This window comes from Bactrocera tryoni, chromosome 3, assembly GCF_016617805.1.
Source record: "Bactrocera tryoni isolate S06 chromosome 3, CSIRO_BtryS06_freeze2, whole genome shotgun sequence".
NCBI classification, from domain to species: Eukaryota; Metazoa; Arthropoda; class Insecta; order Diptera; family Tephritidae; genus Bactrocera; species Bactrocera tryoni.
This window is the reverse complement of record NC_052501.1, coordinates 29,212,073-29,356,251: the sequence shown is the minus strand read 5'-3', so window position 1 is coordinate 29,356,251 and position 144,179 is coordinate 29,212,073. Positions and strand designations below refer to the sequence as shown.

The 144,179-nt window shown below is 32.4% G+C and overlaps 16 protein-coding genes across 24 annotated transcripts in view; 11 read left to right on the top strand and 5 right to left on the bottom strand.

The window, feature by feature from the left end:
* Positions 1-38,419, top strand: part of LOC120770819 (longitudinals lacking protein, isoforms F/I/K/T) — a 111,067-nt gene extending 72,648 nt beyond the window's left edge. Inside the window, exons 6-7 of one of the 2 annotated variants that reach the window (XM_040098397.1) lie at positions 8,472-8,648; positions 9,335-11,195. In XM_040098397.1, the coding sequence (XP_039954331.1) occupies positions 8,472-8,648; positions 9,335-10,869 (1,712 nt within the window). In that variant the 3' untranslated portion in view covers positions 10,870-11,195. Of the gene's footprint in view, positions 1-8,471; positions 8,649-9,334; positions 11,196-37,058 lie in introns of those variants that run through there. The other variant, XM_040098399.1, reaches the window with a different exon arrangement.
* On the top strand, positions 16,968-19,755 carry LOC120770822 (alanine and glycine-rich protein-like). Its single transcript, XM_040098402.1, has one exon. The coding sequence runs from the start codon at positions 17,382-17,384 to the stop codon at positions 18,126-18,128; it is 747 nt and encodes a 248-aa protein (XP_039954336.1). The 5' UTR covers positions 16,968-17,381; the 3' UTR covers positions 18,129-19,755.
* On the top strand, positions 31,306-33,187 carry LOC120770823 (longitudinals lacking protein, isoforms A/B/D/L-like). Its single transcript, XM_040098403.1, has 2 exons — positions 31,306-31,624; positions 31,969-33,187. Exons 1-2 carry the CDS (start codon positions 31,621-31,623, stop codon positions 32,595-32,597), a joined length of 633 nt encoding a protein of 210 aa, XP_039954337.1. The 5' UTR covers positions 31,306-31,620; the 3' UTR covers positions 32,598-33,187.
* A 9,231-nt stretch (positions 38,420-47,650) lies between the features above and the next one.
* On the top strand, positions 47,651-53,709 carry LOC120770820 (longitudinals lacking protein). Its single transcript, XM_040098400.1, has 2 exons — positions 47,651-48,147; positions 50,857-53,709. Exons 1-2 carry the CDS (start codon positions 48,108-48,110, stop codon positions 52,620-52,622), a joined length of 1,806 nt encoding a protein of 601 aa, XP_039954334.1. The 5' UTR covers positions 47,651-48,107; the 3' UTR covers positions 52,623-53,709.
* A 5,021-nt stretch (positions 53,710-58,730) lies between these two features.
* LOC120772766 (peflin) lies at positions 58,731-60,206 on the bottom strand. The gene is made up of 4 exons (XM_040101541.1): positions 60,063-60,206; positions 59,807-60,011; positions 59,298-59,441; positions 58,731-59,228 (listed from the first exon to the last, which is right to left on the bottom strand). Exons 1-4 carry the CDS (start codon positions 60,072-60,074, stop codon positions 59,002-59,004), a joined length of 588 nt encoding a protein of 195 aa, XP_039957475.1. The 5' UTR covers positions 60,075-60,206; the 3' UTR covers positions 58,731-59,001.
* A 520-nt stretch (positions 60,207-60,726) lies between these two features.
* Positions 60,727-61,927, top strand: LOC120771167 (translin). The gene is made up of 5 exons (XM_040099050.1): positions 60,727-60,915; positions 60,979-61,066; positions 61,128-61,224; positions 61,285-61,400; positions 61,459-61,927. The coding sequence occupies exons 1-5, from the start codon at positions 60,841-60,843 to the stop codon at positions 61,797-61,799; spliced, it is 717 nt and encodes a 238-aa protein (XP_039954984.1). The 5' UTR covers positions 60,727-60,840; the 3' UTR covers positions 61,800-61,927.
* Positions 61,928-65,678: 3,751 nt separating this feature from the next.
* On the top strand, positions 65,679-73,926 carry LOC120770976 (carnitine O-palmitoyltransferase 1, liver isoform). Of its 3 annotated transcripts, XM_040098711.1 has the most exons (10): positions 65,679-65,853; positions 69,154-69,333; positions 69,401-70,138; positions 70,212-70,750; positions 70,862-70,927; positions 72,240-72,299; positions 72,698-72,830; positions 72,889-73,137; positions 73,224-73,583; positions 73,654-73,926. In XM_040098711.1, exons 2-10 carry the CDS (start codon positions 69,193-69,195, stop codon positions 73,798-73,800), a joined length of 2,433 nt encoding a protein of 810 aa, XP_039954645.1. In that variant the 5' UTR covers positions 65,679-65,853; positions 69,154-69,192; the 3' UTR covers positions 73,801-73,926. The 3 variants fall into 3 exon arrangements, with proteins under 3 accessions (XP_039954645.1, XP_039954648.1, XP_039954646.1); XM_040098714.1 differs by lacking the exon at positions 70,862-70,927; XM_040098712.1 differs by lacking the exon at positions 72,240-72,299.
* A 508-nt stretch (positions 73,927-74,434) lies between these two features.
* Positions 74,435-75,735, bottom strand: LOC120772699 (pre-mRNA-splicing factor 38). Its single transcript, XM_040101442.1, has 2 exons — positions 75,216-75,735; positions 74,435-75,150 (listed from the first exon to the last, which is right to left on the bottom strand). The coding sequence occupies exons 1-2, from the start codon at positions 75,536-75,538 to the stop codon at positions 74,511-74,513; spliced, it is 963 nt and encodes a 320-aa protein (XP_039957376.1). The 5' UTR covers positions 75,539-75,735; the 3' UTR covers positions 74,435-74,510.
* Positions 75,736-76,763: 1,028 nt separating this feature from the next.
* On the bottom strand, positions 76,764-78,680 carry LOC120772265 (charged multivesicular body protein 4c). Of its 2 annotated transcripts, XM_040100768.1 has the most exons (6): positions 78,379-78,680; positions 78,133-78,135; positions 77,686-77,863; positions 77,529-77,626; positions 77,268-77,459; positions 76,764-77,203 (listed from the first exon to the last, which is right to left on the bottom strand). In XM_040100768.1, exons 1-6 carry the CDS (start codon positions 78,554-78,556, stop codon positions 77,160-77,162), a joined length of 693 nt encoding a protein of 230 aa, XP_039956702.1. In that variant the 5' UTR covers positions 78,557-78,680; the 3' UTR covers positions 76,764-77,159. The 2 variants fall into 2 exon arrangements, with proteins under 2 accessions (XP_039956702.1, XP_039956703.1); XM_040100769.1 differs by lacking the exon at positions 78,133-78,135 and having other exon boundaries at positions 78,379-78,556.
* Positions 78,681-79,001: 321 nt separating this feature from the next.
* On the top strand, positions 79,002-80,323 carry LOC120772197 (exosome complex component RRP42). The gene is made up of 5 exons (XM_040100662.1): positions 79,002-79,191; positions 79,246-79,442; positions 79,519-79,684; positions 79,740-80,028; positions 80,078-80,323. The coding sequence occupies exons 1-5, from the start codon at positions 79,135-79,137 to the stop codon at positions 80,257-80,259; spliced, it is 891 nt and encodes a 296-aa protein (XP_039956596.1). The 5' UTR covers positions 79,002-79,134; the 3' UTR covers positions 80,260-80,323.
* LOC120772198 (ER membrane protein complex subunit 7 homolog) lies at positions 80,271-81,190 on the bottom strand. Its single transcript, XM_040100664.1, has 3 exons — positions 80,750-81,190; positions 80,557-80,685; positions 80,271-80,498 (listed from the first exon to the last, which is right to left on the bottom strand). The coding sequence occupies exons 1-3, from the start codon at positions 81,188-81,190 to the stop codon at positions 80,382-80,384; spliced, it is 687 nt and encodes a 228-aa protein (XP_039956598.1). The 3' UTR covers positions 80,271-80,381.
* A 1,393-nt stretch (positions 81,191-82,583) lies between these two features.
* On the top strand, positions 82,584-110,248 carry LOC120772005 (putative ferric-chelate reductase 1 homolog). 3 transcript variants are annotated; one of them, XM_040100364.1, is made up of 11 exons: positions 82,584-82,601; positions 101,951-102,330; positions 104,820-104,977; positions 105,047-105,372; positions 106,384-106,535; positions 106,600-106,756; positions 106,822-107,048; positions 109,048-109,291; positions 109,357-109,469; positions 109,579-109,716; positions 109,795-109,923. In XM_040100364.1, exons 2-11 carry the CDS (start codon positions 102,025-102,027, stop codon positions 109,921-109,923), a joined length of 1,950 nt encoding a protein of 649 aa, XP_039956298.1. In that variant the 5' UTR covers positions 82,584-82,601; positions 101,951-102,024. The 3 variants fall into 3 exon arrangements, with proteins under 3 accessions (XP_039956298.1, XP_039956297.1, XP_039956299.1); XM_040100363.1 differs by lacking the exon at positions 82,584-82,601 and adding an exon at positions 82,949-83,053 and having other exon boundaries at positions 109,795-110,248; XM_040100365.1 differs by lacking the exon at positions 82,584-82,601 and adding an exon at positions 82,949-83,053 and having other exon boundaries at positions 109,597-109,716.
* Positions 110,249-112,503: 2,255 nt separating this feature from the next.
* On the bottom strand, positions 112,504-116,702 carry LOC120772098 (FAS-associated factor 1). Its single transcript, XM_040100505.1, has 14 exons — positions 116,428-116,702; positions 115,864-115,932; positions 115,619-115,805; positions 114,966-115,115; positions 114,700-114,889; positions 114,427-114,631; positions 114,214-114,311; positions 114,057-114,157; positions 113,849-113,994; positions 113,623-113,777; positions 113,413-113,561; positions 113,065-113,339; positions 112,857-112,976; positions 112,504-112,777 (listed from the first exon to the last, which is right to left on the bottom strand). The coding sequence occupies exons 1-14, from the start codon at positions 116,464-116,466 to the stop codon at positions 112,613-112,615; spliced, it is 2,049 nt and encodes a 682-aa protein (XP_039956439.1). The 5' UTR covers positions 116,467-116,702; the 3' UTR covers positions 112,504-112,612.
* Positions 116,703-119,401: 2,699 nt separating this feature from the next.
* On the top strand, positions 119,402-122,290 carry LOC120771724. The gene is made up of 5 exons (XM_040099878.1): positions 119,402-119,624; positions 119,899-120,165; positions 120,666-120,777; positions 120,896-121,062; positions 122,088-122,290. Exons 1-5 carry the CDS (start codon positions 119,402-119,404, stop codon positions 122,288-122,290), a joined length of 972 nt encoding a protein of 323 aa, XP_039955812.1.
* Positions 122,291-126,279: 3,989 nt separating this feature from the next.
* LOC120771723 lies at positions 126,280-127,812 on the top strand. The gene is made up of 5 exons (XM_040099877.1): positions 126,280-126,484; positions 126,555-126,812; positions 126,869-126,980; positions 127,045-127,211; positions 127,276-127,812. Exons 1-5 carry the CDS (start codon positions 126,289-126,291, stop codon positions 127,485-127,487), a joined length of 945 nt encoding a protein of 314 aa, XP_039955811.1. The 5' UTR covers positions 126,280-126,288; the 3' UTR covers positions 127,488-127,812.
* Positions 127,813-135,944: 8,132 nt separating this feature from the next.
* The window catches only part of LOC120771342, a 22,108-nt gene continuing 13,873 nt past the window's right edge, over positions 135,945-144,179 (top strand). The window contains exon 1 of one of the 3 annotated variants that reach the window (XM_040099289.1): positions 135,945-136,121. The gene's annotated coding sequence lies outside the window, so the exon portion shown is untranslated. Of the gene's footprint in view, positions 136,122-141,374; positions 141,391-141,432; positions 141,748-144,179 lie in introns of those variants that run through there. The other 2 variants (XM_040099290.1, XM_040099288.1) reach the window with 2 other exon arrangements.

Genomic DNA, 144,179 nt, shown 5'->3' with positions numbered 1-144,179 from the left:
ACATACGAAATCATGCATCATATAATTTCTACACCCTCCCCCCTTTATAGCGCGCCAGTCCATAAGCGTCCCATTTAAACTTTTACTAACCTATTTTTCTGTATTTACAGGTCTAAAGAAGCCTAAGTACGGGTGCAAGTGATAAAAGCCATATATGGTTTGTTTCGTGTGGCTTGTGGGCCATGAAGTGCGTCGTTGCTCAAGTCCCATGCTGGCTCTGCGCAATATTAGTGCTTTTTTGCATATTGCTGTTGTTTTTGTACGATTTTCGATTAATATATTTCTCTTTTCTTAAGGTATTGCCGCGACGTGGTCAACTATGCGGGAGTTGTGCGGGCGTTGGAGCTAACCAAAAAGCGTCAAAAAACTGCAGGGACATGCATATTGGGTTTGCATTGGATAATAGTGTACACTTAACATATTAATAATTGTGCTTAGCTCTTAAAATGTTCATTTAAAAAAAAAAAGCATTACTGTTGTATATGAAATAGTTACACAAGGAAAGTACCAAGTGGTCTGTTTTTTCGAAACAAAATGCCAACTAAGCAAAATCACTTTTAGGTTAGGTGTGCGCAGGTTGTGTTTATGATTTATCTAGTGTTATAAATATAATTTATTATATACATATTGAAGTAATATTAAAGAAGTCACATATGTATATATATATTTATCAGGTGCGCATGCGCATAAAAAATTGTTATTTCAACAAGTTTCAATATAATTTATTACATACATACATTTTGAAGCAATATTATAAAAGTTACATATACTATATATATAATTATATTTATTAGGTGCACATGCGCATAAAAAATAACTTTTTGTGTATAGATTTAAGCGCGCGCCTTTATACATGCCTTGCGCCGCACATTTAGGAGTTCATATATTTTTGAAATTTACGAAAAATTATTTCAGCATTGATTATTTTTATGCAGCTCGATCTTTTGTGCAAACCTATGTATTTATCATTACTTAGTTTACTCAGCGCTTTGTTAGTTTGTATTTTTCAAGTAATTTTATACCTATTTTTAATACTCTTGCTTATTTTTCAACATATTTTGCCACTTACGCGCGTGCCTACTAGTTTATAACGGTTAAATGTAAATTTTATAGCTATTTATTACAGTATTTTCGCTATAATATATATTTTATAGCAACGTTATAAAGTATTTTCGCTTAAACGCTTACGTTTAACTGTAAATACCAGCTTTTCTTACGAACGCAACTCAAAAAGGGCATTCATAAATACATACATAAATAAATATTAGAAATTAAACTCATTGTAACTATGTATTGATTCATATAGCCTTTGCATTTTGTACTTCACCATCTGCTACCTCATACGTTTACATTTCATATGCATATGTATGTATCTATAACTGTAATTTTATCATTTGGATGTGGTATTCATTCATAATCGTATCGCTTCATTGGCATTGGCTCGTTATTCGTTATTACATATGTATATACATAGTTTAAGCGCAAATTATTATTTAAAGAACTATTTTTCCTCTTCTTAAGTGATTATTAGTTGCTATGTACATAAATACACAAATAGATGCTTCACTTGGACTAGGTATTGTTGCTGTCAGGTTCACCTTGTTTTTAGTATGTATTTTAATTATTATTATTTTTTTATAAATACTGTTTTGTATTTCTTGATTTGTGCCAGTCCAAACTTAATATTATTTTTTTCTCTCCTTTTTTTCTTTTTTATTTTTCTACTTTTTTATTTTCATATAATTTGACAACAAAAACACACACGTTAATTTTTACCAACTTGACCACCAACACCACCACAACGCAAATGTAACATACTCACCATTGAAATATAAAAAATAATAATATGCAACGGTAAAACACGACGTTAATCAATTTACACATGTAAAATATGTCCGATATCAATGCAGATTTAAGTATTACGCGCATAGCGGGACTCACTTGGAACGAGTGGAATGCGCGTTTGGCCATGCCGTTGGTTACACAATTGCGCGAAGGTGTCAATCCGTTAGTTTTTCCCACCGATCTCTCCATAAACACGATGGACAAGGCGGGCGGCGGTGCGCTTGGCGGTGGTGTGACACCCACTTTGGATTGCAAGTCACCGGCGCCGGAGACATCGAATGACATGACTAGCCTTAGCGCCGCCACTGATGCGCCGCTAGCAAATGCAACGCTGAATCGTAGCAGCTCCAGCGCGAGTGGCATAGACAAGCTGGGCGCCGCTGCTGTTGCGACCGGCAGCGTAGGTGGCAAAATGAAGCACCTAACCGAAGAAGAGGCCGCCATATTGATGTTGAAGGCAACGGTGGAGAAGTCCACCGCCGCCGCCGCCGCCAATAATAGCGGCAATCTGAGCGATGCCAGCTACGGTGAGGATGTCGCTAACGCGGGCAGCAGCGCGATCAGCAACAGCGGCGAATATCATACAGCGCTCAGCGGTGCCGCCGCCTTTGCCGACATCAATATATTGAGTAATATTAGCGCATTGAATAGCTTGATCGGTGCTGGTGGCAATGGTATAGGTGGTAGTGCGGCGGCTGGTGCCGGCGGCGGCGGTGGTGGTCTCAGTGTCAGCGGCAGCGGTCATCCGTGTCCGGAATGCGGACGTGTGTATAAGCTGAAATCGTCGTTGCGCAACCACCAAAAATGGGAGTGCGGCAAGGAGCCGCAATTCCAGTGTCCCTTCTGTGTTTATCGTGCCAAACAGAAAATGCATATCGGTCGCCATATGGAGCGCATGCACAAAGAGAAGTTCATCAAATTGGAAGATTTGAAAAGTTTCACCGGCAACAGTGGCGATGACAGCGGCAGCGCACCGACTGCTGCGGCGCTGGCGGCCAATACGGCCAGTGAGCTGCGTCAGAATTTCTCTTAGCTTGCAAGTTCGCATGCATAGTTGTTATTAGTGGTGTTGCAAAGCGTGAGCGCGACACTGCGACAGAGCCATAAGATACAAAAACGTTCGTCACAATAAGCAGAGCCTTACAAATAGACCGGTGTGTGCAACTCGAAAGTGTCGGCATAGTGTATTCGGGTTGTGCATGTATGCACGCAAACATATATATATACATACATACAAAAAAAGAAACAAAATAAGTGAATGTAAAAATGGAATCAGAGTGCCAAATTTTTTAATTTAATTTTTATTGATTTAATCATTTTGTTTTTGTTTTTTTTTCATAGTTTTAAAGAATGCCTTTTAATGTTTATACAACGATGTCGTTAAACCTGACAGCTGTGACCGTGAATTAGATTTCGAACTAAGCAAAAAAAATTAGAAAAACTTAAATCCTTTGGAATTTAAAATTTGCCATTAAACTTTTTTTGTTTTAATTATAAAATTATACATGCTCATACATACATACATATGTATGTATATAGGAGTTAAACTTCTGCTAACCACAAATAATTTCAAATTATCGTTGGCAACAAAATGTTATTGAATTAAATTTTTTTATTATGCTAAAATGACAAGCGCTCATTTGTGTGTATAAGACAAAGTTAAAGCTAACTGTACCATATTTATTAGTTTAAATGCGAATTTTAGATATTTTTTATTGTTATTATTGGCAACATACATACATACATACAACATACATGTGTGGCAACAGCGCAAAACAGCCAGAAACGCGTTATTACACAAGCATTCCAGGCGCCAAAGCCACAATATTTTGCAACAACATAACTTTTAGGTTTAAAAAGTACAACAACAATGCTCAAAAATTACAAAAAACTACAAATATTGCCATAATAAAAGCGCATTGCGCAAAATTTCACAATATCCGGTTAAGCTGTTTCAAACAACGTATTGCTCAATATAACAGGCATTCATACCAAATTCACTTTGAAGTTTAAAAAGTACCACAACAAAGCACACAAATCAATAAAAGCAGCAAAAATAATAAATTACAAACGTAAAACCGCATATCTCAAAATTATAGAATGACAAAAAAAAAATTAATAACCCTAAAATTGCGTTTCTAAAAATTTCTTATGACCAGTTAAGCGCTTCTATACTTCACATTGTAGCAAAACAACAATAATTTCGCTTTTTGTACAATAACAAATCACAAAAATACAAATACAAGTTCTGAAAGTGCTTTTCTCAAAAGTGTCCAATATACAGTTATGCTGTATTAGTAAAAATAAATTGCACCAAAGCAACAATAGTTCAAAATAACTCAACTGTTGAGTTGAAAAAGTTCAAACAATGCGAAAAAAATCAAGAAAAGCAACAAAAATAATAAATAATCAACGTAAAAGCGCCTAACTCAAAATGTTACAATATCGAGTTTAGCTGTATTAAGCATAAAATTGCACCAAAGCAACAATAATTCAAAATAACTCAACTTTTAAGCTTAAAAAGTACAACAACAAAGCGCAAAACCAATAAAAAAAAAAAATAATAAACGATAACTCAACATTTTCCATTATCGTGTTAAGCTGTTTTGTGTGCTGTTAACACACTGTATGTATGTAAGCATATGTATATAACAATTTAAAGTAACCTCGAACTTGATATTCTCCCCGCCCCACATAAATAAGTTTGCAACAAAAAAATGCTCAGGTGTACTCAGGTGCTATAATAGTCCCTGTAATAGTACAAATTGAATATTGAATAACAGATTTAATTCTTGTTGCTTCTCATGTGGCATACAAACGTAAATATACATATGTAGTATTTTGGTATTATTTTTTATACGCAACAATATTTTTTGTAATTTCTTTTTAAAGCCGCGTTAAACTAATACAATTGCACAATATTAAAGCAAGACACAATTTAAAAGTTATAAAAATTCGTTAAAAATGGCAATAATACGCCAAATAGTTGTAAGTGAGTTTTATACATACACATTTACAGTGTTGAAACATTCCACAAAACGTCAAAGTGTTTTTTAAAAGACATACCAACTAATACATACCTACTTATATAATTTTATATATGAATATACAAACAACATATATATTAAATGAAAGTATGTGGTACATATATAAATATAGTTGCCTATAGACATACATATACATATATATATACATATGTAAGAAATAGCATATACAGCATACAGCAACAAACTCAGTGAAAAAAGCTTCAAATTTAGTCCTTGATTATTAAAAAATAATATTTATATACATAGTTACATACATACATATATATAAATATGTATGTATGTATACAGCGAGTAGCAAGTAGCGAGTAGTACGCCACAACAGTTTTCACATGGCAAGTCAATTTGTTTGTGATATAGCCGACGAACATACTACGCAGGCATAGTAGAGAAAATGTGAAAAGACAGGTGGTTAGACAAAAGACAAATAAACAATAATAATTATTGATAAAAAATAATAAAAAAAAATTAAAATAATAATACATTATACACAATATAATAATATATAATAATGAGGAAAAAAACTAAAATTTATAATAAATAAAAATAAAAAATAATAATAACAATGAAAACAAATAATTTAATATAAAAGACAAAAGCCAACATGCAGCGCGTGACCTTTGACCTTTGATATAAGGTTACTACGCATATAAATACTTTATAGACATACAAATATGTATACACATACATATATACATATATATTTATATGTAGTTTTAATGTTATAACATTTTACCTCAGTTATATCCGCAAGTGTATTATCCAAGAAATTGAAAGTTGTGAAAAAAGAGGGAAATTTGAGGTTATACTCGTTTTTTTTTATATCATAGCAAAACCGAGTTTTGGAAATACAACGCAGATGCAGACTAACAAGACAACAGTTGTACGCAACTTTTAGTATTTATGTGTAGGTGTGCACGTAACTGTATAGTCAGAGAAACATATGAAAATAAAAATATATATAGTAAGTCATAAATAATAACGGTGTTTATATGCAGATTTCACTATAGACATTCCTGTTAAATACATACAATAAAAAACACCGTTATGTTATATATATGAATTAGTGTAGTTTAGCGTTAATGTTAGCAGACGAAGACAGCGAAGTTATAGTTAGTTGCCTAAGACAACGAATATAAAACTCAGGTACTTAGTTGAAGCAATTTTGAAATTAATTACGCTAAAACAAAAACAAAAAAAAATATAAAAATAAATAAATATTAAAATTAAGAAAAAATTTTTGTTGCAACAAGTAGACAGTTTAAGCATTTTTATACATACAAACATACATTTATATAAATATGTGCCAGTGAGACAATTTATTTTAGGTGTGATGCTTCCGACACTGACTAAGTTTTTTATTAAAATTAAAATATTTTTTTATTTTTGCATATTTTTCTTGTACGAAAAATGATAGTGCTTTCAAGCAGAGCTTGACACTGCCATTAAGCTTTTGACGAAATTCGCTAAAAACATAAAGAAACTTTTTTAGTAAATACAACAAAAAAACAACAAAAACAATTTTTAGTACATAACAGTAAATTATAAACTATATTTGGGCACAAAATGCGACATTTTGCTTTTTACCACACTCATACATATTTACTTTCAAGTATATTTTTATACGCCTGAAATAAAATAATTTAAATTCTTTTTTTTTTAATCTTTTTTTTTGACTTTGAAATTTACAGCAAAAAATGAATTTTTAGTAGAAAATATAACGGTATGTGCTAAAAGTAACAAGCACTTCAGTATATACTTTAATATATACAGCATATAACATACATACATACATATGTACATATATATTGCTAAATATTGCTATATATACATATGTATGTATATGCATATGTATTTGATATACATATGTATGTTCGCATTATGCATTATGCATATAATAAATTGTTTTAAGCTAACGCACGATATTATTTAAGCATAAAATTTAGAATTTTCATTCAGCGAGACCAAGGATCGCTCTAAACAAAATTAAAACTGTTCAAACTGAGCAACAAAAAGTGAGGTTATCAAACAGTGGCCACATAAATTTGCTACAAATACACGTGGAAATTTTCAAAATTTTTTAATATTAAAAAAATAGATATATTTATACTATATACATATGTATGTGTATATAAAAACATATTTACATACATATATTATATGCATATTGTGGATATTTAATTTGAATTAATTAGTGATTGGCTCTTTAAGATAAATTGGTGACGGGTTAGTTCTGAAAGAAACAACAATAATAAGACAAAAAAGTAAGCGAAATTTATGCAAAAATGTTAAAAACTTATTATAATTTTTTTTTGTTCAACAAATTAACACACAAACGAAACATTTCCTTAAAACATTCTAATAGTTTACAACTTTTTTTTATAATTTTATATACAATTTTTGCAAAGCAAAATTTACAAGTTGATATACAGTTACAAACAAATTTTAACAATATAAAAACAAAAATTATTAATTTAAAAAAGATTAATTAATTAAAATAATTTAATTAATTTAAAAAAAATTAATCGAAAAAAAATTAATTGCAAAAAAAAATATTTTTTAAATATAAAATGGCAAAGCAATACATGTGTATGTGCTTAGCCAAAATGAAAAACTAGTTTTTAGGCAGAAAATTTATTTTTGAAAATGTGAAAAATACTCATAATATTATACAATTTAATAATGTGCTAAGCAAATTGAACTGCAGTGTCATGCGTGTCAGCGTAAATGCACAAAAACAAGACAAAATGCAAGCAACCGTTAACGCTGCATTTGAATTTGCCTATAGTCTATCTTATAAATAGAATAAAGTTTATTGTATAAATAAGGTCGTTGAAACAACCAATCAGAATAAAAATAAATATTGTATTTTGTAAAAACCAAGCCTGAATGAGTTTGAGTATTCCTCTGCACTGCGCAAAAATCGGCCACTTGTTTTTTTAATTGTTATAATTTTTTTTATTTTTTTGTGTTTATTGCAATTTTTGTTTTATGTATGTTTACTTAAGTTAATTTTTCAGCACTTTTTAGCATAGCTTTGTTGCCATATACATACGTATTTTGTTGTAGCTTGTTTATTAAAAAAGTAAGTACATACAAGCAGTTTTATATTTTATTACTATTTTTTACTGAAATATTTTAATGTATTTATAATTTTTTTGTTAATTTTTCTTTTTTTGTAACTTTTTAAAATATTTTCTTTAACTTTTTTAATTTTTTTTTTAATTTTTTAATATTATTTTATTTTTTTATTTCTTTTTGTTGTAGTTAAAATTTGTTTTGTCTTAATTTCTTTTAAATTTAATCTCGAAATTCTGTAAATTTTTTCTGAATTTAATTTAAATTTTTTTTAATATTTTTTATTTTTGATATTTTTTAGTTTTATTTATTTATTTGTTTTTTATGTAAAAAAATTTAAAATTTCTTATAGAAAAACCCATAAAACGCACAAATATTTACAGCTGTACTATTGTGGGTTAATCATTTTTTTTTTTTTTTTTTGTAAAATTTCAATTTTCTTAAGAAATTATGCATTTAAGTTATATATTTTTCTAATACCAAACGTTTTTGTTATATTTACAGATGATGTGGCAATTTCAACATGTTCAACTGGTGCGGCACTTACCTCAGCAGCCGGCACCAACGTCTACAGCGCCGAAGCACAAACTCAGTCACAAAGTGAATCACGTATACGCGTGCGCGACTGGCTGATGCTGGCCGATCAGTCTATATTGCAGAAGACGATAGAGCAGCAACCAGGTATTTTCACTACACACATATAAAAATATACTCAACAAGTAATTTATATATTTAATTTTAAATTTTTTTATAATTTTATTTTTTAATTTTTTATTTAATTTTTTATAAATGTTTATTACTTTTTATTAATTCCTATAAATTGTTTATACATTTTGAATAACTTTTTTGTGATGTATATAATTTTTAAGACTTTTAAACCAATATTATTTTATAAAATTTATAATTTTTAAACAAATATTATTTTATAAAATTTATAATTTTATTTATATATGCATATTTAAGTTTGTTTTATGTAATAAAATGTGTTAGTGTAAGCAAAAGTACTTATGTACTCACATTTACATATAGTACATTTTTATATATTTTTAATTATAATTATTTTAAACCTTTGTTGTTGTTTTTATCATTAATTTTTTTACTCTCTTTGCAGTCTTTATTTCGTTTTGTTACCACATACTACATTATTCTTTATTTTTTTCCTCTTCCCCTGAGCTTTTTCGTTGGTCGCAACGATCGCTATCAACACTTCACACATTTAACCAGACAAAAAAAAAACCAAAACATAAAGAAATTAATATTGCATATGTACTAACCTTACTTATCTCTCCCTTTCTCTTTCACGCTGCATTTTTGAACATGCAAAAAAACTAAAAAAAAACTTATAACTCACCCAAACTAACCGTCAGATCAAACACTAACCACAACCACTAATGCGGCCACTAACACCGTTACCGCGGCTACGGCACTAAGCAATGTCGATATAAACGCACATAACCTAGCAAACGCATCGCCTGCAATTGTATCGTCCTCAATGGCGACAACAACAGCAGCAGCGGCCAATACAACGCCCAATAAGCAGCCGACATTGATGCGCATCGGCAGCATTGGACGCACCACAATAACCTGCGTGGCACCGGCGAGCACTGGCGATGATGGTGAGATGAATTTGTTGAATAACGGTAATATGGGCGTAATATCGGCGGCAGCTTTGGCAGCTGCGGGTGTAGAACTCGAATCGGTGGACGAAAGCATGACCGAGGTGCTGGTGAAAATCGAGAATTCCTCATCTTCAACGCAGGAGGAAGATGAAGAGATGGAGGCGGAAGGCGAGAATGAGGGCGAAGGCGAACTCGCCGAGGACGATGATGATGATGATGATGAACAACAAACGGGTGATAATGGCAAAGAGTCCGATTTCAATTATGAACTAAAGCTGTCCAGCCCCATGTCGTGGGCTTTTGACACGGTGAAAATCGAGAATGAGGAGGAATTCGAAGATATACTCTCCGGTGAGCAGGACACCACCAATACCGAGGATGAGGATGATCTGTTGACCACAGCAGCAGCCACAACCAAACAAGCTGCCGCCGGCTCAACCGAAAACAGTACACGTGTAAACGCAAATGTTACCGAGTGCGCCGAGTTGCCGGCAAGCACACGTGAGGCAGCAACGAATCGCGCCGAGAGTGCGTCGCATAAGGGCGGCCAGCAGCGTGCCGCTGGCAAGCGACGCACACTGTTGGAGCGCAAAGAGACGACGACATTGCTGAGCAAGCAACAGCAACAATTGCTTCTGGAACAACAACAACACTTGCAACATCTGCAATTACGACCGACGCAACAGATGCTGCAATTCAAGCTCGCCTCCATACCAGCAACCATCACCTCAATAACAACAACAACAACAACAGCGGCTACGGCACAGAAACACAACAGCAATGGTGTTAAGGACGTCGCAAGCGTTGGCGTTGGTGGTGGTGGTGATGCTGTTGGTGGCATTATTGTTGGTACCGCTGGCAACAGCGAACCACATGCGAAACTGCTTACCGCAAGCAATAGCGGTAAAAGTAGCGCCAATGCCGGCGATTTTAAATCGTCCGTTTCCGATGATAAACGCTATCGCATTCTGGTGCAAAATCAGCGCATGCGCAAGGAGTCGCTCGAACACTCGGAGGATATGATCTATAATGCGGACATCGAGAAGCCGTGGGTGTGTCGCAATTGCAATCGCAACTACAAGTGGAAGAATAGTCTTAAGTGTCATTTGAAGAACGAGTGCGGCCAACCGCCACGCTACTTTTGCAGCAAACTCTGCGGCTATGCCACGAATGTGCACAGCAACTTGAAGCGTCACTTGAACACGAAGTGTCGCGATCGCATGGAGGAGGATCAGAAGAACAACACCAGCACCTACACGCTCGTATTCCAGCAAAATGAATAAACAGCCGACCGGATGCACGCGCACACGAACCGACGTTGCAGTTATGTATAGTGTAGGCGTTCGGCAACAGTTCGCACACGCTCGTTTTTATTAGCAACTTGTCAACGTTTGCATATTTAACGTATTTATTTATGTATGTATTAGGAGTTTTTTAATTTATTTTTATTTGTAAAAATGGAACATTCCTTAATTTCGAATTTAAGTTCGGATTTAGTTCGAAATCCAAAACGACGCTAGTCAAATTGAACGGCACATATAAAATATGTTTGCATAAACGTTCATACATATACATACATATACATATATGTATATATATTTATTGTCGTTCTTATATATTTATATATTTTAGTGCGTAAATTTTCATTAAAGAAATATTTTTCATTTTAAAACATTTTTTATATTTTTGTTGTTATTTTTTCGTTAATTTGTTAATTTAGTATTTATTTTATAGTGCGAGAGTCATGAGAAATAGTTTCTCACGCTCTTATACGTGCATATACATACATACTACATACATATAGTCGTGTGTATATGTATGCATATAGGAGCAACGCAAAAGTCATTAATGAAACCTTTTCTAGTCAAATGATGATTAAAAGTCTTATAGAAAATTTAATTACACATAGATATTTATTCTAGCATATGTACGTACGTATTTAACATTGCAATTTATATACATATACATATGTTGCTGTCATTTTAGTTTAATAAAAATTTAATTGTTTTTTTGACGCAAAAAAAATATAAATATTGATATAAAAAATTATATAAAATAAAATATTTTCGAAAACTTATGTATTAATATTATTTTACGTATTGTAAAGCTTATGTAAATGTAATATAAAATTACTTTAATGCAACATACATACATAACTCAACGTTAAAGTGTATTTATTCTAATCTTTTGTGTAATAATGCTTATGGCAAACACGCTGAAATAAGCTTTTTCGAATTGAAAATTGGTCAAGTTGCAATAATATTGTAAAAAAATGAAAACTTTGTAAATGCAATAAATTAGAAAAACAAAGCAAAAACACAACAACACACACATTCACACATACACACAATTATTACCGCAGTACTAATGTGAAAAGAATTTGTATTTTGCCAATTCAAAGCCATTAAAGTCATTTAAATATTTATTTATAGTTTTAACTTTAAAATGCTTACACAAAGAATGAGAGTATAAATAATTTGAACTAAAGAAATACTGTACACCCGAGCATAAAATTACTAATAAAACACATTTAAACCAATTTAAGGCGGAATGTAAACGAAATGTGCAATTTTATTGAATGTTCTCATTGCAGCGCGGATAACGGAACGGTGGCGCACTACGCGTGTTCAGTAACTGGTGTTGAATATTGACAGAAAATTAAAGAAAAATTAAATAATAATAATAAATGAGATTATAAAATAATATTACTAAATATGAATAAAAAAATTAATTATAATAAAAAATAAATAATTGATAAGAATTATTATATTTTTTTACCTGAAAATAACAAATTTAAATATTTTTTTAATAGTTAAATATTTTACATTATCAGTAACTATTAAAAAATTATATATTTAAACTTTGTTTAATATTTGAAAATATAAACTTTGTTTTATCTTTAAAATATTTGAAATAATTTTTTTTAAATAAAATTGTCTCCTTTTCAGCTCTATTCAAAATAAAAATAATAATAATAATAATAAAAAAATTAAGACAAAAATAAATAAATAATAAAATTAATAATATTTAAAACAAACTTAAAATACTAAAAAAAGTTTGAATTTTGTTTAATCTTTAAAATATTTTGAGAAATTTTTAATAAAATTATTTCCTTTTCAAAAAATAAATAAAAAATGGAACAAAAATAAATTAATGTCACAATTAATAATATTCAAAAAGCTTTAAATACTTTAAAGTTTTTTTAATAAAATTGACTCACTTCCAGCTCACTTTAAAAAAAAAATAAATAAATAATAAAACAGTTTGTTCTTAATACAAAAACGAAGGTAATATTTCTTGCTGCATTTTCAGCTCACTTCTAAAAAACAAAATAATAAAAAAAAACTAAAAAAGTGTTTTTTTTTTTTAATACAAAAATAAAGAATATTAAAATTAATGAAAATTATTTTAATATTTAAAGTGTTACAGGCCTAGCTGCGTCGTTAGAAAGCAACCCTACCTACTCCACATATAATTTTTAAAATATTTCAATAAACAAATAAATTAATTATTTTTCAAAGTTTTTTTATATAAAGTCTATTATATAAAATATTTTAATAATTTTTTTTACAAAATCTCTTCCATTTCAGCTCACCGCACACCCTCATTGCTAACATTTTTACAAGCATAACTGTTTACCTACAACATATACATATAAACATATATTCTAGCCAATATAGAACTCTCTCTAACCAGTTTTCTCTTCTAGGTTTCTGCTGGCTGCCGGCGGTTAGTGGAGTGCCATACAGTGCCCAAAAAAAGCAGCGTTTGCTAAGAAACTCTGAAAGAACTTTGAATTTTATTAATTATTTAAAATTTATAATAGCAACAAAGAACACAACAATAAAAGCAATAACTTTGGTGGCGCTTTGTTAAAAAAGAAGGTAGATGTCAACTAAAGCAAGCAGCGCGCCGCAGAATTTCGTATAAAATTATTTGATATACATATGTACATATATACATGTTTATATTATTATAATATATGTATGCATTGAGATTTATAGCTTAGTTTATATTTGTACTTCTTTTAATTTACTATGTGGAAAAAATATTAAGTTGTAAATTTTATATATTTTTATATACTTTACATAGTGTTATTTATACATACATATATCTGTGTATATTAAGTACTTATATGTTTATATATTTATATTTTTTACCATTATTCTTTTATATTTGCCAGTTTAGCTAGTTTTGCTTGTGACTTTGCGTTCACACACGTTTACTATATAATTGTATGGTTTTATATAATGTAACATATAATAAATTGAATTTAATTAGTTTAAATATACCCGAATTATAAAGTACTTTTAAATGCATGCGTAAACTTATACAATTTTTTATATAAGGTTTTTTATATGAAGAGTGTTGTTTTTTATATAAAGAGTAATTTTTTATATAAATAATATTTTTTCACATAAAGAATGAAAACAAAATTTTTTATGTGAAGAAATTTGTGTTAACCACTTTTTAAGCAACACTGTACGCATATATGCGCATCTCTTGTGTATAAATATATATAATATATTAGAAATGTATATGTATGTGTGCTGTGTTGGCGTGTAAAAGTAGTGTTATACTACCAAGTGTGGTTTAAAACATTTTTTTAGACATAAGTAAAGACACAGCCAAGCAAAATCTCAAGTTAGAAATCAAATAGTCATCTGGCTGTTGCACATATGTACATGTTTGTATGTATGTGCATGCGGTTTTACACAATTTTTAGTTACCAATAAATAGTTGTGCAAATTTTCAGAAACTATGAAGTTATATTATAGCGTTTTGTTCGGAAAATTTGTGCTACACACATATTTTAAACTAATAACTACACACATCATATAAGCAAGCATATAAACAATGCAATATATATAAAAACGGAAACAAGTAACTGTTATATTAATATTAACAATGGTTATTGTTATTTGCATCATATTGTAACTAACTTTCTGACATAAAACTTGCAACATGCAGCGTGCGAGTTAGCAAATGCTTTACTGCTGTGTGGCAGCTCCTTTTTTATGCAAACAAATTACATACATATATAAAATAATTACATAATGATTAAAAATAATAATGCCAATAAAAAGGGTGACACATATGGGGTACTCAAAAAGTGTCATAAAGCATCGTAAAATCATAAAATCATAAATTTTTATACTAGTTTAAAAAATTTGTTGTTGTATTGCTTACTAAAATAAGTTTACGCAAATACAACTCTGAACGCTATGTTTTCGGATCGTTATAACTTATGTATAACTTTATGAGACGATGTGAAACCCCTAATAGTTTTAATAAAAAAAAAGTTTTATTGAATAAAAATTATTAAAATTAAAAAAAATATATATAAAACATGTAAAACATAAATTAAAGCATTTCAATTTTTAATTTTTTTAATCTTAAATTTAAGAAAAAAATATATTAAAAATAAATAAAATAATAAAAATATTTTTATTTACTAAATTAACATATACTTAACAAAATTATAAATTATTCAAAATTAATTAAATAAAAATTACAAAGTATTAAAATTAAAAAAAAAAAAAAAATAAATATAAAATTATAAATTATTAAAAATGAAATATTAAAAAAAAATACAAATTTTTAAAATTAAAAAAATATATATAAAATTATAAAAAATATTTAAAATATTACAAATTATTTTAACTAAAATTATTTCACGTATGTATTAAAAATATTTAAACAGAAAAGTATGAAATATAAAATTATATATAATAAAATTAAATCATTTCAAACTTTTTAATTTTTTAAATTTAAGATACAAAAAATTTTTAATAAAAAAAATAAAAATATATTTTACTCTGTGCAACATGTTGCTAGAGTATAACAACATTTAACAAATGAATATAATTAAAAAATTACAAAGTATTAAAATTAAAACACTTAATATAAAATTATAAAAAAATATTTAAAAATTTATAAATTGTAAAAATAGAAATATTATTTTAATATAAAATATATGAATTAGTTAACAATTTTAAAAAAATATATACAATATAAATTATTTAAAAAAAATTAAGTAATTTTAACATATCATTATGTGATTGCACAAATTTTAAACTTTATTCTATAATATAACTATAAGTATGCACAGCTGTTTTGAAGGAATATGTGTTTATAAAAATCAAAAAAACATTTATAAATTCGAAAAATATAAAAATTTTTTAAGGTAAAATATGTATGTACATACATATGTATGTATCTCAATATGAAAAAATAAAAATTACTTAAAATTACAAAAATATATATTTTTGGTAAAAAAATACCAAAACAAAAATAAATTAAAAAATAAAATAAAATAACTAATAATAATATCAAAAATACTAATTATTTAAAATTTAAAAATATGTATTTTAAAAATAAAAATTATTATTATTTAAAAAATTATCAAAGAAAAAAAATAAAAATTATTATTATTTAAAAAATTATCAAAGAAAAAAAATCAAAAAAACTTAAATTGCAAAAAATAAAATTGAAAAAAATATAGTGAATAATAATAAAATAAATAATATTAATAAAAATAATTATACTATCATCTATATCACGTGCGCAAATTTCCAAAAATAAGTAAAAAGGTATAAAGAAAAGTGCAAATTTAAACTTTAGTTATATAGTACGAGTATAAAGTGTAAATATATTTGCAGTATGGAAATTTGTGAAACGCTCGACCAACATTTATATTTCTTTATTACAAAACGCATAGTTTTCTCCTTAATTCAGGCTTAAATTCGCACAGTTCACATAAGCAAACACACTAATACACACGTACATGCGGACGCACACATACAAAACGAAAAAAAAAATAAAAAAAAATCATACCAACCGATTTGGAAACATTTTCAAGTAACAAAGCAATTAGCAAAATTCAAAAGCAGCCCATCATCATTTTGCCTAAGCGTGTATGCATATCATCAACACCTTGCCAACACCACTACCACCACCACCACCACATTCGTCACCTATGTATGTATGTATGTTTGTATTTACTCATATTATGCCAGTCAGTGATTTAAAAAAACAACGAAAAATATTTAAAAAAAACATAATAAGCGAAGTGTATGCAAAAACAAAAAAAAGAAAAATCGAGAATGAAAAAAATAATCATTTTAATTTTTCATTTTCTTTATTAAACTGTTTTAACAGTTGCGAAATGCAGTATTTAACATATATTTCTACATATATAATACATTGGTGTTTTAAATAACATTATATATATGTATGTATATTATTTGTAAGACTCCTTCCAATTGAATTCAAGCATAAAATGAATTATTTTTTTAACCAAAGTGACTGCTATTTCCTTTCGAGACTAAACTATTTACAAATGTATTTTAGAATTTTTTTACTTTTACCCACTAAATAGCAAAAAAACTAATTTAATTTTTCTCTTTTATTACCTCTCTTTTTCAATGGTGACTCCGTTGCATGCCACACGCTGTACGCTGTACGACAATCAATAAATTGTGCGCGCGATCCACCAGATAAACTCAATGTCACGAGCGTATTCGCTGCCGCCGGCACACATCTGCGATCCAACTTGCGCGTGAAAGCCAGTCCGCCCAGCAGTCGTGTCTGCACGCCGGTCATAAAGTACGAACCGACGTCCACAGTCGATGACAATGAGCATGAGGGCGATTTGGCCGGTGTGCCTAGCCTTGGTTTGGTCACGCAAAGCGGTGCGATTACAGTTGGTATCACTGGTGATGGCAGCGCCGCATTGCCCGGTGACTGTACCGACGACGAGCAACCATGTGATCTACGCTTGAGCGCTTTCCCGATGAATCTGGTGTCGATGGCGATACAACGGGCTGCACTACAGTCCATAGCGGCCGCACCGTCCACCCACCTCTCGTCGCTGATGAACTTCCCGCATCCGCACGCCAGCGCACATGCACAATTGACGACGCAAGCAGCCGGACAACCGCGTGCACTATCACCAACACGTCGTTACAGCATCAGCACCAGTACTGCTACGGGTAATAATGCTACTGGCATTGGTGCGGGCGTTGTGCCTTCAAATAGAGCCAACACACCACCGCTTACGGGTGGTGGCGTTGGTGTTGGTGTTGTTGTTGGTGGTGGTGGTGGTGGTAACATCAACACTGTGCCACTAACTACGGGTACGAGTGCGCCTAGCGCCACCTCAGGCGGTCCATCTACCTCAGCAGCGGCGGCGGCAGCAGCAGCAGCAGCAGCGGCAGCGGCTGGCAACACCGCACTCATAGCAGGCAGCAGTTGTGGCGATGAGGCCAGTGGCGTATTGAGCAATAGCGGCACTGCTGCTGGCAGTAGTCACATGGCGGCCATTGCATCCGGTACCGGTGCTGGTGGTGGTGGTGGCACCTTCGGTGGCGCCTACACATGCGAACGTTGTGGGAATTCGTATGCACGACCGCACAGCCTAAATCGGCATATGCGTTTCGAGTGCGGCGTCGAGCCGAAATTCGAATGTCCGATTTGTCACAAGAAGTCAAAGCATAAACATAATCTCGTTCTGCACATGCGCACACATCAACATCGATGATATAATCAGCCGTCACGATATACGCAATGACCACCGATACTCCGCCAACGCATACTACGACTACATACTGGGGAATTTAGCAAAATTAGCAGCAACAAAAACAACAACAACAACAACGACAATTTGTGCAACAGCTGCGGCAACAACAACAATCGACAGTATGGATTCATCACAATTGCAAAGAAAATTTTTTATATGTTGCTATGAGCAGCGCGCGCACCCACACATACGCAGGCGCATACGCATGCGCACAACCACCCACTTCGCCACGTTGAGTTCGACGCTTTCCTTTGCTATTCGCATATAAATCTGCCTACAGACACACACACATGAAACGCATATAGCGCAGAGCACATTCCAACGCATAAGTATGAAATTGTTGAAATCGTTTTTATTTTAGCGAAGCACGCACGCCGTTACAGTGGTAAATACATACATATATAAATAGTGAACAATTAAGTTAAAAGTGTGATAGATTGAGGGTTAGGTTGCGTTAAAGATGTTGATGGCAACAACAAAAACACACACACACATACACTCATACACGAAACACCTTTACACTTACACAAACACACAGAGAGACATGCATGCAGGTATGTAGGAGTGCAATTTGATGAAGGGAGTTCTCCAAGCAAGCAACACACACATTAACTAATTAGCACGAATGTGATTTAATTCTTTTAAACATAAAGAAGTCTTATAATTTTCCAAATGATCTTGAGAACTTAGTCGTTTTTTTATTTACATTCATTTATTTTTACAATTTTAACTATAGCTTAAAAGTATACTTTTATACGAACATATAAATATATATATTATAAAACTAATATTCTCTACAACATTATGTAGACATGCACACATACATACATACATACTTGTATAAGTAAAACAAAAAATGTATATTAAGTAAAGCCTGTATGTCTGTATGTATGATTAAAAGTGAGAGAATATTAAACAATTATTGTAAATGTAATTGTATATGTAGTTTTACAAAAACAAAAACAAAAATTAATATGCAAACAGTCAGCATATGTGAATACTTGTTGCATATACATATAAATATTTTGGCTGTTACCGTTATGGCCGCCACATTACAGCACAACTAAGCATGTATGTAAGTGGCAGCCAAAATTGGAGGAGGAGGAGACACAAGAAGTGATATTTGAAGCACAAAGTGATATGGACAGTGGTATATGGAGTACATAAGTAGTTATGTAGAACGTATAAGTTGCGATGGTATTAGGGGACTTTGTTAAAAAGGAGTAAAAAATAACAAAAAATGTAAAAATTAGAATAAAAGCGAAAAAAGCTTGGGCTTGAGAAGAGCAATTGTATGTTGACAGGAGAGAAAAGCCAAAATTTAGCGAGAGAGATGAAAGAGGAAGAGAAAAATAAGATAGAAAATTAAAACGAAAAGATAAAAGGAATAATAAAAAGTAAAGATTAAAAATTAATGCGAAAAAAGCTTGGACTTGAGCGGAGCAAGTGTATGTTGATAGGAAAGTAGCAAAAATAAAACGAGAGAGAGAAAAGAAAGTAAGATAGGAACGAGAACGTAGAAAGAAAAGATTAGCGGAAATAATAAAAATAATAGATAAAAAGAAAACATAAAAATAATAATTAGAAAGAAAATATAAAAAATAATAAAAAGAAAAGTTAAAAATAATAATTGAGAAAAAAAAAACAATCAAGAAAGCAAGCGAAAAGAGAGTGCAGCGCGCGCAAAAGTGTGAAAAGAGCGAAAGTGTAGCGAAAATCAGTAAACATACAAAAGTAATAGTAAATAATTAATAATGATCTCAGTTATTTAAAATTACGAAAAAGTAAAAGAAAACAAAAACAAAAAGAAAATGTAAAAAAAAATTAAGAAAACTAAGACGCATTTCAAAACAAAAAAAACGACGATAACGACATTCACATTGTTGCATATTTATATAAAAAAAAAATTTTGTACTAATATTTTGTGAAAAAAAACACATTATGATAAATTAGTGAGCGTACATACATACATACTCACACATGTATGTAGAACAAAAAAAGAACACACAACAAATAAGATTTCAAGCAAAATTTTACAAGTTTACGTTTCCAAAGTAGTTAAAGTGATTTGCTGTCGTAAATTATGCAGTTACAATATAACGGTAATTTTTTTTTTAACAATTTTTACTTGTTTGTTTGCACAATCATACACACGTGATAGCCGTATATCGACGAGAGAGACTGCAACTTTTAACATTTTTCGAGTTGTCCCACACAATGGAATGGATTTTTGTGGTTAGAAATGCATAAACAGGTATGCAACGGTAAATGTATGTATGTATATAGTGGTAGATTTGCTAAAGTAATGATTTTTGCTATATAATATGCATATGCATACTTATATGTAAGCTTTTTATATACAATGGCGCACGCTTGTATTTGTAGTGCGCTCAATTGCTTTTGTTAGTGTAAAATACAGTTTTCTGAAGTTTTCAAGCACGCAAAGTGAATGTTTGAAAATCGCGCACCCTACAACAACCGAGAAAAATGCAACAAAATTTCATAAACTTGTTGCTATTATATACATATATACATATATACACTTAAATGTCTGTTTCAGCTTAAGTCAAATTGACAAGTGTGTCAGCAAGCCGGCAAAACAGTTCTTCTTACCCCCGCCCCCCTTTGTATGGTTTGTAGCATAGGTTTCAATACATACAAATGTGTACAAGTATATGTAGTACATATGTATATGTACTACTATATATATGTACTTATGTATGCGCGTATATGTAGTCAACTATGTGCAATAAGTTAGTTAAACGATTTTATTTATATAAGTGTAGACATACATACATGCATATGTATTTGCAATTATTAGTCATTTGTGTAAAAAAGTTTTGGAATTATGGAGTACACGAAAATGCACAGTTAAAAATACAGTTAAATGAAGAGTTAAGATAATTGTGATCTGCGTTTGAAAAACGACTAAATAATTATTTAAAACAACAATCATATATAAATATATATATACATATACACATATATATGTATATATATAAATCTATGTTATGAGTATGTCTAAAACATAGAGCTCTAAACTTTAGTGATACACTTATGGAAAACAAAGTAAAAAACAAAAAGAAAAATGTGAAAATACAGTTCTTAGCTAACAATGTTTAACAATGAATTCGAAAAATTGATAAATCTTATGTGATATTTATTAACATAAAACACTCAATAAAATTGAGATGAGCTTGTCTGGCAACATCAACATCAATTGTGCAATGGTTTGACGGCATATAACGGTAAGGCTTGAAAAAGTATACAAAAACCGTTAGAGAGTCTTTCGAAGCTCCCCAAAATGCTGGCCATTTGCAATTGACTTTCAAAATTTATGTCTCAATTTCTAAATGTATGCAATGAAGAAGAAGTAGAAGAAAATGAATTGAAGATAAGCAAAAACTAGTCATTAGTGCTGAGCGTTGAGTGAGGAGTTAGTGTCGTTTGAGAAGTAACGATTTGTGCATAGGTTTTTTTCTGTAACTGTAATAAATTTAATTAAATATAATTTTTTTTCTTAATTGTAAGTCGTTAGTTACGTATAGCGGTACATTAGTTGCACTTGCATAAAATTCACTGTCAATCATTCGCAAATTTTTTTTTAACTTTTTCCAAATGGAAAACATATGCTCATGCCGGGTTCCATCAGCCCTTTAAGGTTAAAAATTTAGTTTGCGCAAAAAAGTAGTTTATGTTTGTGCAACTCTGATTGGACCTTTGAAAAAAAATCAAGTTGGATCTCTAATGTGTAAATCTATAAAAAAAAATAGTTATTGTCACGTCGTTTGGTAGCATTCCTTAAAAGTATACGGTTTTTATACATACATATATATTGTGATTCACTAAAGGCACAACAGGCACCGGAAATGGAAATAACAGTAAACATTGTGTTTATAAGAATTATTAGACAACATAAAAATGTAGCAAATGGAAAATTGAAAAGCAACTTAGTAAATTATTTGTTAAATATTACAAAAATCCGCATATGTATATACATATATACGTACATATATTGAACTTTAAATGAAAAGAAAATGAGCAAAAATTTAATTGTGTACTTAACACATACTACAAGTTGGCTGGCAATGAACAAGAAGTGTTTTTAGTGTCTTTCAGTTGTCGGTAGAGTATATACATACATACATACATACATACATACATATAAGCTTGTAAATGTTTACAGACATCAAAAAAATACAGCATAAACCCTACAAATATGTTAGAATACAGTTTAGTGTTTTCTATTTTTTTTTTTAAATATAAAATAATTTAAAAAATATATGAATGCACAAAACTTTTATCATTTTAAAAAACATGCAGTTTTAACATATTTTTAAGATTTTTGAAAAATGCAGCTGAGCGCATTCAAAATTTTGATCGAAATTTACCAAAATTATTTCAGAATGGTAATCTTAAGTTTCAAAATATTGAATAATATTCCATTGATCACTAAAATAACATTTTAATTGCAATTAACCAAATTATTTTCAAAATGCTAATTTTGAGTTTCAAAATATTTCTTCGATCATTCTTTGTGTTATATTTTTGGAAGTTATAAAAAGATTAATAAAGTAATAAACATTTAAATTTTTTTTCTTAATATATTTATCCATATCTTGTATATACGCATATCTTATATTTTCCAAATAAAAAAATAACTTAAAATCATTCAGTTTTCAGTAAAATTTGATGAATACAGGTTTTAAACTAAATTTTTTTTCTCTTTTAGTTAATTTTTTATGTGTAAACTAATTTTTTATTTTTTTTATTTTTTATTTTTGAGATAAAAAACATATTGTTAAACTATAATAAAGGAAAACGTATCCAAAAGAATATATATTTTATTTAATTATTGATAAATCATGATTCAGAAATCAATTTCTTGTTAAAAATTATAATTTGTCTCAAAAATCTTTACCACGAAATTTGTAACACCCTGTAGGAAATGTGGGAGACCATATAAAATATATATATAAATTACAAGTATGATGATGTGAGTCGATTTAACCATATCCGTCTGTCCGTCTGTCTATAAATACGCGCACTAGTCCCTCAGTTTTTTAGATAACGCGCTGAAATTTTGCACACGTTCTTTTTGTACAAGAAGCTGCCCATTTGTCGGAACCGCTGATATCGGACCACTTTATACTCATATACTTATGAACTGACCGATCGGAATCAAGTTCTTGTAAGGGAAAATTTTTATTTTCACCCGAAGATCGGATCACTACAGTTTTTGTATGGAAAGTTATATGTATTTTTGAAGGATGCTATGCTATGGTGCTGCCGAATTTAGTATTTTTTTAGTTTAACAAACGATTCTTTGCATTCTTTTTCGGCTCAACTAATTTACATACATATGCATTTTATTTTTTGCTTAACAAATATAAATATCGGTTGCTTTTAAATTTGAAAATTTAATTTTAAATTAAAAAATTTAATTTTTAATTTTTTTTAATTAAAAAATTAAATTTTTGCACTTAAAAAAAATTTTTAAATTTGCAAGCAACCGATATTTATATTTTTTGCATTTTCACTTCGCAAACAAAATTTTTAAAATAAAATACAATTTATGCATATTTTATTATTTGATAAAAAAAATATATATCGGTTGCTGTAAAGATTAAAAAAAAAACAACATATGTAGTTTGTCTTAAAAACTTTTTTTATTGCTGTTATATTTTTTTTTTGTAAAAAATATACCTATGTAAATATGCGTATATAACATATCGATAAAATTAAACAAATAGTAAAAAAATATTGAAAATTGGGGAATGCAACAAACGAGTTGCCACTGTCTGTCTGTATGTATGAATGTTTTTCTTTAACAAAAAAAAATATATGTATGTATGTATGTAATTGTGCGTTATGCAATCGTATTGGTATGTGATATAAAAATAAAATATTAGTTAAACTTTTTTCACTTCAACATAAATATATAAAAGTCCATTTGAATGATAAACATTTATTGTGTTGACTAGCGACTGATGTACCCCTGTTTCCACTCGTCCTCTTTATTTTCATTAATGAGCTCACAAAGCAAAACGCAAACCAGCAACAACAAAAAGTCAAGCGAAATTTAGCAGTATATACGATTTTGAGCACACACACACAGACACATAAATCGACGCGTATATGCTTAAGTTTATGCAAAAACAATTGTGATAATAAACGAATAACTAAATTTTGTAGCTTTCCTTCGGCCGTGGGGACTAATGAAATTTTAAAGTAGTAACAAAATTACCTGTTTGGAAAAAAAGTGCAAGAAAAAAGTATAAATTAAAAATAAAAAATTGAAATAGAAAAAAAACTGTATGAGAAAAGTGCATATTTACTAAAATTTTACGAAGGTTACTTAACGCATAATCGAGAAAAAGGAAAAAATGTGAAAAATTCGAAACAAAAAAACTATAATTTGGTCAGTATTTCAGATAAGATGTTATTGTGTAAATTTTTTTTGTAATGTTTTGTATTTTTTTTGGTTTATTTTATGTAATTGTATGAGAACTGTTGTTAAAGGCAATTGAAGGTAGCACCTACATTTATATATATTAAAAAAATTATTATATCTTTAAAAAAGTAATATTTAATAAATTATATATTATAAAAAAATTATGTATTTAAAAAAAAATTTGCTTGATCAATTATAAACTTTTGTTATAATAAATAGTTTTGATAAATAACTAGTCAAATATATAAATAAATAATACATTGTTAGTAACAACTCATCTCATGCTGCATTTTCCACACCGCCCTCCACTTACCCCTTCACTATATACTATAACATATGTATATTAATTATTAGTTTTTTTTTATAATTATAATTAAAATTAAAATTTATTTTCCACACATTTAATTTAATGCTAAATAATTAACTTAAGTTCTTAAGCAAATGTTGCTCTTTAAGGTTGTGGTCTTTTCGTTTGTTTTAATTGAAATTTTTATGTTATTTTATTTTTTTAATTTTTACTATTATTAGTAATTATTTTAAGCGTGTTTTACTTGCTTATTGTATAACAAAAATATATACATACAATATATATAATGTAAATACATATTTAAGTTGTGTCCTTTGCAGCGTTTCTTACTTTGCTGGCCTTTTGTCAGTCAACTAACTAATAGTTTTGTTGTAAACAATTTTTTTAATTAACTTTGTGCAATCTTTTTTTTAAATAATTAATAAATATATGTACATATGTACATACACGCATATAACGAGCATCACATAGCGCTGTTGAAAATTTTCTTTTATATATGTGAATTATATAATAATAAACTATTTATATACATAAGCTATAAGCCTATGTAAAAAAACAACAACAGAAATTGTAGTCAAAACCGTTATAACAGCATATTAATTAAGTGCAAACCGTGCAATAACGCGAATATCTATGTGATAATCTAAAACTATTTGTATTTTTTGCAAAACAACAAATACAACAAATACTAAAGTCCAAGTTATATAACATAACCACTATTGCTATGTAAGCGCATATATACTAAATACATACAAACATGTACGTAAGTTAGTCAAAACTTTTTAAATGATTTTCTTTTTTTTATAGCAAGTGTTGTTAAAGTTTATTATAGCAAAGCAAAAAAAAATTCTAACAGCACAAATTTAACAAACTAATAGTAGAAAACGCATATGTACACCGTTATCCATGCATATGTATGTATATGCTTTCGTATGCGAACACGCGCCAGCTAAAGTCATTCAAGCAAACTACTGAATTTTGACGATTTATTTAATCATAATAGTAGATAAATGCAAATATATTTTCAAATATACACATACACATACAATATTATATATAGAAAAAAATAAATTAAATAATTATAGCGAAAATTTAGCTGGCAGGCAAAATTTCGATGATTAGCTAAAATGAAATGAACAACACACAATTTGAGTGAAAAGCAAGTCAAAAATAAAAATAAAATAAAATAAAAGAAACCGTAAATAAGCAGTATATTATAGGAAAAAAGTAATGTTGTATTTTATATTTTATGCATAACACACATTCACTGTATGTCGATATGTAAGCAGCGCGGCGCACATGCATAAACGCACATACATAGGTATATGCATACATATCGTCCCCGGAAATGTAAAATAAACGATATAATAGAACCACTAATATTGAAACGAAATTTGAGTTTTGGTTATAAAATGGTTATAAGTTGGTTATATTATGGGTTATGTATTAGTTATCATACACTCATTGAAACAAAATTAGAGTTTTCGTTATTAAATGGTTATATATTGGTTATTATATCTGACAACGATTTGCAATTTTTTTTTGCTGATACGTTGTTTTGCATTTTAGGTGATGATATACATACATATGTACATATGTTTGTATATATTTATATGCATGTATGCATTTTGCATGTGTGTGCGTGCGCCTGCGTTTACTTTAAAAGTTACAACTTTTTGTTTTGCAATAACATATTTAACCAAATGAGCTGTGAATATAACATAGTGAAATAAGCAAACGAATTAAACAAAAACAAAAACAAAAAAATCCTAGCATTAAATGAAAAAAAATAACTTATGTGATTACACGTATGTGATTGTAATGGAAACTAGAAATTTCACATAAATTTAAATTAAAATAATTATAAAAAAATATGTATGTATTTGTAATTAGGGATGTACGAAAAATACAGCAGCACATACATACACATATAAAAAGATATGTATGTGTGAAGCAACACTTATACATATACATATATACTATACATCGGCTAATGCAATCGAATAGCGTATTTTTTTACAAATACTATGTAAATTTTGGTGATGCTTAAATACAATTATGTGCAAAATAATTGCCACAACTTTGTGTGTGTGTCTTCGTTAAGTAAAATTGTCAATATTTTGAAGCGCCACACAATTCAGCTACTAACAAGCAACATTTTCTAGTTACACGCAAACACACATACATACATACATATTTAAAAAAAGAAAAGAAAAGAAAATAAAACAGTAATAAATAGTTAAAGTAACAGTCGCTTATTTACATATACTATATTTATGTATGCATTTGTGTAATTGTTAGTTGGACACACAGGCAACATTTATTAAGTTTGTTAAGTCTTTAATTGCATAATGTACGTATGTATGGCGCATAGTTTAATAAAAAGAAAATGAAATAAAAATTAGAATAAAAGTGAAAAAACGAAAACTTTTTGCATAGTTGTAATGGCCCACCCTTGTGAAGAAATGCCTTTTGAAAACTGTGAAATTGCGATGTGCAAGAATTTACACACAAAAAAAAAACAACATAATTTAATTAAAAAAACAATAACAACAAATGTTGCACATAAACGAATTGTTAACTGTCTTAAGTAGCTGTTGTTGTTAATTAAATGCATTATGCAAAGCCTAAAATGCAAACTAAATGAAGAAAAAATATAATAATTAACTGTCTATTTGGTGCAAAAACAGCAAACAACAACAAATTTTACACTTGTATGAATTATTTAGATAAAACATAAATCTATGCAAAAGCAGTAAATACAAAAAAAACAAAAAATAAACCGTTCCAAAGTTGCTTGCACTAAAGCAGTACCGATAAATTGAAAGTAATTTAAATGAAAAAAATAAAAAAAAAATAAAAATTACAAAAAATATTAATAAAAAATTATTGAAAATGTGAAAATTTCGAAAAATACAAACGACAGCGTGTAAAACACAAAACTACACTGTAATACGAAATTATTAAAATGTATGTATAAAAATAAAATTTATATTCTATTGTTAGTAGCCGCTGAAACGAAAGTAACTATCTAAAGAGTATGCCTACTTAAAACAACAACAACAACAACAACAAAAAAACGAATAAATATAAAAAATGCAAAAATGTTTAATGAGTTTTATTTTGAACTAACATTTAACAGAAAACAACAAAAGCAAACGAAAAAGAGTTGGAAAGTAAGCACGCAATGCATATACATATATAAGTACTTATATATTTTTCTATAAAACAAAAACATATGCATATATCTACAAAAAAACTAATGAATTTTGCTCTCTTTTGCAGACAGCCTCTATACAAACACAAATTGCAATTTTTCGAAAATTTTTAAAACTTCAACTAATTGTTGTTTCTTTTCTTTTAGGTGCTTGGCTCACAACTATGAAGCGTTCTCCATGCACAGCGATGGCGTAGAGCACACAGCTTGCCTTACTATATGTATATGCATTTATCTACATACATATATACATATGTATGTAGCTTTGTATGTGCATAAGTGAGTAAATGTGTGTATTGGCCGTTTGAAAAAAGCAAAAAGCAAACACAAAAGGCAAGCGAAGCAAGCAATTGTTGTTATTAACTAGTTTTGTTGCCTGAGAAAGTCTTTAGCATACTAATGAAATATACATACATAGACTTACTTACTTTACTTATGAATTGTTATAATTAATGCTAATAAATTATTGACTTGAAAGAACAAATTAACCAAATATCCATTTATATTCAAATGAACACCGTGGCAAAATGCAAAAAAAACCTTAGAAATATAATAATAAAAATAAACACAGACACACAAATACAATTAGTGCATTATTTATTGCATATTTAATTAATGCTATTAACACATATGCAATGCAATGTTGTCGGCTGTTATTAAAATACTAAGAATATACAACACGCTTGAGTGCATTTCTTTCACATAAGTGTTGGTGTAGTTATGTATACCTGTATATACATATGTACGTATGAATAATTGTTTTATAGTTTTTATTATTCTTAAAACTAGCAATTATTTACATTAATTTTTAGTAAAAAAATATTTGAAATTTGTAGTTTTGTAATTATTAAATTAAATAAATGTTTTTTTATATATAAATTTAAAATTAATAAGTTAATATAAAATTAATTTAAAACATTTTTTTTCTAAAAATTAATTCAAACTATGCACTACATAAGAAAGATTCAATAATTTAAATTTTTATAATTAAAAAATCATTAAATGACTTTATATGCTTTAATTAATTTTATTTTTTTACCAAAAATTATTTCAAAATATTTAGAAAATATTAAACTAATTAAATGTGTTTTTATTTATGAATTTAAAATTAATTAGTAAATATGAACCTAATTAAACATTTTCTTCTACAAAATTAATTCAAAATAAGTACTACATAAGAAAAACTCTATCCTTTAAATTTATATATTTAATTTTAAAAAATCATCAAATTATTTCTTATTTTTTAATTAATTTAAAAATTTTTTTTACCAAAAATCATTTTAAAATCTTTAGTAATTATTAAACTAATTAAATGTTTTTTATTTATAAACTAAAAATTAATTCAAAATATGCACTACATAAGAAAAATTCAATAATTTAAATTTTTAAATGTTACATCAATTGATATAAATTAATAAAATAATTTTTATTTTACAAAAATTAATTCAAATAATGTGTAAACAATTTAACTAGCTATAAAATACTGAACAAAATACTGTTTTAATTTTTGTATATTAAAAGTTTTTTAACCTTAATTAAAAATAGTAATAATTAATTTTAATAAAAACAAGAAAAAAAAACTTTAACTTCGGCTGCACCGAAGCTAATATACCCTTCACAGGTGCATTTCTTTTAGTAACTATGTGTCCAGTTTGTATGGAAGCTATATGCTATAGTAATCCGACCTGAACAATTTTTTCGGAGATCGTATTATTACCTTAAGCAGTAATCCACGTCAAATTTCGTGAAGATAACACGTCAAAGATTTCCATACAAGCCCTTGATTCCGATCGTTCAATTTGTATGGCAACAGTATGCAATAGTGAGCCGATCTGAACAATTTCTTCGGAGATTACATGGTTGCCATAGAAAATAACCTGTGCCTGTGAAGATACATTGTCAAATGTGAAAGTTTTCCATACAAGAACTTTTTTCCGATCGTTCAGTTTGTATGGCAGCTATATGCTATAGTAAGCCGATCTGAACAATTTCTTCGGAGATTACATTATTATCTCAGAAAATAACATGTGCCAACTTTTGTGATACATTGTGATACATTGTCAAATGTGAAAGTTTTCCATACAAGAACTTGATTCCGATCGTTCAGTTTATATGGCAGCTATGTATATGTTATAGTAGTTCGATATCGGCAGTTCCGACAAATGAGCAGCTTCTTGAAGAGAAAATGATGTTTGCAAATTTCAAAACGATATCTTAAAAACTGAGGGACTAGTTCGTATATATGCAGACAGACGGACGGACGGACAGACGGACATGGCTAAATCGACTCAGCTCAACATAGTGATCATTTTTACATATATATACTTTATAGGGTCTCCGACGTTTCCTTTTGGATGTTACAAACTTCGCGACAAACTTAATATAGCCTGTTCAGGGTATAAAAAGTATATGTATATTTTTTATTAACTTTTAAATACTAAATGCCAAAAATTCACTGCCTTTCAGTAAGTTTATTTTTAACAATTTAATTTTGCATTAATTTAACATTAAATAAAAAATTAACTGAAAACTTTTTTTGCAAAATATACACTACCTGAAAATAATAAAAATGAATATTTTAAATTTTAATAATATTTAAAAATTAATTTTTTATATTGAATGTGCTTAAAACCTAATTAAAAATAGTAATAATTAATTTAGAAAAAAAATTATATGCATATTTTTTATTAACTTTTAATTACCAAATGCCAGCAATTCCCCGCCTTTTGGTGATTTTATGTCTAAAAATTTAATTTGTTACTAATGTAACATTACTTATAAAATTATCTGAACACATTTTTAATAAAAATTTATTCAAAATATACACTAGCTAAAAATATAAATATTTTAAATATTTAATAATATTAAAATTAATTAAAAAAAAATAATTTTTATATATAAAAATATAATTTTACATTTGCCAAAGTTTTAATTTAATTTAATTTAAATTAGTAAAAAAAAAACTGATTAATAATATTTAGTACGTAATTTAATGTTATTAATTTTCCAAAAAAAAATTAAAACACGCTTGAATACATTATGTTACTTTTTTTTAAGTGTTTCTGTAGCAAAGAAAATATAATTAAAGCGAAAAAGTTATTATTTTATTTTTATTTCAATTAATTTATTTTTATTTAAGTGCACGTGATTATTTGCAGAGACAATTTTTACACGCTTAAGCATATATAGACATCAAACATATAAACAAAGTACTCATCAACATCATCATTAGCCATTTAACTATTAAATACAACAAAAACTGGAAGATTTTCGACAGCAAAATGGTTTTTTAATGCCTCATCATGCCTACATACAGACATATAAAAGTCATGCGTGACATAGATACATAAATCATATGTATATATAGCACATTCATCACTTGTCCGTTACATAATCATCAACAGTACAAACGTTCATACATAATTGGCACATTTTTAAGCGTCAAAGCAAGCGACTCACATACATACATACAGTTATGGGTAATTAAATTGCATTCTAATGTTTAAGTTAATTTTTGTATTAAAAAATTTTCATTATTTTGCAACATAACCTTACTTAAACACACATATTTAATGTAATATAACCTCAAAACCTGCGTTACCACACACAGACCTTGAATCTCCCTAACCCTTAAAGTGTTTGTTTTTTGTTGAAATTAATATTTTTGTTGTTGTACCATTTCGTAGTATTTTATTTACATTTTATTTAAATTATAGTTATGTTCTTTATTAAAAATATATATTTTTTATTTCTTTTTCATTTGTTTTGTCTTTTATTTTTTCTGTTGCCCGCCACATACAAACATGCGTCAACACCACGCCAGACATGTATCCTATACTCGGCAGTCTGCTGGGCGTTGATACGAGCGTGAGCGCGTCTGGCGCCTCACTGCCCGGCACTTCCGCGTCCGTCACCATACGCCGGCAGGAGCCACCAGCAACTGATTTGTACGGTTATTTGAATAATAACAGCAGAGGCGTGGCGTCGCAGCTGCAGCGTGAGAACTTCATGCAGTGCAAGCATTGCAACCGTTATTATAAGTCGCATCAGAAGCTGCAGGAGCATGTGCGCAAATACTGTCTCAAAAAGAAAAAGTACAAGTGCATTTCGTGTGAGTATCGATCGCGTCGCAAAGATCATGTGTTGCGTCATGCGAAGCGCAAGCATTGTGAGCTGTATGCGGCGTCACGTGACAACGAAGAGAGTCTCTATGAGATACGCACAGAAGAGGAGGGTGACGATCCCGCCCGCTATGACGAGCATACGTTGGACTATGATGGTGTCTATGGTGAGGGCGACGGTGAGATTGAGGGCATGCCGGTTAGCGCCTTACTCGATGTGGGACATTTTGGCTTTGGGCTGGGCAGTAGAGACCTGACTATTACCGCTGTGCCCATTTTGCAGGATAGTGATGATGATGACGATGATAACTATGATGATGAGGATGATTGAGCGTATAAGTGACGTTAAGGAGCAGGGAATATTAGTCAAATACATATTTTTTTAAAAATATGTGGTGCAGTTTTAGGCGCTCATACTTATTTTGACGTGAATTTGGATTAGCAGTCTTTTAAGCTCTTGTTATTAATCTTATTAGTGTGAAACAAGTTCGTAAGTGCAAGTAATTCAGGCGCATACCAAGTAAGTACAGTGAAAACTCGATATAAGGAATACATTCAAGTAAAACTAACAATTTAACAAAAGTAGAAATAAAATCAATCGTCGCCATGATATCTATCATTGTGGTCATCTGAAAAGAAACATTGCTGGATTTTTGTTTACTGCGAAGCTATCTCAAGAAGCTGCAAAACTAAAAAAAAAATTCATAAAATGGCGGGTTCAAATAAATGTTGATTTTTTCACTAGTTTTTTGACGATTTTTTTAAATATATTATTGAATTTTTTCATTTTTTATTGCTTCATGTGATGATAAAATATCTAAAGCATCAAAAAAAGTGGTAACGCAAAAAACGCGTTTTAAGTTTAGTCCAAGGCTCTAACTGGTTTAGTTGCCACGACACTAAAATGGCTATAACTTTTGAAATAATTAAAATTTTGAAATATCGAATTTTCGAAAACAAAAACTTTTTCGATTTTTTCAAATTTCTAGCTTAGAATAGCCCTTCACAAATTTTGAAAGAATCGTTTTTTAAGACGTCTGAATTTTAAAAATTAATTAAAATTAAATACATATATATTTTTTTTCATTTCTTTTTTAATTTACTAACTCTTTTGAATAATGTTCTTATTATAAAAATAGCAAATTACAGCATTTTTAAATAAATTCATAAATTTTTTAAATATAATGCTAATAAAAATGACTAAATGTAAAATACAATTAAAATTTAATTATTTATTTAAAAAAGTAAACAAATAATTTTAATTTTGAAATTTATTTTAAAAATTATTAAAATTTAAATAAATAAAAAATAATAAAAATAATAAAGAAAATAAAAACTAATAATTACCAATTATTTGGCTTAATTTAAATTAAAAATGCGAATATGAATAATATTTCATAATTAAGAAATAAATAATAAAAGATATTATATATGTAAATAAAAAACTATATTAAAGCATTTGTAAATAAATTCATAAATTTTCGAAATTTGAAAGCTAATAAAAATGATTGCATATAATTTAATTATTTTAAAAAATTATTAAAAATTAAAACAGTAAAAATAATAATTACCAATTATTTGGCTTAATTTAAATTAAAAATGTGAATAGGAGTAATATTTAATATTGAAAATTTATTAATTAATAGATAAATATAAATAATTTATAAATATAAAATTCATTAGAAATATTTTTCTCAAATCTAAAAAAAAATATTTAATAATTTTTGCTTTAACTAAAAAATACAGCGTAAATTTTATAAAATTTAATATTGCAAGAGATTAATTAAAATTAAAAATGTGAATATGATTAATATAATATTGAATATTTAATAATTAATAGATAAATATAAATATAAATTGAAAATTATTCTTAATTAATTTTTGATTATTTTTAAATTTATTTTTAATAGCTTAATATATTAAAATTTAATGTTAAATTTCTGATGGGGAAAAATACGTTATCAGGAAAAATTTCGGAAAAAGGCTTTAACGGGTTGTAGTTTTTGTTTTTATTGCAAAATTATTTTCAATTAATTTTCAGTTTTTTACGTTATGTATAAAAATGTAATATTAAAAATAAATAAATTATTACAAAGAATTTTCGAGAAAAAAACTTTTAAAAGCTGAGACGTGTTTTTAAAGCCTTAGGTTGTGCTACTCTTGTTTAAAGATAAAATGTGTATACTATGTAAAAATATCAAAAACATTCTCAAAATAAGTTCGCCACATCGAGGTTTCACTGTAAATACTTGCTGCAACTGTTAAAAAGCAAGGTATAACTGTTAAATTTGGCTCAGGACTGCGCTCAAAAATATTCTAAAAGTCCATAAACAACACTGTATACATTGTCACGAACTTCACTTCAAATACGTTTCACAGAAATTTCCTAATTTATGCTTAATTATAAGTAATGCTTTGGCGCCGCTGATATGTTTTATATCAGACATTTTGAAGTTTGTGTATAACCTCAAAATTTTATATCACCGCCAAACATTTTGTGGTACTTTAAACCGAAAAAATTGAGATTTTAAAGGAAAACACAAAGAATAACTGCAAATTTTTAAAAAAATTTAAAACTTTTTATTTGCGCATATTTGTACACTATTGAAGCAAAGCTTGTGAAGCGAATTTTGTTCTCTTCGTACATATTTCGAATAAGTTTTAACTACAGTAAACTACATTTAATTTTAATTAATTTTTATAATTTTATTTTACAAAATATTAGTTTTAAAACATAAGTATATACATAAAAAACATATATACAAATATTTTATCGGTTCTGCTGATCGCTCAGGAATTTTAAGGCTCCAATTTATAATTTGTTAATCAATATGAAATATAGGCTTGCAAGCATTCTATGTAAATATTTTTGTAATTTTGCTATTCATTTCACTTAATTTTTGTACTTTTGTTATTTGCTTTTAAATGACATTTCGCTGTAGTGCAAGTGTATACAAGCATTTGTTTTAGACAATTTTAAATTTATACTTATTTTGTCAAATCTCAATGAATCTTGCCATTTTTTTGCTAAATATTGTTTAACTGTTATTTACACCCTTACAAAATGTATAGGTAAACGTATGTACATATGTATGAAAAAATATTTAATTATTTTTTTATGTGATAAGGCCACACTCGAAGTGTAATGTCAGGCAACTTGCCGAAAAATGTGCCCTGTGAAAACTAACCTCAAAAATTTTGCGTGTAATTTTTAGATTATTTGCTACATATTTTTTTTGGTTCTATGGATAATTAAAGTTACAGTAACTGTTGCTCCAATTTTTCTTTTAATTATTTGCTATATATAATAATATAATTTTTTGCTGAAAGTATAATGAAAGTGAGAGTAATTATTTTTTTATTTTATAATTATTTTTTTATTATTTCTTATTTTATTATTATTTTAGATTTTGTTGTATATTTTTTCATTTTTATTTAATTAACTTAATTATTTATTTATTTTTTATTTTGTTTTAGTTTTTCAATTTATTTATTTTTTATTTTTTATTATTTTTATTTTATTTATATTATTTCAGTTAATCGAATTGTTTTTCTAATAAATAATCTCAAAAAATTTATGTACAGAACATAAGTAGTTTGATCTTAATTGCAAACATTTCAGAATTTCTGAAAACACCACCAAAACATTAATTTTTCAACTAAAAATTATTTTTTTGTTTTTTATTTTTATTTTATTTAATTTTTTTTGTTTTTGTTTAATTTTTTATTTTAAATATTTCACTTCTGACTATTATTTTTTATGTTTATTTTTTTATCTAATATCTGGCTATATTCGATTTCAGTTAAAAAATTCTATTAAGATATCAATTTTTTTCCTAATAAATTTTTTTCAATTTAAATATTTCTAAATTTTCCTTTTTATAACCTAAAAAATGTACAACAACACCAAAAAAAAAATAATTTTTAAATTTAAATCTGCTTTATTTTTTGTTATTTATTTGGATTATTTTCTTTTTATTTCATTCTTTTTTTATCTATTTAATTTATTTTATATCTAATATCTAGATGGAATTTCAATTAAAAATTGCATTAAAATATCGATTTTGTTTCTAAAAAAATGTGGAAAAAATATTTTTAACTTTAACTTTGAAGATTTCCATATTCATCTTTTTATAAAAACATGTTTTTTATTTTATATAAACATCTCCAGTTTTTTTCATTTGCCAATTTCTGATTTGCCACAGCTGTTTAACATACAGTTATTTAACATAATTTATGTGTTATTACTAAAGAACTATATTTTTATTGAAAAAAAAATTGCTACGAGTGCGTGATCCTTGCCACAGTTCTTTAATAGCAAATAATTTTCATATAGGCCTGGGTTTAACTTAAGAAAATATTTATACAAGTATGTTTATAATTAAAAATATTTTTATTTTTTAATTTAAATAGAGTGAAACACAAAATTTTTGCTCAACATAAGTATGTGTGGTTACTTTTTTTAAGGTCATATGTATGTAAATGGTAAAACTAAATAAAAATAAACTACAAATCAAATAAAAAAAATTGTCTTACAGTTGCAAACTTTTGTACTTATACATTTATACATTTCAAACAAAAAGAAAATTATTAAAATATGTGAAATAATAAGCATAAGTAAGTGTTTAATAAAAAGTGAGGTTAAACTGAAAATCGAGCTCTACTAATTTGTCATCTTTGCAAGTCATTCAAATATTTTTCACAACATTTGCACATAGCTGCAAACGCATCACCCATTCATTATTTACAAAATTTTAATGAGATCATTTATTTTGTTTTATGTAAATTTCAGGCACCTCCGATGGTTATTGGACAATCTTGGAGACAGTACCCTATTCGTTGCAGAACACCGCCACCAATGCGACCGGCACCATTTCCAGTATGGCGAATACGCAGTTGCCGGTGCAGCAGCACCAAGCGCTGCACCACCAACAGGACGAGGGTAACTCCAGCGAGGCCAATCTACTGGCTGGTGCCACAGTTGTGGTCGAAATACCCACAGAAACGATGCGCAACGCCATTAAGTACACTATACCCGAGGCGGAACATCAACTGCTACACACCGCGGAGAGCACGCTAGCCACCGCAGGTACCAAGCAGCGCATACACATTGTAAAGGATATGCGTTTAAATCCCACGGTGACGGTGGCACAACAAACCAATATAACAGCCACGCACGTGGAACAGTCGAATCGTCAGCAGAGCACACAACAACACTTCACACTGAATGATTGCCTCAGCACGGGTGTGGTGGTGCAGCAACACCACCACCACCACCATCCGCAGCGGCAACAGACGACGCAGCAGCAGCAGACGGAATTCATAAAAATCGACACAATCCAAGAGAAGATGATGTTGCGCAACGTTATACAATACGATGCGGTGGACGGCTTGCCAGCGGACACATCGCAAGTCATCAGCGCATTGGTGGAGAGTGAGAAGCAGCAGCAGCAACAGCGCCAACAACAACAACAGCAGCAGCAGCAGGAAGTGTTGCGCAACACGCGTGAGCTGGAGTTGTTGGACAAGGCCGCCATTGAGGCGGTCAGCGACACGGTGCTCAACGCTTTCGAGCAACAGGAGGCGGAACACATCGAGGAGCACAAATCGCAAAATCATGAGCCACAGGACAAGCAACTGTTGCCGCTCATGCATTGCCCCACAAAGATACTGGTGCCCAACGCCAACGAAGTTCAGCTGCAGTATGTTTGCAATTTGTGCGGCAAGTCGTACAAAATTAAGGGATCCCTGAAGCGTCACAAGCGCTACGAGTGCGGTGTGGCGCCAACAGTCGCGTGCCAATTCTGTCCGCATAAGTGCAAATACAAATCGGATTTGCGTAAACATGTCTCGCAGAAGCATGCGGGGCATGGTGGTGAAGATATGCTGTTGGACCAACGTTTAAGCACCGAATAAAATGGCGGTTTCCAGTAGCATTTAAATTACTATTAAATGAGAACTTTTGAAGTAGCAAAATCTTAACGAAATAGTGCAAATTAATTTATATTTGGTAGCCAGTTGAAAACTGTAGTTTAACGGTTTATTTATTGTTGCGTTTAAGCGACACTTCGCAGTCAAACACACTGGTGTTAAATTCCACCTTGGAGTATCGAACTCTTTATCTTTTTATTGATGACAGTTTCAAAGTTTTTCGCTGATTATTTTTAATTAAATATGTTTATATATTTTTTTAAAATATTTTTTTTTTAATATTATAAATGTTTTTGATGAGGCTTGGTATTTTTAAATATATTTTTTATTACAATTGCTACTTAGCATATTTGAAACTTGCCAACTTGAAACTATGAGGCTCATATAATGCATTAAAACTATTTTTATACCCTGAACAGGGTATATTAAGTTTGTCATGATGTTTGTAACACCCAGAAAGAAGCGTCGGACACCCTATAAAGTGTATATATAAATGATCAGTATGTTGAGCTGAGTCGATTTAACCATATCCGTCTGTCTGTCTGTCCGTCCGTCCGTCCGTCCGTCTGTATATATACGAACTAGTCCCTCAGTTTTTAAGATATATTTTAGAAATTTTGCAAACGTCATTTTCTCTTCAAGTATCTGCTCATTTGTCGGAACGGCCGATATCGGACCACTATAACACATAGCTGCCATATAAACTGAACGATCGGAATCAAGTTCTTGTATGGAAAACTTTCACATTTGACAATGTATCTTCACCAAATTTGGTATAGATTATCTTCTAAGGCAACAATGGTATCTCCGAAGAAATTGGTTAGATCGGTTTACTATAGCATATAGCTTCCATACAAACTGAACACATAGTTACTAAAAGAAAAGCACCTGTGAAGGGTGTATTAGCTTCGGTACAACCGAAGTTAACTTTTTTTGTTGTTTGTATGCATTAGTGATCAACAAAACATGTTGGCCATATTGTCATAAAATCTGCGACACGTGTACAACTTACATGACTGTTCAACACGAATATTTTCAATTCATACCAATTTTTAGTATAATCAAACCATTTTGCTTACATGAAGCTTCTTTGTCCAGCTTGAGTTTAAGTTTTCAACATTAACACGTTCGCTCCTAGTGTATTACCGGTGATCCTAGTGTATTACCGGTGATCACGAAAATCTACTTCCAGGTGCCAAGCAAAAAACTACATGTTGCGTTTTGGCCTAAGCGTGTATCACCAGAGATACCGTGGCGCCTGGGGCAGTTTTGTGTCGTGTTTACCAGTGAGAGAACGGGAAGCCAACGAGTTAAAATATTACGAATTTATTTAACATTTCCTACATAATTAAGTTTTATAATTTTTTCATATATGAATATGAACTATAAAGCCATTTGTGAACAAATTAAATGAAGAATACAGAAAGTAATGGGAAAATACTTTGTGGTTGAACTTTTTTACGATTTTTATTATATTTTATTAAGTGTAATTTTTTTAAAAGTCCTTTAAAAACTTAGTGTTAATTTTGCTAGTCTTTATTAATTAACAGTATTCCAAAATATAAAAACAATATTTATATATGTACATATGTATATTTTTTAATTTTTAACTTTATACTATATTTTATAGTCAACCAATGCAACTTTTCATAACATACACATATGTATATATTACGAGTAATTATTATATTGAGTTTTCTTTTTTAATATTATTATTATATTTTATTAAGAGCATAATTTACATTGCAAAATATTATTTATTTCTTTATTTTTAATACATATTATTATTATTTTTTTTATATAATATAAAAATAGTACATTTTTTTATATATGTTATATTTTTTAATATTTTACTTTTTTTCATTTTTACTGTAATTTTTTATAGTAAGTAAATGAAACTTTTATAACAAATATTAAATTGAACTATGATGCTATTAGTTAATTATTATATTGACTTTTCTTATTTTAGCTTATTATTATATTTTATTAAGATCATCATTTTATTGCAAAATATTTTTTTTATTTAAAAATTTTTTAATTTTTCTGTATTTTTTATAGTAAGTGAATGAAACTTTTCATAACACATATTAAAAGGAACTATAATGCTTTAACTGAATTATTATATTATTTATATTTTGAATACAAATTTTTTTAAAATTTTTTTGCATTGAATATTTTTTTTTTATATTTTACATTTTAACTACCATGAGTGTATAACAGTTTATTTTAATTTTTTACGCTTTTCAAACATTTACTAGTTCTTATTTAAAAAATTAAATTCTTATTTAAAAATTTTCAAATTAAAAAATAAAAATATTTATATTTTCAATACGTTTTTTTTTTTATTTTTGTGCATTGAATATTTTTTCATATTAATATATTTTAATTTAAAAAATTTCAAAACAAAAAAATCGTTTGAGGTAATACTTTTTTTACTATTTTAACTTCCAGCTTACTAGTATGGTTATTATTATGAACGAACAGTATTTTTTGTCTTTTCTTTTTTCTGTTATATATTTTGTCGTATAAATTATATACTTCTTATGCTGTATTATTAAAATTGTTACTTTTTTTTTGCTATATATTTTGCTTAATTGTATTTTGTTTTAAATTTATTTATTTTAAATTAAAAGTATCTTAATTGATATTTTTTTATATTTTTTTCATTTATAAATTATATATTCAATTAAAATTAAAAGCATTTTAATTTATTTTATTTTTTTATTATTATTTTATTTTTATTCATTATTTTTTTACTATCTCGACCCACAGTTTACTTATATTTCGCCTTTGTCGCTCGAAATCCTTGTTTGCATTCACCAGTGACTATTCTAACTATTGTAAATACTAATGTAAAAGCTAAGTATGTATTATTGATTACTATTTAAAAACCTGTGTAATATGTAGACTGAAGTAAAACATATGTTTTAAAACAGACATATGAATTAATCGAAGTAAACTTAACAAGCCAAAAATCTTAAAATGAGTAAAAAAAATATTTTAAGCATTAATAATAATATTAGTATTAATTATTAATAATATTTTAAATAAATGTACTGATGTGTGTGTATTGAACGTAAGCCTCTAAGCAGTTACAACTCCACAACAACAATAAGGCATTATAATTTTAATGTAAATAAAAAAGAGAAACAGCAATATATTATAAAATGCGATATTTGTATGTATGTCTATTTATAAGTAAGTGAAATTCACCAACAAATTCTGTGCTGTTTATTTGTCAACTATTTTTTTTTTTAAATTGGTCAATATTGCCAGCTATTGTGTCGTAAGACTTCAAAAGGCAGCGTTTTATGCATTTATTTAATTATATGTATTTATTTATTGAAGTGTAAAGAGGCATATTTTCTTCTACAAATACATATATAAAGAATCATTAGTGTTATTAGACGAGTGCGATGTTCAAGCAGTTACAAAAATAAAAATAAAATTTAAACACATATGTACTATGTATGTAAAAGCGAGCTTTCTATTTAAAGAACAAGGTGTGGAATGTAAATAATGTAAATATGTATGTATGTGAATTACTTGTTGAAATGTGTAAAAAACAATTTATGAACTTAAAACTAATATTTGTCTCTCTTTTTTTAGGTATCAACACAAAACAAGTTGTGAGCTGAACTTTGTGTTTTTGCATTTGGAAATGAAACAAACACGTGACTGCATACATATTTATTTATGGGCTGACTGAAATTAACACTTTACTTTAAGTATTATTTTGATATTTAAAAAAAAAAATGGAAGAATGTTGTATTATTATTTTTGTGTGTATTGTAATAGACAGTTACTACAATTTATGCATACAAATATATATACACATATGAATTTACTGCTACCTAGTGGACAAATAATGGATTTTTATATGAGGGATTTTGGTAATTTTAGACTATTTTAGCTTTGAGAAATATTTTTTTTTTATTTTACTATTTAGGTCTATGGTCATTAAAATTGTACAGTAATATAAATACAAACAAAACAAAAGACTTGCGTGCTTTGAAGGTCAAGGTATTTTGTTTGTTGTCTTTCATTCTACAGTGCAGTACCTGTCTCTTGAATAGTTAGACTTTCGAAAACTAATATTTTTCAACTTATGTGACAGGAATTCAAAGCATAAATAGTTTCAGAATCGTTGCGTAGTTTTTTGTAAAATAAAATGCGCTTTTTTGATGTTAAATATATGTACATATGTATATACATATATAAAGTTACACCTGTTTGTTGTATATGTATGTATATCTTAAAAATTATCGTAGCAGTCAAGTAATTGTTCACTTTGAGGTTACAACTAGGCTTACAGCTAAATAAAAATGCAATATTTATGGAATAGTTAATGACTTTTAATATAAATGCTAACCGAAGAGCTTTTAATAACAAAAAGTTTAGGAATTATAGATTTGTATTCGAAAAATGTTGTTTGTTTTGATATTTGATTAAGTTGAATAAAGTCTCAATATTAGTATAATAATTAATGAATTTTTTTTATTAATTTAAATCTAATTTAAATTTTGATCGAAAAGCGTTTAACCAAAGAAAGTGTAGATATTAAAATTTATTATTATTATTAAAAAAAATTGTTTTTTATATTTAATTAGGTAAAAAAAAGTGTAGATATTAAAATTTATTATTATTATTAAAAAAATTGTTATTTTATTTAATTAGGTAAAAAAAATTGCAATAATTTTAAATTATTAATAAATTTTGGATGTTAATGTTGACCGAAGAGCTTTTAAGCACAAAAGGTTTATGAATTGATAATTTTTAAATTAAAAATTTTGTTTTTGTATTTGATTAGGTTAAATAAAATTGCAATAGTTATAAAATAATTAATGAATTTGGGATGTTAATGTTGACCTACGAGCTTTTAAGCACAAACAGTCTATGATATACCAAAAATAGTGAGCTTTTATGAAAATTCGATTAGTTTAATGAAATTTCTTAAAAATCGGTGTATAGGGGCAGTTATATATTATATCAAAAATATTTATTTACATTTTATGTATGTCATTTGAATATGTTTAATATAAAATATATTGTGTGCAAACTCTTCATTTTTTGCTTTCTTATTTTTCTACGCTGTCGCTCATTATTTTTTCAATGCAACTACATACATACATATTTAAATTTATAATTTTTTACTTTATATTTTTTCATACTTATGTAAATTATTTAAGCTCATGCTTCTATATATATAAACTATACATATATACTTATAATTTTACCAACACTAAAAATTCAACAACTTTCTGCTATTTTCCAGACACCATCTCCTTGGACAGCATAACGATCACCACGAGTAAGTACAATTTGCGCCGCCAAACACGACGCGATTCGGCAAATCTCGGCAATGCAGCGACCAGTAAAAGCAAATTGACAACGGCGGCATTGGCTGAGCTACAACAACAGCCATGCCACCCCAATTACGACAGCAGCAGCAGCAGCAGCGGCGGCTCGCTCATAGAGGCACAACAGAATACATTGAAAACCGATTTGCATGTGGCCACTTCGTTAACCGCTGCGGCCGACGAACAAGGCATCGCCAACAATCCAACCGCGCTCATTGCACTACAACAATTGGCCTCTATTTCGTCGGTGCAATCGTTGGAGCGCATCATGCCGACTTTGCGTAAAAATCTGCTCGTCAATACAGATAGTTTATATGCAAATCGATCGGGCAAGTTGCCGCGACAAAGCTCGAAGCGGCTGTCGCAATTCGAGACCAATCGTTGTCCGCTCTGCTCGCGTGTCTATCGCTCGCAAGCTTTTCTCAACGAGCACATGCGCAAGGAGCATTCGGTTTTGATATAAGTCACCTATAATTAGCGCATACTGCTACATAGATATGTGCATATGTACGTACTTTGGTATAAGTGCATACATACTTGCCGCGTGTTGACTAAATAAAACAGCTTTAATTAAGCCACTGAGCGTAACTTAAAATTAAAAATTAAATAAAATTATAATGCATTTTTGTTTTGGGGCCTGTTCGTAGACAGTAAAAAAGCGTAGACCAACATGCATACTCATATATTTTGTATTGTATAACATTTTCGACAAAAATGCTAAGAATTATTTCAAGTGGCATGTTGTATTTCACACTTTAGCAGCGCCACAACAACTTATTTTCACATACACATATAGAAAGTAATGAAATATGCGTAACAGTGCCCCGTAAACAAAACAGAATGTTTCAACTATCAAATATATAACTGTACTATTATGAGCAAGCCAAATTTGTTACAATGGCAGATTGTTTAAGTTTTTTATGTTAATAATAAAACTTGAAAAAGTAAATTTTATAAAATTGTTGTGCAAGATTTATGTTATTAACGAGGCAGTAGATTGTTTAACGGTTGTTTTGGAACATTTTATAGTATGTATTCGTGAAAGCGCTGGCATCTGTTGAAGTTATATGTGTACTTTTTTGCTTGTGTTTCATGTTTTGTTGTTGTAGTCGTCTAATTAAGTAATATTTGTTCCGCAAGCTTTAGTTTATATACATGTATGTATATACATGTGTATATGTTTTATGTATAATTTGATTTCAAAATGAAATAATACTGCTGCCAAAAGTAAAGAAATGTACATTCTAATAAATGTATATATATACATTTGTACATACTTTATGTAAGCAGGGTTGCAATATTTTTATAAACAAAATTTGGGTAAAAAAATTTCAGAATTTTAATGCCATTTCGGTGACAAAATTTAAATAAAAAATAATAGTTTTATAATTACATATAAATTCTTTTAAATGATAAACTTGGGATATTTATTTGGGTTAAAATTGTTTTTTTTTTTATCAATCTCAAGTAAAAAAAATTAATAATATTATTATTTATAATTATTAATTTATAAATAAATTTGAAATTATAAATTTGAATATTTATTTGAGTTAAAAATTTATTTTTAATATTTTAATCCGGTATTTTGGTTTAGCAATTTCAAAATAATTTTTTATAAAGATTTCCTGAATTACATAATTCTATTCTATATATATATATATATATATATGTATATTATACCGATGCTAATCCAATTATTTTTTAACCTAACCCTGCTTATAAATATGTTTATCTTGAACAAAAATGCGAAATAGAAGCAAATTAAAAGTAATACAACCTAAAATAAGTTTTTATATACTAAAATATATATTGTATGTACATATGTGCATAGCATATATTAAATACCAACAACCAGTAGTTTGTAGCAAAAAATTAATATAAGTCCGCATAATTTTCAAAAATATAAACAAACATACAAATTCTTTACACGGAAATTGAAAATTCTGCAAGTTTAAAAAACAAGCACAGTTAAATTTCGCTAAAAACAGTTATTTTTATTATTTTGGCCAATAATACATAAAAAATAAAATGGAAAAATTAAAAATTGAAAAACGAAATTTTAATGAAAAACTGCAAATTTCTGTTTAAGCATATGCTTAAATGCATGCACAACGCTATTTGTACACATTTCTTTGTAGATACATACACTTTAAGTATAAATACATATGTACATACACACATAATAACACAACTGCCTACGTCAGGCTTTGAAAACTATTTTCCAGTTTGCCAAGTTTGTCTTTGGGCACATTAAACGCGCAGCCTCATCATAAATATAGCTACACTTATACGGTACATACATACGCACGTACTGCGATGCATACAAAAAGGATCAACAGTCGGTTTCTTAACTTTTGCCAACTGTGCTCATGTTGGAAAATCGTATCGAATACAACGAAAATCGTAGATACAGCCGTCGCAGGAAGGCAACAATTCCCAGAAATAGCTGCAATTGTTTTCCAAATATTCTAGTACCTACTAGCTGCCTACATCCAAACACAAATGTGCACTTTTGCTGTTGCATATGCATGTGTATGTGTGTTATATGTGTCGCTTGTGCTTGAAAACAACAAATTTGAAGGCGAAATGTTACTTGCAAAGGCTTATTTGTACATTTGGAAAATAAGCAGACATATGTATGCATGTATGAAGGTGTATAGTTGAATTGCATTTTGAAGAACATGCCTCATTTTGCCGATCCTGTCGCACGAACACTTGCAACAGGCTTGCAAAGCGTTTTTCCTGCTTGCATTTCCATTTATTTAAACATATATATGTGGGCTTGTGTGTATGTGTATATAGTAGCTGCAGGGTATATATGGCGCATGCTCAAACTTTCTCTCTTTCTCTTATGCTGGTGTCAAGGATAACTTCAGACCTAGATTTCGGTTTGTGTATACATGGAGAAATGTTTATATATGTATATATGTTTACATACAACATACATACATGTATATGCAGGTATTTGCGATAAAGTCAGGCGCAGCAACAACAACAATACAGCGGCAGCTGCTTGCAGCGGTGCAACAGTGTGTGGACACCGCCTGCGCATATACAGCCAGATTTACTATGCAGCTAGCTAGATACATATGTATGTGCATTTGTGTGATCTTTGCAGTGTTGTGTATATCCTCTGTGGCAGGATTGAAAATAGCTTCTGTGATCGACGCATTACTATTTTGCCTCCGACCTTTTTCTATTTACATGTTTGTGTGTGTGTGGGTTTGCGTTCGAAATGCATACATGCAGGCTTTTGTATGCACACAGCGCCGCACATGCATACGTACATACGTATCTGGAGATATACTTATGGATACATGCCTGTGATTCTACGAAAATCGAAGTAACGCTTAGAAAATTAAGTTAAATATTTTTTTCGTAAGCGCAGTGCTGAAACACGAGTGGTACTGTAGCGACGCTTCTTTACGTTTTGTGTGTAGCTGTGTGTCGTATGGAAATAATTAAAATAAACTAAAGCTTCTGGAGCTTTAAAAGTATTATACAAAAATTATTTTGATGATTAAAAAAAAAAAATTTTTGGTGTGAAGTGCTTTTAAAAATAAATCTATAAAACAATTATATAGAATTTTTGGAAATCAAAAATATTATTTAATTTTTTTAACATTAAAATTAATTTGTAATTAATTAATTACGGTGCTTTCGTGTAATTATTGTATAAATAAACTTTAATTATTGTATAAACAAAGATTTTTTGTGTAGCAAAATGCAAAATAAATAGTGAAAATACACCAAAAAAAACGCTAAAAAATAGTGCGCAGTGCCTACTTGCGAGCTACAAGTGCAAAAAATATTTTTAAAGTGTAGTGATATATGTACATATAAAAAAAATATAAACTGTAGTAAATAAGAAATAAATAAAAACAATAAATAAACCATTTGCCAAGACAGTTTTGTGCATGTGAAGTAAAAAAAAATACATAAAGTGATTTTAAAGCACTCTTTTTCAAATAAAATCACATTTTATGCAACAAATGCATTTCAAAACTATATATTAAATATAACATTTTAAAATTTAAATAAATTTTATATAAAATTATTATTCATAGCAACAAAATTTTGCCCAAATCAACTTTTTCAACTAAATTAAGTAAATTAAAATGCATTTATTGCTTAATTAAGTCGAATCTGTAAAGGAAATGCATTTCCAAACTGAATACTCACAGCTACACACCGAGCGTCAAGCAGCAATCCTGTGTTTCAGCACTGCCGCCGTGCCATATGCATAGATACACAAACACATTTGTACAAATATCAATGCACACACGCAGACACACACATGTTATAACACCGTTCTAATCTATTCTCTTCTCTATCTTTCTATTTTTCTAGGTCAAGATTTAGCGTTACGTGCCAGCGAAAGTGACAACATTGTGAAACCGGTTTCAGTACCTTAGCAAAACTAATCTATTTTCTCTTTTGTCTTTCTTTTTCGCAGGAAATTTCGAAAACCAGGATAAGGCAGCAAGCTCAAGCTCTACAGAAAATCACACATTTATATACATCACATATTTATATACATATACATATGTATGTACAGCGTTCAAACTACCTGCAGGCGTTATTTGACTCGTAAGTTAGTAAGCGTATAAGCCTTATGTCGTCGAAGTCGATAGCAAATTAACAACAAATCATCCGATCATACAGTTTGCACATCTTCCGTAATGTTTATCATCCAAATTGTTGCATACATTACTATATTTCAAGCCAAAAACTCGCACTTAACGAAGTTAACAGCAAAATAATATTTAAATATTGCAAATAAGTATAATTTTTTTCTAAATATGACTTAAACGACTTTTTTGTATTTAGCGTAAAATATCGAACTTCTAGCATAAGGGCGTATATTTTTCATAACCAAGCGCAACTTGTTGCACAAGTGTATTTTTCACCTGTAGTTCAAGATTTATATATGTACCTATACATTATATAACAATCTAAAATCTCTTGTAAAATTTTTGCAATCTATTCGTTAGCAAAGACTGTTACAGCAAATAGTAATCACGAATTTGGTCACATATGTATGTTCCACAAATTCCACAAAACAGTGAAAAAATCAAAAAGCTCAATACTTTTGTTATAAAGTTCGACTTGGAGCAAAATCATATCAATTATAAATTGGGCGTGGTAGCGCTTAATACTATATCATTTTATTGAAGCTTGCTACATATGTATGTTCCACAACTTCCACATATGTCAGTGTGTTAAATGAAAAAGCGCAATATTTTCGTAACAAAACACGACTTAGAATATAATGATGGAAATTACAAATATACTATATGTGGTGAAGCTTAGTTTAATATACGGAGGCTTGCTACAAATGTAGACATATGTACTTATGTTCCACAACATACATATTTTTTTGGAAAATTCTGGAAGAATTTATTAGTCACTACAAGCACAAAAATACAATTTTAATACGTGAAACACTTAAGAACAAAAATTATTTGCGCTGAATTGGCACTTTCTTTCAAATATTAATACCCTAAAGAGGGCATACACGGGAACTAGTCCCTCAGTTTTTGAGATATTAATCTGAAATTTCGCACATGTGTTTATATTCCCAACAAGCTGCTCATTTGTCGAAACTGCTGATATCGGATCACTGTAGAATATGGCTGCCATATAAATTGACCGTTCGGTTCCTATAATCGGGTCGGGTCTGTCCAAGGACTGTCAACTCATCACTATTCCTCTAAATTACTGCGGTCATATTTTTATCCGCTACAACACAAGCGATCGGATTCAAGACCTTGTATGAGAAGCGTTTTTATTTGATAAGATTTCTTCAAGAAATTCGGTATGGATGACTGCTCAAGAAATCTATACAATATTCGAAGAAATTATTGTGATCGTACCACTATAACAAGCAGCTTTCAAGCAAACTGAACGATCGAAATTAAGTGTTTTTATGAAAAGCTTTGTGTTTGACGAGATATCTTAACAAAATTTTGCAAAGAAGAAAATGTTTCGATCGGAACACTATAATACATATATAGCTGCCTTACAAACAGACCGATGAAAATCGGGTTCTCTAACAATTGTTGTTGTTGCAGCGGCAGAATTCTGCCGAGTTGGCAGTCCTTGACCGGAAAAAAAACCCAGTTACGTTCCGGTTATGTAGACGCGAGTGCCGTGGGGACGGGGTTCTTTAAGTCATCTTTTGTATTGCTGCAACCAAAGTTTAGGGGTTTTTCTTGTTTTAAATTACATATGCACATAAACTCAAGCGGAGAGTGAATTTGTAATAATTTTAGACTTTTTATGTTCTAAAATAATAATTTGAAAACCGAGAATGTAGGATTGTTTAAATTTTATAAATTACTAAAAGTGATCTGAGAGAAGAATTTTTGAAAAAAATATTTTCCAATATCTTGAATATAATTATTTTATTTTTTGTATTTTTATTTAGGTTATTGTTATTCCCACGTTATTATTATTATTATTATATTTTTGGCTATTATTATTTTATTATTATTACTATTTCTACTATTATTATTACAACTGTTTTATTAATAATTATATCATTTTGGTTTACAATTGTTTTATACAACATTATATATTATTTTCTTATTGTGTTTTGAGTAGCAAGCAGATTAAGTTAATATTTAAGTTATTACAATTTCTTTTTTAATATTTGTTTATACCTTAAAATTGCAGATTTATTAAAGTCTAATTAATCATTAAATTTCAATTTTCTTTAAATTTATAATTATTTTATTATTAATAATTTTTAATAATTTTATTTATAGTTTTTGTTATATTCTATAAAATCATAAACAACTTTATTAAACAATGTAATAATTTTAAAATTTATTTATATTTATATTTTTTTTGACAGAAACACCTACATTCATGCGATTCACGCTGCACTGTGTAATAAAATATATTAAATACATAAAAAAAATCATGACATTGTTGTTTTATTTTCATTTTAGTCATACAACATTTTTTATATTAAATATTTTTATTATTCTATATTATAATTTTATATTTTTTATAATTATATGTAAGCGTTTCTATTTGCTTGTTTGTATTTTTATTTATTTCTTTATATATTTTTATTGTGCATGTTAATTTTAGTTTAATGATAATATTAACCCATATAATTTTTTTGTTCATTGCATGCTAACCCCTTCACTTTACATAACATTTAACCTCACTTCTTCACGCAGCATCAATTTCATAACACATTTACATATACATATGTATGTACATATGTTTACTTTAACAGAAATTTAATTTTCATAAATTTTTAATCACACAATTTGCGTATTTCAGATTTTAGCCGCAAACCAACGCAGCCGCACAAGGAAAACACCTCGCCGCAAGGCGTCTTGATACAGAAATCATGCCAGCGTTCCATACTCAACACACACGGCGCCAAGCGACTCAACGTGCGCAACGCCAGCACCAGCGCCAGCGCCGCCATGCCGCCAGAAACTGCGACCGGGCTCGTGCCCGGATTGTCGCCGCAAATTCAAGCCGAGCGAGTTACTATGCCAGCGAATTTGTGTCGGAAAAATATGTCCATGACGGATGTGTCAGATATGCTCATCAATCTGTACAAAGCAAACGTAGCTAATGCACCAAAGAACCAACAGACTGCAGCGTCCAAGTTTAGACAAACTTCGCCCACGTCGGCTGAGGGTCACGAGCCATCGAGCATAGCGGCTATTGCCACCAAAGGCGCTGCCGCTGCAGTGAACGAGCCAAAAAACTTGCAAAATGATGAAATGTTGTTCGCAGCGAATGAGGAACAACAACAACAGCAAAAGACGGCGGTAACATCAGAGAATAATGGTACCGTTGAGCAAGCAGCATTTCATCAAGCCACTGAGAATGCAAATATAATGCAAGCTACAAGCACAAAAGCCGACAATAATTTGTACGGATTTGCTGCCGGCGCAATGCCACCCTTAAATGCCATACCAACATCGGTAGTGGTGACACCGAATGGTGAACCGCTCGATATAAAACCCGTTATAAATCCGACAACCGGACAGGTGATGCCCATGCTACCTAATGCGGGTCTCGGTGTCGGCTCCTCGGTGATTAAGCCGGTGCCCACATTGACCGATGCCCAAATCCCTTCTTTAGCACCCTTGAGTAGTGCTTTGGAACGCGCCAATGCACTTAACAGCCAAAATAATGGTTCACCAGCTGGTGTTATGCCCGCCGGCTGTGATGTCTTGCCACCGGCGGCCGTGCTTGCCGCAGCACTCCTACGTGATGGCTACAATAATTTCCAACAACAATTGCGCACACAAGAGCTGCTGAAGATGAATGGACCAGTCGATGCGAATAATGGTAATGTCGGTGATGCGAGCGCCGCAAATACATTTTCTTCGAAAATATTGGAGAATTTTTTACGTCAACGACGTCTCAAATCGGAAAGTGCAGCCGAGAATACGGCAAACGAAATGGACGCCGGCGATGGCGATGACGAAGATGACTCACGCTATAACGGTTTCGAGGACATACACTTGGTCGAGGGTAACAAACCCACTTATAACAATTCTTCCATGCCCGGTGTCTACCAACCGAGCGGCGCTTCTTCGTCCTCACCACATTTAACAGCCTCAAATACCGATTATATGTCGGACGACTCGCAAAAGTTCATGTTCGGTGCACATTCACAGGCATTCCGCCATCTAGAGTACACGCTCGGTGTTGAAAACGGTGCCAACTCGTTCGGCGCGGCGAGTAGCCAAGAGGGCGGCAATAACGAAAACAGCAATGAGGGACCCGAACCCATTTACGAGTGTCGTCATTGTGGCAAAAAGTACCGTTGGAAGTCAACATTGCGACGCCACGAGAATGTCGAGTGCGGCGGCAAAGAACCCTCGCATCAATGCCCCTACTGCCCATACAAGTCGAAGCAGCGTGGCAATCTCGGTGTGCACGTGCGCAAACACCACTCGGATCTGCCACAATTGGCGAGCAAACGACGCTCGAAATACTCAAATAAGTTGGACGGTGGCAATATTAGCGCAAATGCATCTGATGACTCATCGAGCAAATTGATCATTGATTGCTCGAAATAATGTTATAACGGTTAAAAGGAAAACGAAGAGACTGCGCGCATTTAATGTGAAACTTCAAAATATAAAAAAAAAAAACAATTAAGCGTTAATGGCACTAAAAATGCCGTGCGTGCGCTGCAGTTTGACAGCTGCGGCCGCATAATTAGATACACACATACTCACACATGTATGCGCAGTTGCATACTTGCTGCATTTTCATCAAAAATTTATATGTTATTCGTCGTTATACATACTTAAATACATATAGACTTACATGCAGATATGCCTACATATTTGTGTTATGTAATTTAGTGAAAATTTAAGACTGTTTACAATAAGTTTAACAATTAACTGAACCGAGATTATATACTCACTTACGTGCATATTTATTACATACATACATATGTACATTCAAGCATAATATTGTATGTGTTTCTTGAAGTTATACTCATTACTTTTACATTTTATGCTTTAAGTCAGTCAGTTGCCATAAAATGACTTTTATCTTTATTTGACTGCTACTACATGCATGCATACGCACACACATACTTCCATGCGTGCATCTTATGTAAGTGTCGTCAACTAGTTATGTGCCTTTAGTATAAGTATTTACGTCCATATCACTAAAGTAAGTGTTCAAGTCTTTACCTTTCGCAACATTTTTTAAGATTTCATTACGCTTACCAATATGCAAGGCATTTTCAAATCTTTTTTATAACTGTAGCTTCATTTCAAAGCAATACGTATGCAATAGTTGACTTGGAAAGTGAAAATTGAGAAATATTTCTCGAGTCAAAACCCTTAAAAACAAAGATTTAGCTACTAAAGTCGAAGATTATGAGGAGACGAAAAAGAAAACAAGACGAACAGCTAAAATTAGTTTATTTCCAAGGTGCTTAGAGTATAAATAACACGATTTTAATTTTATTAATCGATAAATAACCTTAAAATGCTCGCTCTGGAATTTCGAAAATTCGTATTTGGCTGTTATGTCTAATTTAAACGCGAATTAGTAGCATTCTGGGCACGTACATGCATTAAGTCTATGTTGTTGTTGTATATTTGTAATGTAAAGTGAATCGGAATGTGCTTAATAGTAGAACATGTTTGCTGAATTACCTTTTCTGAACAAATGTTGCATGAAAATCGGTAAATTTTTGCGGTAAAAAAGATATTAATGAATAATAATTATTATGATACTACTTAATTTTTTAATGAACGATAAATTTTTGCAATAAAAAAAATTATAATATATAAAAAATTATAATAAAAATATTTATCATAACATTAATTGATTAATAATAATAAAAAATAATATTCATAAAATTAATTGAACACTTAGTAAAAAATAATCAAAAAATAAATAACTGCTATTATATTAAATGAGTTTTTATTAATCGAAATTTCTGCAGTAAAATAAATAAATAAAATATAATAAAAAAATTATAACAAATAATCATCATAACATTAATTGATTAATAATAACAACAATTACTATAAAAAAATAATAATTATTATAACATTAATAGATTCGTTAATAATCGATAAATTTTTGCAGCAAAAGAAATATATAAAACATTATAATAAAAATAATTATCAAAGCGTTAATTGATTAATAATAATAAAAATTATAATCATACAATTAATCGAACATTTAATAATCAATTAGTTTTCTCTTGTAAAAAAAATATAAATAATAACAATAAATAATAATAATAGCAATAATAATAATAAATTATCAGGAATTGAGTAACTATTTTTACTTAAATTAAAAAATATATGTGACCTGGTCTACAAAAAGGGGGCTTAGGTGTCAAAAACAAAAAGAGAACAATTAATGAGATAACGAGAAACTGACGATTATTTTTAACAGCTTTTCCCAGAAAACTAGTTTTCGCACGTTAGCCCCCTTTTCGTAGACCAGGTCACATATACATATATGTTATACATTCATACATATATATTTTTTTAATTTAAGTAAAAATAATTAACCGGTTCTTACATTTTTTTTATAAATATGTACATATAATAATAAATAAATAAAAAAATAAATAACAGCAACAACAATATCAGAAAAAAGAATTAATGATAAAAATAAAAAAATAACAAAACTAACTAAAAATTAAAAAAACAACTCATGATTGTAAAAATAACTGTAATAATGAAAATGACAAAAAATATTAATAATAATAAAAACAACAATAAAAGTTTATCCCTGTTGGTTTATTATTCTTTTTACTTAAATATGGAAAAATTAAACAACAATAAAAATGACATAAAAAACAAAAATTAAAACTAAGATAAAAATAATAAAAATAATCAAAAATGAAAATAAAAAAATAATTACAATTGTTATACTTAAAAATGAAAACAATAATAATTATAAAAATTACTATAACAATGCAACTGCCAAAAAATATAAACATTACTAAAAACAACAATAAAAATTTATCAATGACGCTTTATTCGTTTTTTAATAATTTTTTTTTAATTTTTTCTAACTTAAAACATAAATAATTAAAAAACAAAAACAAAAATCTATAATACAGAAATCGTTCACATTTTCGCTTAAAAAAATATATTAAATATATACATAAATAAATTAACGATGATAAAAAATATACAATAACAAAAATTAAAAAATAATAATAAAAAAATAACATTTATTTAATTTCAAAATTAAAACAATAATAATTATAAAAATAACTATTATATTAAAACTGACAAAAAATAGTAATTATAATAAAACTATAACAAAAATTTATCACCTATGGTTTATCAACTTTTTCATTAGAAAATTGAAACACTAAAAATAAAAAACATTAAAGAACAAAAGTCAATAACAAAAAATCGTTCACTTTTTCGTTAAAAAAATATACATATGTACATAAAATATATACATATGTATACATACATAATTTAACGATAAAAAAATATACAATAACAAAAAAGAATATTAAAACATAATAATAATAATGAAAGTAATAATATTAATAACAATTAATTTACTTAAAAATAAAAAAAATATTAACGAAAAGAATATTAAAAAAATAATAATAATAGCAATAAAAAATTAATACATAATAATAATAATGAATATAATAACATTGAGAAAAATTATTTCACTTAACAATTAAAAAATAATTTAAAAATTACAATAATAACGAAAATGATTAAAAGAAAAGTAATAAAACAACAACAACAAAAATTGTTGCCTTTATAACTGATTAAATTTTCCACTTGAAATTAAAAAAATAATAATAATTATGAAACATAATAACAACAAGCAAAGCAAAATAAAAAACTGAGTAATAATTAAAACAACAACAATAGCAACAATTGTTTTCTCAATAATCGGTTTTCAAGACGAAAAAATCAGTATAAAAGATAATGGCAATAATAAAATAATAAATAAAAAAGGTTATAATAATAAAAGCGACAATAACAAAAAATGTTTTTCTTGATAATTGCTAGTTTTTCACGTAATGATAAATAAATAACAATAGAATATAAAAATAACAATTAGTCCCGCGGAAATGACGAGGACATTTCATAGACTTCATTACAGTCATCTAAAAAATTTTAAATGATTTTTAACATATTCAGACTTAAATATATTTTATATTTTTTAGATTTTCTAATTACCACCTAAATAAGCTAAAATATATGCATGTAGAAAAGTAATGCATTCGAAACCAAAGCCCAGCACTTACATTAATTGGGAGATTTTTTTTCATATAAAATTATATAATTAAAATGAAAACTTGAAAAAAAAGCATTTTTAGGTTAAGTTGCAAGTGCAAGTATTATACTCATTTAAATATATACATATGTATATTGAAATAGTGCTTCAACATAAATAAATACCTTGTCGATTACGCTCTCAACGACATATAGATATTGCAAAAAAAAAAAAGAAAAGCACTTTATATTATATAACACCTATCATTTAAACTTAAGTGATCTCTATGTAAAAATGTTGACTGAATTTTATTATTTATTAACAAGCAAGACTGAATAGCCTCTTTATGGCGCAAAAAGAAGTTTCCATTTATACATACATACATATGCACAAATGGGTATACAAGTTGATTGTATGCACAAAAATTAAAAAAAAATTATGATTTTATATAACTAGACACTTAGGTGTATGCATCTATGACTCTGAGTACGTGTGTACTAAAATTTATGTAAAACACACTTATGATTAGAAAAAATACAACCAAATACATATGTAAATGTCGCTAAGTTAGTTTACCGCAAATAAATATAACTTTATGGAAATATCTTTAATAAAGTTTAAATAAAGTATATTCTAAAATAAAAAAAAAATCTCGTTAGCTCCATCAGATGCACGACCACTTGAAACCTCCTAAAAAGCTCGCCTTAAGTTCATTAACCGCATACTTTCTGACGCTGAGACTGCTCCTGGCAGGACCTGAAGCCCCGAAGCGCCACTATCATCTTTCGAGAGCAGATAACACCCGTCTTAAGCTTAATTTATAATTATTGAATGGACTTATAATCAACAGACAAGAGGCCACGGTAAACAGCTATCTCTCCGACTTTTCTCGCTTCCTCACTGTACGGAACTTAACACTCTCCCGAACTAAATCCATAGCGACCATATTCAAAAAACGGGTCGTCGAAGGCAGTCGATGGCGACTGTCAATAACCCAATTAAGGAGAATAATGAACTCCTCTTCAGGCAGTTCCTGCTGGGGTGCTTTCGCAGAAATCGTGCCTGCAGTCACCTGTTGGGGCGGAACCGCCTCCTAGGAGCTTCAAAAAGTCATTCCTCAACCACGTCGATAACATCAAACAATACGCCGACCAGACTTCAGACACAACTTACTTCCAACAAGCACTGGCGGCCATTCACAGTGGAACCATAAGCTGGAGCCGACTCTCTCTCTCTCAGTGAATGGCGTAAATTGAGTCAAACCACCACCCATTGCAGGCGAAGAGCTCGAGTTGCCGCGAGAAACGAGAGTGACCCTTGCGCAGCTTCGTTCTCTCGTACTGTAGCAGGTTAAACTCCTACCTTTCCAGAATATACTCCAACATATTCAATATATGTCCTGCGTGCAATGAGGCTCCTCTTTGCATGCTTCACCAACCCCACCCATCTGACATCCCTCTCCCTTTAGTCCGACACCGTCGAAACAGCACATTTTTGGGCCTTCCGTTGGATGACGTCGACAACAACTTGGCTAATCATTACTATCCTAACGGGGGTTAGGCATCCGTTAAAACAACAACAACCAACCAGAACCTCTTTATCATTAACCGTATATATTCTGACGCTGAGACTGCAGCTGGCAAGACCCGAAGCTCCGAAGCAAAACTATCATCCTTCGAGAACAGATAACACCCGCTTTTAGCTGAATTTTTAATTCTTGAATGGACTTATAATCAGCAGACAAAAGGCTACGATTTTGAAATACTCCCATGGACCAAAATAGTATCCAAAAGCTCAATATAAACCTGGAAACCCAACTCTCCAACCTTTCAGGGCGCCCAAATCGAAATAAACAAATAGCGGACACCTATATATATATATATATATTTATAAATGTATATATGTTTATGGACGCTGGATAAATCGTTCTTCATTGGTCTTCTTACTGTTTTGAAAGACGATCGGTCGGTTGAAGTAGTATTTTCCAGAAGCACGCAATCCCTATTCGAATTTTTTCATACTTGCGCAGAACGTTTAATGTTGTTGTTGTTATTTTATTAACAGCATATTAACTTATCTTTGCAACCTAAATATCAGAAAACGCAATGTTCATAGAACTCCAGGTGTTCGATTTGGCGTCAAATTACGGTTTCTTTCGCAAGCTAAATATGACTTCAAGGTAAATCCAGCAAAGTTTAACCCGATGCATCGTACGAACTGAGAGTTGCTAAGCTAAACGTAGGCAAATATAAGCGAACAGACATCAATTTCTTCTTAGACTACATGCTGGACCTTTTTCCATGTCTCCGATAAGATAACGATAGTATGAGGTAGATTTGGAATTGTGATTGTTATGGCGATTCCTTCCACACCGATGTATACAATGTGGCATATTAATTTTGGCCTAACGATATTAGTATTGGAATATGATATAAAAATGCAAGATATTTTGCTTCTAGCTTTTTTAATTGTATTTACAAACACACTGTTTATAAGTTAAAGGCAAAGGTATACATAAAATAATACATATAGATAACACATTCATTTAAAGTATGTATGTATTTGAGATTATTGATTTAACAACGTGCATTTATGGTGAAATATAAAAATGTATTTTGGCTTGTTGAAAGGCGCAAATAGTTACGGAATGACATTTACTTTCCGGAATATACGAAACGGACTATGTTGAGATTTGTACTGGTTTCTTTTCACTTATTTTCAATAGGAACATCCAATAGCAATACTAAGGAAATCCTCAAATCCGATTGTTATCGTGCCATTTTGTTGAGTGTCTCGTTGTCTAAATGACTCGGTAAAGCGTTGAATTTGCACACACAGAACAATAAATTGATCCACAGACACTTCTTTATGATCTCTTGGATCGCTCTTTTTAACCAGAAAGTTGATGAATTCTGGCGTGAATCTAAAGCCCATTTGCGAGAATGCTTTTTTATAGAAACGAAAAAAGTAACATTAAAAGTTATTTTGGATTCTATAAAGATGAATTTGAATACCTTGAGTTAGTTCGTTTTCATCTATGTGACCGCTGCTATCCCGATCGTAGGTTTTAAATACCATTAACCACTGGTTTATGTACTCATAAAGCTTTTCGAATTCGTAAATGTCAATTGTACCGCTAGCGTCCTTATCGAACATGCCTGTTTAAAAGATAAGAAATTCAAATTATTTACATACATACGTATATTGTAAGCTAAATACTTATTCAAACAATTAGTCATGATTTCGATTAAACCTCATCGAATTTTTAAGTTCGAACATATTTTGTACTTCAAGGTTTTTTTCTTTTCAGAATGCAATGTGAATGTACACATCCCTGAATACATTACATCCATGATTCAATTCTTTATAATAAAACATATTAACAAAACGTTAAGCTTTATGAGAAATTGAGCATCAGGTGTTGTTAGATTTGCAAAAATTATAATCAATATTGATAATTAACAGAATTTGGCCTGACTCATTTTTTTAATTGTCTGATATGCGTATTCAAATATTTACTTACTAATCATTAACTTGCAAGCATTATCTGAAAAGTTTTCACCACGTCCATTCACCAATGCTGCTTTCAGTTCACTGGAATTTATTTTTCCGGAACGATCGCGATCGACCATATTGAACCATTGCTGTGCCTGTGGCGAGACTTGGGCGTTTTGTGGCGGAAAGGCACCGGGAGGTGCAGAGTAAGGATTGTAGCCACCAGGATAACCCTAAAATAATGTAATTAACTGCATAATTCTACTCTTAAATTTGTTACTTACGCCGTAAGACATAATGTTAAATATTAAATAATTGTTTAAATATATACAACAATTAACTTTCTTTAAATTGTCAGATGAACTTCGCAAATCAATTGTTTATGCCGAAAAATTCCTACGTAGGGTTGCGTGCAGGTGATTAAAAGTTAAAACTAAAAAAAAAAATGTGGAACGTATTAAAACGATTTGGCAGCACTCCTAATAAATTTGATGGGTCAAGCATAATTCATTCATTTACAAAATTTTAATTTATGAAAGAAAAATTACAAGTTCTTGAAACAATTCAATTGTTTTTATTTCATGCTGTAATTCATTAGTAAATTTTTTTGGGAACTCGAATATGTTGGTTTAAAATTATTACTTTGATAACATTTTGAGCAGATTTTCTGAATCATCCTATGATAAGTGCTGCCATTTCTGGCAAAGAGTCGCACATTAGTACTTTGAAGTATCGATAAATGTATTAGGATAAAATTCGTTCAAACATTCATTTTTGTATTTGTTTTATAACGATTCATCAATAATAATATTATTTAAATATGTATTTTTACGTATAGGGATTCGCTTTGATTAACCTTGTTTTCAGTTTTAAAATGTAGCATTAATTAATAGTTGTTTAGAATCCATGAAAATCGATTAATTACTGTCGTTGTGTAGTTGGAGATAGATAGTACGATTTTTGGTACTCATCACTATTTATTATATTTGAATCAAAACTTATAAGCCACATCAAATCGTGTATTGCTAAATTTGTTTGTGTGCGTAAAAACTGTTTGTGAATATGGCAAATTTTGTTAATTTAGAAGTGTTTTCCAACTATCAAAAATATATCGACAATGAACAGGAAATTCGAGAGGTGGGGAATACCAATTTTCATTGATATTTGCAAGCTGAATTTTCAAGTTTTCCCTTTTTGCAGAATATCAGAATAAAAGTGCGAGAAATCGAGCAATTGGCCAAAGAAGCTACAATCCAACTTCAAATCATTCATTCAGATCTATCAAAGAGTATGTATACATACATATGTGCAAATTTGAGAGATATTTTTATGAACATATTTCTTTATAGTTGATGGTGCATGCCAAGCAGCGCGCAAACAAATAGCGTCATGTGCCGGTGTCTATAAACAATTGTCAGAGATCATTCCCCATGGACAGTATTATAGGTAGGAAAATTTACAGTTGTTTATATTTTCTAAATACATATTCATATTTAAAAATTAAAGATACTCTGATCACTGGACATACATAACACAGCGTCTAGTTTTTTTAATTGCAATGGTTGTATATTTGGAAGCCGGTTTTCTGGTAAAACGCGAGACCGTAGCAGAAATGTTGGGTTGTACGTATACACGCAGCGTTATCTATTGGCATTTTTATAATTAATAAATTTTTTTTAGTACAAGTTAGTCACACAGAAGGCTTTCACCTGGATATAGAGGACTATTTAATGGGAATTCTTCAAATGGCTTCGGAACTATCTCGTTTTGCCACCAATTCAGTAACCATGGGCGATTATGATCGCCCGCTTAATATTTCACATTTCATGGCGAATTTAAATTCAGGCTTTCGTTTACTTAATCTAAAAAATGATGGTTTGCGCAAGCGTTTCGACGCATTAAAATACGACGTAAAGAAAATCGAAGAAGTTGTTTATGATATCAGTATACGTGGTTTGCGCAACGAAACGCCACAATCCACTGCAGAAGATATAGCCGCAAATGAAACCGCCAGTGCGTAGGCGAAAATTGATTCATGTGGCATTGGTATACAGAACTTTAATAATTTCGCGCACGACTCGTAGGAATTAAAGCAGACTTATTTTGGTGTTAAAAGAAAAACTTGACAACGATTTGTGTTTTTTTATATGTAATAAACTGATTTAGTTAACGTTTTCATTTATTAAAAATATTACTTTTTATAATTTATGCTAATAATTAATTGAACTAAAACAAAAAAAAAAAATAAATAAATAAATAATGTGACTTTATGCAACGCAAAATATGTGTATAATAATGGTTATAAGTCTCATTACGATTTAAGAAACGTTTTTCAAGTTCCCAAAGAGGTTTCAGACCCTCTAGCAGAAAAAAAGTATTTTTATGAGTTGTGAATCATGCTGTGAAAGTCAAATAAATATATTTAAAAATTGTTGTATTAGACAAAGAAACTAACAAGCGAATTATCATAACATACATTACGGCGCTACACTAAAAAAAAAAATTATTAAATTTTTTACAAATTTGAAATACTCTGGCAATGAATAACTTATAGCATCTCAAAGAAAAAACAACTAAAACTTTACCATATTAAGTTCCTTTATAATCTATTTATTTGTTGTAGTATCATTGTATACAATAACCGGTGAATAATATGTTAATGTTTTCCTTTGTTTTTGTAAAACTTCATGTGTGTTCGAATTTATTAACAATAATCAGCTTGAGTCACAATTTTATTGCAGCAGTTGCGCACTGTCTAACCGATAAGAATAAAATAATGATGTTCGTAATCAATGTTCTAGGTGAAGTTTAGAGACTTTTAAGATTACGAATATGTATGTAGATGCTAGAGTAAGCGGCGCGACAATGACCAGCGCAGTTAGACTGATGCGTAGATATGAAAACGTGAAAGCTCTTTGGTCTCTAGAATGTGCACTGGAGTTTACCAACTATTTGACAGAGTCAAACATGCATATTTAATATTAGTATATACATATATGTTGTACAAACATTTTTATGTATTTTACAATAACAACAGGCCTCTTTTCTCCAAACGGAACTCAACGCAAAATCGGTTACACTTAAAATATTTGAAATAATATACATATATGTATACATACATATGTATATATTTGTGTACGTTCCAGTTTGTCTAATAAACATCAATTACTTTTAAGATTCAACAGGTTCAGCTAAATTTATTGTAATATGAGGCGCTATAAATGCCAGTGGGCGTTGAAATGCTAAATTATACATATGTATATACATAAGTATACTAAAAGCTAATCCTTCTATGACCTTTAGCAAATTTGTCACCACACGCAGATTTGCAATTTAGTTTCAAAATTTAGCATAGCTTAATTAAAAAATAATAATAATATTTAATTTACTTTGCATTTTAGATAAGCACAATGAGTGGCATATCATGTGCCATAATTTTCAAAATACACACCTCCAAAATGAAGTAAGGGCAAACAAACAAATATAGTAAATATCTTATACAAGTATGTACATATGTATGTCTGTTCACAAGTCTAAACGAGTGTGCGTCCATCACGATATTCATGCTTTGAATACAAATACATGTTTAACGTCTATTCAGCTTTATTATATATACATATGTACATATAAATTTGTTTATTTTCTTGTTTGTCAGAAAAAACAATACTTGTCAGAGTTCAAAGTCCTACTGTCTTCTATCTATGTGTGTGCATACAGATGTATATTTGCACGTAGCTATGTACATATATAGATCCCTATATGTACATACATACATATGTATATCTAGTTGCCACTCACACATCTCAGTTGTTTAGTCTTCTCGCAACAAGTGCGCGAAAACCTCAAAAGTGCTATTCTCAAAGAGTAAACGCGTTGGTCGCTTTTGAAAATATGCGAAAGATTGCTATTGTTGTTGGTATACTTATGTATTTCTAAACAAACCCTGCAGTAAATTAGACTGGCGCCATTTTGAGTATCTGCTGCCTTGAGCTTAAGCCTGGATTTCTAGTGCTTTTTGAATGCTGTGAACATTTTTAAAAATGATATTATTTTTTTAAATTTTTTATTTTATTTTAGGTTACAAAATTTTTGACCACAGTTAATCCATATTGAAAAATTCGTTTTATGGCAGAAAAAAATTAAAGCTCCAAGCTTTTCTTATTATTTATCACTTTGCTAACAGAAAAAAATTATTATTTTTCACTCAATCAGCTGGCACTTTTTGTTTAAATTTGCATCTAACTGGCCATCTCTGCGGACAAAAAACTATAACCGTACCTTTTTGGCAGCTGCACAAACCAGGTGTTATGAAATGAAATTTTAAACAATTTTATTACAAAACGGCCTTTAAATTGCGAAAATAAAACAAGAACACCAACAATAGCTGACTTTATAGTTCTCGTTAGGGTATTTTTAACTTGCATTCGTATGTATGTAAGTATGTACATGCACATGTACTTCCGCACGTGCATTGTGGTAATATGAAGTGACGTGGGAGTCGAAATCTGTTAGCAGATGTGCGATCTTGTTTCGGCAGCGGGTAATTGTAATGAGCGATTGTCACTGCGGCTGAGACAAAGTTAATATTATGACGTTTTATAACGTTTTATATTCAAGGTGCTCAAAATTGACTTAAACATTGTAACAACCTTCATTTGTAGGTTAAACTGAGGTGTAAGAAGTTTGGTCAAGCAGTTAACACATGTACATATGTATGTATATGTATAAATACTAATGTATATATGTATATGTACATATGTATATTATAATATATACTTCTTACAGTCGCAATTATGTCTATAATAACTTGCCAAAGCTTTTAAGTTAGTTTTACAAAAACAAGGCTTAACTTTTGTTTACTTTTAGCAATAATTATTTACCAAACGTCGTGCTCTTGTAAAGGAATGCAAACGTATACATACACATACACACAACAATTTGTGATTTGCTTGTGTGCACCTAAAGGTAAATATACGTATATATGTACATATAAATGTATACATGTACATATGTATACCTCCACATGCTCCCAAATAGATAAAACAATTAAAAACGAAAAACTCAGTGGCGTTATAAGTGCACACGTCGTTTGCAAATATGCACATATGTTTGTAAAGATGTAAAACTCTACATATTTACATACATACATATGTACTCATATGTATGTATATAGTATGTAACAAAGTTCTTATCTTCAAATAAAATTCTCACAAACAAACTCCGCCAACAAATTATAACGTATTATTTTTGCGCTTCAAACACATTAAGCTCATTCCAAGTGGTCTACTAGATACATATAAAATATATTTTAAGACACACAAACATACTCTCACTCCAAATACATCTGCCTATTTTAGTGGCAAACAGGAAAAACGAATGCGCTGTATGCCAAGCAGTAAATCAGACTGCGTTAAGGCCGGTGGAAATTCATATTTATACAAGTATGTTAGTATGTGTAAGTAAATGCGTTTTCATACATATTTTATTAACATAACTTTAAGTTTATTGCTTTGCGCCATTTTGTTTTAATTATCAGCTATTTTTAATGTAATTTGTCTATGAAGCCGCTGCCTACGCACAGCTAGCACGTACGCACAAGCACATTCATGCACACTGTTGCATATATGTATGTACATATGCACCAGTTTGCAGCGGATTGCAACGAGGGTAGTATAGAACAGACTACTCATTTCTTTGGACTCCACGAATTTCTACTGCAGGTAACTGACTGAGAGCGATGTGCCGAGCCCGCTCGCAAACACACAAATAACGCTTATCATATACATACATGCATAAATATGTACATATGTATATATTTCTACATCAATACTTAATACATATGTACATATATATATGCAGTCAAAGATCTAGAGGCTCGAGCGTTTTCGCTGGCGGTTAGTAAGCCTTTAGCAGCCAAACGATCAAGTTGGTTCTTTCGAGTGCAGACGGATTAATTAATACAGGAAAATCAAGTATATTGAAATAAAAGAATATACGTGCAGACATATATACACATATTTAGAGTTGAAGAAAAAAGTGTATAAACAAAAAAAGATAGTGAGGCGCATAAAAGACGTAAGTGTAAACAACGGTAAATTACAAATAAACAAGATATAAAACAATGACGTCAAGCAACCAAAGCAAACGCGACCTTCTAAATATGTAATCTAGTTTATGAAAAATATAGTATGAATGTGCCGAAAGCAGCGGTGCAGCAGTGGTTTTTCTTCTGTTTCCTACTAGACAAACAAACACATACAACGTTTAAACATACTTGACCGAGTTTTGAACCAACAACAAAGCACTTGAAATTGCTTTAACTTGTTTTCTAAGTCACAAATGTTGAATATGCTTGTGTATTTGTGTATATACACACACATTTACATGCATATTCAGCGATAAACACAAATAGTATATTTGTGTGTGCATGTGTGCCAGTTTGTTTGTTGCATGGCTTAATAATAGGTTGTTGCTGCGTAAAGGTGCATTTTTGTACGGTCAAGTCGTTGAAAATTATTTATATTCATATTTTAATATAGATTTAATTGCGTAATAAATATACGACAAGTCAAAATACAAATGTAAATGCAAACAAACACATACAAATACATATGACTATATGTAGTATGCCTACATACATATGTACATGCATAGGTGTAGAATACCTTTATCAGTTGAATGTTTTGATCCGATTGCCTGCGCGATGGGCTTGTTGTTTATTAAAAACCGGTCTGCTCTGTATGTAGTTGTTCTTGTGAGGTTTTGAAGTGCCTTTTGCTTTTTAGGTTTTGTTTATGAGATTTTAATGAGAGAGAGTTAAATAACTGCATTCAATACAATGTTTTATTGGTGTGTCTATCATTGGGAGATTGCAGCTGTGCCCAGTGGGAAAGTAATTCCGTTTTCTTTTGAAAATTTTGATTGATATTTGTAGTTTATTAACTGAAAGAAAGATTAATATTAGTTTTCATAATTTTGATAAATAATAAAACATCAACAGTTACTTCATACTTAGGCTTTTTGGCTATTCGTGGCGTTTATTTTGAGGTTATGCTGAAAAAGTTGTTGCTAGAGACTGAAAATCAACTAAAACAATTTATTGAGTTAATATTTAAAGGTAAAACATAAAAATTATAAACTTACGAACTGAGGGTCAATTAGTTTAAGCTTTTATCGGCTCTAAAAATATTCATTAGTTTAATATTCTAAAGTTATAATATAATTTAGTACAAAAAATAATAAAAACTTTATTTTAAGAATTTTTCATATTCTTGGTTTCTCTTTTTATAGGTTTTACTTTTTGAATTCAAAACTAAGAGTTTTTATTTTTAATTTGCAAAGATTTCAGTTTTTATTTTGAAATAATTTGACACTGCTTCTATGGAAAAATATATGTGTGTACATATGGTACTAGTTGGGAATGCGGTTAAAATACAATTGGTTAATTTTCACTACAAAGCACTCTTAAATTGGAGGATACACCTTTTTCTCTATTTATAACAGATTTTCCTTATTTAGAGGAAATATAATTTATATTTATACCATTTAACAAATTTATAATGTTCGCACAATTTGCTCTCCATTTTACACCCCATGGACTCCAAAATTATTTTGATATAAAGTGGACGTAATCAGAAGTTTTTCTCACGCTAGAGAAATACGAAACGGCTATATGCAAACCTACAAACACAGTGTTTTATTCATGTACCTATGCACCTTCTTCTGAGAACGTGCCATTTTTACAACAGGGCATGAATGAATACTCAGCCATTCGCTGGCGCTCTGCAACATTCCTATATACGTATGTTTAAAACCTGTATACATACATATGTATGTATATGTGAAAACAAATAGAGAAACAAATTCTCCAAAAACGCCATCTATTAAGAGTGATGGAGGCAAAAAACTTGTATTTGGACTTTGCACCTTTGTGAACAACAAATTAAGCGCAGTAACTGTAACAGCATGTGTGTGTTAGAATACGTATGTGTATGTGTATTGATTCAGTGAAGAAAAAATAAATAAATATCTTTCAATTTTATGATACAACAAACAATTGAGCAAAGTAAAGCACGTGTATGCATGTATGTACATATGTGCATGCGCTATGTATTCGATATTTTCATAACAACTACGCTTTTTCCAAACGCAATTCTATTTATCAGTGCAATTAACGATTTGTTGCGAATAAAATAATATAATCAATGCAGGAAATATTGAACTATTTTATGCAAAAATTTTGCTGTGAAACATACATACATACATACATATATTTTTATGGTATAAATATGTATGTGCATATACATACATATATGTACTTATGTATGTATAATACAAAATTAGATTAAAAATTTTAATGTGATCTCTAAGTAGGTCAGAAATGATAATGGCGTTGAGGCATTAGAATGGAGTGCCAAAAAATGAGCATCATAAACAAAAATTAAGCCGATTTAGTTACCGAAATTCATGCGTTGTCATAAAACTACGTTCTCTTGCATAAATTTGTACATATGTATGTACATATGTATATTTCTAAATATGTATCCATTATATTTCAAATCAGCTATAAATAGATTCCGCACCCGGATACCGCATATCCTATTAATTCCGGTTTTCAAGTTCCGCTTTTATAAAACAACAAATAGTAGCATATATTTCGGCGTACATAAACAACGATCCGCTTTCTCCTCACCGCTAATGCACCGAAATTGTATAATTTCGAAATAACGGTGTTAAATATCTTTAAAACACATAAGAGTAAGAAAATATATTAATTAAATTTAAATAAAAACGTTTTAAGAGATCTTTTGTCTCGAAGAAAAGCGCAATGGAAAGAATGTTATGTTAAATAGTATTAGTTATGCAAAATAGGAGCAGATTTCTTATGATTTTGAACTTTAAACACTTTTATAACCGCCAAGCTCAGAAATAATTTTTAGTTAAATATTTTTCTTAATAAAAACTTTCTTAGCGATAATTGTACGGGAAATTAATTTATTAAAAAAATTTTCATTAAATTATATGACTCACAACGATGTTTGAAAGACATAACAAACATTTTATCAATGAAATCTTATTTTTCCAAAAAAAAAAAAATGTTATTAATGGACCTGATACGTAAAAGGTCAGTGAAAGTAGTTTATATTATTAGAGCAAGGGAGCACTTATAGTTTTTGGGTGAAATTTTTGAGATCAAAGGTCAAAGTCAACTAGCTGTAATAATAATAAATAAAAATGTTGTTGTTGTAAAAGTTGCAATCGATTGATGTACGTCTGGTGACGATTACCAAACTGCTTATAAAATGTCAGCATACTATATAGTGCATACATATGCAGAGTATTAACCGCTAAATTTCTTTCCACCTAATTCTACAGATTGAAATTATTTTGTGAACGGCTTAATTTGCCTGTACAATGGCTGAAGCCCATTCAGCGGTGGCATTTTCCTTCGCCATCACCCACGAAGGCTTCGACATCAACTATGACCAGGAGGTACTCAATCTCGTCTGGAATTCCGGTGTGCGTTCGTGGAAGAAACGCATAGCACGCGCACGGGTAAGTCTTCTACGCACTTTCTTCACTCGTAGGCATTTTACAAAACCAGTTAAATTTCGAATTACAGAACGGCATACGTAACGGTGTCTATCCGGCGCACATACAAAGCTTATGGCTCATTACGGCCATTGCCATGGGTCTGCATTTCTCTGGTTTTGCAGTGCCATTCGATCTCGTCCATCGCATTTTGGTGCATCTACCAGCCAATACCGTTAATTGGCAAGTGACGGCGTGCTTTGGGGCAGCGCTAATTGTTTGGCTTTCCATATGTTTCACAATGCGTTACACGCTCAAATTGCTGCTAATGTACAAAGGTTGGATGTATGAGTCGCGAGCGCCGGGCAGTAAGGTGTCGTTGAAAACCAAAGTGTGGGCGGGAGTGGTTAAAGTACTCTCCAGTTGGAATACGCCCGGTCTCTACAGCTTTCAAGGTTCATTGCCAAGACTACCGGTGCCGGCGTTGCACGACACAATGCAACGGTATTTACGTTCTGTACGTCCTTTACTGGATGATGAAAATTACTCACGTATGGAGGGTTTGGCTAAGGAATTCGAGAGCACAATTGGCAAGAAATTACAATGGTATCTAACTTTGAAAAGTTGGTGGGCCACCAATTACGTTTCCGATTGGTGGGAGGAATATGTTTATCTTCGCGGACGTAGTCCTTTGATTATCAACAGCAACTTCTATGGCACTGATGCGATCTTCATGAATTTGACTAATAATCAAGCAGCGCGCGCCGCGAATGTTGTGTATTTGTTGTTGGGATTCAGACGTTTGATCGAACGCCAAGAATTACAGCCGGTAAGTAATATAAGTAGGTTATGCATAAAAATATTACATACTATTTCACATACACACTTTACACTTCACACAGATAATGGTGCAAAGCATGATACCGCTTTGTTCGTGGCAATATGAACGCACTTTTAATACGGTGCGCGTACCTGGTTTAGAAACTGACCGCATCGTTCATTATCGCGATTCCAATCACATTGTTGTGCTACATAGAGGACGTTACTTTAAGGTGGTCATCTATTACAAAGGTCGTATTTTGCGTCCATGTGAGATACAAATACAAATGGAAGAAATCTTGAACTCCAAAGCCACACCGTTGCCCAGTGAGGAACACTTGGCGGCGTTGACCACAATGAATCGTTCGAAATGGGCTGAGATACGTAATGCACATTTTGCGCGTGGCGTAAATCGCGTTTCACTTAATCTCGTAGAGTCGGCCGCCTTTGTACTGTCGTTGGATGATGAATCTTATGAATTTGATTTGGCGCGTCCTGAATTATTGGATAAATTTGGCAAAACATTATTACACGGCAACGGTTACAATCGTTGGTTCGACAAAAGCTTTACGGTGTGCGTTGGTTCCAACGGACGCGTGGGCTTTAATGCCGAACATACTTGGTAAGTATGCTTTATTGTAGTTGGTAGTTTTTGAACACATTTCAAAACATCGCACTTATTGCTATGATACAACTTTTTTGCAACTTGTAAAAATGTTAAACCTTTTAAAAGGGCCGATGCTGCTGTAATGGCTCACGTATGGGAGAATCTTGTTATGGACGATGCGACCACCAATGGGTAAACAAGATTCCTTATGTTAACAGTAGAAAAGACATGTTGTTTGAGCAAGTCTTAAACTTGAACAGTTGTTGTAAAATATTTTTATAATGTAAAATGGTGAAGGTTTTCTATTTTCTACTTTCTGTGCACTTATTTGGTATTTGGTTAGCTTTGTTGACAGTTTACTTTGGAAATTCCCACTTACTACTTTTTAAATGTGTCTGCTTCAACTTGTATTTAAATAGCATTTTAAAACTAAAAGTATTACTTTTTCAGCATGACTTCAGCTCCTTTTCCTAATGGTAATATTTGTATGTAGGTACATATTTATATACATATGTATGATAATGATGAGACCTTTAAGAATGCACTTACAGTATTATATGTAGCCTATAATATTTTCTTCAGTTACGACAATTTAGTAAATATTAGATTTATATACATTACATACTATATGTATGTACATATCTTTACTGACCTTAAAGTTGCACGGTGTCTTGTCCTCCAGTGTATATATAAAATTGAAATCTGACAAAGATGTGGAAACAGATTTCTTCCCAACCAACAGATTCTTCTAATCTCTTTGCCTTGTTAGCATAGCTGTAATCAAAAATCTATTACTTTTTGATGGTATTTTCACTTACTATTCTTCCCATTTACTCAAATTTTAAAAATTGTTGATTCCGACTCCTTTGTTCGCGAACTGTGTGCTGAATAAGATTCGTGCTTTGAAATCCCTTTGCATAAACACGTCCAAATTTTAAACTATTCTCCACATTAAACGCTGGTTAAATTGATTGAGCACTTAACTTTATTTCTTACCGTGAAATTAATACCAACTGTTTGAACTATTTAATTTATATACATATGTATGTATGTATGTATAAATAAAGCATTTCTAGCTGTCAAAAAGAAATGAAAGACAAAAATGGCTGATCATGTCAACTTACATCAACTTTACGTGCATATATACATATTCATTTGAGCATCCAAATATACCCAAATTACATTACAAGAACCTGCACACATACAAAGACAAATTCATAATTACAAATCCTCAAAATTATAGCAGCATTCGTAAGATATTAAATCGAGCGCTTATAAAATGACCAACATGTGTATGAAACAGCGTATAACAGCGTATAACATATTTACAAATAATTTTTTTTAAAAAATTAAGCACGCCTTTCGCAAAAATTAAAGCATTGACAATATCAATATTGCAATTGCAACTTTAATATTTGCACACTTCCATACATACTTTTGTAAATATGTATGCAGATACTTATTGAATGCTGTTTGAAGTAATATTTCTTTCCAAATATTTTAGGGCTGATGCACCGGTTATGGGTCATCTTTGGGAATATATTTTCGGTGATGATATTTATGGGTAATGGATTTGTGCACCAACAGAAATTCCATAACATGTTTATATTTGTTTACTAAATGTTCTGTACTCATGTAAATGTGTTTAGTTTTGTGGTTGTTAACATTATGCTTAAGTTTAATTAGTTAGTATTTGTTTACAATTAACCGCTTTCTAATGCCTTCTTATTTGTGTGCATGTGTAATTAGTCAATAGATAAAAAGTAGTTTGAAAAACAAACAAACGTCACTAACAAAAAAGTATTTGTGGTCATACATACTTACATATGTACGTGTATCTTATAGACTTCTTCACATCTAAAATTTATGTTTCACATTCGTTCAATAGTCTAATGTAGCATGCATTTGTACATACATTTGCTTATTTATATATATTAACACTTAATAATGTATAAATACTAGATATGATGAGGCTGGCAACACAAAGGGAATACCCGAATTTCAGCCACCGCCACCCACACGTTTGAGTTGGGATCTCACGGCTTTGCAACCACAAATTGAAGAGGCGACACTGGACGCTACCAAGCTTATAAATGTAAGTAACTTCATATAAGCATACACACAGCTACATATATAAAATTTTATACGTTTAGGATGTGGACTTACGCATTCTTGTACATAACGAGTATGGAAAAGGTTTCATGAAAAAGTGTCGATTATCTCCTGATGCATATATACAAATGGCCTTACAATTAGCTTACTACCGTGACGCTGGTCGATTCTCATTAACCTACGAAGCATCTATGACACGCCTGTTCCGTGAGGGTCGTACAGAAACCGTGCGTCCATGTACAATCGAATCGGCGGCTTGGGTGAAAGCAATGGAAGACAGTAAAACAACAGTGAGTGCATAATTTTATTATTTTAGATATATTCTCATAATACTTTCATTGTTCAAATTCTTTAACTTTTTTCTGATCTTGTCTAGAGCGAAGAGCGCGTAAAGCTTTTACAGAAGGCATGTGATCGTCATCAGTTGGGCTATCAAGATGCCATGTGTGGACGCGGTATTGATCGGCATCTGTTTTGTCTTTACGTAGTTTCTAAATACTTAGAAGTTGACTCGCCATTCCTTAATGAGGTATTGAGCGAGCCGTGGCGCTTGTCTACCAGTCAAACACCACACGGACAAACGCCGAAAATGGATTTGAAAAAGCATCCAAACTGTATAAGCTCAGGTGGCGGTTTCGGACCGGTCGCTGACGACGGCTACGGTGTATCCTATATTATAGCGGGCGAAAACTTAATATTCTTCCACATATCAGCTAAATTAAACTGCAAACAGACGGTGAGTAGTGTAGAGTGGAAATTTTGTATTTATGAGAGTTAAAATTTTTATATTTTCCGTTTTAATTTAGGATGTTCATCGCTTTGGTGATAATATCTGTAAAGCATTGGCCGACATACGTGCAATGTTCGAGGATCATTTTAAAAAGCAAGGAGAATCTAATGCCAAGAACGGGACTGCCTCAACGAAGCCAAATACGGCGAAGTTAGTAAAATAAATTTAACTACATACGTACATACATGCATACTGAAATTATTGTTAGAACTTTTAGAACTTAGTTTTAAGTGTTAAAATATGATAGTTGATTTGTATCATAATTATATTTTTTATATACCGTAAGCAATGAAGTCAAATTATTGATTTTCTCAAAAAGTTAGCAATTTTAAGACGTTATTTTTTAAATTTATTTAAGAAATTTAATAAAAACAAAAATAAAATAAAAATTGATATATAGAGTTTGATTAATTTTGTTTTTCTAATTTCCCAAATACATATGTATGTCGTGTATAGAAATCCCCAAATACTTGATACCAGAAAGCAGGTGCTAGAAAATATGTTGAAGACATCTTAATAGCGGAATACTATTCAAATGCTTAATGTTGTTATTGTAACGGCAGAAAGCATTCCTGAAGTAATTTCGAAGAATGGTGCAGAGTTTACAGTCCTTGGTCGGATAATAATCCGGATCCGTTCCCGTTACTTAAGCCCGACTGTCGTTGGAACGGTGCAAATTCTTAATGTTGTTGTAGTTGTAACATTTATCAAGTCCCGGTTAGGGAAAATGCTTAATTATTTATACAGTATTGGGATAAAGTACCAGCAAATACTATCAATTAATTAATAAAAATACAACCCTTTTGTTTTTTATACTATTTTGTGTATTTTTTTGTTTTTGTTTAGTATACTACATAAATACATACAAAGTGATTAATGCCGCCTTCTATCCCGATCATTTCGAGAGTCGCGGTTGTCATAACGCCGATCTTTATAATCGTCTCGCCTGTAGTCATCTCTATAATCATCACGTCCACCACGATAATTATTTGTACCACCAGAACGATCATCCCAATGACGATTACTGCTTGATGCCGAACTGACACCAAATCGATCTCTATCTCTATCGCGTTCACGTTGTCGACTATAATCTTCTAACTCATTATCATAATCACGCGTACGACCAGTTCTTTGCTCACGCGCAGCAATAGGACTACGCGAACGTGAACGTGAGTGATCTTTGCGTGATCTTTTTTTGGAAGAAAACGATGATTTATTTTTGTCATCATCTCGATCTACACCACCCTCTTCATCGCTAACCACATCATCATCTAAATCCTCATCGAGTGAGGATATTTTCGGCTCCAGTTCGTTATTCTCTTCAAGCACTGCACGTTTTTGTATACGCGGTAATATTATATCACACACACGGTCACTGCGGAGTAACTCATCTATAAAATCATCCATGTGAACAATTTCATATTGGCCTGCCCTGTTTTGACGGCGGAGTTTACGATTGTCGTTATATAAAGGTTCCAAGTACTTATAACAATCCAAAGCACTGCCAGTGAGACTATAAATATGAAAAGATAAATAATTATTGTTCAATACAATTCTTATATTTTTTTAAGAACTCACCGTAAATAAAACGCTCCCAGTGCACGAACGTATTTAAACTCTTCATTCTTTATGAACTCCACCACAATATCCTTTTCTGGTTGAATTTGTAGCATTTTAAGTGTGAGGCAAAGAAATTGTGTTGGCTTTATATTACCGCCGAAAACACCACCGATGAAGCGGAGCTCCATAGCTTTATCCACCAACAGTTCGGCGGTGAGCGCGAAGCACTGTTCCTTCCAATATTTCGAATCATAAATGCGAGAACGTATAATTTTTTCAACCAGATATTGTGGATTTGTTCCATGGATATTTTTGGCTTCTTTAACTGTACGATTTGCCATTATGTTATTAAAAACTCATTCTCTTTTGCATACTAAACTGTTTTAATGTGATTATTTTGTTTTGGTTGTAAAGTGTTGCAAGGAAGTTATCGATAACATCAAATTGACGTTTCTCAAATACTTAACGAAAGCTTAAGCTGTATTCACATGTATATGTTGGAAATATTTAACAAGCTACGTGTCTGTTTGTTAATTTATTTTTGATTTAATTAATAGCAAAAAATTAAATATGTCAGTTACTTGAATTTTTTTTTGTGTGGAAGCAATTATTTTAATAGTTATTATGTTTAGATGGTTATTTTTAGAAGGGCTTTTTGTAGTTCTATCAGTACTAAAAGCAGAGAACGTATAATATAGAGAAGGTTCACGGTGCTGCCAATTTTACGATATTTCATTTTTTGGAGGGGTACACTCTTTTCTATTAGTGGATTTCACCAATATTTAACAGGATCGTCGAAAATAGCAGAATTGAGCATTTTCAGTGATAAATGAGAAAAATTATGCTAACTTCAATGTTTAGAAATGTACGCTTACAGATTCGCATATTTACAATGCGCAAGCGGCTATGTTTATATTTTATAGATATTACATTTCATATGTATGAGCTTTGTTATCAAATATATGGAGAATATCTATAAAATATAAACATAGTCGCTTGCGCATTGTAAATATGCGAATCTGTAAGAGTACATTTCTAAACATTGAAATTAGCATCATTTTTCTCATTTATCACTGAAAATGCTCAATTCTGCTATTTTCGACGCTCCTGTTAAATATTGCTGAAATCCACTAATAGAAAAAGAGTACCCCTCCAAAAAATGAAATATCGTAAAATTGGCAGCACCGTGAACCTTCTCTATATTAAACGTTCTCTGCCGTTAGTAGTTATTTAAAAATAAAAAAATTGGATCAATCAATTCGTGTTTGGGCTCTTGCAAGCATATTGTTGTTGCATTTACTTATAAAATTCTTTACACCAACTCAGATTATTAGCAGCTCGCAAAATACAGCATTTCACTGACAGTATTTTAAACTGATAGACTGTAATTTAAATAAAATTTTTTAAATTTGCGAGATCCAGGTAATATATTCCAACAACCAAAAATATTTTTCATGACTTCTATTCTGTTCGGAAAAAGCTTTACAGGGATTATCTGGAAATTGCTTTATTTTAATATACTTTAATCACAAGAATGCAATATATTAAAAAGAAAATATATACTTCTAATTGCTTCTGCCGGAGGGTTAGCAGTAAGACGTATCTAGCTTTATCTGTGTCCTAGTCAAAAAATGTACACACGTCATTATTAAAGCATAAATGTGCTGACATATTTATCACAATTTTGACTGTAAAACATATTTACTAAATACAAGACTATTCCTGCAAGCGCAAAGTAAAATACAAATAGGCGATATGTGTTTCAAAATTAAAAATTAATATTTTCCCCATTAGCAAGCAATTGGAAATATTATTTGGTAAAGTATGTATGTGTTGATTATTTTACTTTTCCATCTTGTTTCGTACAATAATAGAAACAACCATTGTGCATTTGTTATTTAAATTCAAGTTGCTAATCCATACACAATTGTCACACAATGGTTTAAGAGGTTTATAAACTCATCAATTGGCCCAAGCAAGCAACTGTTTCATGTCTGGGTCATTATCTGTAAAACAGTAAAAACATCATTGAATTTGTTGTCACTTTTTCGAGCATAAGAAAGTATTCACCATCATTTTCCTGTGCTGTCGAAGAAGGTGCAGTGGCTTTCTTTTTCTCAGGAATTTTCTCCGGCATTTCGTCGGCTGGTACTTCGGGTAATGTAACATTTGGCTCCGGTATGCCAATAACTTTTTTATCGAACTCTTCTTGTTCTAATTCATCCAATTCACGCTCCAGATCTTCGTCATCAAGGTCAGCACCTGCATATTATATATAGAAGTAAGCGTAAGCCAAAAAAGATACTTTAATGTTTTTATTGGTATACGAACCAAAGGCAACTGGATTTGATATAGCATCGGAGATTTCACGGGCAACATCTTGTTGTTCGGCAATATCATCCATCATGTCATGGACGTTATCCACATCCCTAGAATATAATGAAAATTGACGAATTTGGTACAAATTAATAAATATTTATGTACGAACATATTTTTATGTGCAGCTTTGAGTGCATCAGCCGCATTTTTCATTGTTGTCAAGACGGCTGTATTTGTATTAGCACTCTCCAATGCTTCGCGTTGCATTTCAATCGTCGAAAGCGTTCCATCAATTTGTTGTAGCTGTTTTTCGAGCCGCTTCTTTTTCTTAAGCGCTTGCAATGCAACTGAAAATATAAAGAAATAAGTATGATGTATTGTAAAATATGGAAATAGTGTATAATATGATAGGGGTTTCTATGGTATAATTTGAAATTGTTTAACAATTCATTTCCCTATAAGTGTACGAATACATACATATGTAGCAAGTTTGCCAATGTTCATTATAAAACTTCAGACGATAATTTTAAATTGCCGTGGTGTTTGTTGGTTGGACACATAATAATTGTGCATAAATAATATGTATTGATTAAATAGTTTTATATTTTAACATTACGTTCTAATCATTGGTAGAAATAGATGAATTCCGGAATGGGAAGAATAGTACCCACAGTTGTAGCATTATTTTAAGAAAATGGAAGGAAGAAGACAAAAAAGAGATGTTTAATAGTCAACAATGAGTCATTTCTTCTTCTCTGTTGACAATACGTAAAAGATACGCAATTCACATGAACATTCTATAAATGTACTAATGCAGTTGTAAAATAATAATTCTTGTCACTGAAATACAAAAAAAGCTCACCTCTTTTGTTTTTCGATGCATTTTTCCTGGCAATGTTCAGTTCTTCTTCTATCTTTGACTCTAGAAATTCCTGTTTCTTTATAAGCATGTTTTCCGTCTCGCGCAGTTTCTGTATGGCTTCGCCTGTAGTGGGCGCCACTTCCTTTTTCCCACCGAACATTTTCCCGAAGAAACTCATTTTTTCCCAAATTTACCCTTTTTACACACTTAAAAATAACAAAATATCAATATCTGGATAATTTTACTCCAATTGCAACTTTTCTTCTTCCTTTCTATATAAAAAATATTTTTCGTTTTGACATTGAGTGCGTCATCCTCAACGTTGCCATATCACTTTGTACTTCTTGTCTCCTTTTTTTTGAGTTTGTGTCAAAAGCTGTCAGGGTTGCCGACATTTATACGTCATTATGTAAGAAATCAACATAATATCAGAAATGTTATTTTATTTATTTCATTCAAATATTTATATTCATAAAAATTACAATTACAATCTTATATAAACTTTAAATAATGACCATATGAGTTAACGGATAATATTTTTCAGTTCGTACTGCCAAATGTACGGTAGTCTATCGATAATAAAATATCGATAAAATGGTAAACATATGGTGAAACACAATAAGTTCCTTATTTTGCCGCACATTTTGTGATCTTAAGCAATATTAGAAAACAAAATAGTTATTGTTGTTTTTTTCGTACAAAATAAAATTAGTTTTATTTAAATCAATTTCGTTTTTGAAATTTTTTGAATAGAAAATGGCAAATATTTCATTAAGTGAAGCGGAGAAAACTTTTATACTACACGGCGTGGAGGTAGTTATTTTTTGTAAATAATAATTGATGTTATTACAATCTCGAAGTTTGCAGGAAGACTTTCGTTGCGATGGGCGATCACGACGAGACTATCGTCCAATGGAACTGGAAACCGATTTGGTTAGTAATGCCAGCGGTTCTGCCAGATTACGTTTGGCAAACACCGATGTATTAGTTGGAATTAAAACCGAAATTGATAAACCAAATTATTTAACACCAGACCAAGGAAAAATAGAGTTTTTCGTTGATTGGTAATTTCCATATTATAATTTACGTTGTCGCAGTTTTCTAATTTGCCAACATACATTTTATATATTCATTATACAGTTCAGCAAACGCTGCACCGGAATTTGAAGGACGAGGTGGTGAGGAATTGGCTTTAGAATTAGCCGATACCTTAACAAATGCATATGAGTCTCCAAAAGCATTTGATTTGAAAACCCTTTGTATATTACCAGGTCAACAATGCTGGAAACTTTTCGTCGACATTTTGGTAAATTCAAATACAATTAAAAAAAAATACTAGTCTTATTAACTTTTGTTTTTAGATTTTAGAATGTGGAGGAAACTTGTTCGATGCAGTTTCTTTAGCAGCGAAGGCAGCTTTATTTAATACAAAAATACCACGTGTGACGGCGGCCCTTATGGATGCCGGCGAAGCCGAATTATTGATATCGGATGATCCATATGATTGTACGCGTATTCAGATTGAAAACTTGCCTATTCTTGTAACAGTGTGCAAAATTGGCGATTCGTGTGTTGTAGATCCCTCAGCAGAGGAGGAAGAATGTAGCATAGCAAGTGCTGTAGTCGGTGTTTCAAAAAGAAATGGAAAAAGTAAGAATTTAATTTCGAAATTGCTTTTTATAAAATCTCTTTTTTTTAGATTATATATCTAACGTACATACAATTGGGGAAGGTTCTTTGCACAAGGATACCATGCATAATTGCATATTATTGGGCCTGTCAGCAGCTGAAAACTTAAATAACGAGTTGGTGAAAGCATTGAAACTCGAAGAAAGCCGCGTAGGTTCTAAACACCGAAATACCATAGGTTTTCTTAAATAAAATTGCAAAAATATAAACCCAAGTACGCCGATAATTTATTTGAGGCTCTTAATACTTCTATAAACTTTGCATAATCATTTTATAATGGGTAATTAGGTTTAATATAATAAAGCATACTTAGTTTAGTTCCGCTTTTTGTTTTGTTTGGATGAAATTGGTTTCTTTTCCTTCTCGGGTGGTTTGGCGCCCGAGAAAAACGATGTGATCATTTCGCTGATCTCTGGCATCTCGTTACTCACCTATTCAAAGAGTATACAAATATTAATATATGAATAGATTTAAAGATATCGTACTTACTTTTGGAAACTGAATACTTTCAATTTCCTTTTTGGTCTCTGGATCATTGATCATTTTTGGTAGAACAAGCATAACTAAAAGTGGTAGAACCATCATCAAGACCATTGGGTTGAACAAGAAATCTGTGATCTGTTGGTAAGAGAAAATATTGTCAGTGAATTTTTATAAGGTCTCGTAAATTATCACACTTTACCTTCCATTGCTCACGTGTCTGGAAATACTTGAAGCGAGTAAAAGCTTTAAGTTTCAAAGGGTATGGCACTTGTATGATTTGCGAAGGCTGTACATAGTTTACTTTACGAGCGCGGAATTTACCCTTGGGATTAATCTCCACACGTACTGGCTCATAATAAAAGTCGGGGTTGTGTACTTCTAACACATAACTTCCAGATGGTACACTGCTTATAATAAATGTACCATCATCACGTAAAAATCCTTTATATTCTCCACCATTTACAGATATTGAAGTCTCAGATTGTCCTTTGGTTTGTGTCTCCGGAGCAAATACTTTTCCTTCAATTGTAAAAAGGCCAGCTAATTCCTCGCTCAAATCGTCCTGACCAATCACCAATTCTGCATTGCTTATACTAAATAGAAATGACAGAAGCAGCCATAATGAACGATATCGAGTCATCTTCTTAAATTACACTATATATTTCCTCGTAAATTGCTATTATGTCGAATTAAAAATAAATTGCTAGCCACATAAAATCACAAGAAAATTGTGCTGATACTTCAATTGAATGAGTTTCGATATTAGCTTCTCGATATATTTATCATCGTAAATCATATGATGCAAGCGTTGCCATTTTTGAATAAATAAAATAAAATTATCTTGGTACGATGTCATCTTACATTTTTTCGATTCTAAAATAATTGAATAATTTTAAAAAATAAAAGAATAAATTTAACGTAAATTCAAAGAAGTGTCCTGAGTTGGTAGTCACTATCTGATTACATATGTACATATTCGATTGTGATCACAACTTTATATTACATTTACAAGAGGACTATTTGCATTACAGGAACTGTTACGAACAATAACATAAAGTGTGTCACCATGGTCTTTTCGTCTTTCCTCATCGTCCCTCGCCTACAATAATCGATTTAGGCGACAAGAAAGTCCTTGTATGAACACAGTTTTAAGAAACGCAGGAAGTAGTCAAGCGGACTGCCAAGTTTTGAAGTATTATGTAGTCGATGTCTTAGACCAATAAAATAATAACGATAATAATAAGTAAAACACTAGGTTTATATGAAAATTTACTGTTAAATATTATGCGGTTTTATGAATATAATAATAATAATGGTCTAAAAATTCGTGTTTTATGATCAAATATTTTAAACAACTAACGTGTTAACAAATTATTAATTTAAAAGTGTTAGTTATCGTTGAAAAATCGCATTTGTATATTTCTCTAGTTTGGCGCTAATTTAAAGCAGTTACCACTATTTTGTTTTACCACCGACACGGAAATGTCATACATCGCTTTGGCATTTTCAAGCAGAAATATGTGCACATATGTACATATGTATGTACATATATCGGAATATAATAACCTAGAATTTGTAGTAATGAAAAAAAGTGTTCTCTTTACCGTTTTCCCAACATAACCGGAACGGATCCGGATGTATAAGAAGTGTCGGTCTAGCAGGATTCTTCAGAACTATTTTGGGAAAGTTTTATGCATCTACACAAATGAATAACAAAACAATTAAAGTTTAAAATGAGCTGCATTTGTTCACAAATATAGCCAATAGTTGGCTGCTTTGTTCAATCAAGACAAGTATGTTTCACCTAGAGTTATGCCGGATGATCTATTACGTGGGTGCTTGAATTGTGACCATAGAACACCAGATTTGGTAGGAAAAGGACACACCTTCTTTGGCATATCGTTGTGTATTTCGATAGTTTGTTAGAACTCATTATCTACGCTCAAAATAAAATAAAATGTCTATGTTATAAGGAGGTGGCCTCAACATCATCACTACAGAAACCGCTGGGAGCATAACTCTTGCATTAACAGCATAATAGGGACAAAAAAGTAAGTACAAGTAGAACTGTTGATATAAATAATTATTTATTAAATAATTGCAATTTTCTTATCTTCAAAGTTAGTATGCATTCAAGCAAACATTTGTGTTTCAAAAGTTCTTAAGAGTACGACTAAATAAGCTTTTCTTGAATATACATACTTGCGCGAGAATGCACATACTTACACGCACCTGTATACGTGCATTGCTATTTATATAAATACCATTAACCGCGTGTGATTGTTGTTAGCAAGCCCATACAAAAATACATATCAATGTTAAAACGACAACGACACTCACATTCACCGTCACTAGCAAGTTTGATTTGCGGTCATATTGTCAGTTAGAGCGGCTCGAACCACTTGGAGTTGTCTTCAGTTTGTGGTAGTTTCGCTTCGCGAGTGGTTGAGCCAGTTGAAAAGTAGTGACATACCTGGTGTACATATAAACTTAACATTGGCAAGTGCGTAACCTAATAAAGTTGTTTTGTAGTTATTTATTTTTTATTTTTATGCAAGCTACATATGTACTATATTAAATGTTAAAAGTGCAAAAGTGATTCAAGTGTGAGCAAATATTTCAAACTAATTTGTGCTTAATTAAAAAAAAAATAAAGAAAAACAAATATCTCTTATTATGTGCTAAAAATATGTAGTTAAAAGTATTTTGGTTTTAAATTTTTTTTCTGAAATTCTTGAACGTATCCAAGCTTTACCACGCCCTCGGTGTTTAGTTATGCAAAGTGTGTATTAGGGTCATTTGCGATTATAATTGAATTTTAAAGACATTAGTTGATCTGGACATACATACACACATACATATGTATGTATATACTTATGTATATATTTAGGTGAATGAGTTTGTAAGCTGTGACGTCACACTGTCTCTCTGCTCCAGTGGTAATCCCAGAATATCTGAACTAGCCTATATAAATTAGTCATAAGATTAATCCAATGTACTATACATTACATTTAAGATAAAGCAAGCTCAGTAGTGTGAATTTCATACAAAAAAACAAATACTTATGTATGTATATGTATGTATATATACACCTTTGGAGTATGTACATAAGTTTGTTGAAAAAACTGGTTTAAAACTCTTTCTCACTTCTCGAAGTCAGCAACATCAACAAACTTTGTGACAACAGCGTGCGATCTCGACTTGTCGGAGAGTTTTTAATACTCTCACTCCCTTTGTAGCATATAGACAGACCGTTACAGTGATCGCCCATTGGCAGCATTGTTTAAGTATTATTTGTACTTTTCTTGGAAACTGAGCTTAATTTGCGTGAGCATAATTTTGAATTAGCAAATAACCTAAAGAAAAAAAATTTAGTTTAAGAAATTTGGGAAAAAGTGCGATCTTGACATCTTTTAATTGAAACGAGTACATATGTACTGTAAATCTTGAAATTTTATAGAAATTGCAAACATAACCTTCCTAACGAGACGAAAATGCGACAGGTTTATTATGCTGCCGCTGAATTTGTATTATACAATTTTTTTATAAATAAAGAATTTGCATCAAAAGTGGTCAGAGGTTTATTGATGAGGTTTTCATACAAAAACTTGATTTTAGTCTTTCTGGCAAACTTAATATACCTTGTTCAGGGAAGAAAATATGCTTCTTTCATACAAATTTTATTTATTGTTTATGTACTTGTTTAATTATGATTCTTTCATAAAAATTATATTCATTATTTATTTGTTTAATTGGGCAACCACTGTAGTTGAGGGCATGCACCATATGCTTGAGTTTCGAGGCGTGTATCAACAACATCTTGTACGTAATTCGCAATTTGGCGGTAATGACAAAGAAAAAATTGCACAAAACATACACACATATGTATGTACATTGTACATATGTATGTATATGTGTAAGTATACACCTGAATAACAAGTATGTGGAACACCTGTTAAATATTTCGTTTTACATTCAAATGAACTGCTATTTTTTAGCACACAAATATTTTTGTACAATATTGTACTCGAACATAACATTTGTATGTATGTACATACATATGTATACTATACTATATATAATATAAGTACAAACATCTGTACGTTTAGTTGCATGAAACATCATTTCATTGTATGCATTAGACGGTTAATGCTTCCTTAACCAATATAACGTTAAACACATATACATACTTACATAAGTACATATGTTTTGTTGTATTAAAACCCTGCAAGCGGTAGTCACACTTTTTTCGAAAATCACGAGAGTGTAAAGATGTGATCGCATATTTTCTTTGAAGCGTTCGTAAACTGTGCTCTTGGGTGTTGTTGTTGTTGTACCGGTTATCAGAGTGAATCTCATTGGCTGTTTAGTTTTTTTTGGTTTTTTTTATAAGCAATGTGTTTTTGACAATAATGCGACAAGAACCAATTTCTTACACGTGTTTGTTTGACATCGGAAATCGGACAGCGGTGGGTGGGCCGTATGCGTGTGGCACGGGCACGGTTTCTATGCAGACAGGCACTGTTATTCATGAAATGCTATTTACAAATTATATTTTTGATGCTACAACAACATAAGAGCTACAACATACGATTTTGGAGTTATTAATTTTTGTTGTTGCAATTTTTTTGTATTTTTATTGTTTTTTTAGTTTGTATGATATTACAACAACAACACTAACCAAAAGCATACATTTTTTAAATCAAGCCATGTTGTTGTAATCTATTTTTAGTATATTTACTTATTGGTTTCATACAGTCTCATAAAGTTATAAGTTATAACGAACCGAAAACAAATCGTTGAGAATTGTAATTGCTTAAATTAATTTTTATATGTAACACAACAACAATTTGTTTAAACAAGTGTAGCAATTTATGATTTTATGAAAATTTATGATTCTACGATGCGTGATGAAAAGTTGTGTGTTTCTTAACTGTATTGATTAGTTTTTATGATATTACAACAACAACACTAACCAAAAATATATATTTTTTTGAATCATACCATGTTGTTGTAACGTTTTTTTTAGTATATTTACTGTTTTGATTAGTTTTATGATGTTACAACAACAGCAACCAAATTTTTTTTGTTGTAGCGGCAGAAAACATTTATGACATACATACATATGTATGCACATTTGAAGAATGTTGAATGAGTTGACAGGCCTTGGCCGCGTCCATTTCGGTTACGTAGACCCGACTGTTAGTTGTTGTTATTTTTGTTGTAATTTCTAGTGTATTTATTGTTTCGATTAGTTTTTAACAACAACACCAACCAAAAGCATTCATTTTTTATATAATTTTGTTGTTGTTATTATTTTTTTAATATGAAATAATACTGTTTTTGTTGTTGCTGTTAGTATTTCGATTAAAATCATTATTATTGTTTTTATTATTCTTATTAATATTTTTCACCTATTTTTCAAACTATAATCACTGCATATATGCATTATATGAGAGTAAATCTTAAATCCATGCCATAATTTAAATAAGTTTCGCCCTTCACATAAACAATTTTGCCTCAATTAGTTTACTTTGCTTAAATGTGTCTTAAAAGCAGCTTACAAATGTAGCAATTACTTCACCCCATTCAATAAAATATAATAATCGATAAATGTAATTAACCGTTTACTCGCCTCAGCTTAGTGTCCGAAGTAGTTGAAGTTCAAAACGAAAGCGAAAGTCAAACACTTTCAAAGTTTGTAAATATGGCAGTTATCTTTATCTGTCTGTATGTAGGCGCATTCCATTTTACATATGAATGTAAGTGTGTATATACGTATGTATTTTTATATACTGGTTTTTCCAGCAACACTTTCATTGACTCATACACCGCTTGGAAAACAACAAATTCTGCTGCAGATTCGTGCTTAAAAACTCGTTTCAATGCGAAGATCAATTCTCGATGCTGTTTGTAATCCACACGTATACATGTGCATACGTATGTGACCGAGTAAAGCAAAACCACAGCTGAAGAGAATTAAAACAAATAGTGAGAACTCTGATTCAGTTTCAATTATGCTTTTCCTTGGAAATTAAATAAAAATATGGGAAAATAAACTTGCTACATTAATTATAACACACACACACACAACACACCTCACGCTTGTCGCAAAATAAATCCATTAATGCGTATATTAAAGTACAGTGGGTACTTGTTTAAAGTAACGAATAATAAACATACATATTTCTAACTATTTCTTTATTTTTTATAGTCACTTTCTATAGAAAAGGAAAATCATATATTTTAAAGTTAATTTTTATCTATTGACATTTTTTTGCAAATAAAAAAAATTTATTATTGACAGCTGACGTCTATTTTAAAGAAATTTTAAGTGATATTTTGAGTGTTTTAAAAACTGAGACATTAATTTTTGGTAAAAAAAAGGTAATAAAATGAGTAAAACCAATTAAAATTATAAAAAAATAGTTTATATATAAAAATTAATATAAATGTACATATGTATATGTATATAAATAATTATATTTAAAAATAATATTACTAATTTAAGTTAATACTTGGAAAAAACTTATATGTACATATATACGTATACGTAAGTTTTGAATAAGCATTTTTTTTATTTATAAAATTACTTTTTTCTGATTGTCTTTTTTTAATTCTAACGAATATATACATACATATTTATGTGTGTATGTTTTCCTTGTATTTTTAAAACCATTTTTTATAAGTCTTATATATGCAGCTTTATATAAAGCGTATAAAAAAAAGATTTCAAAAAGAAAAGAAAGTACATATTGCGAATTTTTTTTCTTAAAATTAAAAAAAAATACAGATGTAAATATATTTTTAATTTTTAGGTCTATGGGGTATTTAAGATTATATTTTTTCGTTTTGTTTTTTTAGCCTACATTTTGTAGAAAAAAAATTATTTTAAATAAATTAGCTTTATAAAAAAATTGTTTGTATTTATGTTTTATATTTATATTTTAAACAAAAAATATTATATAAAATTATTAAGTTAAATATACATATATGTACATAAAAATTCATTAATTTATAAAGAAAATATTTTTTCCGTCATTTAGTTTAATATTAATTGTTTAAATGCTTAAAATTTATATAAAATAAAATTTTAGGTTTAAGAACATGAATAAGGACTTAATAGTTAAAATTTTTTAAAATAATTTGTGATATTTTAGATTATATGTAATTTTTTTGGTTTTAATAATTTTTTGTAAAAAAAATATTTTTTTGAATAAAAAATAAATTTAGCTGCATGAAGCATTTTAAAGCAAAAATTAATTTAAATTAATAAAAAAAACTAAAAATTTAATTTTTTTCATAAAACATAATTTGTATCTAATTTTAAATTTTGAATTTTTAAATTTTTAAATTTTATGAATTTTTTGTTCTCATAATTTTTTGTAAAAAACACATTTTTTAAAAAAATATGTATTAGGTGCGTGGAGCGTTTTACTTGTTTAATTAAAACGAATTTAAATTATTCAAAATATTTAAAATTTATTAATAAAAAATAATTTTTACTTAATTTTAAATTTTGAATTTTTAAATCCTTAAAATGCCATATGAAGTACACTTATTTGAAATACCGTTATATGTATGTTAAGCAAGTACTAGAATTATCTTGAATTTCCTGTATTTGAAAATAGTTTTTAAGGAAAACGTTTGTTAAAGCTACTCAACTTGGTCTATGAAAAATAAATATTTACCGTACAAAGCGTGACTACAAGACAATATCCAAAACTTTACATTTTTTTAATGTTAAAATGCTCATAATTAGATGTACATACATTTACTACTACTTGCAAATTATGAAAAAAATTATGCATTATCGAGTACCTACTGTACTTACGAAAATTTGAGCTTATTGTACTATTGTTCTATTTGCCACACAAATATCTCTTTTATTTCATGTAAAAATCAAATGTATTTTTTCTAATACTTCCTTCGTTGACCAGAAACAGAACGAATTCGAGGGCGGTTTTCCATAAACCAATAATTCCAAGCCAACATAGCCTAATTTACATATGCGTGACCAACATTTCAACCAACACTGCGTGTTGCAAGTTAACTGCCAGTCGTAAAAGTGGTAAAGCTTGTGCTTAGGTTAAGTTGATTAAATTTTTTTGAACATAACCTCAAATTACGTTTTTAAATTTTTACTTACTTGTTGACCAAAGTTAGCTAATAGGACGAATGTATGCATGACGCCACCCGCACACATCATTTATGTGCATGCAAGTCACATTTGCCACTAAAATGTCCTGGATTCGGAACTTGAGCCATTAAGGGCAATACAATCCCACACATAGTTGACTGACCTCAGCGATAATGAGACTTAACTCATGCCTTAGCGCTCTGAGTCATGAAAAAACGATTAACCGCTCAAGTGAAAGGTGAAATATTTCATAAGCAAAGGCGGACGGACATAACGTCAGCAGTGATTTGACACTTATTTTAGTAGAATTAGAAGCGTGGGTTACGTTTGAAAGCTACTTCCTGATTTATTTTAGTCAATTGAATAATTAAATTATATGTTATTCTATTTCAATTAGTACTCTATTTTTACTTATCTGCTCACAGTTTGAGGTTAGCTTCTTTGAATCAATTTACGTCAATTTCGGTTTGGTCAACTGGGCTAATTGGCTGGAATGAAATTTAGTCGCCTCAAAGGATTTGTCGCAGGCTGAAAACGCTTTGTGGATCACAAAGAAACGTTATTTTAATTGTCAAAATGTGGTCTCTAAGATCTGCGTCGCAAGGATCAGCCTCAAACCCAAACATAAGTGTTTTAAACTCAATCCTATTGTCCGAACCTAAAAACTTAGGCAATTTTTTCCACGATATGACCAAACTCTTCTTCTTTATTGGCGTAGACACCGCTTTCGCGGTTATATTCGAGGTAACAACAGCGCTAGTATTTCTTCCTTTTCGCAGTTTGGCACCAATTAGAGATTCCAAGTGCAACCAGGTCCTTCTCCAACTGGTCTTTCCATAAGTGTGGACGTCTTCCTCTTCCTCTGCTTCCCCCGGCGGGTACATCGTCGAATGCGCTCAGAGCTGGAGTGTTTTCAGCCATTCGGATGGAAAGACCTAGCCTTTGTCTTTTAATTCGTTGAACTATGTATGTCAATATCGTCGTTTATCTCGTACAGCTCATCGTTCCACCATCAATTATGAGGGAAGCCTTCAATTGGACTTTGTAACATATGACAGATGACCAAGGTTAATGCTGAGTGGATGGAGTGCTTTGTCGAGTCAAAATCAAAAATGAATGTATAAGTCATTGCTTGTTATTGTTGTTTTTTTTTGTAATGGTGTAATGGATAACGTATTCGAATTCGTCGGACACTACAAATTAGAATTTCTCGGTCTTTATTTTGAAAAGTGGTAAAAACCTCTTTTTATGGATATATGTATATATTTACTTCAAGATAGTCGATAGTTAGATCTTATCTGAACACCGAGGTGAATTTAAACATTTAAGCATCCATTTTAAACTTTTTATTACATATTACAAAAATACATATTTTACAAAGATTAGTGCAATTTTCAAGGGAAAATATTAAAAATTTGGCCAATACTATTACACGGATCAACTTGAGCACTTAGGACAATATTCTAGAGATGTTACAAAAATAAATAAAGCAATATTTGTTTTGAAACGGCGGAACCTATGTAACCCCTTAAGCGCTTTGAATGATGTACAGCCGTATTTTGAACAATAATGTATTACAAATAAGTTTTTTTTTGGTTCTGACACCAAAAGCGGTACAACCTTTGGCAATGCTCACTTATTTTTGTCAATAAGGATTTTGAGTTTCAGCCAAATCGAATTTTAGGTAATAATTCGACCATTTTAGGGAATAATTCGAATAGTTTCCCGCTTCACAAGAACAATTTGTTGGATTTCCGGGATTATTTTTGTCCACTCTTTTGATCATCAGTAAGCTATTTTGAAATAATCTGCAAAATCAGTTTAGTTTCAATGAGTTTTTTTTGAAACATACATACACATTAAAAACCGTTGACTCAAAACCGGTTTTAGGCTAGGTTTGTCAGAATGATCCGTAGAATATTTCCCACATATGCGATTTTATAGAAAAAAATCGACCCGCTCTAATACGCATACATCCGATAACGCACGCACAATTTCCTATTTTGATAATAGAATCATAACTGAATTTGATATACAATATCTATGTGCCATGAAACGTGCGAAGTGCTTTCAAGTGCTTCCAATAATACGCTACTAATGATAATAGACTACGCAAGAAAAGCTACAATAACTTAGTGTTGTAGGAATATGTCGAAGCAACAACAACATACTATTTTTATGTTCTTTTTAGACTGATTTATTAACCGCTAATCTAATGAGGTTCCAATTTGCCAATTATAATCATAAACAAGAAAAAATCTTTAATTTCGGCTGAACCAAGACTGTAACACCCTTCACAGGTGAATTCTTTTTAAAAGGTGATCCATTTCGAGGTTCCCTACTTTTTTAAAGAAAAATGCAGAGACTTCAAATTCCATGGGGAATGTTTATTATCATTCGAAAGAACATTCTTTGGCGTTTATTTTTTGAAGATTATTGTTTTCAAATGTTGGCGTCTCAGATGGTCCATCCGTTGAATCCAATTTTCGAAGACTTGTTTGAGCATTTCGACTGGTAACTGGCAAATGACATGCGTGATGTTTTGCTCCAAGACCTCAATTAAAGCGGGATTGCCAGCATAGACTTTAAACTTTACATATCCCCGCAGGAAAAAGTTTAACGGTGTAATATCAGACGATTCTGGTAGCCAATAGAGCGGCCCAAAACGGGAAATTTTCTGTTCGCCGAAGTTTTCTCTAAAAATCTATTGATCGATGCGATGTGTGGCAAGTGGTGCCGTCTTGTTGAAATCAAATGTCGCCGAGATCACGAGCTTCAATTTCAGGCTTGAAATAGTCGTTTATCATTGACGATTACCTTCTCACCGGCAGCATTTTTGAAGAGATATGGACCGATGATTCCACCGGCCCATAAATCACAACAAAGTGTTGTTTTTTTCTGTATGATATGGCAGCTCTCGAATCTCTACAGGTTGCTCTTCGTCCCAAATGCGACAATTTTGCTTGTTTACATACATACCAATTGAGCTAGAAACGGGCCTCATCGCTGAACAAAAATTGGCTTGAAAATGTCGGATCTTCTTGGAACTTTTCAAGAGCCCATAGAGCGAAGCGATGCCGCTTGTTAAGGTCGAGCAGCTTCAGTTCTTGAACAAGCTGTTTTTGTACGCTTTGAGTTTAAAATCTCGGCGTAAAATGCGCCGAGTCGATCCCTACGTCAGTCCGAGTTGTTGCGAACGACGCCGAATCGTTCGTGCTGAACGTGGTTTATTCGGTGGAGTATTATCCAGTAATGCATACTGGGTCTCATGTTGGTGTTGCGAATAGTATGCTCAGTAGGACGCTTTGTTGGCAATAAGTTGAGCGAAGCGCGCGAAACAATCGATTCCTCAAAAATGAGGGACTAGTTCACGTACACACAGACAGTCAGACGGACAGCCGAGCATGGCAGTTCCTCATGCTGATCATTTATATGAAATATATAGTTTATAGGGTCTCCGGGGTTTCCTCCTTGGTGTTACAAATTTTGTGGTAAGCTTAATATAATCTGTTCAGGGTATAGCGATGTGATAATTCACTTGGCACGTATTTAAGTAAGTCTGTATTTATGCACATATATTAGAGTACATGATTCATAATCTACGCATATCATACAAATTTATAAGCAGCACCCAATTTCCATGCATTGATATGTTTTTATGGAGTTCGAAGTCCTAACCAACCAATAAGAAATATCAACTGTGGCTGTACCCATGATTAAAGCATGCATACTATACGTATAGTATGTGCACTGACGTCGACCTTTCTTCAAAAATATATACTTTTTCAATTAAAAGATCACAAACCGAGCATTTCTGCGCTGCTTGCAAATCGTGTCTATCGCGGTGCTGCTGTAACGAACATTTAAAATGTAGCCATTACCATATCGATACAGCGGTGGGGAAAAAGCAACTTTGCTCATAAATGCAATTACTTATATTTATGTGTGTGCCTGTGTGTACTATGTGCTTTTGTACCAGACATCTGGTTGTTGGCAATATTACAGATCAGAGTCAAGTGACAAATGATAATGGCACAGATATAAATAGTCATTTTGACATACTATACATATTTATATATTAGACACTTGTGCAAAAAAGTGGCAGTCTAAGTGGCTATTGTTCACAAAACTTGAGAATTTCTTAAAATTGCAGTTGGTAATTTCTTATGAGCTTATCGTTACCTTAGTTAAACAGTTTCATTACAGTTTTTCTTAAGACAATATTCTTTTTGGACACCGAAACTTTTTTGGGAAGCTCTGTTGCTAGCATGGACAATACGTAAAAGCGTTAACTACCATATTCCGAGAAGTTTGCATTTAGTCATGATTTTGAGTATAGTTGCTATCCATCGAAACAAATTATTCTTAGTAATGCTAGATGGAAGTTCAGTATAATTTGAGCTGAAGTATTTTTAGTGACCTGCAAGTGGCACATAACGTTGCTGCGACGGCAGCACTGATGATGTGGAAGACATTTTCTACCCCTAATTCGCAAAAAAAAAGAACGTCAACGTTTTTGGCGAACTTTAAGAGCGACTTGATATCTAATTTTGATATCTCATTCTGTCCTTTGAACTGCGAAGGTCTTAGATGTCTAAGATGAGTTCTAGATAATGCTGGATAATAACATAGGATGTGTTCCACTTTCTCTCTCATGCCTACTTTCCTACATTTTCTACATTTGTCGTCGTTTCTAATGCCCAAACGGCTCGCAAGTGATGTTCGTCAGTTGTGACCCGTCATGAGGCCAAAAACCATTGTGCCGTCCTTTCGAGACACAGATTCGTCTCTCAGCCTTTTCAGGAATTTCATTGTGTATCGTTTTCAGCGACTTACGGATTTCCTGTATTGCTTCGGTACCTACACGGATGGCATTTTTGGCAGTATCATCAATTATTTAGTGTCTCGGAATTCTTTTATGGCCTGGAACCCAGTATATATCCCGCCGCTTTCCGGCAGCCATTATATCTACTGCCTACCTGCTTCTAAGGACATTTTTTGACGTAATGCGATGTGAGAATATTGGCTTAATTGTCGCCTGCTTTACTTTCAAATTGTTTTCAGAAGCTCATTAAGCAACAAGTGACAACAGGAGTGGTGACAGTACCTCCCTGAGTAGTTCCTGTTTACACAAATCTGATTTCGTTTCATTCCGTATTAATCCTCTTGCAATATATAAATGGAGGAATTCAATCCACAGACCCAAAAATATTCTAAAAAAAATTTCACGAAGACTCACCGAAAACAAATAAATTTTTGGAAGTCAAATTTTCTGGTTTGGTTTAATTGTTTTTCATCTTTTTGTTCGAAATCATGAATTTACTCTCATGAATTTCGACCTCGGCTTTCAAACCAGCAATAAAAATGTTTTGACTAGAATAGCAAACCTTAAAATACCTCTCAAAACATCTAACGGTAGTTTGTTGGCGTCTTAAAACTTGCAGGATTATTTATTTATCGAAAATAACATAACGCACACTGCTAATAGGAGTAAAACCTCGGTCAAACGACTAGCAAAATCGCGAATTTGCGGATTTTAACAACTCAGTGCCGTTCAATTGCCTTCAATTAAGAAACACTTATTGATCTGTGAGACAGTGACACTCAATTTTGTTACACTGTGCTATTAAAACTTTATCTTATTTTATCAACAACGAGAGACGAATGAAAGCGCTAATGACAACAGACAACCGATCATAATTTTAGTATTTTAATTCGAATCAAGTCGATAAAGTTAACAATTTCATTTGTTAACAATTCAAATTAAGATGGATCCACTTTATAAATAAGTGCTGATTCATCGATTCGATGGAGTAACATTTTAACCGCCGCATTTAATATTTGCGACTTTGGAGGTGACGTTGAGGTCACCGTAACTCCTTATGGCAAACATAATATTAGTCATTTAAACTAAAAAAATATTACAAAATTAGAAACATTTTTTTTTTGATATTTACGATGAGTGAAATTATTCAACAAAGAAGTTCCGTCAAATTTCTAGTGACAAAACGTTCAGAATATTAGAAAAATCCTTCGGTAATAATTGTTTGTCGCAACGTTGGAATATCGGAAGGATCAGTGAAAACCATTTGAAAGATCATTTGGGTCTAAGAATAGTGACAGCACGATTGGTTCCGAAATCACTAAAAACAAACAAACCAAAAACAGCGTCACATTAACGTCTGTGAAACGATACTTTCCGACTACCAGGGTGGTATGTTATGCTTACCTACCCTGAAACAGACGATCAATCGGCCGAATATCGTGGCAAAGGTGAGCCGAAGCCGAAAAAAACGTCAAAGCAGGTGAAACATCAAGGTTATGTTGACAGTTTTCTTCGAATATCGAGGTGTGGTGCAATACGAAATCCTTCCGACTGGCCAAACTGTCGACAGGGAATACTATATGAGTGTTATGGTCGGTTGCGCGAAACTATTCGTAAGAAGAGGTCGGAATTATGCGCCGACAACGCTTGGTTTTTGCACCATGATAATGCACCGCCGCAAACTGCATTGATTCTTCGTGAGTATTCGCCTGATTTACCTCCGTGTGACTTCTGGCTATTCAGCAAACTCAAACGACTGCTACGGGAAAACCGTTTTGAGTCAATTGAAGACATTAAACGTGAATCGCTACGCTCATTGAAGACTATTCTGCAAATTGACTTTAAAAACTGTTCCGAGGACTGGAAAAAACGTTGGCACAAGTACATATATAGAGTCTGAGCGAGATCACTTTGCGGGGGATGACACAGATTTTAAAGAATAGATTAAGAATTTTAAAGTTTTGAACAAAGTCTTACTAATTTCTGCTCATGGTATGATTATATTTAAATCTATTTCAAAAATACCTGAATTTCTTAAACATAATTTGGATCCAGTCGCTTTGCATGAATATCTCTATCTTTCGTATTTGCCAACTTTCATAACATAACCGTTAATATTAAATATAACTTTTAACGATTGGTGTAAAAGCCAAAATGGGTGTTTGCCTTACCGTTTTGGTAAACTTAATGAAAGTGCTGGCGCTAAGTGACTTTCACCTAAGTTAACGCCAAATTATCTCTAAAGTGATTTTAAACAAATTACTAGTAACTGAAGAATGCGAAAAGACAACACAACAATTATATAAGTGCTTTGCTACTTCGGTTATGTTTGGAAAAGCTCCAAATAAGTAGTTAACTCGGTTTGGAGCTTATCCGAGAATAATTTTGAAGTTAAAAAACGTTATACTTGGATTATGTATGTATGTATACTTATTTCATTTAATAGAGTTAAAAAGCATTTTCATGAAGGAGAGAGTTTTTATGTGAAGATCAGATGCTGGCTAATAACAGCCATGCTTTCACAGACTCCTTAGAATTATTGACTAAACTAGAAGTTATTCATCACTCCATTTGTCGTCTTGTAACCTTTAATGCTCTACATGGACATGATACCGACTCTGACCCGGCTTTGAAAAGTTATATTATCAGTCGTATACGATTGGCCGATGTTATACATCATTGAAGTGAAAGCGAAACGGGGATGGTGCCCAGATTTTTTACTTTTTCATGAATTTAAACATATAACGCAATTATTAAGCTCAATTTCGAAGTCAAATATATCGATTTTGGAGGTTAATTACAAAAAACTGCGAAAGAACTTTTTTACTTAGAACGCAAATTGTATAAATTGCCGGTTCTGCGAACGGGAGACAGAAACTCCAGATCACCACCTAATTGACTGCATAGCTGTATGCAGATGCAAGATAAAGGCCTTTCGATCCATGTTTCCAAATAGGGACCATCGCCTCACTAGCACCTAGGAATTTATTGGAATTTATCAATTTGCTGGGGCTAGGTGGGTCATTGTGACTCAGGAGAGGGCACAATTGACCTCAGGTTGCGATGCAATCCTTATCTATTTATCTTATATTAGAACTCAATCTATCTATAAAATTTGGCTTGGTTCACATGCAGAAAAAAGCGATTTTGACGTTGAATATATGCTGATGCTTACTCGAATACAAATATCACTTCTGATAATAACTTTTTGCCATAATCTTGAGTTTATAGTCTCTTTTGTCTCTAAGATTTCAGTACCGACAAACACGAAACGTTTTTTGTTTTCTCTATTTTTGTCTTTCCTCGGTCGTTGAAAGGAGATTCTCTAGAGCATATTTATGTACATCATTTTTTAAAGGTGAAACGATTCGGATTCGGTTTATTGAGCTTGAAACCTGAGAGAAATAAATAGACATTTATTCGATTTAAAATAATGCTTACACTATAAAGGAAAGAAGAAAGACGGCTAATAATTTATCGATATCAATATATTTATATTCTTAAGTAATATTATAAAGAAGTATTTATTTGATCAAAGATGAAAGTGAGGCCATAAAAAAGAAGAATTTCTTTGTTCGAATTTATAAATTAGCAAAACGCTTAGTAGCCAATAGAAATTTTCACAAGCGTTTAATTTCCCAGCTCGGTGGGATGTCTGAAGGTATGCGCGGGCCTTACTGAGGGCAAAGAGATCACTAAATCTCTTGCGATCGATCCCTGAGTGGATGGTCACTTCTCTGCAGGAGGCTGCACTTCGGAGCAGTAAATCTACAGTTACTTTAACGGTTGTAACCTCGACCTGGAAGACACTGCAATAAACAGGAAGTCTGAAACTGGAGTTGATTGAGAGCTCCTGACAGTAAACTCCACCACCAACCTTGCAACCAAGTTTTTACGCATTCGTGAAGAAGCTCACTGCTCCAAATGTTTAATTTTTTGTAAATAAAATACACTTTAAACATTAATCGATTGGTGGATTAGTGTCATGTCCTTTTAAACGCTCCAAACTGACTCACCATTTAAAATATGTTTCGTCATATTTTTCAAAAGAATCGGAATATGGTTTCGTGCTGTTTCGTTACCTTGAAAGATTGCATATGGATCCACCAAAACACACAGCTGACTAAGCAGCTGCTGAGTTTGTGGATTTTTCTCTTCACCATAAAAGGTGTGACTAACGGCTAACAATTACCGTAAATGATGTTAGTAATGATTCTCTTGAGCAGAGCTTGTTTTGAGTAGGAAAATTCGGACTTGCCGCACTAAACCTCGTAAAAGCGCTCTTACCAATGCAGAACTGAAAAAATAACAGTAAAAGAGTGTAAAGAAAAGGCATAAAACCTCTTGCAGGGACATTCAAAAATCCGTAAAAAGTTTCGTACTTTCGAATTTTTAAAAATGCCTTTACGTACATATGTACATACATACGTACCTTCAAACTTACATATTTTTATGACCGTGCGCGTACGAAGACAAAAAGCTTTGTACTCGATTAACATTCCATTTTATTGTAGTTTGATGTGAATGGATATGTGCTGAATTGAATATTATTTGATCTTGAATATATTTCATTGTCTCAGCACATAAAGTTTCAAGGTAAAAACTGGCGATTAGATCACGAATTTATGAAATCTTACTGTAGAATAAATTAGACTTTTTTACACATACGAGTAGATGGGTGTTTGTGCTTACATGTGTGTGTATGAACAATATAGTATGTATGTAGGTGTGGTGTTATTGCTGCAAAAAATGCATTATCATTAACATAAAACATTGTTTTGCAACTATTTCAGAACTGCTTAATAATGGCGAATTTTAAATGGGCAAATGAAAATATAAAAAAAAGAATTTTTAATATTTTTTGTTTGAAAATGTTATTTTCAAACCTACTAAATTACATATTGTTAACTATTACTAATAATGCATATTTATATATAATACTTGTGATCGATTACCTCAACAATATAATACATCTCGCGAGAAAGTAGAAAAAAGTAATTGCTCGGCGGCTACTTTTTTGAAGCTTTATGACGGCAGTGACGCATGCTCAAGCCGCAGCCGCAAACCACACTACGAGTATCGCCTATTTATGGAATAGTAATTTTTATTATGCTAATTATATGCCATACGTTTTCTACTTGTTCAATAACATTATTCAACAAATTGTGGGGCATTGTACCGTGTTTAATCCAAATCAGCCACAGGTGTTATATAATACATATTTTACAGCGACTACATGATTAAAGAAAGAAAAATCTTGTGGTTGAGTTTGGACTTTTTCTGCAAAATTATAATTGAATAAAAAAGGTCAATTGCGGCGGCAGTTCAAGGGTTAAAAACCCACATTAGAGTATGGTTAAAGATAATGTAAATAAAATGAAGGTCAATAATATTGCATTGAAGTTTTTAGCTCTTCAGCTGCTAAGTCTTAAGATTTATTTGGCAACTTAATATCATAAAAGCCGATTTTCGAAGAAGTTCTATGGTTAGAGGTTTTCAGCAACTTATGCTCTGTAGATTTTTATTGAGAAAAATAAAGCTAAAGGGTGATCCATTTCGAGGTTCCCTATTTTTTTAAAGAGAAAACACAGAAACTCCAAATTTAATGGGGAATGTTTATTATCTTCCGAAAGAACAGCCTGAATCGAAGCGAGATTGTCTGCATAGACTTTAGAGTTTATATATCCCCAGAGGAAATAGTCTAACGGAGTGATATCATATGATCTTGGTGGCCAATCGACTGACCCAAAACGTAAAATTTTCTGTTCACCGGAGTTTTCGCTCAATAAATCCATTGATTAATGCGTTGCGTGCGAAGTGGTGCTATCTTGTTAAAACCAAATGCCGCTGAGATCTCGAGCTTTAATTTCAGATATCATATAGTCGGTTATAATGGCGCGATAACGGTCGCCTTTGACGGTTACGTTCTCACCGGCATCATTTTTGAAGAAATATGGACCGATGATTCCACCGGCTCACAAACCACACCAAACTAATGTTTTTTTTCTGGAGGAAATGGCAAATTCTTGAATTTATTGAGGTTGCTCTTCGTCCCAAATGCGGCAACTTTGCTTGTTTACATACCCATTACGCCAGAAATGAGCATCATCGCTGATCAAAATTTGACTTGAAAACATCGATTTTCTTAGAACTTTTCAAGAGCCCATAGTGTGAAGCGATGTCGCTTGGGCTGGTCGAGCGGATTCAGTTTTTGCATTTTGTACACTTTCAATTTGAGATCTCGACATAAAATGCGCTGTTCGACTTGACATAATTCACGCGTGATCTATCCGAAAAGTGCTATTGAAAAAATTGACTCTAAACCTTCTAAAAAAAGTTTTTCATACAAAGACTTGATTTTAATCGATCAATTTATATGGTAGCTATATGCTATAGAGGTTCGATATCGTTGATTCCGACAAATGACCAACTTCTTGAGAAGGAAAGAAAATATGCAAAATTTCAGATCGATATCGCAAGTATTGAGGAACTAGTTCGGTTATAAACAGACAGACGGGCTGAGAGGCAGACGGTTATAGAGGATCAGTAGGTTGGCTAAAAATACTATTTTTTTTCGCTTGCTATTCTAAAAAATAAGTGTTTTGACACCTATGCGAAAATCTCTCTAAGTATGAGCTCTTAATTGTAACGGGAAGGTCCTCCGCCTTACAGTTTTCTATTTTTTTCTTTCTAATTTTCAGATAGAAAAACTCATAACTCGCTCCTGACTTGCTGAAAGATACCTCGTTTTAGAGATTTTGAAACATTTTTAGTGTCCTTATGGAAACAAAATGATAAAATTTAAAACTGACTTCTTCTTCTTTATTGGCGTGGACTCCGCCGAATAGCCGAATTTACAAGAGCGCAAAGGCTGTTGTTTCCTTTTCATTGAGAACGGTTTTTACGTAGCGGGTCCCAAACCCAGTTCAGGATGGTTCGTCTTCTCACTTCAGCTCGCCTTTAAAGGGATGTTCTTTAGCTACCCGGAGGATACTTTGTCCAAGACCGAAACTCGTGAGCTACTTGATTAAAAAAAAAAAGTGAATTAAAAAAAATTAAATAAAAAAAAAATTAAAACTAAAAAAACACCCTCTTCGTATTGCAAGCAGAGTTTGTCACAGGATTCATAAGTACTCAACAATTGATTAATTTTTCTGTGTTTTAATTGAAGCGAAATTTTTAAAGTTTGACAAATTTTGAAACCTCCAAAAAAACACCCTTTATGTATTGTAAGTTGTATTTCGAACAATGGTGTTCTATTTGAATTTCCAAAATTTAAAAATTGTATAAAAACGAAATAAACACCCTTTATGTATGTTAAATTGAAATTCTCACAAGGATCATAAATAGTAAACTTTTCCGCGTTCCATGTGGAATGAAATTTAAAAGATTTGACAAACCCTAGTTATACACAAAAAAAAGTACTCGGAAATTGTAAATAAAACGCAATATATTTAATTATTCATCAATATTAATTTTGTGGCCTTCAAAGTAATCCTCTCCAGATGTAATATACTGCTAGTGATTTTTTCAGTTCTCGAAACACTTCTTGGGATGGTCTTCAGCGAAGAAGAAAAAATCACACGGAGCCAAAGCTCGTGAATACGGTGGTTGATCGCTTATATTCACTGCATTTTTGGCTTTAAATTTGGTTATAATCGTGACTCGATCCGATGTTGCATTATTGTCGTACCTCTGGTACAAATTCATGATGCACCAAACCACGAATACCGATTTTTGAGCCGCTTTGGTGTGTTTTTTTTTTGGTTTCAATTTGTTTTTTTCTTCCATTCTGATGATTGTTGACCAGTTTGCATGTCAAACTCATAAACCCATGTCTCATCGGCAGTTATAATGTGTAATAATCTCTGAATGTGGGATCGGAATACGCTCGATCAAGCATGTCCAAAGAAACCTGTACCGTAAGGTACTCGTTTTGAACAAATTCAGCTTTATCGGGATGAGTCGGGCAAGAACATCGTTTCACATCCAAAATATCCACCAAAATCATTCCAATGGACTAGCGAGAGCTGTCGAGCTTTCTTGCCATCTCTCTATTACTTGCCTAACGATTTTCAAGCACCATATCCTTCACTTTTTGGAATTTTCATCAGTTGCAGGGTCGAAGGTCGTCCCTCACTACAAATTTCTTTTAAATATCATTTACCAGGGGAATTCAAATTATAATTTCCGGGTACGTTTTTGACACAATGTATACTGAATAAATTTCTCAGAGGGGTCATAACTGCTATATATATTACAAGCACATTAAGTACGTAATTAGTGCACAAACCTAATTAGGTACTTGAAGAAAAGCACCAAAATACACGTTGGAGTAATTTATTAACGCACTCGATTGTCAAATGCTTACAAACACCTACACCTAAATACATACATATGTATTATATTAAAAAATATATTTCTTTTATTTCCAGATTGGTGGCGCTCCTACTTACATATATTGCACAATAAATAAACAGATACCCTCGTCAATATTATAGTCTATAAGATGTTTGCGCATAAAAGAAGCAGCTTGGCGCTGAGTGTGGTGCTAATCGCAGTGCAAATGCTATCATGGACACCGACAATGAGCTTGCCCCAAGGTGCCCCGGAAACGGTGTGCGACACAATGTTGCCATTTCATGGTGGTGGCATACCGCCGCGGGATTCTTTGCCTCCATTTCGAATAGAAACATCGTCATCGGTAATTGGACAAGGCCAAACGATGCGTGTGGACATTGTCGGCGTTCCGCCTGGCTTAAGTTTCGGGGGTTTCGTGGTGCAGGCACGCAATCGCAACTCGCCGCATCAAATTGTGAGTTATTAATTATGCTTGCAACACACAACCAAATAAGTACATATACATTTTTACATAGATATACATATATTAGGGTGGGTAAAAAAAAATATATTTCATTACAATTCCATGAACAAAAAAAAATAGTTTAAAATTGCAAAGCTCATAGATTTTGTAGGAAATTTTCTGCTCTATAAAAGTGCATAATTTTTTTATTAAATTATCCGTTTACGAGATATTCATCGTTGTGGTGGTTGTAACGCCAGAATACTGCCGAGTTGACAGTCCTTGACCGGATAAAAAATCTGGGTCCGTTCCAGTTACGTAGACCCGAGTTGGTGGGAACGGCGGTATTCATCGTCAAGCATCAATGGCTATCAAAGGAAAACAAAACTAATAACAACAAAAAAATTAGAGGCAATGGCAATATTTGTAGTTCAGTGAATTTCCTTTAAGACTATGAGCTTTGCCATTTGAAATGATGTTTTTTCATCGAGTTATAGAACTTTAAAGAAAAAAAGAAAGTTTGCCTTAAAATTGTCAAACTTCAACCGTTAATATCTTTTAAACGGTTAGGTTTCCGAAAAAAAAAACGTAAGGGATTGTTTTGTAGAGCATTCAGTTTCCAACAAAATCTTTGGAACAGGATTTTTTTGCAGCAGGTAAGAAGCGAGATATCAATTTTTAGAGTACATCCGACATCCCGAGTTTAACGCTTACAAATCGTTTGACATAATCTTGATCCTACTTCGTTGTCCTTGATCTGAGAACAGGAAACAGTCACGGTGACCATTTGTGGTGGATATGGTGGATGCGGAAGCAATTCGAAGGCAGAGATTATACTTGGAGAGCCTTTCTTTGAGCTGTCCATCAACCGATTTTTCAGAGTACTAAGAGAAAAAAAAACATTCGAGGTTTTACCCACCCTAATGCTATACTTTCCACACGAAGAAGTTCAAGTACTTTACATACATATGTGTGTTTGTATATAATTATTAGTGCTTCTTGTCTTTGACGACATATTTCATTAATTGTAAGATAGTAATCTTGGGTTTGAATTAATGTACTATACAATGTATGTATTTATATAGTAGGTACATTGGTTACAAGTTACCAGTGACAATTTTCTCTTTCATCATTATTTCTTTTTTATGCCCTGATTAGGGTAAGTTTGCCACGAAGTTTGTAATACCCAGAAGTGAGCATCGGAGACCCTATAAATTATAAACAAAAAAAATATGCATGACGAGCTGAGTTGATTTAGTCATGTCCGTCCATCTGTCTGTTTACACGCGAACTCGTCCCTCAGTTTTTGAGATATCGATTTGAAATTTTGCAGACGTTCTTTTCTTCCTAAGGAGCTTCTCATTTTGTGGAACCGCCCAAATTATTAGCTATAGCATATAGCGGACATACAAAAATCAAGTGCTTGACTTTGTCATTTTACGAGATATCTTCACGAAATTTGGTGAGACAATCTCCGAAATAAATGTTCAGAACGGATCCCTAAAGCATATAGCTGACATACAAGTATTGTAAGAAGCCTTTTGTATTTGTGAAGGGTATTATAGCTTCGGTGGAGCCGAAGTTAACGTTCTGACTTGTTTTATGAAATATCGACTTCAAAAAATATATATAATTATACCCTGAACAGAATATGCAGTGCACTCTTGAAAACTCGTACACTCGATAACTCGAACATTCGGAAACTTGAATAAGATGGCTCTAAAACACGAACAAAACAATCGGAAAGAATTCGGAGTGCATTACTCCTCGATAATCGAAGAACACTGTCAGCATAAACTTGACTTTTGACCTGCTTTGACGTGGTTTTTTCGGTTTCGTCACATCTTTGTCACAATATCGTCTGTTTCCGGATCGTCAGCATAGATCCAGGACTCATCGCCAGTAATAATGCCTTTCATGACATTCTGGTAATCGGAAAGCATTGTTTCACAGATGTTAACGAGACGCTGTTTTTCGAAAAAATTTAGAGATGGCTTCAACATTTTAAAAAGCGTCATGGAATACGCCTTATTTCAATCTTATTTGAAAAATTATCTTCGAGACCGGAAGTAGTTGATCTGCTCAAAGCTAAGCTACAAGCTAACATTCAGGAAATTGGATTATGTCCAGTACAAATTTACAATTCGAGCGTTTTTGTATGTTTTTCTGACAAACAGCGTATCACGTTTTTGACGTGTGGCAATGCTACTATGAAGAAAGCATTTTGGCGCCGAATGCCACTCCTTTGATTCAACCAATGAATTAAAACGCAAAAAGAATAACAAATTACATTATCGAGATTCTCTGTTGGTAGCCATTTTCTATAATATTCCAAAAAAATATTCAAAAATAACCAAAATATGTTGGACCTATGTTGGACCGTTTGTAATAATGGGTATTAATGTGGTTAGTTTCGCTTTTAGCCTAGTTTTCCTAGGGCTCTGTGAAAGTAAATATATGTGTATATCCATCATATTTATGTTTTTCAAAAATTCTTCTAGATCGGTCAATTTAATCCACCATCTGATGGCAGCGCTAAGCTGATGAACTGTGAGAACTCAGTTGGAAACTCAGTTACACACACAAATCCAGGACCAAAGCAATCCGTGAGCTTAGAATGGCTTTCGCCGGTAGACTTTTTGGGCGATGTAGTCTTCAAGTAGGTCAAATATGCAATAATGTACACAAATAAATTACTTATGCTTCGTTTTTCATTCGTCAATTTCAGCGCTACTGTGGCTCAAGCCTACGATTCGTTCTGGGTCGGTATACCATCGGACCCGGTGCAGATTGTACGACGCGACACTACAGACACATATCCACAGACTACACGCAAACCTTATGTAACACCGCCACCACGTGGCCCTTACACACCGCAAACGGTAGTACCACAGGTGAGAGCTACAGCAGAGGATCCGCTCTATGCTGACTGTGGGGTGAGTAAAACTTGCTTTGGCTTTCCGGATGGCTGTATTGCAACGAAGTCGTGCAAAGCTATGTCAGCGATTACGGTGCGTGGTGATGTGTATGAATTTGAATTGAAAACCGGAAGTGGTGAGTTATGAAAATTTATATTTTTGTAGACATAGAGTCTTGATGTTCAGGGTTTTGTAGATTTTATGCATATCGGTTAGTTAGTTACTTTGTTAACCAGATTTGTTGAATCTTACAAAAAAAAACTTGAGATCTCTTCGACACATAATCCTAACCTCAATTTGCTAACCACAATAGAACCACCGCTTTCGGAAAAATACGCTTCAGTGGTCAAAAATTTTAAAACTTTGCTCAAAATCTCTTTCTGTAAATAATCCGGTGCTAATTTATCAACATTTCTTTATCATTAGTAAATTTTTGATGTTGCTGTAAATGTTTCGATCAACAGAAGTATCGAAACGTGACAAAACTTTTATCCTGATAGGAAATTGAAGGTCTCAGTTTAGGCGTTCTTCGGTTTAATATGGACTACATACCATAATATTTTGATTCCTTGACAATGAGATTAGACCATCTCGTAGCCACGATTCTACGACACTAGACCTTCCTTTTGGGTGTCTTCTAAATCCACTAACGAATCCAAAACTTTTAGGGAATACTGAACAATCCATTTGAAGAGAAATGAGTCGGAAACTATGACCGAGACGTTAAAACACGCTGCTTGGTTAACTTTTTGAGATGTGAACCCTTGAATATCAGTATCGTTCGACTATACGAACGAATTGGCAAATTACGGGTTTTGGGGCCCGTGATGTGTCCAAAACTATAAGACTATAAGATTTTCAAGACTTTGAATGCAGTGGATGCTTCACACGTTTTCTTAAGTAACTACGATTTTATCGAACACTTTTTAACCCAGATAAGAAACTAGATTTGAAACTCGAAACCAGAACAATGTTTTCAATACTGGTCTTTATTGTTTTGACCTCAAAAACTTATATTTTGCCTGCTTCTTTCGAATTGGCACTTCAAGTGTTGGCTCTAAAGGCTTACGTCCACCGAACTGAACTCCCTCGTACCATATTTTATCTGTAATCTATTTTCTATTAAAAAATTACGATTTTTTTTAAGATGGTGCTGCCTACGTTGCACTGGGCCTATCGGAGGATGCTAAAATGGGTGACGACTTGGTGACAGAGTGTGTGCCACAGAATGGTCAGGTGAATCTATATTCGTCATACACCTCAGGTGCTCCAAATTATGCCTCCAACAGAGCCAATGTGGTAAGTTTATGAAGTTCATAATTATGATCTCCAAATCTCAAGATTATTTGATGTATGCCCGCAGCCCCAGAATAATGCGCGTTTACTGGAATCGTCGGTTGTGGACGGTATCATCTATTGCAAAGTGCAACGAGATGTGGTAACTCAAGTGCAAGGCAAAACCATTGATTTGCTGAACAACAATTATCACCTTTTGGTAGCGAGTGGAACCGGACTTAAAGGTTGTAAATTTATAAATAAAATATAAAATTTTATTTATTAACCGAAATTTGATTTCTACTGACAGAAAATAGCGTCGGCTATCATGACATTGGTCGCTTGCCATCCGGCAGTCCTATAAATTTGGCTGTTGTGCAGGATCTCTCTGGTTCCTCCACATTGCTATTGCGTTTACATGGTGCTTTCATGGTGATAGCGTGGATTGGCACAACGTCTTTGGGTATTATTTTAGCGCGTTACTTCAAACAAACTTGGGTCGGTAAACAGATGTGCGGAAAAGATCAATGGTTCGTGGTAAGTAAAAATTAAACATTTCATTGACATGTTGTAACAAGGGTTGAGCATAGCGTCCGAAAAGTATAAAATAACGACAAAAATGTTTTAAGGGAATGCTACCGAGGTTATGGTCGGTGGATAAATCTGGGGTTTTTCTGATCCGTGGGATCGGGTATCTAGATATTCAATACAGAAGTTTGAATTCTTTTTGTAGGGAATCTTACTGTCTTGTCAGTCCGTTGTCGAAAATGCATTCGGGTCCGAGAATCAGTTTATATACAAATATACTTCTCATCTGCAATTCTGGTGTTCTGACATCCTCGACATCATTCACATGCAAAAAACAATTCTTCAGAATATTTTTGAAACCGTGTTATTGGCTATTTTCTGATCAGTTTGTAGTTGGCATTTTTATGTCATCAACTTTGATCATAAACTCCTAATCTATTTCGTTCTATTACGAGAAAAATACGGCCCTTAAGTTTGGGTACGAGAGGATTAAACTCTCTCGGAATAGAAGAGAGAAAATTCTGATTGAAGAGATTTGGACTCTATTTGTAAGATTGCATCCCTGCAGTACATTTCAAGCAGAGGTCTTTGCTATTGGGAAAGCCACAAAGCTAGTCTTTAATACAACAGCAGACAACTGCAAAGTCCATATCTATGTAGATAGCCAAGCAGCAGGGAAGGCCGTAACCGCGCATCGCATATTAGCCTAAAGTGTCTTGGAGAGCAGGGTAGCAGTGGATAGTGTCGCCAGAAACAAGCGACTTCACTTCTACTGGGCTTCAGGTCACAAAGGCAAAGATGGCAATAAGATAGTGGTCGAGATTGGCCAGAGTGCTGTACGGCTGTCATCCGATAGCATGGTAAACAAATACATTGTTTTACAACGATTTGAACAAGGGCATGGCAAGGAAGGTTAAAATTCGATGAGATGATCTATCACGTCTAAAGCGGTAGACCAAAAATACACAAAGTTCCAGTCCATTCTTGATATAAGAGACTGTAGATGAGACAGATCGAGATGAATGCTGGAAATGTCACAACCAAGGCACCAGGGAATGAAGCATCTCTTATGTACTTGTCCCGCATTGGCAAGGTAAAGACTCAAATATTTCGGGGCCCCTCGATATGACACACGGGATGATGTGCTGATAGTAAGGCCGCAAAACCAAGAACTGCCATTCTGAAGTATGAGTACTTTTCATGATCTACGTAACGGTGGTCCATCTAAGGACTAAAACTGGTGGATTATGTGCCTACGAGACTAACCTAACGCAACCTATTTGTAAGAGGTAGTCTATTATTGATAAAATCGACCTCATTGGCCATAACAACCGCGCCGTTAGTTCTGCTTTGGGTTTGGTAGTGAATGACGGCAAGACGAAATTATTTCCTGTCATTAAACAAATAGCTGTCGCACTTGCGTCTTGGCTCCCACGTCACTGTTTACAGTCGTAATTTTGAAGTCGTAGATAATTTCGTCTATCGTGGAACCATTATTAAGATCAACAACAACGTCAGCTTCAAAAGCCAACGCTGGATAACTCTTGCCAACAGTTGATCTTGGCGAATAGAGACCAAATTCTATAAGTCACTCATCATCCCCGTCCTGCTGTAAGGTGCATCTGAAAAGTCAGCGTTACGAGTTTTCGAGAGAAAGGTTCTGCGGAAGATTTATGTCCTTGGCGCATATGCAACCGCGAATACCGCAGTTGATGAAATGATGAGCTGTGTGATATATACGACGACATTGACATAATTCAGCGAATTAAGAGACTAGCCAGCATATTATCATGCCGTCTGAATGGATAAAAGCACTCCAGCTGTGGCAGTCCCCCGGGGAAGCAGACCCATAGTCTCTTAAGCAAAGTTGTTCCGAATGATCCGTTGAATATCTCCCACGTACGCGATTTTATAGGAAAAAAAATCGACCCGCTTTAATATACTAATATATACACTCACATTTTTCAACAGCAGATTTAAGTTTAATAATTTTTCGCAATGATTTTAGTGGCATCGTGCTTGCATGGTCACCACCTGGTCACTGACGGTCGTTGCCTTCATCATTATATTCGTTGAAATCGGCGAATGGTCCGGTGAGCGTAATCCCCATGCGATACTCGGCACAATAACGACCATCATTTGCTTTATTCAACCGATCGGTGCACTCTTTCGTCCCGCGCCGAATTCCAAAAATCGCCCGCTTTTCAACTGGACCCATTGGTTGGGCGGAAATCTGGCGCACATACTATCGAGTAAGATTACTCAATTTTTTTTGTGTTTTTGTTGTTAGTGTATTAATTGCTTGTGCTGCTTGCAGTCGTTACGATTTTCTTCGCTGTCAAACTGACCAAAGCCGAACTGCCCGAGTGGATGGACTGGATACTCGTCGCCTTCGTGGTGGTGCATGTGATAGTGCATTTGATTTACTCGGTAAGTACAGCGCGTTTGTGTATATTTATGAACTCTACTTTCCTCTTTTCTATTCACCTGAGCAACTGTCTATGCATTTCTTTTTCGTGACATTGTTTTCATTTTAAAGATTTTTTTGTGCATGCAGATTGCCGGTTGCTTCGCCGATCGCCAGCAGACGCAAAATGTGAACGCCTTCCAGATGAGCGACATGGGTCATCATGGCATGCGCAATGGCCACCGCATGGAGCGCAAAATGGATGCGCCGGTATGCACACACACACATACATACTCGTATACATTAGTTTTTTTGAAATTTCTAACCTCTAAACCTCTTTGCTTGCAGTACGCCGGCTTCCGCAAGGGTCTCTTGGCCGCCTACATTATATGTGTTGTACTCTTTGTTGTTGCGCTGGTGTTGATTGTGGTGCTCGCACCCATTGAGGAGACGTTCAACAAACTCAAGAGTAACTAAACCCGTCACGGTGCATTAAGTCGTAGCGAAGTGGCCGTTGTACTTAACTCAAAACTAATCTGGAAAACCTGAAATAATAAATACCAAGGGAATTTGCTCAAGTTTACAATATACTCGTATATGTTAAAGTGCTATGTATGTATGTACTCGTATGTATGTTCGAAATCCCGTGTTGCAATGGCGGCAATTTGTTTATAATTCAATGTACTTGTACCTCAAAGCATTTGTTTTAGCATAAGTCCTTATCATATTGATTTTTATGTACATACATATATTGAAGTTGTCACATTTCAGTTGTTTTTCTTAAGAACTCTTCTGTTGTACATTGTTAAAATAATTTATTCCAAAAGATATTTTATACAAATATATATACTATACATGTATGTATGTATATGTTTTTAAACTTTTAAGTTTATTTGATTTTCATTTCAAAGTACTAATTTTCGGGCTGTGAACTTGGATGCTTTCTGTTTGCATTTATTTACCTTCAAAGTTGAAAAGTAACGGTATAAATTTAAAACAAAATTGCATTATTAACTTTTTTCATAATGCTTTTGGACATGTCAGATAGCCAAAATGGTCATCGTACGTAGACTTTTGTCGCCCACTGTTAATAAGAAGTTCAAACACTGTCCGAATAGTTAGCGGAAAAACTGTTAGAGCAGAATTTGTACGCAGGGTTGGAAATAATGCATAAGAAAAATAATTGAATTAACATTTGAATTAAATTTTTGTATAATTAAAAAATAAAAATATAAGAAGTAAGGAAGGTCTAACTTTGGGGAAGTAAGCGTGGTTGTAGTTCGACTTTCCTCGTTTTCGTACTGGAGCATAGGAATGTCAAGGTAATATTATATACCAAATTTGATTCATATCGGTCGAGTAGGTCCTGAAAAGGGGGTTTTCACCGATATGTGCCACGATCATCCAATTTTGACCCCGGCAACAATTTTCACCCCGGTTTCTACAAAGTTTTCTTGTATCATCCTAAATGTTAAATTTGATGTCTTTGCCATATTTATTTACGACTTTATCGCACTTTTAGTAGTTTTTAAAAACACCGTTATATGGGGAGAGGGCGGGGTTGCAAACCGAATTCATTAATTTTCACACTGTCGTTAGTGGTTCTTATAGGATTTGTTGTGAGTAAATTTGGATATTGTATCTTAAGTGGTTTAGGATATAGTATGCATATTAAATCTCTTAGAGGGCAGGGCCACGGCCATTTTTACAAAGGTCAATTGTTGTTGCGATCCCCTTTGCCAACTCACAGTTCTATATCTTAATTAAGTGCTTAGAAATGGCATTTTGTAAATTTTCATTTAATGGTGTTTTGTGGGCGTGGCAGTAGCCCGATTACGCCCATCTGTAAACTTTTTGCCAAGGAACAGGTGTACTAAGTTTCATTAAGATATCTTAATATTAACTTACGTTATCGCTTTCAAAGATAGACAGACGGACGGACAGACAGACAGTCAGTCGGATTTTAACTCGTCTAATCATCCTATCAGTTGTATACCTATATACAACTGTATATCTAGCTCGATTATTTTTAGCCACATGTTGCAAGAGTGTAAAACGTAAAAATAAGTATGAAGTTCGTTCGCGCTATGGTGATCACACGCTGAATTTGATAGGAGTCAACTCGGTTGAATGCTGACCTCGAGAAATAACTTGTTTTCTGGGGTTTGTTGGAAAATTTTGAAAACCAAAATATCCAATTCATTTCACTGTCTAATATAAGGTAGTCTACTAGAATCGATGCCAACAAGCAATTTGCGTAAAGTCTTCCCGATGGTTATTCAAAAATGCATGTTCAAGTGCTCCGTCATAATGTCATGAATCGCAGATTTTGATAAATTTAACATCTGGGTAATTAAACGAATACTTAGTCGAAGGTCTGAGTGCAAACTTTACGCCCACGAGTCATATTGTCGGTGTTTGTCGAAGTCACTGGTCTCCTAGCAAGGTTTTCATTACCGACCTCTTCTCGGCCCTTCAAAAAGGCCTGGTGCCACACACCACTTCTTGCTAAAGTAACATCTGGGTAAGCTTGCTTGATCATATCAAACGTTCTCTGTCGCAGATTTACCGAGTTTCACACAGAATTTAGTCGAGTATCTCTGCTCTAACGAACGCTGCATTTTCCGCTTGCACCACTCACAGAAACTCGTCGCCAAGTGTTCGGAGACAACTGACCAGTAAAGAAGAAGAAGAGAAACAAAGAAGCCAAGTTAAAAATGAACAAATTTAACTAAAAAATAATTCTAGTATTTGTACTAGGTGCTCATACAGGTATTATCCATAAATCAATTTAGTTAAATTTAGAGCAAAAATACTTTTGTTTTACAAACTATTAGAATATTGTACTTTGAATTGCTTAAATTTTTAATAGTTGTTGTTGTACGCACACGAGCGGTGTCAATTTTTGTATATAAGTAAGGCTACTTTTCCGTTAAGCACATATGTATGTATATCAGACAGACCTGAGATACGATCGCTTAACTATTCACCATGCATTTGTTGTTACAGAATGTTGGTGAATTTGGATATTGAATTTGAAATGAATTTTAAAATGAATATTTTTGTATTGCCGGTCCGTTGCTATTGGACCCGCAATTTTTTTATTACAAATCTATTATTACATTATATGATGTATAAATTGGTTTGTTGCTGCTACAAATAAAAATCATCGCTCCTCGAGCACGGCTTTCGCTTGGGGATACAATTTCAGCTCTTCAAGCGTCTTATTTGGGTCGATGGCTGTTAAGTCGCTACGTGGCCAACTAGATATTAGGATTAATTTGTTTTCTTCGATTAGATAATTATTGGCAGCGACAAAGTTTAAGATGTCCTGTAGGAAATAAATAGTAAAATAAAAAAAAAATTTTGAGGTTAATATTTTTCTATTTTTGTAAATCATTCTTCACTACCTGCAGCGTGTTGTGTTTATAGAATCTTCGTTCTAAAAATTCTCCGCTTGGTTTCTGTATGCGTATCGTGGACACATTAGTATCAGAGTCTGAGGGTTCTTGCGGTAGTGATTGTTGAGCCTGAATAGAAAGTTGAGGTTATGTGAGATTATGTAAGCATTGCATAAACATTTATATAAAGTGTAGTAGTTTTGTAGGAAATACGCACCACCAAACGTATCGATTCTCGTTTCGCCTCCTCTTCTGCTTGTTCCGATTCTATTCGCTTGCGTTCGGCGGCAATTGCAGCTTCTTTCTGACGCTTGGCGGCTTCTTTGGCCATGTCGGCCTCTAACGTTTCACGATAGGCCAAATCCTGCTCAGCCTTGACTTGATCACGTTCGGCACGCTCATCTTCTTCGCGTATCTCGTCTTTTAACTGTAATTTGTACATTTCCACTGCATCCATAAGGCGTGACAAGAAGCTATTTAAATCTGAATTGCCTATCAAACGACATGCAAAAAAAGGGTGTGTATTGTTAATATGTATCAATATGGCGTGGATTGTATAGCTCACCATCCACAACGGAGAGCACCTCGCATGAAGATCTGCCGGAAAGCCGACTTTTACCTATAATTAGTATCGACGGTAGCTTATCAACTGGTTTTGTACTAATTGTTATGGATGCTGTATTGCTCACACAGGCAGTGACCGAAGATAGAAACCTAACGGATTAGTTAAACGTTATATTAAATAACTGTAATTATAGTATAAGCTTTAACTAACATATTTCTGTTGCTTTCGAATGTTAAGTCCCATCCATAGAGTATGAAATTCTGCGCAAATGCTTCAATGATCCGCTCATTTTTCATTACTTGATCACAGAATACGTTTGTGAGAATGCTATCACCATGATGTAAATAAATTGCAAGCAATTTTCGCTGTAAATATACATTAAAGATATGTTTAGTAATGAGAATTTTGTTTTCGCACATTAATGTAACTCAATTACCTCACGCGCTGGCTTGTGACAAGCTTCGCGTATAGCATCTTCTAAACTGCCGACATAGAATACGGGATGCGGCTCACCGAAACGTTCACGGTAGTTGTCGAAGAACTCTATAGAACCTGTGCATTCATTGCCAATGTTATTTGGAACTGTGTAAATTAACGAAGTTTAATTCAAGCTCAAGAAAACTGTGCATATTCAATATATTTACTTAAGTGCCGGCTGCGTGGTGGTGCAGGCTCCTCATCTGGTAAGGGATCATAACCGTCTTCATCGTCTAAACTGTTATCGTCGTCAGTCTCGATGGTATTACTGCAATAAAAATAAATTAAATCAAAAATGCGTGCTTTGTTAGACTAAGCGCTTACTTGCTAATATTTAAATTATTAGAAACTCCAGCGATGTCCATATTCTTCTCACACTTGTTGCGCAGTGTAAAATTATGTGACAAACCAATGCCAGATTGCTGCAAAGTAATAATATATTATATAGTTATATTAACAAGTATTTATGGATGATATTTGATAATATTTGATATTTGATACTTTTATAATATTTTATTGCGAAAGCACTCAACTTACGGCCAAAGTTAAATTGTCATCACAGTTAGAAGGCCAGCCTTCCCATTCCTGATTTCGCACATTTATATTGCTGACATAATAAACTTTTGTTTTAACCTCCAAAATAGTGTTACTACCTAAAAATGGTAATGTTATGGTTTTCCCGCTGGGTTGCTCTACAATAGTCAATTTGAATGTGTCACGTAATCGCTGTGCTATCTCCTCGCTGTGCATAGAATAAAAAGAAGTCTAATTTTTGGACTCTTGCGATAATGTAAATAGTAGATACTTTACTTTTCTGTGTCGATGTAACCTTCTTCGGTTAGGTTGTGTAAGATCAAGTCGTTTTCGGGTCCTAGATCTAAATTGCCCAACTGCGTGGTTATTTTTCGTGCCTCTTGCAGTTTCGCTGGCGGCCAACCACGAATTGCTTGTCGGCAAACTGGCACACTTGTCTCTTCTGCTATTCTTAATTTTAGTTGTTCTAAAAAAAAATACAAATATTCCATAATATGGTTACAACTGTCAATGATTCATTTAAATGGTTTATAAATGCTTACCAATTGTAGCAATTGATGGCAGACGTATGGTGTAAACACCTTCATTGTAGTGTATGTTTAGTATCAAAGTCTTAACATCGTTGTGCCTTGCCGGGTCCAAGTCCATGTCGGACGTGAGATCAATTATTTCAGCATCTGCGGAAGTTGATGCTAAAATAAAACATTTATGCTTTATTAGAATGTTTCGAAATTGTTAATAAAAATATAGAGCTGCCCACAACAAAAAGATATAAGTAAATTAAAAATAATATATATGAAAATTTATTTCAATTAGTGTGGTTTTGTAGTTTATATATTTTACCTGACATGACTAGAAAAATATGTAAAAAATACCTGTCTAAAATTTCATATTTACTCTTACTATTCTTTCGATAGGCCATAGGGTTGATTCAATAATCGATTGATCTTACTTGGATAGCTATTTGTCATTTGTGTTACCTAAATACATCTTCAAGTACATCATTTCATAGATTGCCATTGTACTATCTCTAACAAGTATTTGAATCATGTTGCTGACACATAGTCCTTAGCCATAACTAAATTGTGAACTCCAATCCTAGCCACACACTAATCCTACTTTTGAAACTACCACCAACAAATTTTATGAATTCTTACTTTATATTAGCATAATTATATATATAGCGCTGACTCACCTGTTAAACCCACATTAGGTCCATTAATCGAGTTCCATTGGCGACAGTTGGATGACCCCGCATTTGTAGATAAATCATTAAGGGCCGTTGTGGTTGAGAAACCAGATGAGTTTTCTGTAAAAACTGATGATGAATTTCTATCATGTGTTGGCGCATCATCCTGTGGTATGACGCGCTGAATAGCAGTCTAAAAATATTAAATTTTATTATTATTTTGCTGTTGTCTAAGAAAGTCAAGAACTAACCATTAAATCCCAGTTGGTCTCCTCCAAATGCGAAAAAGCTTCACCGATATCATCTATTCCAGTGATACTCTAAATATAAAATTGTAAAGTTATTGTATATTAAACACATTTTTCGAAGGAATAATTTTAAAAAATTTCGCAGTTATTTTCTTTTTTTTATTGTTTAGAAAATAATCAACTGAGAATATCTTTTATTTATTTGGATAAGAGAATGCTTGTCAAGTCGAGTACTGCGACACTTGAATGTATACACATATATTCTTCGTCATTTCACAGTCAGACTTATGCATGACACAGCTTAAATTAGTAAATGCGCGTGTTGGCATTCAAACTAATAGAACTTGCATCCTGTTGTCCATCAACCGTCTTGATATCAAAGCCACATTAATTAATACAATTGAGCAATCCTTCATCTATATATACATGTGTTTACTTATATAGATACTTTAATATCTAGGTACATATACGAATTGATCTCATGGAATCATTATCTGATTTTAATTGATTAGTTTCACTTTTTACCTGCGAGATTTTTTAACATCAATTATATGATAAATTAACTACCTGAAAAGTCGCTAATATATCGTCTTTGTTCTCGGACATTTGTATTTTTTGCTTTAGCCTGTATGTTTGATGCTTTTATAGAATGCCTTTTATATTTTCGATTTCAGCTCTTTCCGTAAAAGTCTAACAAATAACTTATTTACAAATGCGTTATAGACACAGCAAACGCTTTTAACCACTAGTTTATGTTAGAAATTTTATTTTTCTTTTGTGTAATAATAAAACACATTGAAAACTACTATTCAGATGAAAACTCGCTCGACTCAACAAAAGTGTTGTCAGTGTAGTTTTCTGGACTGTCTTGCGTAAAAATCCCCCTTTGTATGATTTACTGATTAACCTGATGTCAATAATGACAGCTAACGTTGCTTGAACACACACAGGGTACCTTTACTAATTCTATTAATTTCCTAAAAAAAAAACTTTTATTATTTGGGTCTTAGCTGATAATATATGCTGTTAAATTAACCTTAATATTGTAAATTAGTTGTCAAATATGCTTAATTTATTTTTTAATTTATATAATCGATTCATGTTCATTACAAATTCATAAGTCATTGTGAAAGTATGTTTCCGAAATTATCATGTGTTTCGTTGCTTTAAGTAACCAACGTCAATTTTCTTATATCAGCTGTTAGGGTAAAACATAAATATTTACTGCAGTTTTGAATTTTTGCAAGTAATTTTAAATTATTGTTCTTAAAGCTTTCCAGTTTAATATGACGATAGCTTTTAAATGACAACTCATAAGAGTTTTTATTTCTTTGAGAAAACAGTGTTTATTTCTTATGCATGCATGATTTTACCATAATATTATTTTTAATTTCGGGAAACGCTGCAACGGAATTTTTGTTACTAAGCAATACTTCTTGATGAATAAGTATAAAAAGATGCAATTTGAATTCTTTGCGAAAGTAGTAACTATACTATATTTAATAGACTATCTTCTTGTACAAATAAGACCTATATTTTATGATAGGGTTTTTTCTAATATTTTATGCGGTCACAACAATAGCAGGAAGTCGTCAATTCGTATTCTCTGAGCAACCCAAAAAAAAAATTGTAAACAGCTGATTGTGATTTACAACAAATTGCCATGGATGCCACTGAAAATAGCCTCGAAATTGCTACATTAAATGATTTCCACTATTATGTCTCTTGGGGTAGCTATAGAAACATTACCCAAATAAGTTAAAGGAATTAACAATCCCCTCTCAGATATGAAGTCGGGACTGTACCGCTTACGTACTCAGTTCAAATTAGAAGATTTCACAGTTCGAGGTGTTAGCCTCGGATGTCATCGCGAGCAGGTTCATATCGGATAATCTGGGCATCTTGCTAATCCAGGAACTGTGAGTGTACAAAGGAGAGGTCAGAGACATTAAAGCGGATGCAAATAATGTAATTTAGGGAGTCTCTAGTAAGATACTTAGAACCTGTAGAGTAGTTCGGAATAATATTGACTTCTTTTGCATTTCAGAGTTCCTAATACAGGATCTGATCGATGAACAGGCTAAGGAGAACGAAGGTGTGGACTTTGTTTTGGCAATGGCCTCCTTTCCGGGGGAGACAACGACACCACTCCCAGAGACCGTGTATAGTCTAGTGGACTACTGCAGAGGGTACGATTTGCCCCAAGGATCTGATACGAACTTTAAGTAACGAACAGGTGTCATAAGTAAAGGTCAAGCAACTCCGTATTCCTGAGAATACGTATTGGATAGCCTTTCGGGATATGCAGGGGATGAATGGTACTAAGAATGGGCAGCTAGACAGAAGTGCTGGAGCAGAACTGGAAAGCACATTGTCTACGCTTAACCAGTCCATCATAGATGCATATCAGCTGTCCTTTAAAGACGATTCCCAAAAGATAGAATCAAGCAGACTCTCAGAACACAGGAAACTGGTATTCAAGATTTTTAACAAGCTCAAATTTACGGGGAACGGGAAGAAGTATAAATGCAACCTCACTATCTACAATAAAGACATTGCGTCTGCAAAACAGCACAGTTTCAGGCATTTCTGTGAAAATGTCTCTTCAACACCGGAGGCAGTAAGATTGCACAGGATTGCAAACTGAGAATATTAGCTATTAAAAGGTCTGATGAGACCTATACGACCAGCGTAGAAGAAAGAGCAACGGCACTTGTGCTTGCGCATTTTCCGGGGACATTTCGGGAAAACCGGTGTCAACCTGTGGTCGAACACAAGCCATTTCACAGAGATTGGATAGTCTCAAAACAGCGCTTTACTGTGGACTCGAACAAGTGGACTATGGCTTCTTTCCTAGATAGCTAAGGTGTTTTTGACAATACGTCTCACGAGAGCGTGGTAAGAATACTTGAGGAAAGGACTGTAGCAGTACCGGTAAGGGATAGAGACCGTACTGCACAATTAATAGCCATTGTAAGCTCAAGAAGCAACGTGGTCCTAGCCTTTTGTGCAAGCTGACGGTTTTGCGATGTGGAGCTGGAGACTCCCGATCACCTGTTTATAGACTTCACAGTAGTCTGCAGACGTAAGGTTAAAGACCTTTGATCAATGTTTCTGCAGAGGGCTCATATCGCCTCAGTGGCACCCAGTATACATATTGGAATTTATCAATGTGCTGGGGCTATGTGAGTCTTTGTAACTGAGGGTTGGAAACTAGACCTTAGGACATTTATTATCTATCTATCTTTTTGAGATAATCTGTGAACTACTGAACTACCGTTCTACAAGAACAGTTAACAAAGTCTTTTGAGAACTTACTTTTATGTATTACATAGACTTACATCTAGCAGATGCCGCCTTCCGTTGTACATACAAACAAACATTTATATACTCATGTGAATACAGAGGCCACAAGTGTTTAGCGTGTTGACAAGTGGCAGCTGATGCTGCACTTTGATTTCGAAATCTCTGTTAGAAGCCATCGTCAACCACGAGCACAATTAAGTAATTAGCGTCAAACGCTATTGAAATTCATAGTGAAATGTTGTGCGCTGCGAAACGTTTAACGGTAATTACAAGTATATTAGCGTACTTGTTTGTAAACACAGCCGCCATTTCGGAAATTTGGCCAGGAAGTCCTACAACAACAATGCCTCTTCATTTGTCGGAGATCGTCAAAAATCTGCTCAATAATATTGAGAGAGACGGCTATTGGAATGAGAACGTCGATTCAGCTTTGTTGTTTATTGAGTTTTTGGTAAAACGTGAGTTGTAATTTATCTAAAAATAGATGAAAATTGTTCAAAAAATAATAATAAAAATTAAATAAAATAAGAAAAAAAAAAAATAAAAAAATAAAAAAATTAAAAAAAAAAAATACAAAAAAAAGAAAAATTATTGAAAATAATTAAAATTAATAATAAAAAATAATAAATAATTAAAAATATTGATAATAATACTTTATTAATTAACTTCAAATATCCACAATATTGTTAAATAACAAATATAAAGTGCAAATTTCTTTCCGCTTTCGAACAGAAAAAGTGCAACAACAAAAATCTTCCGTTTTGGACACGGCGATTGGCAGTTTATATTTGGAAATTCTTGAAAAAATTAGCTCAATACGTATGAAAGTGATTCAAAGCTTTGGTGCGCACAATTTACAAGCTGTCTTCCAACACAATCTATTGATAACGGGTTTCACGTTGCGACGGCATCAAATCGATAAAAACTTGGAATTCAAAACAATGGCGCAAAATTATTCAACGCTGCTTGGAACGGGATTTCCGAATGATACATTCGCAGGTATATTTGACAGACACTGTATTACGAAGCAGAACCAAGTTCTAATGGTATTTTCTTAAAGTGTTCGAAACTAATTGCGGTTTGTAAATATTTCTTGAATTTGTAAATCATTTTCGTAAGGTATCCTTGATACTTTTTTGGTTTAATAACATAAGATGGAATAGAAGCTAACGGATTGTGTGATGAGCTTCAAATGTAGAGGTTATAAATTAAAACATAAGTACTATAGATCCAACCAAATTGAGGTTAGGTTAGGTTAGGTTAATTTGGTAGGTCAATAAGTCACGCATAGTTCAATTTTGGTCCTTTGCGATACCAGGCCTGAACTCTATCAGTTGCTAGGTCCAAGAAGAATAGTCATCCTTTGGGATGCCTGAGCTTGAAGCGAATTTTAACAGATTCTGCGGTCTCTATCGATACCTCCTCTAGTGTATCATAACGTGAGGTCCCCAGATGCTTATAATTTATATTTATATTTATTTTATTTCTTTGTCGAACAGGTCTGTGCTTGATGCATTCACAAGGTCTGGAACTATGTGAACGATTGCGACGCACTTGTCTGCCCGTGATTAAAATCAGCACACCAACATATGGTTTTCGGCGTACACATCAGTGAGTTGACCAAAAATAACTGTAAATGATTTATAATAATAATAATTTGTACAAACATATATACATACATATTGAGCATTATTATTTTTACAAAAATATTTCATTGCTACCATTATAGAGCTTTACAGTTATTCTTTCTTATGCACCATAATTGTGCACGTTTTTATGGCACCCGACTCTCCTTCGAAATTCTGGCCACCGAGCATTGCTCGCAGGTGTATCGTGAACATCAGTTAATCGCCACGCTTGACAGCAAAGAATGGCAGGAATTGTATATAGAACAGAGTAAGTCTTGTCTCAAAATATTTCTTTTCTTTCGGCGCATATATAGAGTACTGTAATAATGTTAGAAAAATATTCTAAAAACGAAATTTAAAAAAAAAACTGGATTTGGAGCACAATGTTTACACTATAGAAAAAAAATTCTAAATACAAGAAAATATTAATATTTAATACTTTTTGATTTTGACGTTGCCAGATTTTTAATTTTTTGAAATTATTTCATTGAGGCTTTTTTACATTGAAAGTTTACAAAACATAAGAAAAAAATAGATTGTACACATATAATACTTTTTAATTTTGGTGTTGCCAAAGAAAAAACTAATATTTAATATTTATTAATTGTGGCGTTGCCAGATTTTTAGTTTTTTTAAATTATATCATTGACGCTTTTTTACATTAAAAATTTGCAAAATATAAGAAAATATTATATTTATATGTTTTTTAATTTTGGTGTTGCCAGATTTGTAATTTTCTGAAATTATTTCATTGACTTTTTTTTACATAACAATTTTACGAAATATAAGAAAAAATTATATTTAATGTTTTTTAATTCGGTGTTGCCAGATTTTTAATTTTCTGAAATTATTTCTTTAAGTTTTTTCATCGATAATTGGCAAGATATAAGAAAAGAAATAAATTTATAAAATTTTATAAAATTTTATAAAACGTACATATGTATACATACATATGTACATATAAATTTCGGAGTTGCCATTTTTTTAAATTTTTTTTGAATTATAATTTTTTTTCCATCTTAAATATGTTCAATAAAATATTTTAATATTTCTTTACTTATTATATAATATTTTCATTGAACTAGTGCTGCCAGATCAATTAAATTCATTACACTTAAAAAATAAAATTATATTTTTACTTAGAACATATGGTACACAAATTGTGCGTATAAATTTACAAATATTTAACAAAAAAAAATTGTTATTGACTTTATGAAAAAATAATGCAGCTAATCTTAATTGGGGCTCACTGTATTACTTATAAAAGTCATATTATTACTTATATTGTCACAGGTGCTATTTGCGGACTTTTTGGGTTTGCGGAGTTTCTTAATGTCGAAGAATTGACAAAAATTATAGACTGGGAAAGTGCTGCCACTTGCGGTTGCATAAAATCACATTTAATCAGCGATATACAGAGAAATTGCCGTTGCACGGACCACAAGCACGTCATTTTGTTGGTGCAGTTCGTCAATGCTATGCTCTTTTTGATTTAAGGCGAAATTGAACAACTGTCTTTATTTATTTGGAATATTTTTAAGTAAAATTAAATAAATTTTTGAACATTTGTGTATATGAAAAAATAACACTTTAACTTTATTAAAATATGTAAAATATATTGTTTATTGTTTGTTTCTATATCTATGTTTGAAAGCTATGAATAATATATTTTTAATAAAAACTTTAGCCTTTGCTTTTGAAGGACATGCAAGACGTTCAAACCGTCTCGTGTAAAGTCTCCAGGCTTTTATGAACTTTTTACTTTATATTTTCAAGTACTGTGAACCAAATTGATTATTTGCTGAATCTATCTCCTCGAACTTTTGTACATTGAAAAGAAGATGCTTTTGCTCAACCCCGTGTATAGTAATTTTAGTTTAAGAACTGAAGCCGTTCGACCTTCACAAGCGGCATCGCTTCGCTCGATGGGCTCTTGAAAAGTTCCAAGAAGATCCAACGTTTTCGAGCCAAATTTTGTTGAGCGATGAGGCCCATTTCTGGCTCAATGGGTAGGTAAACAAGCAAAATTGTCGCAAAATTGTTGGTTTGTGAGCCGGTGGAATCATCGGCTTATATTTCTTCAAAAATGATGCCGCTGAGAAAGTTACCGTCAATATTGCGCCAAGATAAACGAGTATTTTATTTGAACGGCGACACTTGATTTCATCAAGACGGCGCCACTTCTCACACATCGCAGAAATAAATGAATTTATTGAGAGATCACTTCGGTGAGCAGATAATTTCACGCTTTGGGCCGGTTGATTGACCTCCAAGATCGTGTGATATCACACCGTTAGACCTTCTTCTGTGGGGATATGTAAAGTTTTAAGTCTATGTGGACAATCCCGCTTCGATTCAGGCCTTGGAGCAAAACATCACGCGAGTCATTCGCCACTTACCAGTCGAAATGTCGAACGAGTCATCGAAAATTAGACTCAACAGAGGGACCATCTGAGACGTAGCCGTGGCCAACATTTAAAAGAGATATTCCTCAAAAAAAAAAAAAAAAATGCCAAAGAATGTTCTTTCGAATGATAATAAACCTTTTCCATTAAATTTGAATATTAACTAATACCCCATCCGATTAGTCGTCACTCGAATACCAAAGGCTCTATTATGTACCTAGATATCAGTCTTTAATCCTTGTTGCTTCATCTAAAATTAATCGAACGAAAGCAAATTTGTTTAATTTTAATTTTTATTAACAAAATGGTCTTACAAAAATTTTTCCTTGGTTTTCGAAAAAACTTACAATCATCGAATAACTCGAAAAGTATTTGTCGGATTAACTTCAAATTTTCACAAAATATTTCTAAGACATGATACTTTAAGGTTGTGAAGTAAAACGATTTTTTGAAAATTTTGACTACTCATAACCCGATAATACATACATACATACATATGTACATATGTATATTCCTAACAGTAATTAAAATTAACTACAAATTTCATATGAATGTACATATGGATATGGAAATGTTCATATGATTCTTACAATATAATACTTTCCTATTAATAATATTTTATATTTTTATTGAACTAAGTCCATATCTGTATATACATAGTTACAAATACTTAGGTACGAAAAACATACATATGTATGTATATATGCAGTTGCTAGATACGAGTACATTAATTTTCAATTCTAACTATCTTTCATTGTTCTGTATGCTTGTATATATGTATATTTGTACGTATGTATGCGTAATCTAATGCGGAGCTTTTAAACCAGCATGTGCGGTAAGACCTTTAGAAATAGACACAAATGTCCGTTTGTTGGTTTTGCTGGAAAGCATCTGCAATCAATTTATTTGTATTAAGAAAAATGATGAACTTTTGGTTGGATTTATGGGCTACACTGGAAAAAACTTTCTCTGTTTAAATAAAATGTATAAGTCAACTTTTAAACAGAGAAAAAAAGGTGAGGCCTTTGGTGCCACGCCCTCTGCACAACTACTAAAAAAAGGCGTATGTACTTCGCCCAACTTATGGTCAACATAATCGGTCTACTGAGCGCACTATTCGCAACCCCATCGCTCACCTTTAGACCAAGCATTCATTATTGAATAATATTCGAACGAATAGACCACGTCCAGCATGCAGTGAAGGAAATACTTGTATGTATAGCAGTCGTAGCTGAGAGTGTACACGAAGACCGTGATGAGTCAGTACAGAAGCAATGATGCCGCCCAATTCCCAGAAATCGAAACGATTTATCAGCGGAAATCAAACGGGAGGGTGAAATGTCTTCGACAAAGTTCATTTTTCTCTTCTTCTTCTATAACAACAGCGCAGCAGTCGTTTCGCAAAGTGGCGCCAATTGGAGATTCCAAGCGAAGCCAAGTCCGTCCGCACCTGGTCTTTCCAATGTAGTGGAGGTCTCTTCCCCTCTTACTCTGCTAACCCCGGCGGGTATTGCATCGGATACTTTCAGAGCTGGAGTGTTTTCGTCCATTCGTACAACATGACTTAGCCAGCGTAGCCGCTGTCTTTTAATTCGCTGAACAATGTCAATGTCGTCGTATATCTCATACAGCTCATCGTTACAACGAATGCGGTATTCGCCGTGGCTTATGCGCAAAAGACCATAAATCTTCCGCATAACATTTCTATCGAAAACTCGTAACGTTGACTCATCAGATGTTGTCTTCGTCCATGCCTCTGCAGTTGTATACTCCTATAGAAGATTGTACTTGCTCGATTAAGCTCTGCAGCTCGAATTATTTGCTCCAGCCGAAGATTACAGAAGTGGCACAAATGGGGTTCGCCTTGTCTGAAACCTCGTTTGTTATCGAACGGCTCAGAGAGGTCCTTCCTTCCCTCATTTTTCTCATTCTGGGATAAAATACGCGTTCTCGCCATCTAATAAGTTTAATGTACATATCTCCTAAACCAATAAAGCTGCAATAACCAAATTTGTTCAGCGCAAATATTATAAGAATTAACCTCGCTTACTCCCGGCACTGTTCAAAACTACTAAACGCACAATAAATAATACGCAGAGGCATTACATTTAACCTGGTGATATGAGAGGGATTCATGGGAACCGGTGTGAAAATTGGACCATGGGCGTCGCTCCGCCCACTTTTTGTTGAAACCCAATATCCGATCGACCGATTTCGACACAATAGTTGACTTTTGACCGAAAATATCGGTCTTTATGTGAATATACAATTGAAATTCAGAGAGAATTCTTTCCTGATAATACTAACTCTATGTATCAAAATTGGACTGAGTCGAGTTAATACTTCCCTGAGGCCCCTTTACCTAATATAAAGATTTTTGAACTTACAGGTGGCTCTATGTTGGATATATCGGCCGTTATTTGAGTTATCTCAATGAAATTTTCAATACATGTTTGCTTATACCGGTATATCTTTGTGTCTAAAATATATAAAATTGGGCGAAAACTTGATTTAACCCCCATATATTCAATTTCTGGATTTTCGAACTTCCGGCTGTGTACTCCATGTGATTGGTGATTGTAAGTAAGGTACTTTGACGAAACCCAGAGAACATTTTTATAGTATGTGGCATGATAATAGTTAATAGATAAAATTGGGTCGGTACTACTCCAACTCCCACATACCACGTGTAACGATTTTTGTTTTTTTAACAAATCTTAAGCCGAATTTATCGGTCAGTGTATGAGTTATAGAGTATATATAAAATTGCTTAGATTCCGATCTTCTGGTTTACGTTTTACACCTTAAGGTGTTTCCCTGGCTTTTACTCTTGTAAGTTGCAAGAGTATAAAATGTTCGGTTGCCCCCGAACTTAGCCCTTCCTTACTTGTTTATAATATTTTTCTTTCAGTGTATTGCACTTGGACCGGGCAAATAGTGACAAATTATTGTCTGAATGTGCGTAGTAATATCTAAATGGTCATGCTGATGCACAATTGTTCTACTTTGCTTTGAATGGCTTTGGCTGGCGTTTGGAATCTTTCTAAACAGTTACATCGAATCAAAACAATTGTAAAAGCCGTTCGAAAATGTTGTGCTTGGAAAGAAAAGCAATAATCTTCACCTTGTTTGCTTTGGGAATACTACTCTGTGTAAGCGAGACCGAGGCGGATAATTTAGATTTGGGCAATATAGTCAAGAACCTACTCTCGAATATGGAACGGAGTACAGTTTGGGATGAAAATATGCATTTCTCGCTCATTTTTGCCGAGTTTATAATTAAACGTATGTTATTTTCAAAATCCGGCAGTGAGAGCTTGCAAATGAAATCAACTTAATTTTCTTGTGTTTGCAGAAAAAGTGCGTTTTTATGAGCCCACACGCTTCGAAAACCAACTTTATGAGGACATTTTGAAACGCATCGCAACTTTTCGAGCTAAATTTATAGTTAAGAACGGTATTGGTCGACTGGATAATCTGCTGCAAAAGAATGTCAGGTTGATTAAGCCTGCTGTGATTGAAGATCAAATTAATACCGAGTTGGAATATAGAACGCTGAAGCGGTCCTACGAGAAGTTGCAAAATACTGGATTTCCAAGCTCAACGTTGTCAGGTGAGTTAATTTCGATTCGACAGCTCAGATGAGGCCGTAATTAAAGCCTTCCATAGACTATTGTCTGCTCCATATCAGCTCTTTGGATAAGTGCGATGCAATTGAGAAACAGTGTCTTCAGGTCATAAGCTCCAATGCGCCCACATTCGGCTATCGTCGCATGCATCAGTGGGTTAATTAGTATACATATATACATTTATTTAAAGTTGCACATAACCACAATATTTTATAGAATTCTAATACTTTATGTGTTGATGCATCACACCTGTGCGCCGCAATTCGGTCCACAAATTGTCTATGAAATTTTGTCGACGCAACATTGTTCGGAAGTTTATCGTGAACATCGGCTCTTAGCCATGTCATATTCGCAAGCTCGTCGGGATTTGTATATCGAACAAAGTGAGCCATTTACAGTATTGTAGCATAAATATAATTTTTCTAATTATTTTTGTTTACTTTGCAGGTGCTTTGTGTGGCCTTTTTGGCTTTAAGGAGTTTCTTAATAAGGCGGAAGTGCGAAAAATTGCATCATGGGATAAGTTCGGCATTTGCAATTGTGTCGGCGAAATAACGTTTTTCCCGGCTTCTAATGAAAATGACATATGCAAGTGTGGTGATCATTCACACAGCGTTGCATTGTTATTTTATGTGAATGCTATGTTGTTTTTGTATTAAGCACACACATATATGTGTGCATTAGGGTGAGCTAAAAAAAAAAACAATTAATGGCGAATTTATTGGAAGCTATGTACAGGGCAACAAGTTTTCCAGCAACGTGACGGTGAGCACTTAAAGTTTCCCATTAAAATAACAGTTAAAAAATTTGTGTTCATTAAAAATTATAAAAATGTTGAACCCTTGGAATAATATATACCTACAGATATATACAGATTCTTGTAGAGTACAAAATTCCTATTTAAGGGAAATTTTTAGTTTAAAATATTTAATGTTCTTATACAACAAACAAAACTAGCTACAAATAAAATATTGTTTTTTTTGCTCACCCTAATGTATTTACATACTTATATAGAAATTACTGCTGTCAAAGAACTCATATGTGCTTTATTATTAATATTCAATATACGTGAACTATAAATATACCAGAAAAAGTTTCCCTACTAACGGGTGATCCAAGTAGGGGCGCACGTGTGAGCCGTATCAAGCATGTAACGGGAAGGTCCTTAGCCTTGCTGTTTTCTATTTTTCATTATCCGATAGAACAGTTCAAATCTCGCTTCGAACCAATTGGAAAAATATCTGTTTCATAGATTTTGTAGGGAATTGAATGCTCTACAAAACGTTATTAGTAGTGAAAGGAAAAATGTTCTGAAACTAGAAATAGATACCGTTAAATTGGCCAAGCTATAGGAAGAGCTCAATTTTATATACAGAACGTTGTGCAAACTTTCGAAAAACTATAGTTCCATTTCGTCAAAATCTCAACCTGGCCCACCTGATAAGTTGACCTTCCGCAAGAAACGTGAAATATTGCGATCAGTAAGCGAAAATCTTGAGGCAAGAGTTTAGCAAACAAGCTAAGATTGAAAAAAATCGCACCATAAGGCTATTCATCAGGATACCGCATGGAAAATATTAAATAAGAATGAATATCATGCCCGTCTGTTCCTCAGCAATTCATACATTTCGGAAGTCAATACATAGAAAAAAAGGTATGAATTTTTGGGTATATATAGTAAATAGCCTACAAAATTTTGTGAAATGGTCGTAAATCTAATACGGCTGTGCAAACAGATGTTGAGCAATATCAAAAGCTACTTCAGAATCGGAAGCACTTCTCCGAATCGTTCGATATCAAAAGAGGTTTCTGCAAAGAGACTCTCTATCATATAACACCTTCAAACTATTGCTGGGGAGAATAATACGAGGTTCAGAGCTAAATAGAGAAGGTACAATATTCTATAAGAGTGTACAGCTGTTGGCGTACGCCGATGATATTGATATGCTTGACCTCAGCAACCGCACCATTAGTTCTGACTTCCTCAGACTATAGTATAAGGAATCGCAGCGTATGATTTTGGTTGTGAATGAGGACAAGAAGAAAAATATTCTGCCTGCAAACAAACAGTCATCGCAATTGCGACTTGGATCACACGTCACTCTTGACAATCATAACTTCCAACCGAGATAATTTCGTCTATCTTGGAAAGAGTATTAACACCAACAACAACAGCCTCGAAATCCAACGCAAAATAGCTCTTGCCAATGGACTGAATTGGCAATTGAGGGTAAAGACCTCTTGAGGAATAAAGATCAAACTCTACAAATCCCTCATTCTTCCAGTCTTACTATATATGTAGGGCAGAGAATGGACAATGACAAATATAATGAGTTGGCTTTAGGAGTTTTCGAGAGAACGCTCCCGTTCATCGCACTTCTTGGACGGCGGTGATGTCAGCCTTTAATTTTACGAGGACATCAACCAGCTGCACATCGACACCTCCACCATTAAGGGAATGGACTTTCCAGGTACATGCCCTTAAATCATAATCCTTACTAAGTTTGCAGTGGTCGTCATCTCATCAGATTGTTTTGTGATTTTTGTTCTTTTCATTGTGAGTAAATATTTTCTTACGTGGCGGGGCCCAAACCCAGCGCACAAACCTGGAGAGGGATGTTTCGCCTTCTCACTTTAGCTCGCTTTCAAAACGGATGTTCTTTGGCTACCCAAAGGATACTTGGTATAAGACCGGAAGTTGTGAGCTGTTTGAGCCATATGTAAAAGAATCGTTTCTGGCCACTCACAATGGCCAATGGTACGCACAGAATTTTCCTCACTTGCCTGAACTTCTACACATGAATCCAACCTCCTGCTGAAATTGTTTCCAATTTTTAAATTATGACTGTTAAAGGTTCAAGACCACAATGCGTCGACTGTTTATTTGATAATATATTTTTCTGGATTTTATTCAATATCGAACCGATTCGTTCAATCAAATTCAAGTTTAGACAATGTGAAATAAACTGTGACTATTTACGATGATTAGAATATTGGTGTTAGAAGTATAGGCCGTTAGTAGTACAATATACCATCTCTTATAAAATAATGTGTTTGTCAAGAGTTTAGAAGTTTCAAACCACTAATTCAAAATTGCTTCCATCAAAAATAATATTCACGTTAATATGATTTTTTGAACATTTTCCTAGCAATTTCAAGCCTCCTTGTAAAAGCAGCCGATTTAGTAGTGAAAAATTGGAATATCCTGGAACTCTACAAGGTCTGTCGCAAAAGAAACAGGACTGTTAAAAAAAACAACAAAAAATTAATATTTTCTAAAAATTATACTTTTTTATTCAAAGTAGTTTCCTTGTGCTTCGATACAGCGTTTAGCCCGGTCAATTAGCATTTCAAAAGAGTGTTTAAGGTCATTTTTCGGAATGCTCTTGAGAATATCGGTCGTCGCCTTTTGGATAGCTGAAATGTCCTGAAACCAGTGTCTTTTCATGGGCAAATGAAGTTTTCCAAATAGGTAAAAATCACAGGGTGCCAGATCAAGTGAGTAGGGTGAGTCATTAATGGTTAATATGGAGTTTTTTGTCAAAAAATCAGTGACAAGCGTCGACCGATGACACGGCACATTATCGTGCACCAGGCGCCAGGATCCTGCCTCACGGTATTGTGGTCGAGCACGACGAATGCGTGACAAAAGACACTTCATAACACCAAGGTAAAACACAGCATTAATCGTTTGGCCAGGTGGGACGAGCTCTCGGTGTACAATACCCTCGGAATCGTAAAAAAATCAGCATCGTCTTTATTTTTGACTTCTGAAGACGACCGACTTCTCATCGTCACAGAGGTCCTCACGACCTTCTTGGAATCGCTTAACCATAACTTTTTTCATCGTTTGAAATGTTTCAGTAAACGTTTTCCCAAGTTTAAAACAAAATTTAATATTTGCTCTTTGCATTTTACGACCGATGACCTAAAGCTGCTGTCACTTTTTGATCGATAACATCGATTGTAGTTATCCAATTGTCTTAAAATTTCTACGAAATGTCAACAAGAGATCAAACTTTTTATTTCATATACCCACCAATAGGTGGCGCCTCCAGAAACAGTTATATTTAAAAGTTCTGTTTCTTTTGCGACAGACCCTGTATATACATATGTTGAAGGTTGAACATTGGTTTATGAAGAAAACAATATGAAAAGGTTTTAATGGCTCAGCTTGTGCTTTCGAATTTCTCTAAGAGGTCATTTTGGCAGTACTGTCTACATTTTCCCCCCTTGTAATTTGATAATCGTAAATTTACACCGTTATTGTTGCATTAGTTCATCACATATGAACTGTTAAATACATATGTACATATATACATGGGAAGAATTGCAAGAAAACATAAAAGGCGAATATGTGAAAATAAACGAACGAAGGGGTGTGAAAAAACGATTCATACATATTTAGGCACATTAAGGTGGAGCTGAGTCATAAAAAGGCAGACAAGATTGTATATTTAGTATAACCTTTTTGGAGCTACCAAAGCCCAATACCTCAAAAGCTTAGAATATTTTTCTATTTAAATACTTATTTAATTTAATTGCGTTGTTCAATAAAAGTGATAAATAAGGGGTGATCCAAGTAGATTTACTTTTTTTCAAGAAGATCCGATGTTTTCGATTTTGTTCAGCGATGAGGCCCATTTCTGGCTCAATGGGTATGTGATCAAGCAAAACTGGATTTTGGACGAAGAGCAACCTGAAAAAATTCAAGAGTAGCCATTTCATACCGAAAAAACAACGGTTTGGAGTTGTTTGTGAGCCGGTGCTATCATCGGTCATCGGTCATCGGTCATGTTTTGGGCTACCAAGATAGTGTGATAACACACCGTTAGACTTTTTCCTGTGGGGATGTGTAAAGTCTTAGTCCTATACGGACATTCCCCCCTCGATTCAGGCCTTGGAGCACAACATCACGCGTGTCATTAGCCAGTTACCAGTCAAAATGCTCGGACGAGTTATCGAAAATTGGACTCAACCGATGGACCATCTGAGACGTAGCCGCGGCCAACATTTGAAAGAGACAATCTTCAAAATATAAATGCCAAACTGAATGATCAAATACATATCCTTGTAAGCCTTTTTATTTGCCAAGATGTCTTCATGAAATTTGCCGTTGATTATTTTTGAAGGTAACGGTACAACCTCAGAAGTAAATGATTACATCGGCCTATTATTTGCCATGCAAATTGGACGACCAAAATCAAGTTCACGATCAATTTATTTTTATTCCCTTTTATGATGTAAAGAATAAACCCTTGAAGGCATTACAGCTTCGGTGTAGCCGATGTTAACGTTTTTTTTATTTCATTCCATTTTATTTCTAAAAAGTGAAAATTTTGTTTTTGATCCCAAAAGCAAACTAAACCTAAAAAGCGATAACTCTCTAGAAAAAATATTTGCGATGACTTCTTTGCAAAGTTCATCTTCAATGATTTCTTACACATCTATGAAATACTTCTAATAAATTTCGCAAAATTAAGCACTCGGGACTCGAATCCTCAGACCTGTTGAAAAATAATCTTTGAAGTTGCTGGCAAAGCTAATAAAACGGTTATATTTGAGACTCATTCAACCGCGCTCTCAACTGAACTCTCTGTTTTGCCAAATTTTTTGTTTTGCTTACATCGACGCATGCGTAGTGGCTTGGTATGTACGCTCTCACGCTCAGGTGGTAGTGCTCTCTCAATTGCTAAAATCTCTTTCCTTTGAAAATATCCAAATGTTTGGTTGATTCAATTTACTATAGAGTTGCTCCAGAGTCAAAGTGTGTTAACCGTTACTTGTAACAACTGTTTGACAGCGCAGGGTTGCTTCATATAATTAATTTCGGATTTATTCGTACTTTGAGAGGTTCAGAAGTGCAATTTAAATTTAAGAAAGACTTAAGCTTAATTAAAAAGATAACTTCAAAGTTATAATAATTTTATGGAATATTTAATTTTCGTCACTTCAATGAAGTTTTTGTGATTTTCTTATTAAACAATCATCATCTTAACGTAATTGTTGGAAAATGTTCTTACAATCTGTAAGTCTTAAATTGTGTTTTAATGGTGTTATTGAATGATTTCTGCTTTCAAATTTACTTTATTAATTTTCGATTTTTTGTTTTTTGTTAGGAGATGTATTTTATCGGCAAATACTGTGGGCGAAAAATAGTAAGACATCTGTGCCAAATGTCACACCAAAATAATCATTAGTGTTTAGTATACGCTTGTCTTTCTGAAGTACATAAAGTGCATTCGGTGTCGTGTGTGGAATACGATTTCTGCTGCCGACAAGTTCGTAATGTTAGAATTGAGCGAATGTTTGTAGCGAGCAGGTGCTTTTGATTGGTACAAAAGAGGGCGAGCGAGAACCACGTTCAGGTCGGCCATTAACATCAAGTGATGATCAACTCGTCAATAAAGTAAAGGAATTGGTACTTGAGCATCGATGATTAACAGTCAGAGATCTTACTGGTATCGTTGGAATATCGGAAGGATCAGTGAAAATCATTTTGAAAGATCATTTGGGCATAAGAAAACTAACGGGGTTTTCAATAAGAGCGTTACCCCGCCACAATGGGCACGCTTGCAGAAGTCTACTCACTGAATCCAATTTTCGACGGTTTTCAAGCACAAATTGGCCGATACTGCTGTAGTTTCACGTTCATCAATCGTCGCTGACTTGTAAGCATAGACCATAGACTTGACCTAGCCCAACAGGAAATAGTTTCACGGAGTCAAATCGCACTATCGATGCGGCCAATTGACTGGGCCATTTCGTGAGATAACACGTTCACCAAACTTGGATTTCAATATACCGATTGTGACATTTGCTGTGCGGCTTGTGGCACCTGATCCTGTTAGAACCACATATTGTCCAAGTCCATTTCATCCAATTCGGGCCAAAAATATTCGGTTATCATTTAGTGGTGGCGATTTCCATTCACAGTAACGTGCCGGTCTTGATCATCGCGGAAGAAGTACGGTCTTCTGACGCCGACGGTTCATAAACCGCCTTAAATCGTAATTGTTTCGGTATGCAACGTTGACTCATGGAGTACATATGGATTGCTGCCTAACCAATAACGCATATTTTGTTTATTGACGAAGCCATTCAGCCAGAAACGAGCCTCATCGCTGAAGATGATTTTTCGATGAAAATCCGAATCATTTTTAAGTTGTTGCTTAGCTCAATTCATGAACATACGACGATTATGGTGGTCCAGCGGCTTCAGTTCTTGCGTCAACTTAATCTTGTAAGGATTTAGGACAAGATCTTTTCGCAAAATTCGCCACAATGGCATGACAGAGATGCCCAACGCGTGTGAAGACTGATTTGGGTTTTCCTCAATTGATGCGCTAACGGCAACAATATTCTCGACACTATGGGAACATTTCGCACTGTGCTTGTGGATTCAAAATTTTCCACTAGACGCTCAATTGTTGATCTGACAGGACGATTATGACGACTTAAAGTTGAGTGTCATGTCAAAAAAGCGGGAAAAAATAAGGCGTCGTTTGCTGTCCCGATCGGTCTACTTTTGTAGTGTCTCTATTAAAAAACCCCTTTAAAGCATGATTGGTTCCAAAATGACAAAATTTTTTCGAAAAACAGCATCGAGTTAACATCTGTCAAACAATGCTTACCGATTACCGGCATGTCATGGAACGTATTATTATTGGCGATGAGACTTGAATCTATATCGGCCGCATACATATTGTGGCAAAGTTGAGCCGAAGCCGAAAAAACGTCAAAGCAGGTCAAAAATCAAGGTTATGTTGACAGTTTTCTTCGATTATCAAGGTGTGGTGCACTCCGAATTCTTTCCGATCGGCCAAACTGTCAATAAGGTATGCTATTTGAGTGTTATGCATTCGTTGCCCGATGCGCCGACAACTTTTGGTTTTTGAATCACGATAATGCGCCGTCCCATACTGTAGTGATTCTTCGTGAGTTTTTCGCCGTATTCGCCTGATTTGGCTCCGCAAATTCAGCAAAACAATCACTCCGGCGAAACCGTTTTGAGTCAATTGAAGACATTAAACGTGAATCACTATGCGCATTGAAGGCTATTCCAGAAAATTAACTGTTTCAAGGTTTAAAAAACTGGCACGAGTATATTGGGACCAAGACGGAGGTCTTTGAGGGATTAGATTTTGAAGAATGAATTAAAAATTTTAAAATTTTAAAATTATGAACAAAGTCTTACTATTTTTTGTTTGTAGTAGTATATCGAAGAAGGTCAAAAATTTGGGTTATGGACAAATACGGGTTTCGAGGTAAATGCTGTCACTCAAAAGTGAGCGAGGCAACCTTGTTGGGTAGGTATTCGAGATACATGCAGTTACTCAAAAGTGGGCATGGTACTATCCATTCAGCTGTTTATCTAAAACACCCTGTTACTCTTTCATTTTTAAAATATATTGCTCTATGGAAGTTAAGAGTGGCTATACTCCCATTTTCAGATTTCCCAATATTAGGGATGTCTTCTATGAACTCAAAACTTACCGATTCAAAAAATGCGAAATCTCCGAAAGTACAGCCCGTGGCCGAATAAAGTCCAGGTCAATTTCGTTAATGTAGAAATGTCTGTTGTGGCAACTGGGATGTCTTCTATCTTGTAGATTGATTGAGCACAGTTTTTTTTGTATTTCCCATTATGAACCCTGTATATTATGTACATATATGTATATAGTTTCCTTTTTGGTATTAGAATTTTTAGCGGGAGTTATCGAATACACTATGAGTAAACCCATGGTTATATAATAATAGATAAACCTCGTTATTTTGTTAAACTCGAAATAATTCCATGACTATCTCATTCCCCGTGTTACTTATGCAATAGAAATAACACTTCTTAACCAATTAAACCACAGTGGCAACACTGGCTTGAAATTCGTATGCAATTCTACTAAATAACCGGTGAAATACAAGTTAAATTGGCAACACTGGTTTACGACTGGCACCCGTATTTTGTAAACAGGACTTCCTCTCACCAAATCCAAGCAAAGAGAGAGCAACGAATATGATGTAATGCAAAAATGACGGTAACGGTAACTCAGAATTCAACTACTAGCAGCTACCACAGCGCTGGCTCGTTCAAACGGTTTGGATTCGCTAGTCTCCCGTCAATTAGAGTAAACGTAACGGTAACAAGCACGCAGCTACGCGCAAAGCAAATAATTCTTATACAGGATACCACCAAATAACGAATATACATATGTGCATACACATATATTTTCATTTTGCAAAAACGGTCTTGCTAAAATATTACTAAATGTACGAGTGCGTCGCGAAGTGATGAGGTAAAGGCAAGAGAAATTCGTATTTTCCAAAATAATTGCAAATAAGTAAGGTAAATTAGAAATTATAAAACAAAGTGATGAAAAGGCTCGGCGCAAGGATATGTGTACACATACAAACATACCTACATGCAAGTACATAAAATTGGGGAACTTCAAAGCGCCCCTACTCTACACACATACACATACACATATGTATGCAGAAATATACGCACGCACATAAGTGGAAAAATTTTCGCAGGATTCGGTATGCGATGTGAAGCAAAGAAAGGTGCTTTGAATTTAAAAAAAATATCGGTTTGTGAATTAAAAACAAAAAAATTATTTGCAAACGTTTTGTGTACTGTGAGTGTGTGTGTTTTAATTAAGGATTAAATATTATGCAGCGTAATTTTGTGCTTGAAAGTGTGTGTGGCATAGATAATAGATATATAAGTACATATGTACATATGTGTATATCCAAAATTTCCAAAAAAAAAAATAATTAAAACAAGTTGTGACCTGAACAACGCTAATGCGCTGAAGGACATTAATATTCATGCTTAGCGCTACACGCAAATCTTCAGCCATCAGTTAGACCCGCTTGCATAGCCTCAACAGCAAAGAGTCGATGCGTCACCTGGCGTGCGTTGCACCAGCCCCCGCAGAAGTCAATCCACCTTGTTTGCTGCCAAAAGGTGTTTTCATATAAACACATACATAAATACACGTGTGTGTGTATGTGTGTGCGTGCGTCTATGTGCAATTATTGTTTGGTTTGGGAAAAAGTATTGCTGGGCTGGCGTTGTTGGCGCTGGGTGAAGGTGGTGGCATGTTTGTTTTTGTGTGACCAGGTACTTATTTGGCTTTTGTTCGGTGAAATCAGCAGCAGCGAGAACGTGCGTATAAAAGCGGAATAAAATTTGAACATGCACAGTTTTTTTTCCATTTTGGCGTGGACACCGCCTCGATTGTGAAAGCGCTTACGGGATTTTACTGTGTAGCGGTAAAGAAAAATAAGTTAGTGAATGTAATTATGTTTCAAATATTAACACACATACATACATACGGGCATACTTATTTCACTGAATTTTGAAAAAAAGTATTTTTTTTAGTTTTCTCACAACAGTATAGCCTATAACGCGCCATATATTTAGTAGAGCCAGTTTTAAACACTTTCATTGAAATGAACTCGGCCTTAATGCTTAAAACAATATTAACCGTTAGTGGTTTAACGATATTCAAAGTCTAATCCAACTACATATTATCTAGTCTATTGCACCCTAAAAATTACAACATGAGCTTTTTGAGCGACAGTTTCAACTTCAAAGTCTCTATTAGCACACGGATTCATGGAGCAAAATCATCGCATCTGCGATTTGAGTTCATTAAACATAGGCTTTGCTTATAGTTCAGTAGAAATAAGCGCGCCATCTGGCGGTTAACCGTTTATTGTGCAAATATTTTTGAAATATCACTTTCACATATTCTTTATTATCCTTTATAATCTGTAACTTCATCTCATCAAAATGTTACGAGCTTTTCTGTTTGCATCGTAAGTTCGCTGTCACGTGGACTTATACTGGTTATAAGGGTCAAAATGTGCTCCACTGATCATTTCTTGAAAATTAAGTATTTATTGAGATTAAGCGATTTTTATTCGAAGGTAATTTATGTTTAATCAGTGAGTGTGTTTTTAGTCTATGTTAGGCAAACTAAGGTTAGATTAGTAGCTATAACAGAGTACAACAAACCATCTTATTTCACATTAATTCTTATTTTTATAGCGCTTACTCTTTTCATATCTATTTTTCATCAAAAATTGAAACTTTTTATTGAATAAAAATAACGTAATTACTATTTTTCGATTTTTAAAATATTTTTCTAATTTTATATTATTTATTTAGTTCATATTTCGGCTGTTTTCGAACAAAATTAATTGTAAATTCGTATTTTTGAATTTAAGAGATTAAGCAATAAATTCTTCGAACAAAAATTAATAGAAATTAAAAAAAAAAAAATAAAAAAAAACAATTTACTAGGTATCAATTAAAAAATAAAAATTATTTAATTTTATTATGATTTATATATATCTGTATAGTTTTACTTTAAGATATTAAGCAAAGAATTTTTCAAAAAAAAAAAATTAATCGAAATTTAAATTAAAAAAATTAAAATTATAGTTAATTTTATTATGATTTATATTTCTGTATAGTTTTAATTTAAGAGATAAAGCAATAAATTTTTCAAACAAAAATTAATAATCGAAATTTTTTGAAAATAAAAAAATTAAATTTATAGTAAAATATAAAAATTATTTTATTTTATTACGATTTATATATTTTTAATTCTTAATTTAAGAGATTAAGCAATAAATTAAATTTACTATTAAATTAAAAATTTAATTATTTAATTTTATTTTGATTTATATATATCTGTATAGTTTTACTTTAAGATATTAAGCAATAAAAATTAATAGAAATTAAAAAAAAAATAAAAATTAAACAAATATACTATAAATTAAAAAATAAAAATTATTTAATTTTATTATGATTTATATTTCTGTATAGTTTTAATTTAAGAGATAAAGCAATAAATTTTTCAAACAAAAATTAATAATCGAAATTTTTTGAAAATAAAAAAATTAAATTTATAGTAAAATATAAAAATTATTTTATTTTATTACGATTTATATTTTTTTATAGTCTTAATTTAAGATATTAAGCAATGAATTTTTCGAACAAAAAACAACAATCAAAATTAAAAAATATAAAAAACAAAAAAAATTTAATTTTACTATTAAAAGCAAATTTAATTATTTAATTTTATTTTGATTTATATTTTTGTATAGTCTCGCAATATCATATTAACAAAAAAATCTTAAATGGATTTTTACATAAAGTTTTAAATTTATTTAATATTCTTAATAAATTTTTATAAAATAATAATAATATTATAATGAAAATATTATTAACAGCAACAATAGCAACAAACAGAAAAACTCAAAAATTCCTAATAAAATCCCACAAACGGCGTCAAAAAGTTGAAATGCAAATGGTTACGTATCCGCCATGGCGCAACGTAAATTTTCTCAACCAAGTACAGTTCAGTGCAAATAACGATGATTTTTACTAAATTTCCACTAGACTTAAATATAATATATATCACTTCGAATAACCGACAAGTTGTGCCCATTTTGGTTATACGTACGGTACCTCTAAATTAAACAACATTCATACTTGGATCGATTTAATTACATATAATAGAAGTAAATGCTACGCGCGATGGTTCTTTAATTGAAAGCAAACAAATGTACGCTGTAACATGCATACATAAAAATATACAAACATAAATGTGCATACAAATACACATTTGTCTTAAAGTACACAGCCGATCAGGTGAACAAAAGTATATGTGTAAATATGTATGTATGTGTGTAAGTGTAATTTATGTGCGCTTTCAAGTACTCCTGCATGAAAGAAGAATAATATGCCCTTTAGGAAAGTTTGAATGCAATTTCTGAATGATAAAATTCTGAAATGGATTTAGGATCAAGAAGTGAAGTGAAGTAAAATTAGCATTTTTTTATAATACCGAGGACTGTTTTTTGAACAGAAATAATGAATATAGTAATAATAAAAATAAATTTATTAAGTTATACAATTTTTTTAGTTTCGTTTCTGTTTTCAAATTATAATGATTATAATGATTTCATAGTGCCTTGAAAATAATGTAGCTGGAGTTACGAGGGTACGTTTTAATATATGTGGAGTGTGAGGAAAACATTTTTATTTTAGAAATTCCAATGATTTCATTATAATATGTCTTTAAAGCAAGCTCATCTAGAAAAAGTGTAAACTTTGAAGCAAATTTAGTTTTGACTCGTTATGAAGTTTATTAAATTAAAAAAAAAAATCGAACTTTAATAGAATAAGTTAAGTTAGGTAAATAGGCTGATTCCTCCGGAAAGCACGAACAATCCCACTTGGACTGCGAGAGACGCTTATACGTTGTGATGCCTAGAACTCCGTGGTATGATTCAAAAAGATCTAAGCATATCGGCAAAACGCCTAGAGCCTGCCATAAATTTCTTGAGGCGGCTATTATCAATTAGGTAAGCGGTGTCTACGCCAATTAAGAAGCTATTATCAATTTCAGTCAGCAATAGCAATTTTCGGTCCGAGCCAATACTAGTTTCTCGAATAGTACGCAAGTCTAAAACACTGAAGACGTGTCTTCCGTCCATCCCAGCATGATCGATCTGGTTGGTGGCTTTTCGATCCGGAGACAGCCAGGTAGTTTGATAAATTTTCCTATGCTGGAATCTAGTAATCTAGATAACCATATTTCGGGTCCCGGCGAACTCGATCAGCCTCAACTTTGGTAACATTGTACCTCTCTTCCGTCGGGGCGTGGCCGCAAATCAGCGATATGTTTAAGAACTTCGCTTTGATGCGGATTGTGACTAAGCGCTCATCAATTAGGGTGAATGCCAGTACTGGGCGACGGAATTTCGTTCCCACCATGAATCCCACAAGTAAGTGTCTCAAGGACTTACTCGTCTCAGCCCATGTTCCGTCCATCGTACTTCTTGGACGGCGGGCAAACAGCTGGGCAGCGACACCTTCCCAATTAAGCGACCGGACATTCTAGGTGCATGCCATTAAAGAAGAAGAAGATCTATAAGAACTTTAGTTATTTCTAGATATGACCCATAATTTTGGTTTAAATTTTTAAACTTTGAACAAATATAGACGATATCAGTATAAATATTTTTCGAAATAGTTGCATTTTTTTCAAAACTTTCCGGATTAAAAACATATATTCTCCAAAAACCAGCTTTGCCAAGCTGTCTTAAAAAATGTTGCAAAGTATCAGCAAAAGAAAATAGTTAGAAGTCAGCTCAATTTCCTACAGGGCGCGCTGCATGATAGACAGTTATGTATGTTTACACACCCACCTGCTTAAACATCTAATAATTGGCGCAGACACTGGAGAAGACAATAAAACAAAAGAATATCAGACGACTCTGGCACCTGCACACCAACATAATATATAATAGCTTATATAGATATCAATGTATGTAAGCATGTGTGTGTGCTAGGCTTGTGTAAATATGCGTGTATGAATGGCCAGCAATCCTACGCCCTTTTGCTTCACTCACTCAGCTTACGCCGCGGCAATGGCAGCGCAGTCACCACCTGCTGTCAAATCGTGTAGTAGTCGTAGTACAATCGCCACTGTGGAAATCCAAATGTTAACGGTACCCTAATTCACTGACTTAGCATGCGGCGTAAGTTGACAAAAGAGTCACGGAATAAATTAGTGCTTAATCATACCGTCACTGCGTCGCAGCGCTGGACGAATGGACAAATGAAAATGAATTCGGTGAATTAACTTAAAAAAAAAAAAATAACAAAAAAATAGAAGCAAAAAAACGGCTAAATGTCTCAAAAATAGTAATAAAAACCAACGGAAAAATCCAATTTCATCAGAATAAATGGCATAAAAAGTCAAACTAATTGGAGCGAAGGTGTGCAAACGACGAGTCTACGGTCAGCCGGATGAAGTGAAGTTAAAAGAAAAGCATAAAAAATCGATAGAAGTGAAAGAGCGAATTATTTTGGCGACACACAACTTCAGTAAAAAAGTAATGAAAATGGTGTAATCAACAGGGTGACGGGGAATGAAATATTTTAACTACAAAAACAACACAAAAACTAAAGTGAATAATGTGAAAAAATATATAACCACACAGAGTTCGGGAAAAAGCTTCAGTTAAAGTTTGGTGACTCCGGCGTACATTTTTGGTATAGTGATTCCATTATAACTGCATTTCATACCAAAAATATGAAAATAAAAAAATGCAATAAAAACTAAAAAAAAAAATATTTAACTGTGAAATTCCATCAAACTCTACGTCACACTTTTATCATGGAAACTTTCCAGTAATGAAATTTAGTGCCTTTTTCTTCTTCATGTAGTAATTTTCGTTTTGTTGTGGTTTAGCTAGTTGTCAAGGCTTTCTCGGTTTTGTTTGCGCTATGATATAACTCATACAGTTATGGGTGTAAACATATAAGCATACATATCTACACTTATTTGTAAGTCTTAGACATTTGCCAGTAAAAACCTTGAAGTGGAAGGAATGAGCGACGTTTAATTTTCCATTCGTCCAAGGACTAACTCCTGAATGAAAAAACGCAGTAGAAAGAGTTTTCCAATTATGACTGGGTTTGGTTAGTGAGTTGAATGTGGCTTTGCCACTCTACGAGTTTTGATTCTCTGGCAGTGGATACGAATATAAAGTTATAGAAAACGTCTAGGTTTGACAAAGCTATAAGTTTGATTGGTGACTTTCGTCTATTCGGCATCCATATAGTACTTTGACACCTGAAGACCGTCAGACATTAAAAAACTTCTACACTCCTACACTTGCAGGGAAGGAGAGTGCGTAGTTTGACTAAAATTTATTTATTTACACAGATTTGGTTGAATAATACATTTTGACAAAATGGTACTCGGAAATTTTAAATCAAACGCAAAATATTTAATTATTTTTTAAAATTTATTTTGTCGCCTTCCCCAAAAAATCCCACCAGATGTCATACACTTATGTCAACGATTTTTCCAGTCCTATACACTTTTCATAAGCACTTTTTGGGACGGCTCTCAGCTCCTTTAACGACCCTCTGATCCTCCGTAACAAATACATAAATGGGGCACCAAACCACGAATATCGAAAAAAAAACAATAAGCATAACCTAGAATAGGAGTCTTAGGAAAGTGGGACCCGGAACTATCGTATGACATGTAGTAAAAGTGAAAAGAAAACAGAAACAAGCAACACTAGATTGGCAACTACATACATATATGACAAGGTTCATAAGCAAAAACGGGCCTAAAGGGATGTTATAAAAAAAATTGGATGGATCAGCTGCAGCATGAAGCTTATGAAGGAAATTAAAGAACGCTAAAGATGTTTTTGTTTCGGCTAACTGCAATGGGCATGCTAAGGAAGCAACCGAAAATGACAAGCATTATGTAGAAGATGTGGGAAACCTCAAAGACTGCAAAAATCCACCGAACTATCGTTTTTAAGGATTTTTATTTAAGTAAATCTGTTCGAGATCCGTTCTTGAACAATAATTTATGCCAAATTTTGTGAAGATTATTTGTGAAAATTATTTGTGAAAAAGTTTTTCTTACAAGAACTCGATTTTAATTTGTCAAATTATATGGGAGTTATATGCTATAGCAGTTTGATCTGAAATATTTGTTAGTCGATTGTAGCATTGTCTTAAATAGTAATGTCGGCGGTTTCGAACAATGAGAAGGTCTTTTTGTTCAGTATTGTTTCGTCGTGGAAAGAATTATGCCGGAACAACGTTTACAAATCGTTCAAATTTATTACGAAAATTCTACATAATTGGCCTATTGAGCATACTATATCCATCTTGAGACCCAGCATTCATTAATGGATAATATTCGACGGAATTGACCACGTCCAGCACGCAGTGAAGAAAGTATAGCAGCAGTAGCTGCGAGTGTACAATGTGAGGAGTCGGTTCGGGGCTATTCGCAGCAACCTCCAGCTTGTGCAAGAACTGAATGCCAAGCGACATCGCGTTGCTCTATGGTCTCTCGAAAAGTTCCAAGATGGTCCGACGTTTTCGAACCAAATTTTGTTCAGCGGGAGGCCTATTCTGGCTCAACAAGCAAAATTGCCGCATTTGGACCGAAGAACAAGCTTAAGAGTTGTTGTTTGGTGTGGTTTGTGGGCCGTTGAAATCATCTGTCCATATTGCTTCAAAAATTAGGCCGGTGAGAACGTATCCGTTAATAGCGTCCGTTATCTGGCCATGATAACCGACTATTTCATGCCTGAAATTGAAGCTCGCGATCTCGGTGACATTTGATTTCAACAAGTCGGCGCTGCTTCCCCAACATCGCATCAATCAATGGATTTATTGAGAGAACACTTCGGTGGTCAAATATTTTCTCGTTTTGGGCGGGTGATTGGCCACCACGGTCGTGTGACATCACACCGTTAGACATTTTCCTAAAGTTTGTGTGGACAAT

Excerpts from the sequence above, each read along its gene's own strand:
- LOC120771167 (XM_040099050.1), top strand. The coding sequence starts at position 60,841 with ATGGCAAATTTTGTTAATTTAGAAGTGTTTTCCAACTATCAAAAATAT. Across the intron at positions 60,916-60,978 it reads ATGAACAGGAAATTCGAGAG|AATATCAGAATAAAAGTGCG; the intron begins GTGGGGAATACC and ends CCCTTTTTGCAG. Across the intron at positions 61,401-61,458 it reads CGTAGCAGAAATGTTGGGTT|TACAAGTTAGTCACACAGAA; the intron begins GTACGTATACAC and ends AATTTTTTTTAG.
- LOC120772197 (XM_040100662.1), top strand. The coding sequence starts at position 79,135 with ATGGCAAATATTTCATTAAGTGAAGCGGAGAAAACTTTTATACTACAC. Across the intron at positions 79,192-79,245 it reads TTATACTACACGGCGTGGAG|GAAGACTTTCGTTGCGATGG; the intron begins GTAGTTATTTTT and ends CGAAGTTTGCAG. Across the intron at positions 80,029-80,077 it reads TTCAAAAAGAAATGGAAAAA|ATTATATATCTAACGTACAT; the intron begins GTAAGAATTTAA and ends TCTTTTTTTTAG.
- LOC120772098 (XM_040100505.1), bottom strand. The coding sequence starts at position 116,466 with ATGTCCGAGAACAAAGACGATATATTAGCGACTTTTCAG. Across the intron at positions 115,806-115,863 it reads AGACCAACTGGGATTTAATG|ACTGCTATTCAGCGCGTCAT; the intron begins GTTAGTTCTTGA and ends TAATATTTTTAG. Across the intron at positions 114,632-114,699 it reads GGTTACATCGACACAGAAAA|CGAGGAGATAGCACAGCGAT; the intron begins GTAAAGTATCTA and ends TTCTATGCACAG.
- LOC120770820 (XM_040098400.1), top strand. The coding sequence starts at position 48,108 with ATGTACAGCGTTCAAACTACCTGCAGGCGTTATTTGACTC. Across the intron at positions 48,148-50,856 it reads CTGCAGGCGTTATTTGACTC|ATTTTAGCCGCAAACCAACG; the intron begins GTAAGTTAGTAA and ends TGCGTATTTCAG.
- LOC120772265 (XM_040100768.1), bottom strand. The coding sequence starts at position 78,556 with ATGAGTTTCTTCGGGAAAATGTTCGGTGGGAAAAAGGAAGTGGCGCCC. Across the intron at positions 77,627-77,685 it reads AAAGCTGCACATAAAAATAT|GGATGTGGATAACGTCCATG; the intron begins GTTCGTACATAA and ends ATTATATTCTAG. Across the intron at positions 77,204-77,267 it reads GACAGCACAGGAAAATGATG|ATAATGACCCAGACATGAAA; the intron begins GTGAATACTTTC and ends ACTGTTTTACAG.
- LOC120770976 (XM_040098711.1), top strand. The coding sequence starts at position 69,193 with ATGGCTGAAGCCCATTCAGCGGTGGCATTTTCCTTCGCCATCACCCAC. Across the intron at positions 70,139-70,211 it reads AACGCCAAGAATTACAGCCG|ATAATGGTGCAAAGCATGAT; the intron begins GTAAGTAATATA and ends CACTTCACACAG. Across the intron at positions 73,584-73,653 it reads AATTAAACTGCAAACAGACG|GATGTTCATCGCTTTGGTGA; the intron begins GTGAGTAGTGTA and ends GTTTTAATTTAG.
- LOC120771723 (XM_040099877.1), top strand. The coding sequence starts at position 126,289 with ATGTTGTGCTTGGAAAGAAAAGCAATAATCTTCACCTTGTTTGCTTTG. Across the intron at positions 126,813-126,868 it reads TCCAAGCTCAACGTTGTCAG|ACTATTGTCTGCTCCATATC; the intron begins GTGAGTTAATTT and ends AGCCTTCCATAG. Across the intron at positions 127,212-127,275 it reads GGATTTGTATATCGAACAAA|GTGCTTTGTGTGGCCTTTTT; the intron begins GTGAGCCATTTA and ends TTTACTTTGCAG.
- LOC120772198 (XM_040100664.1), bottom strand. The coding sequence starts at position 81,190 with ATGACTCGATATCGTTCATTATGGCTGCTTCTGTCATTTCTATTTAGT. Across the intron at positions 80,686-80,749 it reads AGACACGTGAGCAATGGAAG|ATCACAGATTTCTTGTTCAA; the intron begins GTAAAGTGTGAT and ends TCTTACCAACAG. Across the intron at positions 80,499-80,556 it reads AAAGTATTCAGTTTCCAAAA|GTGAGTAACGAGATGCCAGA; the intron begins GTAAGTACGATA and ends CTCTTTGAATAG.
- LOC120772766 (XM_040101541.1), bottom strand. Across the intron at positions 59,442-59,806 it reads TGCTTGCAAGTTAATGATTA|GCATGTTCGATAAGGACGCT; the intron begins GTAAGTAAATAT and ends TCTTTTAAACAG. Across the intron at positions 59,229-59,297 it reads TGAAAACGAACTAACTCAAG|CATTCTCGCAAATGGGCTTT; the intron begins GTATTCAAATTC and ends TCTATAAAAAAG.
- LOC120770822 (XM_040098402.1), top strand. The coding sequence starts at position 17,382 with ATGAATCTGGTGTCGATGGCGATACAACGGGCTGCACTACAGTCCATA.
- LOC120772699 (XM_040101442.1), bottom strand. The coding sequence starts at position 75,538 with ATGGCAAATCGTACAGTTAAAGAAGCCAAAAATATCCATGGAACAAAT. Across the intron at positions 75,151-75,215 it reads CTGGGAGCGTTTTATTTACG|TCTCACTGGCAGTGCTTTGG; the intron begins GTGAGTTCTTAA and ends TCATATTTATAG.
- LOC120772005 (XM_040100363.1), top strand. The coding sequence starts at position 102,025 with ATGTTTGCGCATAAAAGAAGCAGCTTGGCGCTGAGTGTGGTGCTAATC. Across the intron at positions 106,757-106,821 it reads GAGTGGAACCGGACTTAAAG|AAAATAGCGTCGGCTATCAT; the intron begins GTTGTAAATTTA and ends TTCTACTGACAG. Across the intron at positions 109,292-109,356 it reads TCTGGCGCACATACTATCGA|TCGTTACGATTTTCTTCGCT; the intron begins GTAAGATTACTC and ends TGCTGCTTGCAG.
- LOC120771724 (XM_040099878.1), top strand. The coding sequence starts at position 119,402 with ATGTTGTGCGCTGCGAAACGTTTAACGGTAATTACAAGTATATTAGCG. Across the intron at positions 119,625-119,898 it reads TATTGAGTTTTTGGTAAAAC|AAAAAGTGCAACAACAAAAA; the intron begins GTGAGTTGTAAT and ends GCTTTCGAACAG. Across the intron at positions 120,166-120,665 it reads TCCGAATGATACATTCGCAG|GTCTGTGCTTGATGCATTCA; the intron begins GTATATTTGACA and ends TTTGTCGAACAG.